We start from the raw sequence: 126,914 nt of genomic DNA on the forward strand, positions 1-126,914 counted from the left end.
ACCTCAGGAGGGTAAGTCTGAAACTGTGACTTTTCTACTAGTGATGATAACACTGTGAAGTACGAGGAAAGATCCGCATTGTTAAAGGAGACGCACTTTTGATGTAATCAAAGATGTATGTGTCTTGTGGTTGGTTTTGTGGCAGCTGTAGATCTGGAAGGAAATTAGGAAATGTGGTTGTGAAAGAAAAAAAGATGTTGACCAGCGCACTAGGAGATGATTAGCCTCTTTTCTATAGGAAAACAGGAATTGACTGTTTTCTTTAATGATTGGAAATAAGATATATTCAACTTCAAAGGGAGTTCTTGAAAGGCTGGTTCAGTTATACCAACCTCTCCTCTGTCACACTCCTGCTTGCCCTCTGGGCAGCCCTGTAAAGTTGTCCATGGTTTGTTTATAGCCCCACCACCTCCCATCTGAGACTCGGAGGAGATGCTGGAAAGATAGCTATACCTGCAGGCAGTACCTGCACTGTGGGAAATTGTCTTTCTGCCAGTGGAGGCTTTTAAGCTCCTATACTTCTTACTGCTCTCATTTCCTCTGTTCTGAAGGGAACAGAGCATATCTGAACGACTCCAGGTTATATGCAGATTGTACCTTGTTTCAAAACTACCCTGGCAGCAAAAAGAGATCAGACAAAATCTCTGCAGAAGGGGTTTAAGATACTGTAGGGCTTTGGTCTAACGTGACATGTCACCTGAAAAGTAAAATCTCAGAGAGCACTTATTGCAGTGATAGGAGACTGGCGTCCTCACAAGCACTTGTTTCTAGCTCTCCATTTCCCATGCAAGCCCTGCAAGGACTTCATGCCAGAGCTTTTGCTGTGAAGCCACTGGCTGATGGTATACTCTGTTTCTCTCTGAATGGTGCTTGGGGTAGGAAGGGGTCATCAGAGAAGTGATGCATACAAGGAGTGAAATTATAACTGCACATTGTCTCCTTTCAGTTTTAAGACATTAGGATTTGCAGGCTCCCATTGATCACAGTTGGCTGGCTGCACAGCCCCCAGGAAGTTTCTTAACATACCAGAAACTTGTGCTGACACAGAATGGGTCAGGACTTCCTCTTCTCTCTTACTCCATCACATGCGTAAGAGGCTGATGATCCATTGCACCATGCAGTAGAAGCAGGTGGCTTCTCTTGGCAGCCGCTGCTGCAGATCTGTCTCCAGAAGTTAGTCCCAGGGTTACTCCCAAGTTGTACCCCTGTGCCGATCGGAGCTTGCCTTCATGCAGGGCGTTACGGGCCAGAGCCTGTCCTTGTGGCCCTCTGAAAAGGGAGGAGGGGGAGGTGTAACCTCACAGAACGTAAGCCATAGCGCAAAGGAGAACTGAGCTCAGGGAGCACGCCACAAGGAGCGTCACACTAGTGCAGTGTCACTAGCGTCACGCTAGCTCCTCATGATGTCCTCAGGGCTTTGACTGGGGTGTGCTCAGTCCCTGCAAAGCCCAGGCCAAGAGCTGCTGCCAAAGAAGTGTGTCCCATTGATGTCATCCTTGCTCCTAGAAGTCTGTTGTTCAAATTCTGATCTGAAGTGGGAAGGGAATTAGGGATCTTTTTCTTGGGTGTTTATTCTCCCCTCTGTATGTCCAGACTGCTGCTTAGAGCAGGGGAAAAAAGGGTGATGGCAAGTTTGTGGGTTGTCTTCTTGAGGCTGAGGTATGTAAACTGTGCTGATGCTGTGCTTGGGAGAAGAGTTGGGCATGGGAAGGGAGGTTAGGGTACGTACTGGAGTTAGATGACTGGAGTTTTAGATGGAGAACAAGCAGGAAAACTACTGCCAGGAGAGAGGAAGGGTATGTATTGCATGCCATTTCTATGTAGAAATGAAATTTGTGATCACTAATCCAACACAGCACCTGGGAGTGCGGGAGAAGAAAAACTCTCTGCTGACAGAGAGCATGCTCGGAAAGACTGTGCAGCCTCAACAGCCGGGTGGTGTGTGCTCACAGGCACGGTGGGTCTGAGGGAAAAGCCAGACTATTCTCTGCTGCTATCTGACTGTTACAGTAAAACCAAATGTAAAATGTGCTATGAATCAAGTTGTCGTGCTGCTGCAAAAGTCCGTTGAGGAGCCCTACCTCTGCTGGGCTAAGGCCAGGCAAGAAATACCTAAATAATGTCCCTTTGCCTGCTAAGTAGGTTGTGATTGTTAAAAGCTGAAGTTTACCTGATATATTACTAGTTCAGTCGGTAAACCATGAAGAACCATTTAGACTTGGCAAAAGAAACGGGAAACTAGGGGAAAGGGAATTCCGGCAGGGGGGATTGCGACCACTGACCCACGGACCACCAGCCCCAATTACAGCACCTACTAAAAAGATAAAGGCGGAGAAAAGAACTGAGCATGCCTTCTGGTTCGCATGCTAGGCAAAGAAATCTAACCCAATCATTTAATAGAATAGCAATGCATATGTATTAGAAAGATGAACACGTTAATGTTTTATGTATAAATAACCATTGATTTGGAGCTCTGGGGTGTGCTGTCTTGGGACAGACACCCACGTCTGCGTAAATATGCAATAAGATACCCCTGCTCTGTGTGTATATTGGTGTATTGCACAGCGGGTAAACGAACCCCCAGTTTTGGGACAACATGACCATTGGCCAAACTACATATTTAAAACAAACAATCAGTTAAGTCAGTGACCAAGTTTTATAGCCTAGATTTGTGCAAGGGTCGGGTACTGATCCATCTCCCAAAGTCCTGATTTCTGCATCGGGTGTTATTTCTGTTCCTGTTTCAGAACTGCAATCAATACTTTAAGGTACAGAGTGTGTGCACTTATTTTTTCAGGTTTGTCCAAACTCTTTCTGACCTTACTGCAGTGCATAGAAGTCTTTTGCTTCTTACTCTGTTCATCCTTCTCTGATGGCATTGAAAGCTTTCCCCCTTCCTCCCACACTCATGTAAATTAGCTGAGTTTATCTGACTGCTTGAAGCCTAGTCAGGGCAGTTTGGTCCCAGAATTGCTGTATCACAACTTAATCCAGCCAGACCTCAGACCCTCACATTGCACCACAAGAACTCTCTGAAGCAAAAAGAGTTGCTCCTTAAAGGCAGCTGCAGTATTAGTATATCTTTGTACCACAGAGAACAGCTCAGGACTCCTTGTTTCTTTGACACGTCCTTGAACAAACGTGCCAGTGCATGTATAAACCTCAACAAATACTCTTTTTCTTGGACTTTCACAGGGACCGTGGATGAATGCGTGGCTCAAGCCCTCACTGTGTTGGACTGCTTTGGCGTGAAGTGCTTCCCAGCAGCATGGCTGTAAAGTGGCAAAGCTATGAAACACCACTGCAGAGAGAGGTGGTGAATTCAGAACTCAGCTGCTCCATCCTTTCTGAAGAGGTGTGAGCTCTATGAACAAACCTTTCGGTGCTAAGTTCCTCTCTCCAGCCAGAAAATGGAGGGAATAGCCCACCTGGAAACAAATTAACCCTAAGCACTTTTCCCCTTTCCAATTTATTAACATATAAAATCCTTGAACTGACCCCAGAGTAGATTTTTTACCCAGAAGAGAGGGCAAGTGCCAAGGGTTCAATGGTCGTTTACCACTGTTGTTGGATTTATGCAGAAGATGGTCTGGTTTTGATGGCAGCAATCAGTAGTGCAGAAACGTGAGAGAGATGCCTTTTGGTTTTTACGGTTTTGCACTGCTGTCTCCCCCAAGGGATAATGATCAAGTGCCCTGCCACTGTTGAAATGCCACAGTTGGCTGAAAATAGGCCTTGCTTTTTATCTTGTCCGCCTTGCTCAAGCCCCAAGTGCTCTTCTTCCTGTGTGCTTGAGATTTTTCTTTTGCTTAAAGTGATAAAGTCTTCATAATAAAATCCAGGCTTGCATTTTAACCCATTAGGACGTACCATAGAAAGAAGGTCCTAAATAACTGTTAAGATCGTTGATGGTTTGCTTAAATGCTGTCAGAACAGCCCTTCCTATCAGTCAGAAGGTATCTGGGGCCATCTCTATTCAGGTCCAGCCTAGCACTATATTACCCACTCCTGTTTCACTGGGGGCTTATTAACTGATGCTTGTAGAGTGCTTTGATGGTAAAAGACTAGACATTTGAGATACAGATATCAATATTATACTTAGTTTTCATCAATCATCTATCTGTAGATGCTTTGCACCAGTTATTTCCTCATGAAAATGGAAGTGAATTTCCTGGAAAATGGTAGCATAACTGGTAGGGGAGTAGAAAAGGAATAAGGAAGCTTGCCTGCAAACCTTGTGAGTCCAGGGGTTGTCAAGTCTTGCATTGTATAATGGAAGTTGATTCTGGTTTTGGATGTGCCGATTGAATGTAACCGTCCACATGTGAGGAACATAAGGTAGCAAAATATAAATAGTCAGGTAGGCTAATGTTACTGCATTTCCATTAAACTAACGCTCAGACACTTGGTCTTTCAACAAGTGATCTGTGCAAGCGGCACAACATACTTGCGCATGTATGAGGTTTCAAAAATTAAGTTGCTGTGTAAGTGAAGCTGGGTAGGGGGTTAGGGAAGAGTAGCCTGTTACGGCAAAGGGTCAGTGTGATTTCATGTGTCTTTGGAGGCCTGGGGGTGATTGAGCTTTGCTTTGGGTTCAACTCATCATGAAGAAGAAAGGATTGCTGGACAGAACAATTATCGATCCTAATTTCTTCCAGAATTTAAAGGTTAAGGGAGAAGTTTAGTCTGTCTTCACGTAACTGAAGCTTGCAAACTTTTTAAGAAGAAAACTGCATGCTTTCCTGAAGGAATTGGGGGGGAGTCAAATGCACTGACATACAGTGTTTGGCATTTGACTATGCCTGAAGGCACTGCAAGGTGTGGGATGCTGCAGAAGGTAGACAACGTTGGAAGAATTCCTTGGTGGAGACACCTCTGCTTTTTCCTTCCTGCAGGATTGTAGGAATAGCACTAACCAACTTCCCATCTTCTAATGGCCACAAATGGTAACGAACAGTCCTCTTCAATTGTGCAGTGGTGCTGGCTTGGAACTCAAAGTGAAGGCAAGTCTTTGCTCGTTGCTCATCTGCTGCTGTTCCCTTGCAGGTGATCCACGGCGAGGTCTGCGCAGCCTGCTGGAAGGAGTCTTGGATCTGCTGTATTGGAGGGGAACAAAGCTAAAGCACGGTCTGGGGCACAGGCACTGTCTGAAGAGCTGCACTGTGCCGTGTTCTGCTGTGACAAGGAGATAAATGGCCACCGAAGGCTCAGCCTCTCCAGCTCCTAGTGACCGCAGAGAGGAAGCTGCGTTCATTGCACTTCTCAGGTCATGCTTGTTCTACGCAACGATGCTGGATAATCAGGTATTCAAAGCCATCTGGACTCTGTCTATTTAAGCAGAGTGTCAGCCCTGGGCTACTCTTGCCAATTATCTAATCGTCTTGAACCACTGAGAGCACTGGCACAGAGAGGTCTCTGTAGTGCTTATTTGGGTGATTTTTTCTCAGTTTATACCTATTCTTCCTTTATTTTGCTGCACCGTGTGAGGATGTGTGTGAGCTGCCTTCGGGGCCTGGGCGAACTGAATGGAAAGGCTCTGGAAGGTTTCGCTGGGTTGGGGTTTTGGACCCAAGGTGCAGGGTGAGGGCTTTGTCACGAGAATGATGGTTTTGCCACAGCTTGTGGAAAGGTCCTTGGTTTTCTTTCCTTATAACCTTGCTTAACCCAGCAGCTGCTCATGAAATTTTTAGTTTCTGATTTATCTCTCCTGGCTCACAGCCGTGCTCCTGAGAGCCAAATTGGGAGTGATTCCCAGTCCAGATGTGATAGTAGCTCTCTGGGGGGCCCTGCTGCAGAGAGAGAAGTGGAATATGTGGATGGTTTTAAGCAACCCAGAACATTGGTCTCAGAAGTCCTTGCTGGCTTGCTCTTTTTATTCAGTCTGGGATTTGGATTACCCCGCAGTGCATGTGTCAGCTCAACCCTGTTACTGGTTGCATACCATAGTCCCCTACAGGAGCCTCAGATAAATAGATAAATGTTGTTTTAAACACTGCATCTTTCAACCTGGTCCACAATTTACTAATGTGATATGCAACCCGTGTAAGGCTGATAATTTCTAATGCTATAGAATAAACGTCGATGCCAAGACTGGCCTGTTGTCCTGGTGTGCGAGACGTGGAACAGCCGTGCTGGGGTAGCAGTGTAGCAGAGGAAGGGACTCCTCCTGGAAAATGCGGTTGTGGTGTGAGAACAGCACGTAGACTGTCAGTGTGTGGACTCTCACTGGAACAAAAGACAAGTTAGGAAGTAATGATTAAGATACTAAAACAAATTTTCATCAAGTAATGGGTTTACTCTGACAGTATCTTCTTCCTAGCCACAATCCGAAGATTTTGCTGTTGCTATTAACTTTAACTGGAAAGCACTCTGGGTATTATCAGGACAAGTAGCCTGATGAAATTTAGGATGGATATTCCATTAGATGCCTGGTGCTTTAGTTATGATGTTAAAAGACTGATAAGGTGTGCAGTCACTACATCCTGTACTTATTTGCAAGCCCATTCAGTTGGGTAAGATACCGATTGCAAGCTTCTCAGTTGTGCAGAGATCTTTTGATTAAACATCTCTCCATAATCTTCCTGAATTTCATTCACACTATGTACTTTCACGTGCTGTACATATAAACAAGAATATTCCCCGCTTTGTCAGTCCCTTGACAAACCTGGATATTGGTTGAACTTTTTTTTTCTTTCCACTCAACCCAAGTATTCTTGTTGCTTGTGAAATCTGTAGCAAGTCTATTATTATTAAATACATTTTGTTTTCTGAATAAGTCTGCTTCAAATGTATGCACACAAGCTGTGCATGAATAACGCAGATAAAGGGAAAACGAAAGTCTACAAGATAGCATTATGTTGAAAAGGAAAGTTTCATAACCATTCTGAAACACAGCGTATGAGTTCTAGACTTATTTCTAATACTTGCAAACAGGAAAGAGAATTACTAATCCTGACTAATTTATCCCAAACAAGTGCTTTTCTATGACCCGAAGGACTGAAATAAAATCCATTTGTTTGCTTACTTTGGAAAAGAATCAGATTTTCTGCATGGAAGGAAGCAGAACAGAAATGTGGCTCCTGGGGAAGAAAGGGGAATTTAACAGGGCTGCAAATTCCCCCTGATTCTCCCCACTGACCACGTCGTCTTACTCTTGGCCCTCTTCCCACTTTGCAAGGAAAAAAAGGATCCTAATAAGAGGTTTTAAAAGAAAAAAACAACAACGAAACCCACACTTTCCCTAACTGAGAAGCTGGAACACTTTTGTGCCAGAAAGTTACTGAAAGAAGGAGTAAGTGTACGTTGAGTTGAGCAAGAGTATCTGAGGAAGAGGAATGATTTTTTTTTAAATTTTTATTTTTATTTTTTAGGTATTTAGGCTTGGATTTGGAGTTGCTGGCTCAAAGAGGAAACGTTAAGCAAATTGGAGATGGCCTTCTTTTTACCAGATCTTACCATGTGGAAAGCCAGGGGATTCCTGCCCTGGATTTCAGTGGAAGTAGGGCTGACAGAGTCAGACTAACCTGAGAGCCCCTCAGTACCAAAAGTTAACTTGTTTCTGTTGGACTGGGAGTCATTTGTAAAGAATTTCGATGCACAAAAATAATTACATAAATCTTAAAATTGGAGTGTTATCTGAAAGATACAAGTAGCTTCCTATAAATGTGAAACAGTATTTTTGACCTTTCACTTTGAAGTTGTTTCATGTTTTTATGTCTTAAGTATAACTAACTGATTACTTTTACAATTGTGGTCTCGAATGAGTAGAAAACAAGACCCTCTCTCTAAAAAAACATATCTAGAGTTCTGCTTCCCAAGATTTAGACTGCTCTTTTTCTAACCAGGGGTGCTACGCAGCTGTGATTTGGTGAGGAGGCCCTTTTGTACTTGCACGTTCTGCAGCGAAGTCCCTGCTTGGCGGGAGGGTGCTGCGGCTCTGCCAACGCGCCACACGCTCTGTCAGTGGAAAAGCTCGGTAACGGTTCTTTCTTGAGAAATTGTTTTAATATCATGAAGAGCTTGGATACTTCAAGTTTTTAAATTGTTAGAGGCACTTTGGTCAAACCCATTTGCTTTGCTACTGCAGAACTGTGTGGTAATCCTTTATGGATGCCGAAGGGAATTTTTTATTTGCTGGAGAACTTGCATTTTAAGACATAAATATTCTTAAGTTATAGGTGTGTGTAAAATCTGATCATACCAAGGGTAGGTATGACTGTGGAAAAACCAGTGCCATCTTACCGTAGATAAAAACTCGCTAAGCAGTAATAGATCTTCTAGGCAGTACACTGCACCCGCTGTGAATTATTAATATCTTAATCTAGATTCTGTTGAAGCTAGGGGAAAGATTTTCATCCACTCCAGAAGAAGTTGAATGAGGCTATTAGCTGGCCCCAGTGTTCATGTGCATATGTAATCACACTAAAGGACTGCTAAAAATTGAGTGCTGGCTTATTAGTTACTATAGTAATAAGGAGACCATTACGCATATGGCCTGTTTGGACTGGTTGAAAAAGGTTGGAGACAATCTCTGCTTCCCCCCACACACATACTTTGTATTTCCATTTCACAATGCTTATCAAATTAACCTGTCAGAAATGTCCTCGTGATTTGCCACCCTGCGCTACAGTAGGCGATAACAAATTTTGGGAAACATCTGTTCCCATGCTTTAGTTGGGTAGATTTTCCTGAAGTTTAGGATGATGTAGCTTTTACTTTGTGTTCTGAATGACTGCACGATGCTGCTGGACACTGGCATATTTCTGTGGCATTCTAGGCGAGCTCAGACCACCTTCTCATGAGAGGGAAAACTCCTTCTGCATTGGGCAAAGCCATGCCCTCCACCGCTTTCTGGGAACGTGATAAAGGTCCTTTCATCCCTGTGAAAGCAAGATCTCTGACAACTCAGCATAGTTTGTGACTGTGACTGCTCCAGGATTTATAGCCTGGGCTTTGAAAGGGTTTTGGTTGGTTTTTTTTTTTTTTTCTGTGCTTAGTGGGCTAGATAACAGTTGAGAGGAAGTTGCATTCTTCAAATCTTTTAATGGAAAAAAGAGAATATGGAGTGTAGTGAAGGAAAATGAACGAACTCATAATTTTACAAAGTTAAAAGGTATCTTTCAGCTTCAGCAGTTACCACCGATGGCTCAAGATGAGTCTGTGCATAGTAAGCGGGACTCGCTACGGGATGCACCTTGTGTAATGTTGCTTTCTTTCCAAAGGGATTACAGGACAGGGGGGATGAGTGTGCTCACCTGCAGGGCACCCTGCAGCCCCGGCCAAGGATGTCACAAGCCAGCCAAAGGCAGAGCAGAGCTGTGCTGTTACAGAGGATAAAGCAGTCGCCATGAGGGAAAAAATATCCCACTTTCCGGAAAAGTTACTAGTTCCTGGATATTTTTTTTCCTTTATTTTTTGTTAACAGCTAATTTTAAATTCCTAAATTTTCTAATTTGTTACCAGCTAATCTCTAAATTGTTATCTAAGGGTTACCTCTGCTTTATATTGCTTGTTAAGGGGCATTATGTGAAAGAGCCTACGCAACTTGCGCATTTGCAGGTTTTGGTTTTGTAACGTCAAAACCTTGAAGAGGAAGAACAGGATGCTGAACTTTTTACCACATTTGAGATTTGCTAAACAATTATGAAGTTTGTGGTTTCATTGTAAGACACCGTGGGTTTAGTGAAAAGAGCAGCACTTGTAATTAACCTTGTAGTTGTGCAGTTAATAACCTAAACACCAAACTAAGTAAGCAAAAACTTCCTTGTCTGGGCTTATTAGATCATTTTCAGCTTGTCATTAACTCTGTGAAGCCAAACTGATATCTGCTGCATTCCTCAATGATTTGTGCCAAATCATATGTTTCAACCCTTAGTAATTTCAGCTGGAAGTCTATTATAATCTTGCCTTTTTTTTTTTTTCCTTTTTTAAATGTACTCAGCGCTCCACACTAATACCCCTGGGCCCTCATTCTCCGCAGTCACTTCAGGCAAATAAAAGTTTAAAAAAAAAAAAAAAAAATCCATCTGAAATGCATGGGCTTTTTGAAGTTCTGTCAGCAAATCCTTATATAATGGAAAGCGCAAGTGTAACCGCAGCGGTACCTGCTGCCACGCAGGTGGGATGGGAATGCGAATGTGGTTTTGGTTCCGTGGCCATGGAGGCGCCAGGCAGCTGGGCGGGAGGGCTCCTCCATGACCTTGGGGGGAGCGTTGCCACCTGTTGCCCTTTTTACACAAAAGCAGCGTGTGCCAGCCAGCAAGAGCGAGCGCTGACCTCTCCGGGGAGAAGCAAACAGAGCCCAGGAGGGCAGTGAAGCACCCTGGCAGAGGAGTCGGGTTTAGAGCACACAAAATGCTTGCGACTGGCACGAGACCCCCTGGTCGTCACGCGTTGTCACCGCTGCCCAGAGCCCCTGCCTCCCGGCCTCCCATGTGTCGGTACCCAGCACTGCTGTTACCACGACCAGATACTCCAGGCAGCGCTGGCTGCTATTGCAGGGAGCACAGATTAAAATTGCTCTTTCAAATTGATCGGTTGCATGATTTCTCTTTAAACGTCTTTGTAATACTAATTAACTTCAACATACAAATAATGCATGGGAGATCAAATAGGAAAAGAAATTCTAAAATGTCTATATATAGTTGCTTTTAGTTTAGCTAATCCAAACTTAAGTTTGGTTTAATCAACGTAAATGGTTTATATTTAACTTTAAACTTTAAGGCTGAACTTACAATTGCTGTTCTTTTCACCCATCATATTGATCTACTAATTTCTTAGCTGCTAACTCTGTTTCTCTCTTCAGCCAGGGAGAATATATATGTGCTGCTACGCTGCCTTTGCCTTGTGGGGAAAAAAAAAGGTCAGTATGTAAATAATGACCCACCTGCTGGGGTGTTTTGCCTATATATCAAAATTTAGGCTGGTCACTTTTTTTCAAAGGTGCTACATGGTTTTGTTGTGAACAGGTCCTAGCCACTGAAAAGCAGTGATTGCACTGGGTTGTTTGGTGGCATCCAGGACTCTCTAGCCCATTCTAGAGGCTCTAGTTCTGTCTCCGTAATTGGTACCTTGAAGTTTGAAAGAGGTAAGGACCATCATCCTTACTGATTCTTACAACAAAAAGACTCAGGTATCATAAAAACAATGAAAAAAATACTATGGTGAGAGCCTGGTTAGGATTTTGAGGTGCTCACCCGTTGCTCCAGGCAAAAGCTGGTCGTTGTTGGTCTGCCCGTTCTGCTGGCAGACTACACAGCACTTGCAGCCAGTGGAAAACTGTATGTTCTGTAACATGCTAGAAGTGCCATCATACTTCATTTTAGGGTCTCCATATACTTTATAGGTTCCAAATTTATGGTGGTGATTAAGAGACTCAGATTTCTTAATCTGAGTGATCTCTTAACCTGGTAGTGATTAAAGCCTCAGAAATACGTAAGAGATGTAGTCATATAAAATTTGTATTATCACACAGAGGTTAAACAACGTTGCAATAGGATCTGCCACTGTTTCACAGCAGAAAATATAAGGAAGGGACTTAATGTAGTTATTTCTGAGATAGAGAAAGCTAGGAGGTTTTGTCTCTAGTAAAAGTTTGTTGCTGCTAGACATGTCTAGATAGAGATTTTGGAAAATCAGTTTTCTAAAGTACCGATATGTAGGTGTCCATGGATGTTACATAAAAATAAAGTTAAGCACTTCAAATAATAATGTTTAATATCATTAAGTGGTTTGTTACATAAAGTAGTACTCAAATATTCCTCCAGGCCCATCTCTATGTAAGAAACAGGAATGTCATTACCAGGATGCATAGTAAAAGATACCATTCTAGTGATAAATGCCTACCCATCACTTTAAACCATCTTGGATGTAGCTGACTAGGAGATTTGCATCTTAAAATACAAGAAAACAAGATAAAGAATAAACTTAGACCACTAAAATATCCCTAGACATGTTCATGAGCCTCTCCCACAAGACAAGAGGTTGCACATCGTCTCTTCAGAGTCACTCCTCAGTAGTGACTACTGATGTGCAACCTCCTGTCTTCTGTAGGGTAGGAGAAAGGAAGCAACCTCACGCAGCCTCGCTTGTGCCTCTGGGCCGGAGCTGTACACTGGCTAGGGGAGGACAGCTTGCAAGGATAAATGTGCTTCTGTGTGGGGCAGGGGTTCCTGCACCCCATAGCAGGAATCCCTCTGCTCCAGATGGGTTGCGGTACTGCTTGAGGTGGTGGAGGATGGCACTGATGGCAGGCCATGGCTGGAGCCAGGGAAGATCAGGGGTGTGATAAAGTGAGGTCTCCACGGTGGGTAACTGGGGTAGTAGGTGTTGTAAGCATGGCAGTGGGCCGGGCTGGGGAGGCACCAGGTCGGAAGTGATGGCTTGACCAACTCGTGCTGTTCAGGAATGGGATAGGGAAACTTCATTTCCATGGACTACATAGTGTCCCAACTCTAAAGCCTGCTTGGGTCCATGGATGATGGCAGAGTGCACGCTAGCCATGGCTCACCAGCAGGGAAATGGTCCCAATACCTTGTAGCTATTTTGTGTAGACAGCTGGATATATGCTTAACATGTAATTTGATTAATGGTGGTCCCTGATAACATAGACATGGCCAAACAATGCTTATTTTACACTTATTACCACCATTTTACCAGAGAGAGGCATAGTTAGCCTGTTTTTCACATCTATTTCCTATAAATGCAAGTTTTCATAGGAAGGTTGGTTATTCCCAAGCCAGACCTATTTGTTTTCCTGTGCAGCAACAGCTCAGTGAATCACCCCATCCTGGTGGGGAGGGTGGAATTGTTTCCACCCCTTTCCAGAGACAATACAGGTAATTTAAGATGAAGGGCCTTGACAAGTTGTTCTTTTAATCCCTGAATTGGCTTTTATCCCAAATAAAGATGTAGTTTACTGACGTACCTTGTTGTGGAATACTTTAATGGGGTGTATGCTGGCCACGCTGATCTTATCCATGTCCTACAAACCTTTTTAAAAAAATATTCCCATGGCTCGTCTTCCCCATAACCATAACCTGTGTGTTGCCTCTAGCTCTCGCCCTGTCTAAACACAGCCTTGCACTGAAGTGTGAAGGAGTGTGCAACCTCAGTTTTGTAGCCAAGAAGGAGCATTAACTAAAGCCTGAGCGCCTCTGGCTGCCAACCTGAGCTCTCTGCACTCAGTCCCCCTTTCCCACAGGAGCTAAGAATCGTAAGGTTTTTCCAAAAGCCTGTGCTTCGGCATCTTTTTGTGCTCAGTGGCTTATATGAGTGGCTCCTGTGAATCTTCTCCTTCTGTTGAAGCTAGGCAGCTGATAATGTCCAAGGCCTGCTCGCCCATCATCTTGGACTGGCATCTGCAGGCTTGCCTTGTTTGGCACTTGATGGGCTCGGGCAGATGAGACGTGGGGCCGTCCTTTCAAAAGTAAAGCTCTGTTTACACACATGGTTTCAGCGTTGTGACATAGGTGTTATACGAAAATACAAATGACAGAATTGATGTCCGTGTTCCAGTATGCAGACGCGTTTTGTAAGAAATGAGGTTCGTTGAGGCTTCGTATGAATGCTAGGCATGAATTTAAAACCAGAGCATCAAAATCACTATGTACAAGCTCTTTGGCTTTTGGAAAGGGCTTGGTCCTCATTAATTCTTTCTGTGTTCCCTTTCTGTCCCCTGTAGGCCGCATCGAGTTGGAGAAGCCCAAATGAATCCTTGCAGTGGTGGAGCTCACTGGTTAGCTGGCACGTTTGGGGAGGTGAGCACACGCAACTTGAGATATCCTTTAAAAGCAGATGTTCCTTGCCATGACATCTGGCCGGCTCCTGGGGCTGAACTTGCGCTTGTGCACCAATACTCGTTAGAAATAGTTGCAAGGAGGTGCAGGTATGTGAAGAATGTGAAAACATGCTGTGCGTTCAGAGGTCATTGCTGGCGAGGGACGTTCAACGTACTGTAGGCTGCTGTTCAGTTTTGTGTTAACCGTGTGCTGGTGAACTCTAAACTGTAGCAAATAAAACAACTTCTTTTGTCAGCCAGAAAAGATTGTGCTCAGGATACCTTTCAGCCCAAGAGATGTTTGGGTTTTTTTTTTTTTTTTTTTGACACAGACACTTTGTTTCTTAGTTGGAGTTTAAACATAATAAATATTTAACTTCTGAGCTTTCTTGCTCTGATTATCTCTGTGTAATATTTTACTTAATATTCCGTTAAGCAAACGGCACTTTATTGTCAGTTTATGTATTTCTGTAATGTAGCTTTATACGTTGCAGCTTCTGTTCTCAAGTAGATTTTAGAAGCAAAGAACGTAAGCTTTTATCTTTTTTGTGTGATGCCTTTGACCCTCCTCCAAAGGATAGATATGCTGAGGAACGGTGATTGGGGAAAATATTTTACAAGAGGAAAAGTGAACAAATGGGTGTGGTTGGCTTGTTCATACTGTGCTGGCAGAAACAACCAGCAGAACATCCTTCTTATGTTTGCGGTTTTACTTCAATAACTCTCAAATTTGAAAAGCTTCATGTTGATCGTTTGGATGAAGCAAGTAGTAAACTTGCGCACATGTACAGCTTGGAGGAGGAACGGGGGGGGGAAGTGCAGCCTGTGAACCAAAGTTCAGAGAAAGGAAAAAAAGACTGGCAGCAAATGAACCGGCTTTAGCACAATTTAATCTGTTGTTGCTTTATCCTGGCTTTTCCAGTCCTGGGTCATTACATAGGTACCTTGTCATTTGAGGAATAGTATTGTTAGCCTGACATAAGCAAGCTGAATCAGTTATGGCCAGGTTGCCTTCTTTTTACTAGACAGAATACTATTTCCATAGGACTCCTCTATCTCCTTCGCATCTTCTGGGGTTCAAACTGACGCCCCAGTGCTGTGGGAAGGGCAGTTCCTGCCTGCTGAGTGTGAACTAAACAGGGACTTTGTCAGTTCATACAGCTGCTGGTCATCAGAAGATTGCAAACCATAAGCTACGTATTTATCTTCAAGGGGGTAGGGAGCAGAAGAAATATTTGATAAACGGAGACAGTAACAGAAAGTGGAAGGAATAGTAGGCATAGCTGAAAAATCCTTCCTGTATTTAAAAAAACCCCATAAAATCCTCAAAACCTAACAAAGTCATTACCTGTTTTAAAACAAATAGTTGCTATTTAAGTTGGCTTTCCGTTTTTCTTCTATTTTATTCTGAAAAAAAATATATATGTGCATGTATGAATATATATCATGTTTCTTTCCTAGTATGCAATAGAAGTTTTGCAAATTTTTCTCTTTTTTTTTTTTTTCTGTGCTTGTATACAGAGGATTTTGTTAACATTTTGTTTTTCGCGTTAGGTATCTCAGTGTTCAGAAGATCTGTATTTCATGGAACTCAATACATTCATGACTTCCTTACTTCTGTCGAAGTTGAAGAACTATTTAAGGTAACATAATGAGTGTGACCAAAGCATGGTTTAGGCTGGTTCTGCACAGACCTTTATCTGGAATCCTGCCAGTGCAACTCATTCATGACATCAGTATGTTTGAGATTGTGTTCATTCCTGTGTAAGGAAGTCAGATGACTGTGGTCCTCAGGAATCCCCCCCAAATATATTTTTCTCTCTGACCTAGGACAGAATTTCTTACTTGTGGGAGGCTTTTACCTTTGGGATATTTGCTGTTGTGCCCAATAAGTTGTGTTGTTTCTTAGATGAAAATGCACCCACATAATGACATAGACCTGGGGAAAAAATGGCATAGAAATCACCAGATTCATCTGCCCTCAATAAACCACTTCATCCATTGCAAGCCTGCAGTATCTTATTCTAGTCTCTTCTTCACAAAGTACCTTTTTGTCCCAGCTCTAGCTGTCGTATAACCTCAGAGAAACTTAGGTCCCCATGTCAACATTGTTGGGGTGGCAGGAATACCCCAAGTGACATGCAGCCAGACACATGCCATACAGTTCTGTGAGAGCAGGAAGCACTGGTGTCACAGTCAGGGCCCTGGGGACACCTGTGGACCTTAATGGCCCTGAGCAGGCTCACCTGCGACCCCCACCTGTGCCCCTGCCCAGTGGTCTAGGGGCTCCACTGAAGCTCAGGCCTGGGCCATGCCATTCCCAGCCCTGTCCCTTGCTGTCCTAGCCTCCTGATTTGTTTTTCCTGGATGGAGCCTGGAAGGACATTGCAGGTAGCTTGTCTCCAGCCCTGTCTCCTGGACAAGCCCTAGACATGTGTTCCAGCTTGGTCTTGAGTCCTGGTGCTGGCTCCTGCTGCTCCCCACTGCGTCTCTGCACGGACCCCAGCTCTGACTCATTATCTTAATCTGCTGAGGGCTGTCAGCAGAACGGGTCGGTGTCACCCACAATGGGTGGCCTGGGACTGCTCCTCGGGGGACAGCACTGCCTCTGTTGGAGTGGCCTTTGGATCCTTGCTGGCTGCCTGCAATGGCATGACTCCGCTCCCCCTTCCTGCTTCCTGGTATTTCCTAGCAGGACTTATATTTCCTTTCTGAAGTGTATGAAACACTTACAAATGCAAAAAAAAAAAAAAAAAAAAAAAAAATTCCATTTCCCACTAGGAAGAGGGTTGACAAGACATAAGTAACTACGCCTGCTCCATGGACCCAGTAGCTCATGTTTTTTAATTGCAATATATGCTAGACATTTTGAAGTGCTTATTTACATAACATTTCTTTGTTTTTCTTCTCTTGAGATTCCACGCAAGTGACAGCAGATGCAGATACAGTATGGTAGAAGGCTAGGCAGTCTGTTTTGTATAAAAATGACACACTTGGGATGGCTCTCAAATGGTACACTTGGGATAACCCGATTCAGTAGAGTGATGTGCATGCCCTGTAAATCAAAATAAAAAGAAGTATTTTTTTTCTGGCAGATGTTTAATTTACATTGTCAATGACAGCCAATACATGTATATAAGAACAGTATTTTGATATCAATATTACTCACCACCAAACGCTGGTGCTGAAAATTTTATAATATCTGTACATTGCTGAAATGGAAATCCTGTTTTGGGTAATCTATTTACAGGATAATAGCCCTGTTAATGTAATGGTACTGGAAACAAGAGGGGTCCAAGAAAGCTGGATGATTTTTCAAGGATCACCTTCTCCAAGCTCAACAGTAGTCCATCCCTATGTGCAGGCAGTCAAATAGAGATGATCCTTGCCATCTACTCAGCACTGGTGAGGCCACACCTGGAGATTTGTGTCCAGTCTGGGCTCCCCAGTACAAGAAAGACATGGACATACTGGAGAGAGTCCAGTGAAGGACCATGAATATGGTAAAGGGACTGGAGCTTTTGTCATACGAGGGGAGGCTGAGCAAGGTGGGATTGCTCAGCCTCAACAAGGGAAAGCTTGGGGGTAGGGAGGGTCTTGTTGCTGTGTTGAGGGGAAAGGAGATGGAGGCAGACCCTTCTCAACTGTGCCCAGTGAAAGGACAAGAGGCAATGGGCACAGACTGGAATACATGGAATTCCCTTTAAACAAGAAAGCCAGAATCTACTTTTGGATCTTTTTATTTACTTATTTGGTTTATCTGATTTACTTAATGAGAGTGGATTTCCCTAGTGAAATATGTTTAGAGCCTGTATGCCCTGTACACCGATAAAAAGAGTTGGTGACATCTCAAATATAATTAAAAATGCATATGTAGTTGCTAAAGAGTCTTAGTTCCCGCTGATCCACAGGAGCCCCAGGTTCCTTAGCTCCCCTGTGTAAGACAGTCCAATATTGTCATTGTAGATTTTGTTTAGGTACAGTTCCTACTTCCCTGTTGTCTATATATGCTTTTTTACATAGTTTGGTTGAGACTGGGTCCCTCTCTTTTCTGATCAGCTGGAAAAAAGCCAATTTCAGAGCATAATGTAGTCCCTGGATGTGTAATCTGGTGAGTGTGAAGTAGTAGAGAGGTGATACCTGGCATTACTGAGATGCTTATTTAAATATTGCATAGCTGGGACTTTTGTAATTTCATGTTGATGACAGGGTTCATGAAAATATATGTATGAGAGAGAGACTTTTTAAAAACCCTCTTTCCAGTGAGAGACAAGAGTAAATCAGTTCACTGAAATTGCTCCGAGAGGGCTAAAACATGTGGTTTATGGCCTTTAGAAACCCAGATGTGGACAAAGATGTGATAATGAAGGATTAAATAGCATAGTAGGTAAAATCATAATGAGTTTAGGTGGTTGGCAGATGGAACCTTGATGCATTCAGGACGAAACATGAAGTCACCAGTGCTTGAGATGGTGTATTTCTACATCACTTGATTCCTTTATCGAAAACCCTGGACTTAAATCAAAAATCACTTGGCAGAGTCTGACTGTGTCTGCATGAGCACGAAGCGTGCTGCGATAGGAACAAATCAGTAGAGCCCAACCATGGCAGAGCAGCTGATGTCCATTCCGCTTGTGCTTTGGGGCTTTACTTGGACTAGCTTTAGTGGTGCTATGGACTCCATGGCCATTAGCAGCTGCAGTCAGATGCACTCCTGGATTATGCGCTTCTGCTTCCTTTCCTGAGAAAAGCATTTATTTTGCATTTCTGAGCCCCTCCACAGTGTGAACCCAAGTGCAGTTAAGTGGGGACTATCAGCAGCTTCACAAGGGCCTTCCTCCTTTGTGCTAAAAAGTGAATATAGGCTCGTTCCTTTGTTAAAAACTCTGTTTTGCAGGAAGTCATATGCCTGGTATATAAAATGAAGCATCAAGAAACAACGGTTGCATTTATGTAAAATAAAAGTACCTCCAATAATTTACAAAATATTGTATTTATATATTAATGTGTATAACCTTAACCCACACACACACTTAAAATAACCCAAATAATACCCACGAAACACAGGAAAGCTATAGCAATGCAGAGTGTGCAACATAGCGGGACTTTGAGATGTGGGTTGATGATTTACAGGTGGATGAAGCACGCGGCCAAACCAGAGCCAGTTAACGTAACTGTCAGAGGTCGCTGCCGCGGCCCCAAGAGCCTCTGCCTTACCACGAGTACCTCAAACCCGCAGCCCCCTCACAAAGTTTGGTGGCGATGAGCAGATGACTCCCCCGATTGCAACAAGGTCATCGTCCTCTTCCAATGCTTTCATACCAGAACACGCCATCCTTCAGCCTAGTTATACCAGACGCAGACGTCTTTTGCAAAGCTGTAAGAAAAACTTCCCCAGTAAGCTGTCGTCCTAGATTTGTAAGGTATCAAGTGATGCACGCTGCAGTGCCCATGCTCTTCTCGCTTCCCTGTGCCCTCCCCGTAACTTGTGCTCGCACGTACAGTATTCCCACCGCCCTCACCGGGGCTGTGTATGAATTACTGTGGCACGGGCAGTCTGGAACACCCGAGCGATGCCACGGAGACTGCTCCAGGCGGCGGGGGCGAGGGAGGAAGCGCCGACGCGGCAGGCCGTGAAGCGAGGACCCGGGCCGTGCCGTGGCGCCGTGGCACCGCGGGCAGGGGCAGGGGCAGGGGCGAGGAGGGACAGGGCGGGCCGAGGCCCTAGCGCCCGCCGGACGGCGCGGGCGGTGGGAGGGCGGGCGGAGGAGGCGGGCTCGGCACACGCACACGGCCGCTCCCGCCGTGCTCGGCTTAAATAGGGCGGCGCCGGGGGAGCCGCGTACAGCCGTGGTTGTTGTTGCCGCTGCCGCCGGGAGGTGAGCGGGGCTCGGGGGTGCCGCTGCCGCCCGGGGGCGGGAGACGAGGCCGCGGGCCCGGCTGCGCTGAGGGGCGGCTGGCGCTGCCGCCGGCGCAGGGCCGGGGGCTGTCAGGGACGCGCCGCCTGCAACCTGCCCGGCCGCCGCTGAGGCGGGTTGGCTCCGCCGGGGCCTGCCGGAGCCGCTGCTGCTCGGCCCCTCACCGCAGGGCTGGGGCGGCCCGCGCGGCCGCTGTCATCTGCGGGGCCGGGCGGTTGGCGGTGAGGGGCGGCGGGTGCCGGCGGGACGGTCCTGCTGCCGGTCCCCTCGGGCTCGTTCTCTGGGGCTGCGGGGTATTTGCCTTCTGCCCCGCGGTGGGATCGGCGTCCCCTGGAACCGGCTTGGCTTCCACTCGGCACAAAAGCCTTCAGGAAAGCGTAGCCGGCTTTCTCCGGCCTCCCCTCAGCGCTGCGGCAGCTCCGGCTGGCAGGGCATTGTTCTGGCTCCAGAGCTGCCCTCTCCCCCGGCCCGGGGTAAACAGCTCGGGCCGCGGGGTGGTCGCCCCAGCCGGCCCCGCTCCCGGAGAAGCGAAGCCCTGTGCTGGCCGGCCGCTGAGCCAGGCAGCGGACTGGGAGCGCAGTGCTGCGTCTTAACCTGAGGGGTTTAGTGTTTAGTTGCTGGACCTTGTCTTCAAGTAGGTTGGTCTTAAGGGCGTGAATGCAGCATGTACTCGAAGCTGCTTGTTTTCTTTTTAAGCAGTTAAGAGCGTGCATGGAAATATAGCGTGAGGCAAACTGGCCTAAAATGGAAGGTTGAGTGACTTTGACTTTGCAGGCCTTCTCCCTGCTGTCAGGTAGGACTTGCAGCGCTACAGCGCGGGGATTTAGTTTGCTTACATGATGCTTTTGTTCTAGGGTGCATACATTTCTTTTTTCTGTTGAACAGGAATTGCAACACTTGAAGCCTTCTGAATTTCTAAAGGGCATGTCTGTGAGCTGTCTGGGGTATTAGAGATACCCTCTTGGACCTAGTAATCCATGTAAATGTATGCCATGCTTGGGTTGGAGTCTGGGATAGGATGGTCAGGTCCTGTGATAGGAAAGTATGGCATCTAAAGAAACTGCTATTGAAGCCCCATCATTCTATATCTGTACCAGGACGATAGAGTTATTCCATGTGGTGTTAGTAGATTTCTTTTCATCCACGTTGCTTTACAGGGAACCGTGCAATCTCCTGAGCCTGCTCAGGAGTGTTTGTATTCACCTCTCTGCTTTGGAACATGCTGTCAAACTCATGGGCTGAGACTTCAGCTGAAGAGGTTTGGATCAGGTTTCTTGGATCAAGAAATTCTGAGTGTAAGAAGATAATGAGTTTACTGAAAAAATACTTTTCCTCTTGCAACAATAGCAGTATTAATAACGCAAAAACTGAAATACAAAGTTCCTCATGGAACCATACTGTTACTGCCTGATTGTTTAAAGTCCAAGAATATCTAGCTTGCTTGTATTGGAATATGAAAATGTCTGAGGATGGCTGATGGAGATAATATAAAGCTTGTAATTACAAGTAGCTGTTGTGTATAGTGTACTCAATTCAAGGTCTTGAGCAAATGGCCTTAGCCTATTTTGAGGACTGCATGATTATAATGAATTTAAAAGGCGGGTTCTAAATTTGGTAGATGTTCTTTTACAATTACAAATCAGCCAACATGGGGTTGGAAGTAAGTCTTCAGTTCTTGAGAAGCAAACCCCCAAGTAGCCTTTTGCTTCAAGGGCAAGTACAAGGTTGGTATCAGTGAAAAACAAGACCAGTAATTCAAAATGGAAGGAAAGAACTTTGAAATACGTATTTGGGTAAGTGACTCTTCTGTTTCTTGAATAAAGTCTTTGTAGCTGGTTCTCCTACCTCATTGTTCCACTAGAAATTAATCCCGCATGGAATTTTTTGGAAGAGAGAGAGGTGGGTTATACCTTCTCTGTTCTAGGTGTGTTCATCTCCAGTGGTGAAGAGTAAAAGGTTTCTTCTCTCTTCCCCCTCCAGGAAAACAACATTTTGACTGATGTGAGTAACAGAAGATAGTAGTAGACTTTTGTGTTTTGGTTTTTTTCTAAATATTGGTAATATAGTTGATTGAAATGGGTTGGCTCAAAAAGGCTAATGGCACAAAATTTTTCAAATGTGCAGCAGAGAGGGGTTCTGGCCCAAGGGGACGCATTGCTTGATAAATTGGGTTTCTGGTAGTCCAATCAGTAGATGGTCTGCCATATCCTACTTCTCTGCTGTGCTAAATTATAAGTTCAGATATGTTAAAATATTAAAACATTTTAAATATAACCAGTGGTAATTCCACAGAAATCCTCACAAATAAGAGGGGAGATAGTTTTGGGGTTTTTTATTGGTAAAAGGTTCTGCTTGGGAACACAGTGCCCACCATGCTGTGTGGCTCAAGGAAGCACTGCTGTACAGCATTGACCTTTACAGGTGTTAGGCTGAACCCTGGCTGCAGATGGGGGGGCTTGCATTTCTGCAGGTCCCGCCTGACTTCTGAAACAAGGACACTTGATAACACAAGGCTTCTGCTCTGTCTTGCTGCCTTTCATGTTGCAAGTTACTAATTTACAGAGAGTAAAATATAATGGTAAAATACTCTTCTGGTTAGGATTTGAATCTTAGTAGTACTAGCAGTTTGTCCAAAACTGACTGAAAACAGCTTGCATGGTTTTATAGAGATTTAGAGGAAAGATGTTTTTTGTTTTTGTAGTTGGACAGCTTAAGGCTTATAGCAGAAGTGCATGATGTCCTGTTTGCAGAAAAGGCTTCTGTTTTTTGTAGGAATTACTGTTCTTAAACCTGGACCTCCTAAGCTTTTTAGTGTGATACTTCATGTGCCTTGTTTTGGAACTTGGCCTCTGCAGTTGGGCTGCATTAATAGCCTGGTGAGGATGGATTAGTTTCCTAGGAAAGCTAGAAGAAAATGCTTACTATCACTGACTCAGAGGAAATATAGGGATACCTTAATACCTAAGGTCAAGAGGTTGCTTGGTTTGTCTTACTTGTTCTTGTGATGCTGGTGTTAGGAGGTCACTCAGTGAACCAGTTGCTTCTTGTCAGTACTTGCTGATCAGTCCAGTCTCAGTGTTAAGGGTTATGATTTTTTAAAACCTCCCAAATGTAAACACTATCTAGTGTGATGCAATGTGGCTTAGTGTGCCTGACCCTGGTTGCTTTCTGCTAGACTTCAGGTGACAGAAGTATGACTAAGAAACTCATTCTCACAGAGTATCAGGTGAGCACTTGAAGCATGTGTTAACTTGATGTTGCATACTGGGTTTCCTGAATAGTAGCCCTTTCCTGGGAGGAGTAGAATGAATAGGTCGATATGATCTACTCAAGCTGTTAATGCCACAAGCAAACTGCTGGTTTGTAGCAATTTGCTTCTGTAGGGTGATTATATTTTTTCTCTAAACTGTATTTGGAGTGAGGTTAAATTAACAAAGTAGTGCCATGATGTACTTGCAAATCAGAGTTGTAGGGATGCAATTCTAATGGATAGTAATTTAGACATTTAAAAGCATCTTCTGTGGTCTTCGAAGATGAGAAACAGATAAGATTGTTTAGTGACATGTTATGTGTGTATAGACATAGATCAAAGAAAACTCACATCGATCACTCTCAAGGGTTTTAGTGGGAAGTACCAGCTTTCCTTAATATACAGGGTTACCAAGAGCTGCTGGAGGACTGTAATTGCACAAAAGGCACTGAGCAGGTTCTTGTCATGTGGTTCAGCTCCTGAACTTGAATAAACTCCAGTGACCTCATTGGTGTGCACTCAGATTACTTGTTGGACATCATTAAGAGGCAAGAATCCAGGTGTTGTTCTATTTGATTGCAAGAGGATTGCAGCCAAAAGTCTGAGGACGGGGCTGTGACTTTCATTGTAGCTGGGACGGAGCCTTGGCACATCGGTATCAGATGTAGTGCTCCTTAAAGGTTGCAGCAAGAGTCTTAACTTCAATTGCAGCTTATGAAGTAAATCACCGTGGCCCAACTGATGGGGCTGAATCCAGCTTCCAGGCTGCTTCCCTCTGGTCCTGCCTTGTCCTGAATGCAGGAACAGAAACTGAACCAGCAAAGACATCCTGAACAACTGCATGATGCCCTGTGGTTGCTCAGAGCCAGACTGGGGGGATTTGGAGGTAGGGGGTGAATACTAAGGACCTGTTGATTCCTCTCTGTGCATGGGGTGGGTTCCTCACTAACAGCTTTAGTTCTTCCCTCAACTGTTGCAGGAAAGTGAATCTGTCAGTTACTGCTTCAAAAAGGAGGGTTCCAGGGCTCTGAAGGCTGGCTAGGCAATATAGGTGATTCTGGGTAAGATGAGATGTTTAGTTTTTTATTTGGGAGAGGAGGCAGGGGCAGAGTAGTGGATTAGACAGTTCAACAGTACTTGGTTTGTTTGGGAAAGTCCTTTGTGGCTACATGACAGGCTGTACCACAGGAGGCATCTTGCTGTTGTATTCATGTTACGTAAGGCTTAAACTGAGGATTCTCCTTCATAGCCTAGGTAGAATGAGAATCTACCTCCTTTGCTGTATCTTGAGGGTGGCTGTGGTTTCCTTGCTGGTTACAGTTTGGCTCTGTCACAGGTTCTTGCAAGACCTCAGTCAAGTTACTACCTTGACTGCAGGGTAGGGGGAGAAATTGCATGCACTTTGGAGTTGCGTGCTTAAGGTGTAGTATTACAACAGTCCATCCCTTCCCCAGCTGTGCTGTCTGATTTCCTTCTGGGAGCTAATGGCTATCTGGGCATCCAAACAAGAGTTGATCTTGATGAGAACTAGCATCAGAACTAACCTAGGAAAAAGGTGTTTGCCAGATCACCTCCCTAGTGTGGCTACACAACCAGATGAGTGCCTAGCCAGCACAAAGAGGGTTGTGGGAGCATGTTTCTGGGGCAGGTTGGACTGACTCAAATTTAAGCTGATTGTAAATGCACTTTGAGATTAGGATTATGTATTTTAAGACAAAAGGCTTTCTTTTGTTAATAGCCAAAGCTATTTGTTGCACCCTCTTTTATACTCAATAAAGGAGCTAGAACATGATTCTGCACTTAAGTCTTTCTCCACTCATCCTTTGAAAGATTTAAGTAAAACAGATCCGTGGGAACTGTGCAGCGTAACCTGTAACAGTAAGACAACAATGAACTGCAGTGGTGGTTCCAACATATGCTAATGAAAGCATCTTGATGCCCTATAGCTCATAATAAGAGATAGGCAACTTGTAGCTTTCTCCTGCCTGCGAGAGGCTGTAGAAATAATACAGCCATTTCTTTTACACCACGTGGTGGCCCTGCCTTTATGGCAGGTCACTGCAGTGCAAGTGTGCTGTTCATCTAAATATTGGGATAGAGAGGAAGAAAGGCCATTGGTTCTTGGGGTTGTTTTCTTTGCAATACAGAAGCTGACGGCTGCTCTCCTGTTCTCTTCCGTTGCACTCGAACGATGTCTGGCTATGGATAGACAATAGGCAGGCTGCTGCCCGCTGTAAATAGCCCATTGTACACGGAGAGTAGGAGCAGCAAAGAACCGCGGAGTCCTGCCAACTTGGGTCGTTGCCTTGAGATACTGGCTCTGCTGTAAAGAATGAGTCTTGGGTGCTGCGGGGTATGTGTGAGCAGAGGGCTGGCTTTGTCTGAGCCATACAGAACTCCTTAACTGAATTGATAGGAGTTCGGAGGGATGCTTTCCTGGGCTGGATTTTGGGAACTGCTGTTGCTGTGGAGGTGGCCAGGACAGGTAGTTATCAAGCAATTTTGCCCTGTTACTAATACCTGTCTGGTATTGTTTCTACCCTTATAAACAAATAAAGGTTTACTGCTTGTATTGAGGAAAAAGTGCCTTTGATCTCAAATGTTGTCCATTCTCCTCCAAGTTTTTTGCTACAAGTTTTTTGCCACAACCTGAGTATCAGACTGGTACTTCTCTTATTCCCAGATCTTTCTTTGGGTCTCCAGCTGTGACTTCCAATTATTTGCTGTGCCCTGTATTGCACTGGGGCTGAGTTAGAGTCCATTCCTTGTGATCCGGATCCTGTCTGGATGAGAAGCAATTGCAGGACCTGAGTTTGTGAAGAGAGCACAGCTTTTTTGCTTGTCTTGAGTGAGCAGACTCAGCTGGGTCCTTCCTTGAGGAAAAGGACTGAAAGCCAGATCCTAGCTCCACTGGGAAGATCTTTATATCTCAATCTGAAGGCTCTAAGCTGCTCTCATTGGTCATGGTAAAGACCCTGGGCATCTGATGTGATTGGACCATGAGCCAAGTAAATATTGAGATGAATCAAAGAAGGCTGGGAGGCCTTGAAGCCCCCTTTCTTGGTGGGGCATATTTGGATGCATATGTTAAGAATGTGTATTTATTCTCCCTGTTGCATCTGGCTTTGTCTTAAATACAGAAAACAAGAGTTGATATGACTTAGCAGATAGTGTTGAAGCTAGGAGTTGCTTAGTCTTGCCGAAAACTCTCCCTGACCTTGTTTTTTGTGCTGATGAGGCAGAAGGTGTAATAAGTCATCCCTCAATATAAACCCAAGTAGTAAAATATATCATTACATAACTGATAACTTGCAGTATAACTGCTCAAGAAAGGTTTTATGTTACAGGCTCCTCTAAAACAACTGGTTGAGGAAATGAAAAGTAGTGATGTGCATCCCTTCTCTTCACCTAGGCTGAAATCATAGCAGATCCTTGAGTAAAATGGGACTCATGTAAAGGAAATGATCATGTTTATTTCAGTTCTTGTTAGCTGTAATGGCACCACAGCCTTTTGAAAGTGTAACTCTCCAATTACATTGCATTCCTAAATCATACAGTGTGTGCATCATGACTAATGCAGAGAGGACAGCAAGTATCTGTTTTAACAAAGGTGCTTGTTGTGGGGCTTGAGGAAGAAAGAGCTAAGCTTGCTCTTAGCCCTTAGGTACATTATAGCCCCCTTTTTCTAGTTTCATAACATGGTGTCTGATATACCCAAAATTAACTTGTAAGCCAAGACTCCCTTGTGAAATGACTTTTTACTCTTTTACATCTCTGTATAGTAGAACTTAAGAGATAGTTTTCATGCCTGCAATGCTAATGACCATGATTTGATGCATAAAAGCAACAGCATGGTAATCCTAGCTATTAAGTCAGTACTTTTTTTTTAAACTTTTTTTTACGCCAAGGGAAGATGAAGGGGTTCCTTGTTAATATTCCAGTTCTTCTCTACCTTCCATTACTACAGCCCAATGTGTTGTGGACTTTGAGTATGTTCTGTTGTGTATCACAGTGCAAATAACCAAAAGGCATTTCCGTAGTGGCCCTGAACTGTGTATGTGGGTGATGCAGTCCTGTACCCTGAGGCCATGCCATAAGAGCAAAGGGGGAGGAGGACAGGCAGTGCCTGCAGGCTGGGGAGCTATTGATGGGTCTAGGACTCTTCCAGAGATGGAACTCAATTCCATCCTGATGCTGTCCCCATCTGTGACCTTACTTCAGCCTGTCCTGCTAATGTTGTGAAACTGTGGGCCTTTGAACTATTTCTTACGGCTTTTGTGACAAAGAGCAAAAAAAAAAAATCTTGTCCAAATACTGGTTAGACTTTTTGAGAACTAGGCAACTCTTGTTGTAACTGATTGCAACAGTAAAGATTTCAAGGGCAGACTGTAAACTAGAAGTTTTCCTGTAGAAATATGAAATTTTAGCCTGGTATGGCTGGCTTTAAAATGAAGAAGCATATAATTCTGCCTGTTTGGATTTCAGTGCCTCATACACTGCTGCGGGATGGCAGTGTAGCATTAAGCCGCACGTTCTAGCTATTTAAACGCACATTTTGACATGCTTTAGGTCTTTCTGTTTAATTTTATTGTCCATGGGAAATGGCCGGACCGAAATTATCCGAGCAAATACATCTCGGCGTTGCTTTCCCCCTGCCCTCCCCACGCCGGCAGCGGCCATTGTCAGCTGTCCCTGTGCGGCGTGAGGCTGAGCCGGTGACAGGCGCCCGTGAGCGCCGCTGCCGGGCGGGCAGGGCAGGGCAGGGCTGGGCTGGGCCGGGCCCTTCAGCCGGCGGTGGGGTGACTGGGCGCGGGCCGCCATTGGCCCCGGGCGGGCCGGCTGCCTGCTGCTTACCTCTCACCTAGTGGGCAGGAGCTGGTGGGTCTGGCATGTGACAAACGTCCCGGGAGACCTTGGCTGTAGAGGAGAGCACCAGCTGAGCTGACTGCAATCCCACCCCCCACCCCCCCGCAGCTGGTTCATGCTGTGGAATATCCATGTCAGTGAGCGTTGGTGGGGAGCAGCCTCTTTCGACTTTTCCTTCTGTGTGAACGTGACAAATCAAATGTGCTTCCTGTGCTTGATTATATTGCTGTGTGCTGCTGCCCTGGGCCTCCTTAGAGGCTGCTTTAGTCTGCTTCATGATCAGAGATAATCGCTGGGAGAAATAGGAAGCTTGTTAGCATAGAGGAGGTATGGGAGGATATTGGCTGTGAAGGCAGCTTTCTGTGCACAATTGAAGGGAGAGTAGAAAAGTGTGAGTTTATTTAACAGAGGTGAAAAATCCTGCTATGTTACTGTAAGTTTATGATGCTCTCTGTTAGGTTAATGCAGGCAAGTTAACATCTTACACTCCTGACATCCCTGTTTGACGCTTACTGTTTAAACAGTCTTATAGTACAGCTACTCTACAAGTGAATATTTAGCACTTGTGAAATGCTGTCCTTCAAAAAAAAAAAAAGGCAAAAGATTTATTAAAATGCACTCTCTGTTAAAAGCAATATTAAAACCCTGCAGAAATTGCCTCCTGTCAGCCCCACCTGTTTTTCTAGAGTATGAACCAGTAATTGCTTGCTTACATTGATCACTGAAGTCTAAAGGCATTGCCTGCCCAGTGGCAGACCAAATTATTTTGATAGTGGGAAGCTAGCAGGACGAGCATACTTTGCTCTCCTACAACAGTGAACTGAAAGGAGATTGCAAATCTTTGTGTGTAACTTTATTTCATATTAACAGATTCTAGCATCAGGACAACTGCACTGAACTGCAATGCAAGCACATGAGTTGTTCAGACACCTACGAATGCCAGAACTTGGGGACGTCAGACAGTATGTGCGCACCCTTCCGACAAATACACTGATGGGCTTTGGGGCTTTTGCAGCCCTCACAACCTACTGGTACGCAACAAGACCAAAAGCACTAAAACCACCATGTGATTTAGCAATGCAATCTGTGGAAGTAGAGGTAAGTGTCACTTAATGGATGCTGCTGTTTGCTGAATTTTGAAGCCTACAGGCAGCACTGAGAGAGACCAAACACTGACTTACATAAGTGTTTCTAAACTTGTAGTGTGTGTGGAATACATTTTAGGGCATGTTTGGTTTTGTTTTTCTGAAATATGGCTTGAACTCAGTTTTTTTGGCTTTCTGAATTTGAAAACTGCTTTAAGGGTTGTGGTGGTAACTAGCACATGAGAGACTGTGCTGAGAAAACTGAGTTTCTGATCTGACTGGTGGGAGGAAACTTGTGAATGTTAGAACTGTCACAGTGTAGTTTTCAATTCCTGGACATGTGCTTCGGTGATGACCTATTAAATTAGGTCTTGGGGTCAGAGTATGTATGCTGGTGTATACTGATTAGGCTAATACTTTTCTGTTATAATAAGTTTATAATAGCTGACAGATGAGACTTTATATTGGGTTACAAGCATGAAGAGGGTACTAACTGTCCTCAAATGGTCTGTGGAAAGATATATTAGTCCTGCCAAGAGATCCCAACCATGAAGTAAGTTGAAATTAAAGCAACCACCTGCTAAACTCTGGATATGCTAGCTTAGCTTTTGTTTTACACTTTTTTGAGGCAGACATAGAGTTGCTGTTAGGTGGTATTTTTAATAGTGAAGTCAAGTATGGAAATAGTCTGACTGGGAGGAACTGTTGCTTAGAAGTAAATATAGACAACTGATTACATGGCTAGGATTTCCTGAGCAGCAGTTATATCAATTCCCCTGTTCACTACAGAATCAATATTTTTACTACTTATTCAATTCTTTCAAGAGTGCCTCTATTTCTTCAGGTTAGGCAAGGTGTTTCCTTTCTTTTTGAAGGAAAGAGGCAGCTTTGAAAGATTGTGATTTTTCAAGGGAGATAATTACAAAATGTAGTATTATAAAGCTGCCAGTCTCCTGCATTACTCCTGATAGTCAGAAATTGCCATTATAGATACTTTCATATATATTTGCAACTGAAGTCTCCCTTTACAGCACATTCTTCTGTGTGGATAGACTGCATCCAGTTGTCCTATTTCAAGTGCAATTAACATGGCTTCTTGTGCTTAAGAGTAGGTGTGACTACAAATTGATGTAAACAAATGTGGCAGAGCAGTTTGACATTTACAGTAGGTAAACTTTCATGAACTTTAGTGAAGCAAACTCCTGTCATAGCCTGAAATCAGGCACTTTCTTTGCAATGTTTCATGATAGTGAAATTGAAAAATGAAGCATTAGCTGCCCCCTCCATTCAAAAGTTCAGAGTTTAGTTAGAACACTTATTTCCTAATCTTCCTCCCAGTGTAGTAACAGTAAGCTTACTGATATGTCATGTTACTATAGCAAGTAACGGTCTGCTATTAGAATTAGGCAAAGGGGAAACAAAAATATGCTCTGGCAATGTGATAATTGCCAAAAATAACTCTTTTCAAGGAACACATGTAGAGTAAGGATCTAGAGGTTAGATCTTACTTACCTTGGTGAGCTTTCCCAGTCCTGACAGCAGTTGCTTAGTAGGTGGAAGAGTCTTGTAGAGCAGAATGTTTTGGTGGCTGGAATAAACCAGCAGTGAAAGCTTTCCAGCTGTGGAGGGCCTCACTAGTCAGTATAGACTTCAGCAGATTTGAGGAGCTTTGCATTGGAAGATGTAAAACAGTGGCTCTTAACTGGCCATAGAACCAGGGACAAATGCTTACTTGCTTAGACTCTTAACAGCAGTCTCAGTTCGCTGCCTTTAATTCTTCAAGCTAATTGCTCAGCACTGCTGGGTTCTGAGATTGAAATAATTGTTTGATAGTATGAGACTTCTGTACTTAATGCATCATTGATTTGTATTGTTCTAATTAACAGCAGATCTCTGATCAGAGCAAGAAAAGTGTAACAGCATTATTTTTCATTGTCTCTTCAGAAGATACATTTTACTAGGTTTTACTACTGTCCAGTCTTCCTAAATAAAAACAGTTGAGTATTAGCACATCTTGGTGATAAGAGCTCAAACTTTGAGAACATGTTGAAATGACCAAGATCTATCCAGTTTTGTGTATTGACAGTTCAGATACAGCCCTTAATATAATGTTGTAAACTGTACCAAACTAATCAAATGAGAATGTATGATTTTGAAGCAAGTTTCAAGTGTCTGATAGAATTGGTACTTTTATAACAGTAACAAGAATGTAATACGGTGCTTGGGATTCCATTTCACGCTACATTTTGCTTAAATTTCATTTCACTTTGTTCTCTTATACATATGTTAAGATGGATTGTCACTTCCACAGAAGAAAAATATCAAATACTGCTCTCAAGTTATGTCTTGGCTAAGCAATACAGTATGAAAAGATCTAAGGAGTAAGCAATGTGCTCCAAAAAAGACATGGCAGAAGGCAATTCTACTTCTCTACTGTTTTAATATCTAAGCTACTTGTCCATTAATGATAACAATTTTGAACTAGAAATAAGCTTCTGCTTAATTCCTACTTGTGACTTATTTCCTTGGCTTCTAAGAATTTAAATGAAGTCAGTGACTGAAGTAGGGTTTCTACATATTTTAACAATAAATCTTCATATCTTTATATGGGAGGAAAAGGATCCTATTTACTGCTGTTCGAAGTCACTTTCTTTCTCTGAAAAGCTTTGATTTGGTAGGCCAGCACCCGTCACCACTCAGTGATCCATTTTAACCATCACTGAGTGAGCATAAAGATTGCACACTTAGTTTAATATTGGTACAAAGAATTACTGAAAGTATCAGCTCTTCTAGAGTAGATGCCACAATTAAAGATGTGGAGTATGATCTTTAAAGTATGCATACTGCAGTTACATTTCATTGAAAGAAACCTTCTTGTCTTCAAAGCTCCCAACCTGATTGTGCAGAGGTATAGGTGAAAAATCTTTCAGGATCTACTTGAATCCTTTGTCTTCAGCAGGGGAGACAAGACTAATGAAGAGTAATTCTAAATAAAATCTGACTAGTGTGAGACTGCATTGTTGACACTCATGCTATACTCAATCATGCACTGTATTGTTAAGAATTTCCGTGCTACAGTAATGGTAGAAATAGGGCATTAGTCCTGTGTTTTGCAAAGCTTGTTGCACCCTGTAATTGTAGGCATATCTAGATCTGTCTGCTTGTAGGTTGCTCTTTCCATTGGTGACTGATAGCTGAACAACTTTGGCTATTGATTTGAGTGCAAGTATATAGCTGTCAAATATATTAAATCTTGCTTTAAAATGCCAAATAATTCTATTTGGCTCAAGTTCTACTAAAGCATGTAGAAGGATAGCATATAAATAAACAGTAGGATGTCAGTATTTTCTAGTAGTAAGAGTTTGGATTTGTGACTCTGGCTTTTTTCTTCCCTTAAGACATTCAAATATGGAGAGGTATTCAACTCATGAAAAGTTTTAAACCTCCTTTTATTCTCCTGACACATTACCAGAACTCTAGCTTGCTTTGTCTTTCAAGAATCATTTGATTAGATATGTGCTTGTCTTACTATCAAGTGATCAATTTTAGCTGTTGTGTGCTTATCTAAGCATTAGCATGCTTAAAATTTTATGGCTGGTTTGAAAACTTAGTTACACTTCTTGCTGCTCAGAATATGCATGTTCATGACCTAAGCACCACTTGCTAGTGTACTTTTTCTCTCAGGAAAATGGGAATTGGGTCTCTTGCTTCTGAGGCATGGTGAAGCCAACAGTGTGTTTCGACATAACTGCTAATCCTAAGCAGCCTGCGTCAACAAGAAGCAAACCCATGGCTTGAACAAAAGCAGCTGTCTTATGTGACCCAAATAGGTATTGATAGAGTAATATATGCCTCTGTTGTAGAATAAATCTGTTTCCTTCAGCTGCTGCTATTCTGAACCAATGCCAAGGTTTTACTTGATGTCCAGCACTTGCAGGAAATTGACCCATTACACAGCAACTCCGTGAGCTGCTGCAAGGGCTGCCTTACATGAGTAACCAGAGGCTGTTCTCACATTTAATAAGATTTTATTGCCTGGCTCCTTAAAAACACTTTGGTAAAACTGACAGGCCTTTGGAGTGCTTACCTTCGTACTGGACAAATCTGTTAGATCCCATTCAAATAACTTGGGTGAAATCAGCCAAACATTCCAGTCCTGAGATTCAGATGTTTGGTGATTGTAATGACCAGTGACTTTTCTAAAAGTTTGCTGCAAACAGAACTCTACCTGATATTGCATGAATATTCTGGATAAGGACCCTTTGGACAGGCTCTTAAAATAGTAGTTCTTGCTGCTCTCAAGCAAAATGCAGACCAATGCCATAATACTGCCTAGTAGATAAGTTCAAACTGGGACTGTAAGGTAAGGTCTAATTGATCTTCATATCCAGGTGTATTTCACTGCATTTCTAAGAATAATGTTGAACTCCTGGTGGTCTTAACACAAGGAGTTGGGTGTTTTTCAGCAAATTCTTACTTTAAGGCTGTTAAACTCAGTTCTTTTTCCCAAAGTAAAGTGAAATTAATAAAGTAAGCAGAACCATGAGTTGGTTAGGTTTCCCTTTACTGAAAACTCAGGAGAACTGATGGGGTATTTTAAACAGTAGTATGTTATAGAGTTTGTTTTTTCAGAAGGACAGTGCAGTTGGTCTTGTATCTAAGCAGTGTGCTGTCTGTCTTACAAGTATCATCCTCAAATTTGGTCAGTGCCTCAGGCCCTGCAAAACCTGCTTTTGTGGTGCTGAGTAGTAAGGTGCATAAACAAAACAGTAGTAGCTCAGATGAGGAGAAAACAAATATTTCTTGACTGTTGCCAAGGAATGGCTTAGGATATGTCACCTGACACAGGAATTGTAGCACATCAAATGTGGTACTGATACATTGCACTTGTTGACATTACCTATGACTGTGGTTATAAACTACATTGTGTGATGATCTTCCTCAGGTTAGCTCCAGAGGTGGTGAAAATGGGAAAATCTAGAAGCTGACCATGGTTATCAAAGATCTGTGAAACCAGTGCAATAAAGCAAACAGTCTTGCTTTTCTTTCCAGGCAGACACATGTCCTAGTGATTCATTCATTTCCCATAGAGTAGATGTTGGTCTGAGTGCAAGTATGCTCTTGAGTTTCTAGTGTTAGGAATTTTTAGAAGTAAGCCAGTCATTAACTTGTTATAGGTCATGTTCATAGTGTACCTTTCTGCTTACCTCTAAAGGAGTGGCAAGTACTGCATTACACGTAGTGTTTTACTCAACCAAGTTAGACTTGTTTTAAGTGTTAAAATATTTTTTTTCTTTTCTGATATGCCTCTAATGTGCTAGCTCCTGTCTCTTGTAGATAAACCTGTGGTTAGTTTATACATGAATAGATGCTCTCTGGTCTTCCAGGGTACTTTGAAAACAGGGAAATAAAACAAGGGCTGGGAAGAGCCTATGATTGCATATGAATAGGTTTTTGATGTTGAGTGATGGCACAATTCAGACACAGATTTAGTTAGTCCAGGATTTAACTTTGTGAAAGAGCCAGGAGTTGACTTCAATCACTGATAGAGAATCTTATGCAATGTTTACCTAAGACCCTCTGTTTAACCAGCAAGGTTGTTCCTGCTGAGAACTTGCTTGTAGGTGTCTGTCATCATAGCAGGACTAATAAATGTGGCCCAGTAGTACTTGCATAACTGCAATTTGTGAAACTTGATCGATATAAAATGAGATTACCTTAAAAAAAAAAGTTATGTTAAAACTACAAACTTTTAAATTCTTGTATTGACTTCCAGTTATAGCGTCTGTAAAAGCTAACCTGCTGAAAACAGTGATTTTAGTCCTCAAGGTAGTATTGTCTTGACTGCCTCTAACTAGATCAGGAGGAAACTTTTTTTGTAAGATGGAACTTAAAAAATTAGTCCTTTAATCCAATTTAATCCGGTACAGAGTATTTTAATTATGAGAACACTTGTTTAGGGTGTTGTTGACCACCCTTAAAATCATTTAGGTTTTGAAACCACAGTTTAAAGTGTGATTATATTTTTCTAATCTTAGTTAGAAAAGATTAGGATCTCAGCATTAGTATTGTATCTAGAGAGCTCTGAGGTTGGAGTGATTTAGAAAGCTTGATGGAATTAATTATGCTATATACTGCAATAATAGAGTAAAACATTTCTTAAGAAAAACCCTGTGTCTAGTAAGGAGTGTCAAAGGGCTTTTTGTCATTCTTTGCTCTGTGCCTTCATAGGTAGCTGAGGAACAAGATTTTGCCTGACAGGTTTTAAGTAATAGTAATAGGTAACAGTGACTCCTTAAACAATGTTCTGGGAAACTTTGCAGATCTCTCCCCTGGTGGTGAAAAGAACTGAAGTTCTCAAGCAGAATTTACCAAGGCTCATAACAAACTTAATGGATGTGGTGGTTTTATTTCTTCAGGTTTGTTTATAACAAACAAGTGTCTAACCTTTCTAATTTGTTTTCTTAGGGTGGTGAGCATGCTCGAAGGTCCTCTCTTCTTAACAGTGATGAACTGATGATTTACTACTATGATGATGTGAGAACAGTTTATGACCTCTTCCAAAGGGGTGTGCAAGTATCAAGTAAGTCTAAAATTAAAGATAACTTTTTCAACAATATGTCAAGAACTGAAGGTCTAGGCTCTCTTGAAATACAGTTGGTGATAGGGGATGTCTGCCCAGCAGTATGATAAATGTATTGGGTGTGAGCTTTCTTGAAGGCAAATTTAACTGTGACCTCTTGCGAAGCAGAGTTGTGTGAATAAAGTCAGTGCTGTGTTCCTTAGCCTAAACCAACCTTGTTGTCTCTGTCTTTCCCCAGCTTCCTTCCCTGCCTCCCTCTAAAAAACCAGTTTGTCTTCTGAAGGTGTCTGCAAAGAATCTAGAGTCTTGACACCAGGAGTGTAGTTAGCATGGTGTCAGGGGTTAAATTTTGAGTAACTTCTGATTATTGTTTTTAGATAATGGTCCATGTCTAGGTGTTAGAAAACCAAACCAGCCATATGAGTGGATCTCCTATAAAGAGGTACGTAGTCTCTCTAATGTAGTGCTAGACCTGCTTTTGCTTGCTGAGACCACTGGTACAACATCCAGTAATGTGATACAACAAATATTAATTATTTATAGACATTTTAAAGTAGTAGCAGAATATTGCAGAAAGGCTCTGGTTCCTATTAGAGTATTTTAAAGGAACAGCCTCAAATATGTACAAGGGGGAGAAGAGTATTTCCTGCACTTGTTTTATTAATGGTTTTATTTCAGAATTTTTTGTGGTTATCTTGGCAGCTTTTAGCATCTCATTGCTGAATTGTTTAGAACTTGGACACTGCTCCTGAAGGGCTGCAGCTTTAACGCAGTATTCAGGGACTCAAACTGCTACTACTTTAGGTACTTGCTTCTGAGAGGCTCATTTTACACTAGGAAAAGTCCTGTCTACAGATGTTACTTTAGCTTCTTGACAACTTGTCTCCATAGTGCTGGATGATGGTTGCATATGGTGTTAACAGATATGCTTCTAACTAGTAGCATGCTCCTTCATGATCACCAAAAATATCTTTATGCAAATCTTTGCTAACAGCTGTGCACTCTTAGGTCATTTCTGATTTAATCAGAAATCAGTTATTGTTTTCAAATTTGCATAAGTCTTGCCTATTGCATACTGCTAAGGTCATTAAACACCTTTTGTAGTAGCAGACCTCACTTTTCCAAGGTGATTTTGCTGGGCACTTGTTAGGTACAACCTCTCTAAAGTTTTTCTTTGAGTCATGTGACTAACATGGATTCAGGTCATGTGCTATATGGAAAGAATTTAGAGAGTTGCCTTCCCAAGCTTTGTTTATAGAACTAGCTTGGTTTGCCTCCTTAGTCTCCCACTTTTTGAAGGGACAAATGCTATTCCCACAGGCAGTGAATGAAGCAGAAGAATGGCATATGTAGTACTTGTGATTGGAATGATTTAGCATTATATTTCTGCTTAAAGTCACTTCTGGGGTTTAATACAGATAAAATAAAGCTTATGCAAGCTTGACACGTAAACTTACATTTAATACTTTCAAGTCCAACTGATTTAAGTGTCTCTACACCTGCACGCAATATGCAACAGAAGTATCTACAATCAGTGCAGGGTAATGGCACTGCAGTGTCAGAGGACATCTGAAATAGCCTAGAAAACTTCTGTCTACTCCATCCCAGTTATTGGCCTTTTTTGTAAGACTTCAGGTAAAATAATGTTGAAGGGTATATACTGATAAGCTTGCTCTCAAATTTTGTCATCTTTTTTTGCCCCTCCAGGCTTCAGACAGAGCTGAGTATGTGGGCTCTGCATTACTCCACCGAGGCTTCAAACCATGTCATGCTCCATATATAGGAATCTTTTCACAAAACAGACCTGAGGTAATTTGACTGTGTGTATTGGTGGTCTGTCTGTTATTGAAGTGTCTCACTCTTACATCTGTTGCTTTTTGGCAATGTACTGAGTTTTCCTATTGAGAGTCCATTTGGCGTTGGGAAAAGGCTAAAGGCTGACACTGTAGACCCAGAAGCTGTAGACATGGCATCTTTAGCTAAGAACCAAAACTGATAACTGACACAGCTGTTAGTGTCTTATATTGTGGTTTTGCTCCCAGAGCTGAATGCAGAAGTCTGGAGAGCAGGAAGAGAATTAGGGAATCAAGAACAACAACTCATTTTCTTCTCTTCTTTCCAGTTATAGAGGAGGGCTGCTTAATGGAAAGTTAATGTGGTGCTTAGTGAATGTAATCACCATTTGCTTTCTCTTAAAGTGATGTTGGAGTACAAAGTAATTGAAAGTGGTTAGAAGTCAAAGGAAGTGTTTAAACCCTTCAAAACTCAAAGAAACACTTAGTGATTAAATATTTGGACAAATAGAAGAACGTAATAGCTCTATCTCTGCAGAGGCCCTGGGCATAAAGACTCTGCGAAGGAGAACTGCTGATGAAGACAAAAATTGAAAATTAATTGCAGTTTAATAAAGGGGCAGAAAGACTAAAGTGATGTAATTAAAGATCACCTCACAAAGCAAAATGATGTTACACACCTGAGAAAACTACAAGGATATTTAGATTGATTAACTAGTGTCTATCTGTTTTAACCCAGAAGTAGTTCTAGATTGCTGTTTCTAAATTATGAAATATTCAGTAAATACTTATTGTCTAGACTTGTTTATTGAATCTATTTAATAGGATTGAATTTTTCTAACCTACGTTTATGTGCTTACCAGCTTGAATTGGTACTTGCTGCATTAAGCTAGCTCAATCCAAACCTGTATTAAGACAGGAGACTGGTTCTTAAGTTTTGTCAAAATACTAAACACTCCCAACTGGATGCCATTATCTAGAGCCATCTATGGTGTTGACAGGCTAGAAGTTGTATCAGTGTCTTGGTTGTGCTGGACAACAACTTGTTGTTGGGTCTCTTCTGATTTCAGTTTGTCACTGAGCCTTCCCTTCTGTCATTAAAATGTAAGTTGTGTGACAACTGACCTTGACTCCCTTCCTCCTCTCCAACCCACACCACACAAAAAACCCAGCTAACTCTAGCCTTGTACAGATGAAGGAAAAAAAAAAAAAAAACCGCCAACACTTTCCAGGCTTTTAAATTTGCAGTAGTTTGGATTTTCCTGCTGGAATTCTGTTCAAACAGCTACAGTTTTATTTCTGTAACAAAAGACTGAGATTTCTCCAACTAGGAAGCTGTTAAATGACATGGTGTTACAGACTCTTCAGTCTCCTGTGCTTATAACATTATGAACTGGAAGTGGAAAAGGGAGCCAGATGTTAGTGTTGTGCCAGTTTGAACTGTTTCTCTATAGACCTTGGGTGTGAAGTCTTGGCTGCTGGGTCAGTGGATTTTCTGAAGGAGAACACAGTAGTGTGGTCTGCTCTTGGATCACAGAGACAAAATGTGCTTGAGTTGCATTGCTCCAGCAGCAGGCTTTGAATTAGATCAGGAATGAGCTGGAAAGGCTTGTTTAAACCAGCAATTTTAAATCTGGGATTTTCCCTACTGAAAACTACCGGATGGTGTTGTGACATCGACAACATAATCACTAATTCAGACGGGAGATGATGTGAAGGTTTTGGTGTGAAATGATTCACATTTGTCAGTTCAGGGAACAACTGCTGGGAAATCCCCTAATGGGGAAAATCCTGGCATGCTACTTGCTTAAATGTTCACTAAAAAAACCAAACTTGGCTTTATAAATAAAAACATTACTTTCTCTGAGTAACTGGAAAACAGATGATCTCTTCTGCAAGCAAGGAAGTTGTGTTTTGGATTGAGAAAACAGGACAGTTAAATATGCAGTGTCCCTTAATAGAAGATCAGAGCCATGTCAGAAAACAAACTGAAACTTTCAAACTGCTGTCTGTATTAGTCCTAGTTGCTTGCTTGAGCTTTAAGAAAAAACTCCAAGTGTCAAGGTTTGATATTTGTATTTAAATGTTCTTAATTTTAGAAGCTAAAATGGAAGAAAAATGTCTTGGTCGTCCAGGAAATAAAGATGCTGGTTGTTATTGAGAATGATGGTGTACAAGAGTTGTTGGCAACTGCAACAGAAAGCTTTTATCACTGTGTGCGGCTTCTGAAGTCTACTATATTAGACCCCCCATCCTATTAAAATAACTACTAAACTTCAGGCTGCTGAACAGCAATACAGCAGCCCCTCCTTGTTATGTGTACAGGTGGATGCTATCTAGGAAGAAATATTCAGTATAACCTTTCATGGCTGGTATAGGTGTGCCTGCTTAGACTTACCAGTATGTCTAATGTCTGCATGAAAGTCTAGTTACCTGTTAGCTGGCCTTGTACTAGTTTATAAGCAGCCTTTTTTGGACAAAAGGTGTATAACTTGCCTATTGCGTAAATGCTTTCAGAAAAATTCCCTGCATTTATGGCTGTCTCAATCAGTGGAGAACTTACTTTAGGAAACTTGCCCCTAATAAACAGCTCATAAAACTGAGATTTAGCAACTATGTTAACATAGCCTCTATATTAGATAATATATGGAATAACCAGCTGAATGACATTTAAACTAGACAGTTACCTCACCCCCATACAATGACTAGTGTCCTGCAAAAACACTGGAAAGTGTGACAAAGTTTGGGGGTGGGAAGGGGAAGCAAACCCCTTCTTAATGCAATCCTTGTTGAATTGTAAGATCTGATAACTTTTAAAGATGGATATTTTGTTTCTGTAACTGGAACTGACTAAAGATACTATGTCTGAGAATTTTTATTTGTCTCTAGGAAAAACTGAAATGTTCCAGTTCCACTGGCCTCTTCTGTGTCTGGAGGCTCCCATTTCAGGAGTTGCATGCTAACCTGTATTTTGGTGTAGCTAGTTGTTTACAAACTATACCCAATAGCTACTATCTGGAAAGAGAATTGCATGACTATCTTACCTTGATGGTACTTTGGATAAATTCAGGCTTGCTGTAAAGCATTGGCCTGCTTGCATCACACACAATGAGGCTGCAATATTCATGACGTTTGAGTACTTCACTTGTTAGTAGGCAAAGCCTTATTGCAGCTTGCATGGATGTAATTGCACTTTTTATAGAAGTCTTCAGACTAGATTCCTTAAAGAAGAATGGTTAGTCTTGAAATGCTGAGAAACTTTCTGGGGCTAGCTTTCCAAAGCACTTCTAGTTGTATGTCTGGCCATCAAATGAGATGCAGATAATGCAGAGGTAAGAATACTGTGTGTATATAAACTTAATATGTGTCAAAACATGAGCAAGTCCTTCGTTGATCCTATACCATGGTAATATAGAATATTGAAGGCTTTGGCTACCTCAGTAACCTAAAACCAAGAAAAAAATATTGTACTCTGTCGTCTTAGTTTACCTATTAACAGAAAGAGGCTTTGAGTAAATGTTAACTGTTTTTCAAAAGTACTTAAAATCACTTGCAGAGGCAGAGTTGGATTCTGTGGGATTGGATTCTTTCCCCATAGCTCTGTATTGTTTTTTCTTCCTTCCACAGATAAAAACTTAGTAGGTCTTCGAAGTAAACGAATAATACAAACTGCTACTTATTTTTTTTTTTTAGAGAGACTTGTCCAAATGAGCTCTGTCCTATTAGCTTCCTTGTTAGAATCCAAATATGAGTTTCTCTTGGAGGTCTGTTATAGGCAAACACATAGTGAGTTGAATCTCTTCTTTTTGTGCAGTGGGTTATCATTGAACAAGGATGCTACGCGTTCTCCATGGTGGTGGTGCCACTCTATGATACACTGGGAACTGAAGCAATTACATACACTGTGAACAAAGGTAGGACACTTCCAGTAGTTCAGCAACTGAATGTATGATGGCGGAGCTGACTGAGGGCAGAACTGTAGCATTCTTTAGAAGACTCTTCCATTACCAGGTCTTGAAGCCTGTATGGATCTAGTCTAAGCTCAACTTGTCATATTGATAATGTTGTTCTCTTTCATCAGCTGACTTGTCATTGGTTTTCTGTGACAAACCTGACAAGGCCAAACTTCTGCTAACCGGTGTGGAAAAGGGGGAAACTCCAATACTCAACACCATTGTTATCATGGAGTCTTTTGGCATGGATCTTGTTGAACGTGGCAAAAAGTGTGGGGTGGAAGTTCTCAGCATGAAATATATAGAGGTAAGCATGCTTAACCTACTTTACTGCTTTCCTTCCATTTACTTCTGGAGGAAGAAGACAGTGTCTGTTGAACAGATTTTAGGACTGAACGAAATGTGGTGGATTAGTTTCAAAATACTTAACTACCTCTTGGACTGAAATTTACACAAAAACATAAAAAAAACCAACAAGGAAAACAACTTGCTAATAGTATTTCACAGTGCTCAAAATGTAAAAGTGCATATGCCAAGATGACGGAACGAAAGCTTGTTAACATAGTTCAGACAGAACATCAGATCTGAGTGTTAAGGCTTGCCCATGTGAAGCGGTAACATAATTACATACTGTGACTAATACTTCAGAATACTTATTTCAATACTTATTTATACACTGAATCTACAAAATCTCTGGAAGAGGAGGAAAATGGCAGTAAAACTGTTCCAGGTTAAGCTTATGGTAATGTAAGGGAATGAGACTTACATGTTTTAGAAGTAGAAACCATTTTGCTTAGCTACCTAATGTTCAAGTCTTGGTTTTGCTTGTAGTTATTTTGTCTGCACAGATCTCTTATGCAAGTTTATTTCGTAACTTCACTCATTTAGAGAACTCTGTCCCAGGATCAAATTGCATAAAGTACATCTTTACTGTGAGATTATGAAACAGGGTTTAGCCTGGTTCTAGCTGGAGTTCTGGTGAAGGCTTGGCTCACTAGGACTTGAGTATCTCCAAATAAGCGTGGCTGTCTTGTGCAGGTGTCAGTAACTGGTGCGGAATACTTCATTTCACTGAACTTGTTTTCACAGCAGCCTTAACTGTTATGTTAGCAGGGCCACCTTCTGGTAAAGGTACAAAATGCCAGCATGTGTCTCAAAAGATGATTAACTGTATCATAGTTAACTAGTCTCCGCAAGACTGCCAGGTTGAAATGGGGCTAAAAACACTAATGCAGAGAAATGACTTATAGCTCACTGGCAAAAGGGTTAGGTTAAACTTGGAAAAAGATTGGCCCAACTGCAAGTTGGTGTACTAAAACCAGCTTCTTCCCTTGAATTGAATGCTAGTTTTTGGCAGAAGATGCTTTCCACTAGATCTACTAGCTACAGAACAACAAAAGCAGGGGGTGAATGCTATCTTTAAGTTAGAAGTTTAGATTCTTCAGTGACTTCCAGTAGTACTTTGTAGCTGTTAACAACATTTGATGTTTGGATTAAGGAGGTGCTCCAAGAGCCTATTGTCTAAATCTCAGTGAAATCAGGCAAACTTAAATATTTCAAATAATGTTTCAGTGAGCAGGAGCAATTTTTGTCACTTTTTTTAAGCGGTGGGAGCTTCTAGTGTCTCCTGAAAGGCAACTATGAACTGTTTAGGAGCTTAGATTAGAATAAAATTACTATTTCTAGCTTTAAGTACTTTTTTCTGTATTTCTGGCTTGAGCTTGTTGCTCAGCTGTGCTTATGGGTTATGTGACCAGTTTGTGTATCTCCCAGATGCTGTAAGCTTGGTTTCTGATGTCTAATATCTGTATGTATGCTGTGGTTATTTAGAGCTGAGTAGCTATGAATAAATGCCCCTTCAATAGAAAAAGATGGCGTTTTGCTCTAGGAGATCAAAAGTGTGTGGAGATCTTAGCTGCATATTCAGTAAATACCAGATCTTACTCAAAATGGGCTGTAGGGAAGTAGTGAGCTTCTGGTGGTACTTGAAATGCAGATGCTGTTGTCTTGAGCAGACAACTGCATCTTCATAGTGGCAAACTTTTGCATAATGGCACTGTTTCAAAAGGATAGACTTACAGGAATGGGAGTGTTAACTGTGTTTCTGGACATTCCTTTCTTCTTCAATCTCCTTGGGTAATCTTAAGAGGTACATCATACTAAAGGAAGTCTAGGGCTCGTAAAGGAATGCATAGTGCTATTGTATACTTGGAATGTAAAGGCAATGGTGAAGTTGATGTGTCTGCCCTCAAAGGGTGCTTCCAAAGCTATACTTATGCAAATTAAAATGGGCCTTTTGTTAAGTCTTTAAGCTAGTATTGTTTCTAGTCTTAAACAGGCATGTCAGTAATAAGTCTTGATTTGAAACTTTAAAGCTCATAGATATTGAACATCAGCTTTCAAATCTTCCTCTTAGTCATTATATCCTTGATCATAAAAGGATCTTCTTGGTATCCATTCCCTTCTGCCTAAAGAGCTAGACATCATTAATTGTCAGGCCTGAATAATTGTAAGGAGGCAGAGGGAAGGAAAAGAGTTTCTGGAGGAGAGAATCTTGTGCTCTCCACCCTTCAGTATAAAAGGAGTACAAACTACCAATGACTCTGCATGGGGAAACCCAGTCTTTCTTCTCACAAGCAGTGATGGTGGTGTGAGGTACTTACTGAGATGAATCTTGCTTCATCTGTTCAACAGTTGTCAGTGGCATATGTTTTCTGTATAAGGTATACCATTGATTGCCTCCTCTGGCTTGTCATAACACTGCTTAGCCTTGAGCTTCTCTAGCAAGTGGCTTCTGTTGTACTAGCTGGAAAAAACCCTAAATTTTAGATTAGTTATCACTTTTGTATTTGTAGAATGTGGTAGTTATTCCATGTATCTTTAAAATGTCCTTTAAAGCCTTTGTTACTCTTTTTATAAGTTAAAATGCCTAAACAGGCTAAATGAAATATTATGGTGTTTAGTAGATTTAAAGCAAAAAAAGTTATGTGCTCATGTTTAAACTATTTCTCTCCCCTTTCTCTCCTTTCTGTAGGAGCTGGGAAGAAAACACAGGCAAAAACCTATGGTAAGTTCAAGTGACAATCCGAAGCTAGATAGCATTCTGTAGATCAAACTAGCAAATCTCCCTATCTCCCATAGCTCAAAAGTAACACTAGTATTTCAGTGTTTTGTCCAGGAAAATATGTTTCCTTGCATCTTAATCATATTGATACTTTCTTAACTCTCATAGCCTCCAAAGCCAGAAGATCTAGCAGTCATCTGTTTCACCAGTGGAACGACAGGTACACCTAATTACATTATGCAGAATTTATTATCCTGTATGTGCAAAACTAATTCAGAAGCCCTCCTACTTTTTTTTTTTTTTTTCAAGACTCTCCCCTGCTGCTGCATCTTTTTGGCAAGTAGTAGCTGGGGAAGTTTTATGGTAAGGCTCCCTTTGATTCCCCCCCCCCCCCCCCCCGTTGATCAGTAAAAAGTTACAGTATTGGTGGGTGGAGGTGTTACACTTTTGGGCCTGGAAATAAGTACTGAACTTGTGTTTCCATGATAGGGGCTCTGCATCAGACTTTCAATTCTTCCATAGACTTTTTCGGTACTGTATTAGCAAAATCTGTTCCTTAGCTAAGCAACCTTGCTGCAGAAAGACTGTCTAGATGTCACACACTTGACATTTGTGAGTTAATATCCAACACTGGCAGGGAGCAATAGGCAAGAGTACAATGACAAGCTACACTTTTGAAGCAGATTTGAGAACAGAAATAAGTCTGGGTTTGATAGCTGCATCTTCACAGAAGTGTTCAATTTCAAATGAAAGAAGCTTATCCAAGAAACATGACAATTTCTTAAGGATTTGCTCTCCTTATGAAACTTGAGGACTTCAACACAAACTTACTATGTAACTGTTACCAGTTATTGAAAGTAAGTTCTCTGACTTTGTTTAATATACAAAGAAAGATATTGATATTGAAGAAGGGACTGATTGATTGAAATGCTATTAGATTAGTTTTACCACTGCTTAGTAATTTAAAGGATTGAAAAATTTCACTGTTATATCCTGATGTGCTTCTTCCTTAGGAAACCCCAAAGGAGCTATGATCACTCATCAAAACATAGTCAGCAATGCTTCAGCTTTTGTGAAATCTACAGAGGTAAACTGCAAAGGTTAACACTGGGGATTTGCATGAAAGGAAAAATTTCAAGAGTAAAACCAACATTGAAGTCTCATTAACTTTGGTTTTAACTTTTAGTAAGATCCAAGTGAAAATACAACTTGACAGCACTCTGCCTATGCTAGGTCAGAAGTCAATATTTACTGATTTCTTCTGTCAGGGTTAAGAATCTGACAGAGACAAATTTGATCTGATCCAAGCAAAATGTTAAAGATCCTAATGTGACTATACCTTACATTCTGCCCTGGGCTTATAGTATTTGTCATTAGTGCAAGCTCTATATCAGAGGATTGGTGTAGAGGCTAACCTTTTGCACTAAGGATGGGAGAAGCTATAATGTATTTTAACCCACCAAAATAATTAAAACCCTTGCATAAATGAGCAAGAAGCATGAGTCTGTATTTTTACTTGATACAGTGTTAACTTTTAGTTTACATTAGACTACTAAAGTTCATCTGTAGGCTAGCTAGGATGAAGGTCCTAAGATCTAACACCTACAGATGTGTTTAAAAATACAACTGTACTTATTTTGCCAAGTACTCTGCATGCAGGACTGTTTTTAAATTACACAGCTGGTCTCACAATTGAATCATGTAAGGTACTCTTGATATCAATCTCATGGTAAATTGCATAAGCAAACTTTCTGATCTAAGATGAAAGTGTGTATTTTTTAAACCCCTAAGGCACACTACTACTTTTGTTCCCCCTCCCTCCCAATGTATAATGGAACTTTCCATGGTTTCTCTCACAATTTTCTATTCATAACCATATGAATGGTAAGCTGCAATAATCTGGTCACTGTACTCTAAAAGATTACCATTTCTGCAATGTATGTTTACACATGCTAGAAGTCATTGCTGTAATATTTTTAATGAAAGACAGTGCAGCTTCATTACAAACAACTGAAGTGAGGTCTGTGCTCTAGAGTTTAGATGCCAGATTTCATTGTTGTGTTTAATTCTTATTGATTGTTTATTTTGCTTAACTTTGATTTTACTAACACTTTCACTTTCAGAAAACATTTATGCCTTCCTCTGATGACGTTCTGATATCATTCCTGCCCTTAGCTCATATGTTTGAGAGAATCGTTGAGGTAAGCATCTGTTTGTACCAAACTATTGAGAAACTTGCATTTCTTACAGAGAGCATGTCTCTTGAATCCCTGTTACACATGCTATTCCTTTTTGACTCTTGCACATGTGTATGAAAGCTTGAGGTAAGGTTCGGAAAAACAATATCCCATAAACAATATCTAGTGAGTACTAGACAACTGGTTTTCATGCTGAAACATAAACATTAGCCTTGGAGCTAGGGTTAATAAGAAACTGGTTTACTAAACCATGAGACAATCCTTTAGCAAATGTACACTGCCTAGAAATTCCCTCTAATAATAGTCAGTGCACTGTTAAAAATCCATGCCATTCTTTAGTCTGCAAACTTTAAAAAAAATTATTTTATAATGTGGCATCCTGCTTGCTTACACAAAACTAATTTTAAGTTGGATAAATTTACCATTGCTTCTAAGAAACTTTTATTAAAAAGGGAGGGATTTTGTTTCAGTGGAGTTCTCCTGCAGGAAATGAAGACAACTTTTAATGCCATTTAATGACAAACTTTGAAGTTCCCTTGGATAGCTTATTTTACCATATAGTAAAACCTGGGGCTTCACTTTTGAGGATGAGGGGGCTCAGGTTGTCTTAATACTGGCAGTCTTAAGGACCTCTGAGCCCATAGTTAGGTAGTATGCATTATTGAAAGGATGCAATTTCCTTAAGCTTCTTATATACAGTAGGGGCACGGGTATTTACCATACTTACTGAAGTTGAATTAACACCTCTACCTTGGGTGAGATTGCAAATACGTATGTTGAAGGTAGTCATGTCACAATTTATGTAGGGAAATAACAGCTTCCATGCAAGTGTGAAAAGGTATGTGGAGCCAGAAATTGTTCTATGATTTCAGTTAGGAATCCTGAACTTTCTACCAAAAAAGTGTCTATATACACATACATAAAATATATGTATGCATATGTGTCTGTATGTTACAAAGATTGGGAATAGAGCTTAATTGAGTTGTACAGGTGCCCTTAGGCTTCCAGCACTCTTCTTCTCCTGGTAACCTGGATAACAGTTATGCTTCAGTGTCTGCTTTACTGATGCCAGTCTTGCATCTGAAGGTACAGGCTCTGTAGGTAAAAGCTTTGTTCTTGATCATGCAGTAGAAACAGGATGGGAACTTGTGTTATAAAGGACAAAATGAGAAGAAAGTGTTTGGATCTCAGTATTCCTCTGCTGTTTGAGGTCTCTACAAAGTAGGTGTTTACCTGTATATTTACCTAAGGAGATTAAGCAAGGACACCTTTTGTAGAAAGGAGAAAAGATTTGTTACTGTTTGGGGTAGGTATGAACACAGGCTCTGTGATAAGCAATCTTTAGAGTTTGCCCCTGCTGTAAAGTTCATGTTTGCTGATTTTTGGCTTCGGAAGGAAGCTAGAGGGTCAGTGAACTTGACAGGACAAACGTGTTCCCACCTAGCAAAGGCAGTTGCTGTTCACTCCATCTGGACTGATGCATTTGCAGCTTTCTAGCAGATGGTGGCCAAGCACGTGTGAAAAATGACACTTTAGCATGTCTCGTGCAGAAAAGATGAATGGATGGCAGGGAATGAAGGAAGAGGTGTTACAGAGGAAGAAGAAATAAAACCAAGTAGGTATAGAGAAACACAAGAAGAGTAGGGATATTACTAAAAAGAATAAATAAACCCCAAACAAAATAGGAAGAAAAGGGGTGTCTATAGGTGTGGAGGGTAGAGCTTATAGATTCTAACACAGAGAACATGGAACATGACAGGATTAAGTCGGCCTTCCTTGGTGTAGGTCTGAAGTGACACAAAAGTAATCATTGGCTCTGCTAGAATCTTCCAAAGAGCATCTTGATCACCTAACAATAAATCTGCTTGCATCAGTCTTGTGAAACAGGAAGGAAAACCAGAATGCAAGAGAATGAAAAGCAAGTAGCACAAGGCAGAAATCCCTGCTGGACCAGTATGTAGCATGTGCTGACTTTTTCAGTATAGAGCAGGGAACAAAGTTCAAGTATTTTTAAATAAGCCTGATAAATATTTAAAATAGGAAGGTTCTGCTTTTCAGTCTCATACTACCTCTGAGTTGCTGGCATTGCCTTATTTGGCCAACTGCCACTTTTTGGATAGGGGCTTTTGTGCTATATCTGATTCTATCAAAGTCATTGGCCTGTGTATACCAGGCATGTCTTGCAACTTGGTCTTTCCAGTCTCATCCTATAGCCCAAGAGTGCTGCAGAACTTGTCCAGAAGCTGAGAGGATTTAAGGTGGATACTGCACTGTCCATTCTGCTTAGGATTGTCATACACATATAGCTAGAATACATTATACATGCCATGTTTTCAGAATTTTTAAACTCTTTTTAACAGTGTGTGGTTCTGTGCCATGGAGCTCGGATAGGATTCTTTCAAGGGGATATCAGACTGCTTATGGATGACCTAAAAACACTGCAGCCAACTGTATTTCCTGTAGTACCAAGACTACTGAACAGAATGTTTGACAAGGTAAGTCTACTTGCATGAGTCTAGACCTGTGCAGAGTTTTAAGAGACTTCATGAAGTCTGTGCTGACATGGTAGGAGAAACTACTCTGTGCTCTGGGATGTTAAATCAGCATGCTAGCAAACTGGTGTATCTCTTCTAAAACAGAGATGAAAGTGCAGCGAGTAGTACTGGTAGTATTAAAACACACTTCAACACTAGTATTTGCTGCCTGAAAGACTGACTAGAAGACTTAGTTCTCTCTAGCTTGATTAATGACTTACTGTTTTGCTCTGAGCAAGTCATTTAAGTCAGTCTACAACACGAGCTTGAGGCTTAGCGTCTGCATGCCACGCTTTTAGCATCTGACTCATGGAGTGGAATTTGCAAACCAAGGTCAGGTGCTTGCCTATGTTTGCATGGACACATACAAGTTTCCTATGCAGCAACCAGTGTGTTCTAACAGAGAGAACTATAAACCAGCCAGCCCAGAGTGCTGGGGAGAGGGTGTGTCAGCAGCACTGGTCTCTTCTGTGCCTGCTGCTTCCCTTCTTAGGGTCATCTGAGATGAGAATTCAGAAGTAGATTCTGTCTCGAACTTAAGATTTTTAAATCACACTCTTGCGCGTGGATGACTGACTCTTAGGGTACAGCCAGAGTTGAAGGACAGAACAAGAAATCCTGTGACTGCTAAAGAAATGACAGACCTGTCTATGCTGTCTTAGCTAGGACACTGCTCTAATCAGAGACTAGAGGAACAGCTAGTAATATAAGGTTCCGTCTGGCCACAGGAACAAATAGTGCAACTCTGATATGTTTGGAGGGAAGGAAATTCTAAGCCCTGCCTGTAGTGCTTAAAACTTAGCCTCACATTCTGTACTGGAATTTGAGAAACATAGCCAAAGCTTGGGACTCTCTTCTTCATTCATGATGTCATCTTGTTTGTTGACTGTGGTGCCCTGAGGCTTTTACACTTCTATGGCACTGTTTCAACCTCACCCAGCCTTGCGGTAACCTAGTGTGTGAAGTTAAGTGGGAAATTGGTGGGGGCCCTAATGCTGAAGAGCTGCTGTGTCTGTCTCCAAGTGACTATACTAATCTGTGCTCTGCTGTTGAGTCTGCTTTGACTTGCTGAGAACAACCAGAGGGAGCCTTTGAAAAGTGATCTAAAAAGAAAGTTTATATATGCAAGACAGATCTCTCTGGTATTTCTGAAGGGACGTGCATCTCCTCAGAAAACTTGTGTTACTTTACATATTGTGATGGTGTGCTCTTTAGAATATGCTGAGGATTATATTTAATTTGACTTTTGATCAAACTGGAATAGAAAAGTAAAACATCCACTTTCATTCATACATTTTAATGAAGAAACTATACATTGAAAAAGCATCACACAGCTGTATGGGAAACAAGAATTAGTTAAGTGGTAGACATCTCTTGAACTGAGGTAAAGAGGCCAAAATCAAAATCCTCGAGTATTTCTTACCAGAATTAAGATGCTTACTAATAAATGTTGTTTTATTTATTTGGTTTTCACTGTTAAGAGTCTCTCTGCATGCTTCTGTAAGAAAGGGAATGGTAGTCTGTGAGGCTTCTAACCACACATCTTTCTTCCAGATTTTTGGACAGGCAGATACTTCATTGAAGAGGTGGATGCTGGATTTTGCTTCCAAGAGGAAAGAAGCAGAACTCAGAAGTGGTATAGTTAGAAATAACAGTTTCTGGGATAAAGTCATCTTCCGCAAAATACAGGTATGCTTGAAAGCCTCTAAGTCTTTGTATGGTGGATATTGGGCCTTTTTGTTATGTTATTTGCTCATGATTATTTTTAGAACAGAGCTCCATGTGTGCTTTCTGTGTTACAGAACAGCAGTTTTCAATATTGGAAGTGTAAAGCACCACTATATATCCTATCTACTTACTAGTTTATAGGCATTGGTTTGTAATTGCTGAATTTTATATGAATGGTTATAATCTGGTATGGCTTTCATCACTGATTAAAGACTACCTGGCTACTCAGAACAAAACCCCAAACTGTCTTACTTCCAACTTCATTTTTAAATTCCCTTTGTCATAGTAATATCAGCTAACTGTATTAGGGAGGCTTCTCTCACTTACGGCTGAAAGCAAACACTGTCCTTCTGAAGGAGGAATGCTAAATGTGACTTCGTGCGACCTGCAGCCCCTACTGTCTCCTCACTGTTGGTCACTAGTAAGCTATGCCTGCTATTATATCTGGCACTCACTTGCTCTGGCCCTGACCTTGGTTGTACAACATGCCCCTCTGGCTGCTTTTTATAGCATTCAGGATGTATGAGAAGCTGATAGAAGGCAGTTAAAAATAGTCATTGCTCTAAGGCCGTGACTTAAGCTCTTTTAGACTTTTGGCCGAGTGTGCATTGTAGTGACACCACAGCATAGTCTTTGGAGATACTGTATGTTTGAGATACTGTTTCTTCTAGCCATTAATGAGATTAAAGTTCAGTCTCCTATTGCAAGCTGTCTTTCTTGCAATGTTTTTAATCTCTAACACTTGTGGGTGGCGCTATAGATGAACAGTGGCTGAGGGTGGGATGGAAGACGACCCTGGAAACTTCTCTAAAATGCTTTTGGTGTCCACAGTATCTTGTGTCTGTTGTAGGCAAGTTTGGGAGGAAAAGTAAGGCTCATGGTCACAGGAGCAGCACCTGTATCTGCAAGTGTACTGACCTTCCTGAGAACAGCACTTGGCTGTCAGGTGAGTTTCCTGGCCTTAATCCTAAACCATGAAGATTTTAGTACCCCATTCTAGCTTTGATGTTAGAGCATTTCTGTGGTCTGATTATATGGTTAACTCTTTCTGGCATTCTTCCTGGAGACTACACAAGTGCATGCTTCTTTCCAGAGTTTCTCTCTGTCCCCTGAGATTTCTGTATTCATTCCAAAGTCTTTATTATAACTCAAAGTAACCAGCTGAACTGTCTTAAGGGAAAGGTTTTTGGAGGCTGCTGTAAGCAATAATTAATGTTCTTGGATTAAGTTTCTGAGGCTTCCCTTGCTTACAGAAGTAATCATAACTACTGTACAGAATCTAATCAAGGTGATGATATTGTAGTGTTGTTGCTTTGAAGATGAGACTGGGGAGAATCAGATTGCACACGTTGCGTTTATCTTCAGAGCCTCTTCAAAGTATACGCTTTTTGAGGTAAAATTTGAATAACAATGGCACAGGATAGAACAAATGTGTTGAAATAAATTTCAAGGATAGAAAACACTCCAAAAAGTCACAGAAGGCTCACATTTTAAAGTTCTTCATTGCTACACCAGCACACTACTGCATTCTGCATAGAAAAGTGAAACCTGTCTTGTATATAATAATTACAGAGCTGTGATGGGGTTCTATTCCTGGCTATCTTGGACAAACTTATTCTTAAATGATGTGAATGAAGTCATTGCTAGTGCCACTGTTCTTAGTTTCTTCGTCCTGCTCCCTCTGCTTTCTGTTTTGATCTAGACAGGTGTCACATAGCATGTGAAATTGAGTGAAACTTTGAGTAAATATTGGAACTGAGGGTGGTATATTATCACTTAATTGTGTATTGTCATAAAACTCTAATGTAGTCATAATCTTTTTAGAAGATGCTGGGGATTTTGTTAAACTCTAACAACTAGAGAAAGAAGCAAAATATTAATTTAATTTTAATGAAGAAACTGCATGTTGAAAAGTAGGAATTTTAAATAATCTTTTGGTTTCCTGTCCTAGTTTTATGAAGGTTATGGACAGACTGAGTGCACAGCTGGATGCTCACTGTCACTGCCAGGTGACTGGACAGCAGGTATGGTGTTTAACTGTCTGCCTGTCTGTTAAATTTCAGGATGCTATAGAGCTCCTTGATCACATGATTGAGTCTTCAGTACACCTGTCATGAAGCATAAGATCTCATTTTTCTTCCAAGTGAAGTAAAAAAGTTCTGAAGGGACCGCTTGAAGCTGCTACCCCTAAATAGCTAGGAATGTTCAGTAATACAAACTTTAATATGCTTTGTCCTTGTAAGTTGAAGTGGATTCAGGAGAGGGGAGGTCATAGTATCAACCCTGTAATTTTTACAGAATAGGAATCTGCTGTGTATAAACACAGTGCTAGAAACTTAAATGGCATTTTTTGGTGTTGGAACAAACAGTCTGCATTTCTGTCAGCTGTTACACCTCCATCTCCCTAACTGAAATAATGCTGATAACTGAGACTATAGTGGGACTTTTTGCTACTTCAACATGTCTATAGACTGAGGATCCCGATTATAAGAAAAAGTAAGCCTGAGTACATAATTGTTTGTTACATTCTAGGAATATCTGAGAATGCCCCAGCAAATTTAAGCTATTACTGTACTAGTATTGGTGTAGTATATTACCAGAAATAAGTTTTCCATCTTTCTTTAGCGTGTAACCAGCTTATTGTTTCAAGAACCTGACTAAAAAGCTGTTCAGGCTATTGAAGTATTATGTTACTTAATAGGTCATGTTGGAGCACCCATGCCATGCAGTATCATCAAGCTTGTTGATGTACAAGAAATGAATTACTTGGCTGCCAAAGGAGAGGGTGAGGTAAGTAATTTCAAAAGGTCAATATGAGCCTCTTATGAAATCCTGGAAAATGTTTTTTTGTTCCTGAAATAACTGTCTGGGTTTAGTAAAAGCACTAAACATGGCCTGCTACCTAAAAATCAAAGATACCCGCCTTGCTTGTATGCAGTGCCAGCTAATGATTCACAGAAGCAAACCAGAAAATAGTGTATCAGAGGGGAGAAGCAGCAGCTTACTGTGGGATAACAAATTACTACATATTTATGGTTGTATGACCAATATGCTGTCTTCCAGCTGTGGGATAGCTGAGAAGCTAGCTATCTCATACTGCATTTATCCTTCAGTAAAATGCTAGCAGAGGGCTTCCTGCCCCCTGCTAAGTGCTGAAGAACAGCTGATGCATGTAGCTTCTTACCCAGCTTGTGATGTGTGAGATGAGGTAATTTGAAGTGGCTGGAACACCATTAAGAGAAATGGAGATAAAATGCTGTGAAGGCTCCTAGTGATTTGTGACAACTGCCTGCACATTCTTCTGAGCTTTTTTCTGCAGCCTGCACAAATTGAACACCCTTGTTTTACAAATTGCATTTTGAGGACTCCGCTTTGTGTGTAATGCTTATGTTGTTGTCTACAGTATTTTTTCCAAGTAAATGTATACAGCTTGAACTTTGTGTGTATACTTTGAACAGATGTCCATGTAGTAACTTATTTTCCCCAAGCCCTGAAAGAAAATAAATTGTAGTGTCTTTCATATGCTTTTGAGAGGCCTTGGGGGCAGCTGAGGCATGAGAAATGGATGGATAAAGTAGCTTAAGCAAGTAACTAATTTGTGACTGCAAACAACATATTAATCTTTATTTGTTTTGGTTATAATTTTTATGAGACTAGGGACAAACTATTGGGCTTTAATTCCCAGAAATACTCAAGGAGTTAGTTGGGCTTGGTGGTAGGAAACTGCAAGTGGAGAGCAATGTCAAGGTTCTTGACCCCATGCCCCATGTCGTCAGCAATTTTTGCTTCACTTTAAATATGCTTTTAAAGCTTGGTCTGCTAGAGGAACTGAGTATAAGTTATCGTAATGAGAAACAGTTAAGTAGTTTTAAAAAATGTTTTGTTGTACTTACTGTGAAAGTCTGCTGTGTTAGGAATTACTTTAGACTTGAATAAATATGGTAGCCCCTTAATATATCAGGTGCCATCTTAGTCCTTCAGTCCTAACTTCCTGAGATTAACTATTCTGAATTTGACAAATAAGTGTTATAACTTGTTTCACAGAACTGAAGCCCATAGCTATAGAATTGGCTCTCATTATCCTTTGCCTAGAATAGATCTTCTTCCTTCCATGTGCTCTTTGCTGAATTAAACGCTCCTAGTCTTCATTTCTGAGAGTAAGCTTTCAATAGTCTCTGTTCTGTCAGCCTTGCTTTTAACTTTTGCCAGTTATCCATGTTCAAGAAAGTTACATTTGTGAATAAAATTATACATGCTCATATGCAGATGCAGTCTTAGCACTAGTTAGCAGGATACAGATAGCTGGTTTGCCATCTCTACTGAGAAAAACTGTCACCTACTGCCATCCCGTGAATGTAGGAGCCATGACAAATGAAATACTTGATCAGTCAGCCTTTGACTTGACTGGGACATAGAGAGTTCTCCTCTACACATCCTTCCAGATAACTTCTTTTTTTTTTAGAACCAAGTCATTTCTGCTACAAAACAAAGCTTATCTGGGTTTGGTCATGAGTTTGGTGTTGTCTCTACAAGGTCATCAGAACCCTCACTAATACTACCATCTCCCTCCTATTGACAACATCTGTTCATTGTAGTGTAGTTCACCAGCATGCCTGTATTTTATGCTGATGTAAGCACTAAAAATACTTGAAATGCATGTTTCAAAAATCGGTTTCTGTACTATATTAGTAATTTCTTCTGGTTTGAGAATTGATATTAGGGCCTGAAGATTCTTTAGCCAGTTCCTTGCCCATTTTATAACTGTACTAATCCCCTAGACTATTAGTTGGCCTAATATTTTATCAGCCCCTATTGACAGAAATTATCTATTTGCCCTTAACTTAAAACTGGATTTTCTATCCTTTTCTTCTGCATTAGTTCTAGAGTCCTGATTCTGTTGCCCAGATCAGACCCTTCTTACTGTCTGCTGTCATCCAGGCATGCCAAGCAGGTGTGATGGTTTGAATGTTTTGTTGCTTTTGAGGACTCTTTCAGGGTTTTTGGACTCCTGAGTCCCCAACAGTTGTGTGTGGTCAGCATCTTTAAGTTTTGCTTCAATCTGGTTTATCTTGCCTTACCTCGCTGTCCTTAGAAATAAGGAGGTATCTCATTGTCCTGATGATCCTTAAATAACAAGAGTCCTGTCCTGTGTCCCCCTTCTCCCCACCAAAGAAAACTTACAGAACCTTGGGTGTTATATTGAGAAGAAAATACTTGAATCTGGGATCATCTCTGGATACTTCAGGCTCTAGTCCATGTTCGTGACTAGTTACTTTACTTTTATGTTCTCTTACTGACAGGTACTCTACTAACTGTTTTAATATAGCTTGTAATGTCTGACCGGATTCTCTGGCAACCTCTTTACTACAAGCTTTTTATCTTGTGGTTCCTTTTCTCATACCTTGTAAGCATGGTTGGTTTTGATCCTAATAATGCACATGCATTGAGTTATATCCACCGAAGTTGTTCTTGGTTTTCTACTTGGTACACAAATCCAGACAACCTTCAATTAAAGAAATTGCAGGATTCCTTTATAGAGAAATCTTGAGTGCTCTAAGCCCTGAGGTGTTAACTGGTTTACCTTTGGACGGCAAACATGTGACTTGCTTGATACACAGCTCTTTCATCACTAGTTTTAGCACAGTGCCCCTTTCACCTTACCAAGGCTGAAACGAACGCATTGCCAGGCTGAGAGGTAATATTTCTGGATCTAGCAGGATTTCTTCAGATAAAAATAAATTTCCTCTGAAATTCAAGATTATTCAAATAACAGGTAGGAACACTGCTGCTAGACTGGAATAGAACAGATGCTTCCAATTGCTGCTTATGCTTTATACAAATGGGAAATGTTAGGTCTCCAACAAACAATGAGTAGATATTTCTGTACTAATGCATAAACTTCATCTTGTCTTTTTAGTTGGGGTTATTGAGAATGATTGGAGAAAGCATTCATTTCAAATAATATTTAACTTCATAGTAGTGTACATTAACAAATGGTTGTTTTCAGGTGTGTGTGAAAGGGCCAAATGTATTTCGTGGCTATTTGAAAGATCCAGAAAAAACAGCAGAAGCTCTGGATAAAGATGGCTGGCTTCATACAGGAGACATTGGGAAATGGCTGCCAGTAAGTTCACTTATAGAGCTGCAACGTACTTCTGTAGTTATTGGCAGTAATTTAACAAATAATATAGAAAATATTTGGTATTGAACACAACTAATTAGATAAAGAAAAGTAATTCGAAGGGGAAGATAATTACTGTTGTAGATAAATCTGTGTGCCTGGAGCACTTAGTGCCAATCCTGAGGCTTTCCCTAGTTTAGGTTAGATGGGTGCAAAGCCTGTTTTCTTCTAGCATTAGTTTGACAGTACTCTGGCTCTAGCACTATTTTACTGTAGTAGTGTAGCATGTTTAAGCTGTGTAGATTGTTTCTTCACTTGAAGTGTCTCTTCTGAGTGGAAGTTATTTCTGTCAACAGAATGGTACGTTGAAGATCATTGACCGGAAAAAACACATATTTAAACTAGCCCAGGGAGAATACATAGCACCAGAGAAGATAGAAAATGTCTATCTGAGATGTGAAGCACTTGCTCAGGTGTTTGTCCATGGAGAGAGCTTGCAGGTAAGCATTCTTCAGGAATTTTAAAAATTAATGCAAGAGGAGACTGCAGAAAAGTCTTCCTTTCCTCCCTCCCCCCACCTCAAACTTTAGGACTGAAATCTTAAAATTTCTTAACATTACACATTTTGGTTCTGAACGTACTTTCAACTCTAGCAGTTGAATAATGTGTTTCTGGATTTAGTTTCAGACCAGGTAGTGGAGCTGGATTAATTTAAATGAGTATTAATGATTGTATATAAGTTAGATAACAGTATGTAGGGAAAATAATTTAGAAAACCCAAGATGTCCAGATTTTTGCAAGTGTAAATTGAAATGTGGGTCTTAACAAGAGTAACTCTCAAGTGCAAGCTTCTGAATTGCACTCCTGTGTTCAAGTAGCAGACAGCTGCTGACATTACAGCAGGATCAGGTTTTGGACAGCATTTTTAACACTGACTAGTAAGAAATGTGTAGGAACTAAAGTGTTGACTTTAAAAGAAAAGAAAAAACTTGACAAAAATTCCTTTTTAGGCCTTCTTAGTAGCTATTGTGGTACCTGATCCTGAGACTTTGTGCAGCTGGGCCAAGAAAAAGGGACTTGAAGGCTCATATGAAGAGCTATGTAAAAACAAGGTGAGTTGTATCTAACTAAACAGCTAGTTGATCTGTGTCAACTTTTTCAAGCTATATGATGTCATCCTGTATCCGCAGGACCTCAAAAAACACATTCTGGAAGACATGGTGAGGATTGGGAAAGATGCTGGTTTGAAGTCATTTGAACAGGTAAGATGCTTGTGAGAACTGAACACCTAATTCTTTAAACTTCTCAACACCAATATAATCTGACTTTCCAGAAACTGCTTTTAATTTGCATCTGGAGAATGTTTAAAGTGACAGGCTTGTTGTTAAAAAATTGCTCAGACATCATAGCCTTGTCTAATTCAAGGAATGCAGCTTGGCTAATAACTGTTTACTTTCCAGGTCAAAGACATTGTCATACACACTGAAATGTTTTCTATTGAAAATGGCCTGCTGACACCAACACTGAAGGCGAAGAGACCAGAACTGCGAAAATATTTCCAGTCACAGATAGATGAACTCTATGCTAATGCCAAAATGTAACTGCGAATGGAATGAAGAAAGTGGCACACATCTGATGTCTACTGTTGGCCTTCATATCTGTAATTTGACTACAGCAAACATAGGGAAGGAAACTGTGCAATCACTAACTTGTACAAAAATGGGTACTTGCCATAGGAACACTGAAGAAATGGAACACTGCCTTACAGTCAAGTTGTGTTGCATACTGTTTTTATGGTCACCTACAATTTCCAAAAAGAGCCTTAACTATAAATGGTAACTATATGTAAGTTATTTAAGACTTCCTTGGCCAAAAATGGGACTCTCCTTCACCAAGGAGCTACGGTTTTCTTATTGCCAGCATGTTTGCTGTTTGCAGTTGTCAGTTCCACAAAGGATTTGGCAGGTTTGAAAATGCCTCTAAGTATCTTGCATCCCCAGAAAGATTACTTAATCTGTTATAAAAAAAAACCCAACCAAAAACAACCCTTACAGTTGTATAGCTGGTATCACATCTTGCATTAGTCCTGATATTAACTGGGGCAGGGCATCTGAGTGGTTTTTGTCTCCCTCCTATATCTGCAGCCAGTTCTGAGGTGTACTTTTATAAGGTAGAAGTCATAACTCCACACAAAGGAGACAGATGAATACAAGTTTCTCAGAGTAAGTCTGCATTTGGTGGTTCTGCACTAGAAGTTGATGCAGTTAACTCATCAAGTGTAGCCTTTGCTACGCTAACACAAATCCAGAGTAGTGCCAGCCCTGTAAATGAACAGATCCTGACTACGGTGAGAAAACTAGAGACCTAAAACCAAAACCATTCAGGAGGCTGGGCTATGCTAACAGTCAGATAAACACTGCACCTGTACTAGCCACTCGTTTACCTGAACATGTATTTAAAATGCATTTTTTAAAAATGTGCCAGATCCTCTGTAAGCAGAAGAGCTTCTGATATAACCTCTAGGTTTTCTGTGCTTTATGTATGAGCCACTGAGTATTCTTCACTGAATAGCAAAATAGGTCAGGTAGAATGTTTTTGCCTGATGCTTTGCAGCAATTGGAAGTATTTATATACACCAACAGAACTGTGTTGGCACAGGATGGGTATTTGTTCAGGGATAAAAACCTAATTCCCAGATAAATGACAAAATAACTAGTTACCTTTTGTTTGATAAATCAGCAGAAATAAGCCTTATTACAGCATAAGTCTTTTGCTATCCTTAACAGAGTTGGTTTTGCATTAGCATTCATTGCTGTTTTTTGAAAACATGGATATATGTAAAATACAAGCACAACAAGGTTTGCACTAAGATTTGTGTGTGATTGTAATGCACTACCCTGTAGCATAATTTCATACATGTGTGCAATTAAGGTACACAAATCCAAGTCAACTGGTTAGAGCAGTAGTTTGTTACATTGGAATTCAAATGTTTGCTTAGTGTTGGCTATTTCTATGTTTTATAAAACCAAAACAATTTTCAAAACCAATGAAGGAAACCAAAATAAATATTTCTGCATTTCAACTCAGTGAAGTGTTTGTTTATCAAGGAAAGATGCTGCCGATTAACAAGCCAAGGTGTAATTTGGTAACTGACAAACTGACACTCCACTGCTACAAACATACTAAATAGAGGATAAGTGCTGGTTGTGACAGTTTACTTTGGCCATTATCTATAAGAAAGGGATGCTATTGTATATAATTTGCTCCATCAGTATTCTTAGACAAAAATCTTTATTTTTGTTACCAGTATGTTTCTCAGTTAGGTAGTGTCGTTACCATAACTCCTGATTTCACTCAAAAGTTGTTTTTCTTGAACTGACACTGCTTTTGGGTGGTGGTAGTTGTCCTTCCTGTGCTGCCATCATCTCCCCTTCCCCCCTTCTACCATGCATCTGGCTTTCATCAGGGGTATGGTATGAGAGAGTTCAAGGGCAGACTTATCAGACAGTGGTAGATGAAGCATCACCACCAAGAAGCTGTTTTGATGTTACTGTGATATAAGCACATTTCTGTTTCTAGTCATGTAGACTTTATCCTCAAGTGATTTTGTATGTTCCTGAAGGGACTCCAATCCAAATTTTTGCCACTTATTCAATGCCATACACACATGAATATGCTGCTTGGGAAGACAGGGTGAAGTGCTACCCCACCTCTAAGGGAGATGGTTAAGAGCTGAATCTAAGGTTTATGTTCTTAACACATCCCATCAAAGGCAGCTTTTTCTGGAAGAGCCATTTTTCACTACAGAAACAAAGCTGTGCTGTCTAGTCTGTACTACTGCTGGTTACCTTCAGCTCGTGGACTGCTACATAGCGCTGGGTGCTGTAAGCCAGCAAACTAGTAGAGACACCACTCTACCTGTTAAGCTAAAACACAGTGAAAGATCACTTTGGGATTATTTGGTTGGGGAAAGAAAAAGGGGCGGGGGGGGGGAGGGGGGCAGTAGCTGATGACTAGAACACCTTTACCTGTGGGTGAAGAGCTGTGACATGAAAAGGGACTTTTGACAATTAAATTGTGGAGTAACTATATGCCAGAGGTCTAGAATTACAAGTTTTCAATCTGAAGCCTACTTTTTTTTTTTTGGCACACTATTATAGCAACTATTTTTGATGTTTCTTTAACTGCTGCAAGTTTTTGTCAGGTTATTGTTATAGAAATGATCCTATTCACTTGTTTTTCTAGACAAGCAATGTCTTAGCCTGTTTATATAATGCCACCCATATACAGCTTTGATTTGGGGCATGTCTGGGGGAGAGAAGGTGGGCTTTGTTTGTAGTGTAGTCTGCAGGGAAAAAGTGGTCAGTACAGCCATGGTCAGGTGAATTCTACTGGAACACTGAATCCAGACTTTTCTCCTCATTCGGCTCTTTAAAATGGGGGGGGGAGGAGGCAGCAGCTGCTGGTGCACAAGTACCTTGGTACTCCATTTTAAAATAACTGCTGCCCACCGAAGGTGAGCAAACCCCTCTCCGAAGTGCTCTCTCCTTCCCCTGGCAGTTGGTGCCGGCCTGGGACCGCAGCGGCACGGGGGTGGCCAGGCTCCCGTCTCCCTGCTCGGCCCCTGGCCCCAGCCGCTCCCCCACAGCGAGGCCCCGTTACGGCTTTCCCCCGCCCCGGCTGGGGATGGCTGTCGGCAGCGCGCCTGCGCTCGGGGGCGGGAGGCCGGGAGGGGAGCGGCTCTATCACGGCGGGTGCCTCCGCCGCCGTCCCGGTTCCCCTTCCGGCGCTGCGTCGGCTCGTCGCGCCTCCCCTTCCCGCCAGCTGCGCGGCCGGTTTGAATCGCGGCAGAAAGGCGGCGCCGCTGCTGGCAGGTGGGTCTCTCCTGAGGAGCTGGGCCGGGCCGGGGGGCGTCGGTGCCGGCGGGCACCCCGCGCCAGGCGGCGGAGGTCGGGCGGTGCGAGGCGGGGCAGGGGGACCGGTGGGGCCGCCGCCCGCCTTTTCTCCTCCCGAGGCGGCGGGCCTCGCCGCGGCTGGGCCCTGCCTGTCGCGAAGCGGGGTGCCCAGCCCAGCCCGCCTTTGGGCTCCTGGCGAAGGCCCGAGGTCTCCTTCATGACAGAAGCAGCAGCTGTGAAGCAAAAGTAAAGGTGTGAATAGCGCTATGCGTTTTCTTGCTTTATCTTTTTTAATACGTGAGTGTTACTAACTTAAAAGTGTTGTGTCAGGCGTCAGGCTGGTCTAATAAAGTGAGCTTTACTACTTTTAAAGTGAGGTGTGCAAAATACGTTGAATTAACAGAGATCTCCCATTCTCTCCCAGGTATTGAGACAGAGAAAGCAGATTTGTATCGGGGACAATTTTATGATAACTTTATCCTTAGTTGTATATTTAGCAGTATATACTGACTAGTGAAATGTCCTCAAAGAAGAAAACAAAGAGGAATCATTCAGGAAATAAATTAAAGGTATGTTTTGCTCATTTGAGCAGAATTAAAACAGCAATGTGTTGTTGTTTCACGGTGCTTTTGTGGCCTCTGCTCTGGTGTTGGCTGCACAGGTGTTAACGTGGGGCTTTGTTGGGAGCTGTGCTGTGCAGTGCCTGCTGGTGCGGGTTTGGGGTGTGGGTTTTTTCTTTTTCTATTTTTTCTTTTTTTTTTTCTTTTTTTTAGGAGTAAGTACATCATCAGGCAAAATGGGCTACTGGCTTTCAAACAGGCAAAAGTTTGAAAACAGTCTTGTAAAACTAAAGAGAATAGCTTAAAGAGGAAATAGTTGATGTGCCTATATTCGGTACAGTAGCAAAATTTGTGAGGCGCTGTGATGTGCTAGTAAAATTAAAAGCTTAGGAAGTTAGTGTTTTCTTCTTGTAATTCCCTTTCCATGCACGCACGTAGGAGTGAGGAAAGTTACTCCCACGCTTAGGGTGTGAATGACACGCTGATAAATATTTCATAAACTACTGCCCTTCTCCCCTGCCCTTCTGCTCTACAGAAGTGTCTGTGTAATACTTATAAATTCCACCTTTTATAAGAAGTTATGCATAGATTTTCATTTTTTTTAAAAGGAGAATCATTAAATTAGACAAGGATGGAAATTCATGTAATATAGAGATGAAAGAAGAAATATTTTAATGCCTGAAAAGAAAAAGGTTGCAGATCATAGAAACTAGATATTAGACTGTTATAAGATTTCAATGCTTATACCCTTAGTTTTATAAAATAAGACAAAGTTGATGCTACAGTATGGTATTAAATAGTAGAATATATAAGTTTTATACCATCACTTCACTTAGGAGGAAAAAAAAACCACCAGCCTGGGGGAAAAAAACATGCTTCAAATACTTTGTATTTGTAGTTCAGTAGTCAATATGATCCAGGTTAAATGTATATTTCTAGTCAAATGTACTTGAAGTTCATTGGCATATTTAACCTGTTTTACACTCAAAAAGCTGGATGAACTAGCTATTACTTTCATACTCATCCAGGAACACAAAGCCAGCTCCCATCCTCGTTGGAAATTCCTTTCACTAGAGGAACCAGATGTCTCAAGGATATTGAAGGTAGCAGAAACAAATCAACTCGAGGAGCTTGATGATTCATTTGGTTAGTATTAACTTCAGTGTCATTTAATGTATGGTTTTCATGAACAAACCAAATGGGCAAAATATTTCAGTGTTTACCTAGGAAAAGGTATTGTTTCTTTGCCAGAGAAAACTATGGGCAGGAGAGGCAGGGGTATTTTTGATAGTGTATTAGGTTTGCTTGGCAAGGTTTTGGTAGTGGGGAGGCTACAGAGGTGGCTTCTGCAAGAAGCTGCTAGAAGTTTCCCCAATGTCCGACAGAGCCAAGGTCAGCTAGCTCCAACATGGACCTGCCACTAGCCAAGGCCAAGCCCATCAGCAGCAGTGGTAGTGCCTCTGGGAGAACATAGTTAAGAAAGGGAAAAGAAAAAACTGCACAAGAGAAAACTGCAGCCAGAGAGAGGAGTGAGAATATGTGAGAGGAACAGCCCTGCAGACACCCACGTCAGTGAGGAAGGAGGGGCAGGAGGTGCTCCAGGCGCCAGAGCAGAGATCCCCCTGCAGCCCATGGAGAAGATCATGGTGAGGCAGACTGTCCCCCTGCAGCCCATGGAGGATGGTGGGGAGCAGGTATCTACCTGCAGCCCATGGAGGAGCCTGTGCCAGAGCAGGTGGAGGCACCTGAAGGAGGCTGTGACCCTGTGGGAAGCCCACGCTGGAGCAGGCTCCTGGCAGGACCTGTGGCCCTATGGAGAGAGGAGCCCAGGCTGGAGCAAACCTGCTGGCAGGACTTGTGACCCCGTGGGGGACCCACGCTGGAGCAGCTGGTGAGGAGCTGCAGCCCCTGGGAAGGACTCATGTTGGAGAAGTTGGTGGAGGACTGTCTCCCATGAGAGGGACCCCAGGCTGGAGCAGGGGCAGAGTGTGAGGAGTCCTCCCCCTGAGGAGGAAGGAGCGGCAGAGACGTGATGAACTGACCCCAACCTCCATTCCCTGTTCCTGGAGGCAGAGAAATCAGGAGTGAAGTTAAGCCTGGAAAGAAGGGAGGGGTGGGGGGAGGTGTTTTAAGACTTGGGTTTATTTCTTACTACTCTGTTTTGTTTGGTAATAAATTAGATTAATTTTTTTCTAAGTTTTTCTGTTTTGCTCATGACAGTAACTGGTGAGTGATCTCTCCCTGTCCTTGTCTTGACCCATGAGCCTTCCGTTATACTTTCTCTCCCCTGTCCAGCTGAGGAGGGGGGTGACAGCCGCTTTGGTGGACACCTGGCCTCCAGCCAGGGTCAACCCACTGCAGAGCACGGTATTATATTCTGTCATTTAGGAAGTAACGTGAATAATGCTGTAATACACACAAGTAAAAATTGATGGAAGAATACTGGCTATTGAAGTTTTGTAGTCTGAATGGTAGAATTCACGCAATATAACATTGCAATTGTGTCAGAATTTGCATTTTAAAAGGAAAGTTAAATGTCTTAAGTTACACCATTACACAAATTATGAGGTGAAATTTTTGCTATTGTAAGAGTATGCGTGGCAGCAAACTTAAACATTCACAGGGATGTTCTACTTAAAAAAATAACATCGTAAAAGCATACTATTTTTGGCGAAGCTATGGGAGTTGTGCAATGTGTCCTCAGTATACTGGAAGAGAATCAATTTAGATGGAATAGGTGGCCCCATGTGAAGTCCTCTGTTATTAAATATATATCTAGCTCTTATATGTCGACGTCAGTAAGAAAAATCTTTGCAAAACTGTGTAATTAGAAGTTGTAGAGGAAATGCAAAGAACTGTTTCTCAGCTGTAATATTTATTACTCTGTGAAAATCATGGAAATATACATGTAACTACTAGAAACAACATTGAAAGTGACCTATAAAGGACAATGTAGGAAAAGGATTGTCATAAGGGAAAGGCTTGGAAATTAAAAGCTTTTCCATTCCTCATCTCTGTGGTATGTGTTAAAAACTATAAAAAGGATGCCCACTAACACTAATGTAAGCTAACACTAAATTTCTGTTGTAATGTGCTTAAAAAAAAGAAATACCTGTTATAGAAAGCAGACTAAAACCTTAAGGTTCTCAGAGTTTTAATCTATTTTGATAGCTACCTTCAAGAATTCTACATTTACAAACTTTCTGTAGCAGCTGTAACTGTTGTCTTATCGCATCCAATAAAGCAGCTAAAAATCCATATTAAAAAAAAGGTAACATTTAGAAAGTAGGTGTTTAAATGTATAGAAGATTGATGCATGCGATAGCAAAAAGAGACTTTAAATAAACTGTACAAAATGTTTTGCTTGTTATATGCCATATGTACATGCTGAGCTGTCATTCACCTTTGGTTTCAGTTTGTAAAGAAATAGCAGGTGGATGAGTATAGAAACTCTGAAGCTTTTCACTGTATATATTTTTCCTAATCCTCAAGTAAAACTTTTAACAAGACTTCCTTTGTATTAACGAGCAAACCACAAAAATTCTAAACTTAATGGCAGGCAGCACTAGCACGTCCATGCTCTTTGCCTGAACAGATCAGAACAATTTTCACGTGGCTTATTTTCTGTTCCTTATAGATCACCCTTTGCACAGTACTGCTGTGGATGCTTATGGGGAGGAACATTCACCAAACGAGTCACTTGGTCATGTTTCAGCTCCAAAAAGGAAAAATACGGAAAGAAGGTCTGGTGAAAAAAAAATAAAATGCCAGCATTTAATTTAATCTTTAGATTTTTAGATTACATGGGGAAAATGTTCTGTTTGTCGGGCTTCCCTAGTTGCTTATTGAACAGATGCTTTAACTTAAAATTTCCCAGCTGAGAAACCAAAAGAGTAAGTAAGGTTGAGGAAAGTAGAAAAGAAATGGGAGAATAAATTAAGAGTTTGCCTTTTGTAAGCAGTGCATTGATTTAAGTACTCACTGTATTTATTTTTTTCTATATGAAAGGATTTTAAAATACTTCTGTGAGGTATTAATTAGTTTTCTAAATGCTGGTGTCTTTAAAGTTAAAAGGTGGAAAAATTGAAAAATAGGTAGAAGGCAGTTAAATTGTAGGTAACAAAGAAAATTATTTTTCAAGTCTCTTAGAAATTTTAAAATACTCATTTGTTAAATCAAATTTGGTTTAAATCTGAAATAGTTCTTATTTGAATTAAATAGCAAGGCAATAATAGTGCTTATATGAGAGTATGAATTTTGGGGGTTTTTATTTCCAACCCCGCCCCTTACCAAGAAAGTCTTCTCCATTCCTGCTAAAATATCCTCAATAATCATTTTGTCTCTGTTTTGAAGTTTGTCCTCAATACAACATGACTGTCCCGGTGGTCAGTTAGTAATGGATTTCTAAATTGTCGCGAGGGTTGCTGTTGAGGAATAAAGATTCTGTTCCCTGTATGTGCCATTTGCAACTTTTTATGTAGTTGATTTAGGAGGCACAAACTGAATGACATAGCAATACAGAATGTTACCCAAACCCTCAGATTTTGTTGTTTACATCATTGAAGATCATTATTTATCAGTGTGTAGCAGGTTTACACATGGCTATTTTTCTTTTCCTAGTAAAAAAGCGCATTGCTTAAAAACACCTGATGGGGATGTTCAGAAATTCAACACACCAGATTCAGAAGATGAGCCCCTTCAGGAGGATGCGGTACAGAAAAAGTTGCATGAGAGTGTCAGTCAATTTAATTTCAACTTAACTTCATGCCATGTCTGCATTAGAGAGGAGGGGAGAGCAAGACCTTTCATTTGTTTTTTAGTACTTCCTTAGTACTTAATTGTATCCCATATCATTAATCCTCAAAGTATTCCTGTCAGATGGCCAAGTCAAATGCTTAAAGCTACAGTCATCATGTCAATGGGGAATATAATAGCCAGGTATTCCCAGGTCCTGTAGCCCATTCTCTTGCTCTTTTGGGAATATGTTCTTTCCTTCTTTGAAATAACTTTTTTATATCTGGAATATATGTTCTTAAAGAATGGCATACTAAATGGAATATAAATCCCTTGTACTTGTTCAATATTGAAGTAAGAACATATTTAGGAGAGAATTGAATTTTTCATTGATAAAATTAATTTTGAATATATATTAGACAAAAAACAGTTGTTTTTGAATGAGTGTTTTTCCACACTTAGACCACAATTAGTGTAAAATGCTTTTGGCCCACTTAGCTGCCAGGCGTGCAAAGGAAAAGTTAACTATCTGCAGACTTGAGAAGGTAGGCCTGTGATAAAAGAAGCTATCCACTAGTTTGCATAGAAGTTTTTCCGCGTGTTGAAATTTAGTGGAATTGTTGAAAAAAGTGTTGTCAAATTCAGTACAGAGTGTTAGCCTTTCATCAGTAAACTGCATGTGTGTTGTAGAATTACTGTTGGTGTCATAAAGTCTTCAAAGTAGAGAAAGAATTAGGACAAAATGTGGGTGAAAAGTAAGGTAAGGAGGTGCTGTTGATCAGAGAACTGTTAATTTTGGCAATAATTGCTGAACTGAGGGGCCATGTGCTCCTTAAAATGTCCCTCCTGCTGGATGGCCAGTGGCTGACATGTCAGTCAGGCAACTGCTGTCCCTCAGCAGTGTGATCGCTGTGCTGTGATTCTGGCAATATAGGCCTAAGCATATGGTACTGACATTTTGGTCGTGAAAAACTAATACTTCTGTGTGTTCTGCCTAATTGCCATCTTTCAGAATTTTAAATGAGTGAACCTAGCGTTTGGGTTTTTTTTTTTTTTAAAGTTAATCTGCTTTTTATATCACAGAAGGCTCTGAATACTACTCAATTCCAGGTGAAAAAGAAGCGGCCTTCAGAGACCACCACATTGGATCCTTCTGGTAAAGTAGACTTTTCAAAACTCCCATATAGCCTTTCCTCATTCAAGATGAATGCTTTTCTGTAACTCAGTGGTTTAGTTTCTGGTATGTAGCAACATACTGCTTCTAGAAATGGGAGGTTTTAGTTTCAGTTTTGGTCTAGACACCCATTAGCAACAGTTAAATGGAGGGTCTGGTGTGCCATGATCCCCATGGTTTGCAACCCTGGACTTGCCTATTGCTTCCCTGAAGAGGTAAGGTGTAGGTGTGCGTTATCCCTTGCATGCGGGCTGGTTCCCTTTGGAGGGAAGCTTGGGTCCGTGGATTTGGAGCTGTAAGACACTTCAGTACATCCCGTAGCCTGGAAGCCTGGAGCACCAGCTGTGGGGCAGAGCTTGGAGTGCCCCCGACTTACAGTGGAGGCACAGCTGGTAGGATAAAGACCTTTGAGATAAGGAGCTTCAAGACAGTGGCATGTTTTGGTAGAGAGAAACTTTTTCTCAGGTGTCATCTTGCTTCCTTTGAACAGTACCTCATCATATTCAAGTCCTAGATTTACATCTAGAGTGTGTGAAGAAGCATGGTTTAACTTTTTGTGGAATTAGTTAATAATACTATTGCAAAGCTTAAAGAAACATATTTGTGTATAACTTTTTTTGGAAGCATGTATGGTATTAATACAAAATGTATACAAATATGATATAACAACTCATGATTCTTTGAGTAATGCAGGTTGCCCAAACTCAGGCTAATAGTTTTTACAGCACAAACAGCTATATCTGCAGTACACTGTGCGGTTTATCCGTTAGTTTACTAACGTGCTCCTGGACTTGCTTGAAATGATGAAGAATAAGAAATAAGTTGTATATGATTGATCATCCAAATTCTAAAGTGTTCCCAGATAAATCTATCATAGTTGCTTAGCCCAAGACAGATGAAATAATTCATATATCCCTCTCTTCAAGTTTCATATTATTCATAACATCTAGATGATTATGTTAATGGCAGGCACAATAACTTTTCTATTATTTTAGAACACGTACCAGAATTGTGCAATGCTTATCTTTATTCTCTTGTTTCAGTGAATAGCCCATGTTCTGTACACATTTGGTGTCCCAAAGAGCTGAAGAGATCTCCTACAGATATTACAGAACTGGATGTCGTTCTGGCTGAATTTGAGAAGATGGCAGCAAATTACAGGTAAATGTTCTGCTTTCCTATGGCTGAACACTCAAAGTTTTAAAAAACAAATTACATGCGTTTTTGCTAATGGACTGTCCTTTAGGGAATGCAGTATTGCATGGTTACATTCTGATGTTATTTTAATGATTATTAGATTTCTGTGACACAAATATTTTTTCATATGCAGTCTTGAGGTGGTCTCCAGGAATTTGATATTTTTCCAAACATAAGAACAACACATCTCAGCTGATGTTTTTCAATGTAGAAATTAAGCTATTGCTTAAAGAAAGCAATCAGAAAGATCTGCAGTTGCCTGTGCCGCTAGCTGCTTAACACTGAGTTTTACTCGTTACTCGAATGTTTTTGGATGAGATTTCTCCTTTACTAAACCAAATGGGTTGTGTCTTGTCCCTCTGACTTCCCCAGACAGAGCATAGAATCAAACATTGGCAGAAAAGCTATCAATGGCTTCTGTTCCACTTTCAAGGACCAAATCACTGATCTTGTAAGTATACTATAAATAAAATCAATTTTGTGGTAGTGATTATAGAGCTGTATATTACATTGTAGTCAAAATGCCTATGGTTTTATATTGTCCTTGACACATTTATTGTATGATACTTTACATTTTGTAATCTCTTGTCAGGATAAATAATACGAAAACAGAGTTTGCTGTGTGCAGGTTATGATTTGCAGCCTCTGTGCTGGCATTCATGAGAATGGCCTTTAGACGCAACGCTGCGGTTGTGCAAGTACGTTGCAAAATTGGCAGCTGTTTAGAATAGGGAAGCATCTAATAATCCTGAAGTATTTGTCATATCTAAAGCATTATGTAGTAAAACTGGAGAGCTGCATAATTTGAATGAGCAAACAGTTATGTCAAACACCGTTTTAAAAGCTCGTGGACTGGAGTTGTAAAAGATTGATGATTTAATCTTTATACTGCATCTCAGTCACTCTTGTGTAGAGGCCTGACTAAGGCTTCTAACGTAGTTCAGGGAAAATCATCCTTTTTTAATTAACAGTTTGAACCTAACTGTAAAAAGCTCATTAGCTTAGATTAGATTTCTTCTCACTAATTACATCTAGTAAACTCAGAACTTTGCAGGAGTTGTGGTAAGCACAACGGATGAGTACCAGAACTGTAATTCTGAGTGATTTGTTAGAATAAGCAAGTTTTAAAATGACTAGATTTCTACATTTTCTATGAAATTATAGAAAAATTAAGCTAGGTAGTTATTACACTAATCGGTACAAGGAGTATTACTTGCACTAACTAGTGCAAGATGACTAATTTTGTGCTACAGTCTTCCTCTGGCATGAAGAGAGAGGAAAGAACTCGTAATCTTCCTTTGAACCAGTGTTGGTTTTTTAATAGCTTTTTAAGTTACTCCAAGGTAATTCTTGCAACCGTGTTTTTAGGAGGATAGAGATGAAATTAAGATCCACAGTCAGTCTGTAATTCTTCTTTTTCCTCTATAGATAGCAGAAGTCCAGGAATTAAAGAATATGAAGAAAAAAAATGCGAAGGTAAATACATATCTGAAAGATGTGCTATCACTAGGCTGTACAGCATACAGAGGCGGGCATTGAAACTTCAAAAAGTTGACTAAGAAATAAAATAATTCACAAAAAAGTGTACTGTACTACAGAATCAACTGCACAAATAGAGGATAGAGGTTTTTCTAAAAGATCTGAGGAAATTTGATGGATTGCAAACTCTGTACATATACTGCTATACCGGTGTAAGAAGGAGTAGTACACATCAGGGTGTGTAGGTATCTATGCATGTAAATTACTCTTTTCTTTAATGATCACCAGTGAAGCCCCTGGAGAGCCAATTAAATATTGAGAGCTAACCTTCAAGAAACAGAGATGATTATAAAATCTAGGAGAGCAGCAAAGATGGTGACTTGTGAGGACAGAATTGGGTTGTTTAATTTAAAGGAGAGAAGTCTAAGGGAACCTGCGTTCCCTAAATATATGCAAGATTTCTGTTCAGAAGGCGGCAGTTTCTCTGTTTGTTCAGAACGAGTAGTAATTGACTGAAAATGCCACAAAGGAATGTTGATGGAAAGAGGAACTAGTGTAAGTTATCCTTATTTTGCCTCTTACACATTTTTTAAAAATCAGATTTCATGTGCTAAATTTATAATTATTTTTCAATTGAATGTTGTAATAAAGACAGCTTAACTATCCTTAGTTACGGCAATCATACCGAACATACATTCATATTACTCTGCATTTTTCAAACAAAAACCTGCCGGAGTTGATCATGTTTGTGTTCAAAATGTGACAAACTCCTCTTGTGTGACTGTAAATCCAGTGTTCCTTAAGAGAAATTTTGGATGAAAATGAGAGTTTAACACTTTAAAGTTCTCTAAAATATCTAAAATATGAATTTCAAATATGGCAGTTTATAAGGTCTGGTATCTTGGAATCTTCCACACCAAGAATCAGAAGCATAAAACCTCAGAGACAAAAGCCAGTAGCATTTGAGTTGTTGCCTTTGAAGTCACAGAAACCATTTCAAAGACTTTCCTCACTGTTTCAGGTAATAACAAACATCAAGAAGAAAAGGCAGCGACTGTTGCAACTCAGAGAAGAGCTAATTGGGTATGTTTCTAATGAAGCACAATAATAGCCTGAAGAGCTTAAGGAGTCTGGTATTTTTTAACTCAGAAGTGAAAGTACTATTTTTTTGTTCTTTCATTTTGACGAAACTCTGTATCTGTTCTGTATTGCTTTCTGTTTTTACAAAAGCTTGGGATAACCTCTCATTTCCATATTTCATTCTTGCAAGTTCTCTTAGCTAACTAGTAACTGGGATGGTATTTCAGACTGTAAGTTCATTAAAAAACCCGCTAACGTTACAATTGGAATTGCAAAGGTGATGAATCATAAATTTACAAAGGTAATACAGAGAGCTTTTCTGGTTTTGAGGTGGGAGAATGTAGTTCACCACTGTGATTTGTCAGGGATGCCTCTGAATACATGGTTTGCATCCATCTCATGGGGCCACACAATTCCCTTTCTCCAACTTGGCATTAATCTTAAGTATCATTTAGATACACAACATAGAAATTACGTTCTCTGGAAGAACCATTAGACTGCCCCAAATCCAGCTGGTTACTAGTGACAAGCTTTGTACTGAAGCTGCCTGTAACACACGTGTTAACTCTGTAGGGAACTGTGGGCTTGGATGCACAAAGGCAGATGAAAGCCTTTCCTCCATGGCCACGAGTTTTGTTTTCTTTGCAGTATTAAGCACAAACACTCAAAGAAATAATTAAAGGCATCCCTCAACATGGGTTTGAATTCCTGCACAGATTGAAAGCTCTCTTCACATTTTTCTATTGGTTGTGTTTTAATCATTTGATCATTTTAAGAAAGCTTTTCTGCTGTGGGACTATTAAATGAAAATGGCTTTTGGTGTCCGGATTTTGGAGTGCTAATTTAACATGTTGAGCCCTCCAGTTTACTTAGGCAGAGGCGTACATAATTTGTAGATCCTGAGCGTGCTTCAGCATAAGCACTGAATAGCTCAGCCTGCAGCAGGTGTGTGCAGAGCAGAACACTGGGCACGTAAGAAACTTCACTTGAAAAATGTGAGTGCTTAAGAGAGAGTGGCTGTATTGTCAGACTCACAAGTGAGATGTGGAAAAAAGTTGGGCGTTTTTTGTGGATTTGGACCCATGCTCCTATTTAAATAATATGCTGGTTGGTCTAATTAAACAGTATGTTCTACTTAAACAGTACTAACCTGGGCTTTCTATTTCTGACCAACCTTTCCCTTATGTCTTCTGAGGAAATATGGTCATAGTTACTCCTGAAATAAATATCAGATATAGTCATCAAAGCCTTGATCTTTTTCAGAGTTGAACCACAACTGATAAAACTACAAAGAGAATATGCTGAGTTACAGGAAAGGAAATCTTCCTTGAGGCAGGCAACTGAATTACTTACTGATTTAAAGGAACTACAGCAAGACTGTTTGGATTATAGAGAAGAAAACCCAAGAGACAAAGTGGTAGTAAGTACATATTTTGCATGTGTTTCTGAACTGTTCTGGATCCTCCCCCCCCCCCCCCCCCCGACTGATGAGCATTTCTATTAAAGTTTAACTTATATTGAATAGCAATATTTTGTTAATTGCCCTTGTGGAAACAACTTGAGAATCACTGCTGTAACTGTACTACAGTATCTCACTCATTTTTTTGATCTCATGTTAGAAACTAAAGTATTTCAGAGAGGATCCTGCTACCTTGCTGTCTATGTCGAGGAATTCAAAGGACATAGAAACGTAACCGTTGTCCTCAGACCTAACATTTTAATAGAAACTGATGAAAGATTAACAGTGAGAAACAAGTAATCCATTTCTTTTCTTGTTATTGTTCAAAGGTAGGGAAAGCTCTGGTACTTAACATGTCTGTTCTGTAAGATATTTAACGCTAAGAACAGCACCTGTATTTCATCACCAGATTAATTTCTCATGTAGCCCTAGAACTCCTTCCTCTTCTACCGTAGCTCAGGACCTGGTGTGGTACATGCCTGCCATGTGTAAAGGAAATCCTACCATTTCAGAAGACTCTCTAATGTTGGCTGTTCTTTGCTTTTAAAAATCACATTTGCACCATTTCAGATAGAGGAAAAAATAAATACAGAGATGTAAGTGATTTTTCCAGAAGTTTAAAAATGTTGTCGTGTAATTTTATTTCCTTAACAACAGTACGGAACTTCCAGCCTACCAGCTCTTCTGCTGGAGTCACGGAGAATTCTAGGAGCAGAAAGACACTTTCACAATATCAATATGAAACTGGAAGAGGCTCTGGATGTACAAAGAGGAAAGTTATCGAAGAAAGATTAAGTGCTTTTTAATAGACTTTGACATTTGTTAGGAACAATTATTAGAATGGACAGTGTTTAAAGCTTGTTTAATCACTGTTGCTCTATTTTGCTTCAATGTTTAGTCAGTGATTTAATCAGAGATTTTATCTTTCTATTGTCAAATAGTCTGTGTGAGAACTTACAATGTCAGTGAAATTAATGAAACAGCAATTCCAGTTAAAGTACTAAAGCTTTTCTGTGCTCTGTTAACTACGTTGGGGTTTAGTCTTGGGCTATTAAACTAACATAATCTTTAAAGCAATATACACTTTTAAAAGAGAACTCATAGACTTTGGTTGAATTAGTGATAGATCTTTTTATTAGAATTGTATTTGAAATAAACTATTTTCTCCAATTTCTGGAATAAATATATTTTACTTGGCTTATCAGTAAAACTTGGACATACAACTAACAAAATAGAAACTGCACAGCAGAAAGTATTAAAAGTGCTAAACTTGGAGCAGCATTCGTGATGAGTTTTCAGTCCAGTACTCTTCAGCTCCTGTGTAATCTTCCATGATCTCCTCGTGCCTGTTGAAGATCATCCAACTGTGAGGATACTTGTTTGTTAGCAGTTACTCAGATCTTTGTCTTACAGCTCTGGAAAAGCATTTTTGAACTATATTGCAGTATCTTTCATAGAAGGCATACGATACACAGGCTTCATTGCCAGCAGGCTGTTTGCTAGCCAAGCCTGTGGTTAGCTGCCTTCTTCACTGCAAGTGTCCTGTTTCCTTAAAGCTTCCAAAAAAACTTCATCAGGAATTTCTTCCATGGCGTAATTCAGACTATCATTTGCAGCTTCAGCTAGTTCCATATCTTCAGTAGCTTCTAGGAAATAGGCATCATCACTTGCATTGTCCCACTCACTGTCTGACAACAGGAAGTCTTGAGACAAGCTTTTTTCTAGAGATACTGAGCTTTTTGACAGGTCTGACACATTAGAATGCAGTTTTACTTTCTCTTCTGTGTTCCCCCTTTCATCCATTAGTGTGTACTCTTCTTCCTTTTAGAAACAAGAATACTACTTATTCCATATGAAATTGGTCTTCATGCCTTGAACTGCTCAACTCTGAAAGTTTGAAACTCATACTGTCACATACAATGGATACTATAGAAAGCCAGCCAACAGGACAGATTTCCCAGCAGGTTAATTTAAAGCCATGTTACCCCGTGGTACACCCGGTTACCTTATTTTAATAGGAATGGAAACTTGCTGTTTTTCTAGCAAACTACAAGTAGTCTGTTGTATACAGCTTTTTAAAATAATACAAGGTTAAAACTAGTTTTAGTGTCTGTTTAAAGATAATGTCAGGATCTGAAAATGCATTTAAACTGCCCTTTCTATGAAGTAACAGCGATTGATGATCTGCTTAAGTAGAGCTTAATGTGCCATTCTGCAGTATGAAATTTTAAATTTACACTTTACACTTTTAAAGGTGCAAAGATGCCAACTCTTAGTGCCCACTCAGTGGAAAAACTTATGTTCAGGGCTGAGAATCTAGGTGCAGTATCAGGTCAGTTTAAATATTTTACTCTTGTGGGTAAACACAACTGCTTTAATACACTAAAATGCGAGTTAGATGAACTTCACATTTGAAGGTCACTGACTTAAATTTGACTCTGACTCAAATGTTCCAGAAGCACTTCTATTTTAGCTGTCCCAGCATGAAGTCAAACATGTGCAGCAGAGCTTAACTTGGGGCAGTTTTTCCATTCTGCTCCTGTAGTGGTCTTGTGGTTTATGCACTGGGAACTGCTGTTCACACCAAAACAGAAGAAAGTCATGAGTCCCAGGTGAAGTTGGGCTATTCTGGTGACTTAGCTTCATCTATGCTGTGACAGTTTTTGTGCTAGATCTGCCGCTGGAAGATTTAAGAATGAATAGATGGAGCTGCTCTGGAGAGCTATTCTATACCAGTGTAAACTACTGTATGGAGCTCAACAGACTGCGTTAGTGGGGATTTTCAATGACTTCCAGAAGAACTTTAGCATATCCATAGAACAAAAACATACCTCTTTGAAAAGAAAAGGGAGACATATCCCAGGTGGTAATGGAAAACCTAAATAAAATATATGGCATTAAGTGAAGTTAGCATTCCAAAAAGTATTAAGTATAATTGCTTTGAAATCACAGAATACATACTTTGTGATTTGAAGTTTTTTTCTCTGCAGACTGGATCGTGACACTTTTGATACCAGACTTCCTTCTTTAGATCTACCAGAATCCTAAGTATGAAATAATTTAGTTTTTAGTAACGGTACATAAACGAGGTGAATGCATACAGTATGAAACTCTGAACAGATTTTCTTTGCTCCCATATATGGATATTGCTTTCATACTCTGACATACTCACTACATACTTGTTTTGTATAGTCTGTTTTTTTTCACTAAACTTCAGGCTTCTTAAGTTAAAAATATTTCTTTTAAGACTAACATTGAAAAGTGAAATTTAGTTAACTTCATTACATTAAGCTTGGAAGAAAAAGTCATATGAGTAAGATTAGTAAATGGGACCTAACTGTAAGATAAGATTTTGTTGCTGCTGCTGTTACAGATAATTTCACTATAAAAGACAGCAAATCGCTATTTCCTGTCAACTGATCAGACAACCCAGCTTTTTCAGCTGTGCTTTAGACACACCAAGCGTCAAGCAACTTGCTTTAGAAACACCAAGTTCATCCAGCGTAGTGGCTGTAGGGGTTTTTTTTAATACCTGTATTTCTCAAAAACACATTCCTTATTTTTCAGTTATTTTAAATGTTTCTACTAACAATATACTGCAGTTCTAATGTCTAAAAACTCTGACTTTTCAACACATTTTTTGGTAAAACTAGAAGTCCAAGTCCCTGTAGAGTCATGAGCAAAACTCATCTTGACTGAAGTGGTGGCAGGAGTTACCTTTGTCATTTTAATAACCTAAGAATGTAATTTAAGATGCACTGTAAATTAATTTAAAAGTGGTCTGTTTTCTTTATCTTATTTCTGATTGTTCAGCTTACTAGCTAAGAAGCATCAAAGCACAGTACCGCTTAAGAGCTTTTACATACTCTGACTTGTATGTTAGCATCTTTAGGCATGTATTTTTAAATAGCATGATGACTTCATGGAGATATTAGAAATATAAGTTCAGTTATCACAAAGTAAATTGGGGTGGGGGGAGGTTTTTTCTTTTTAAAAAAAAAACCCTACATTGTATCCCCACAGAGCAAGAGAGCAGAAATTGTAACAGGTGCTGATTCTATCCATAAGAGATTTTCAGCATTTTTTATAGAATAACAGTTGAGCAAGAAAATAAAGCAAGCAGTTTTAAAGTGAATTGTTAAAGAACATACATTATGTTGTTACTTTTGTGGGCTCTTCCAATATTTTCACACCAACGGTAACCAGAAATATCGTATACAAGTATTTCTTCCAGAAAGAAATAATTCCATTGCCGTATCCCTGGGGGGGGGGGGAAAAGTAGTTAATTCTTTAAAAATACTGCTGCAGAATACTCATTTGTAAATAGTAAAGTGGTCTTTACTTCCTTGCACTCCATCTTTATTAACCAAAGAACGAACAAAATAATCAATTTCTGGATATGGTGAATCCTGATAACCTTCCATGGAATCTGTTAAGAGAAAGACCAAAAAACCATACTGTTACTGGTTTTGTCATTGTAATATGTAATTGTTACACATTATATATAGACCACAGACAGAAAATATACTTGAATCACACCAAATTGTTAAATAAAACCAGGGATAAATCCAGTGTTAGTTTCCGCTAGATCTTTAAACCGCACCCCCCCAACCCCCCAGCCTAAGGTACTGAGGGAACTGGAACAGAGCATGACAGCTATGGGAGCGGGAGAGGAGGGGAAATGGCACTGAAGTGCTGCAGAGCATCCTTCAGTACAGCTTTACTTTGCCTCCTGCAGAAAGCTCTCCCAGAGGTTATCAGGTAAGTCGCAGTACGTCTAATTTAAGAGTACTTTTTTCTCTATACAGTAGAAAAGGCTTGAGGTACCTCTACTGCTTCTGGTGGTTTTACTGTTTAAAAAAGCAGACATTTTTCTCTCCTCCTCTGAAAACCCAGATGACAGAACTTTTGTGTCATCTTTCACTCTGAAGAAAAGAGAGAATAACAAAGGAAAATGTGTGATTCTTACAGCATAACATAGTATGGAATAATATAACATAGTCCTGGGCCTCCAGCTGTAGGTGGCCCTGCTGGAGCAGGGGGTTGGACCAGATGAGGTCCCTGGAGCAGGGGGTTGGACCAGATGAGGTCCCTGCCAACCTCAGCCACCCTGTGAGCTTGCGTGCTACCTTTCACTATCGTTACAGCACTTTTTCTTCTCATTGTGACAGTCTCCTCTGACTTACTTACACCAGCAGAGGGCTGTACCAAATGGGAAATCTGGTACGCAAGTAAACATGTACAAAAAAATACTTTTAATTTTTTTATCATACTTTGAAATATTTAATTGACTGGGAATCTGTAACTTTTCCTTTCAGAACTATACAGAATCCGACCAAAGTTAATAATGGTTACATTTTGGCATTTTGTGTATAGAGAAATGAAGGTAGGTTAAAAAAAAAATTTAGGAGGAGTCCCAAGAAATTTTTTCTTCAAAAACAAGGAATTCTACTGGAAACTCCTCAATTACACTCTAACAGTGTTCATGGAATAACTGCCCATTGATAGTACTTATTTGTAACTGCTGCAGGGAAAAAAAACACTGAAGTATATATTTTAAAATATTTTAATTGGAATTAGACAATTACCTAATGTTGCAGATCAAAGAGGAAAGAAAATACGCTTCTTCCAAGGAAACATCCTCTTCACAGTCAGGGACAAACTTATTATCCTCTGCTATCTTCAGAATCACATTTTTTCCTGCTTTTGATGATTTATACATCCGGAAATTTCTGTTCCTTGTATAAACTCCTACAGGAAAACAACTATTTCTTAACAATGCTGGCTAGGAGTTATGGTACTTAGTACTTGTAAATTCAACATTTTTCCTTAGAAGGGTGTAAGGAATGGGCAAAAACTCTTACTGACTTCAGTTCACCTCCCATAGAAAAAATGCAACAAAGCAAGATCATGCACACATGTACATTTTTAGGTTATAGAAGACAAACACTTAACAGCTCTACATAGGCATTTTAATCTTTTTCACATTATCATGGCTGAAACTTTCTTTCAGTATAAAAATAAAAGGTGCTTTCACCTTAACTTTGTGACATACAGCTGGCCATGAAAAGCTATACAATTATTTTAACCAGCAAGTACTTCATATTCAGCAAACTTCCTGGATTTTGCATACCAGACACCACTGGTGTGTAGTACACCGTGAAGTATGTATCAGAAAAATTTAATTCCAATTCCAGTCTCAAAAACAAACAACAACAAAAAACCGAGCAGTAAACATTGCCTAATCCATCTAAGAATGTATTGGTAAACAGTTCTCAAGTACGTAATGCACTGCTGTACAAAAGTGTGCTAAGCTATTCTCATTTCCCTGAGACAGGGGCAAAGAAGCAGAGAAACCAGGTATGGGGATGGAGAAGGGTGGAAGTTTCAAACTTTAGGCTGACTATGGGTGTTGTGCTCGTGGAGACTTAACGTTTTAATACCATGAATAGGCTGAGCACAACTGGGGCATGAAGCGCCCAACCCAAAATTTCTATTACTCTGTCATTAAAACTGAACACCTGCCACTCCAAACAGGGGAAGAAGGCTCAATTCATACATGTAGAACAATACAGAAGGCCACACCTGTTAAGACTTGTTCCATAATTAAGCAACTTCTAATTCAACTGAAATGATAAACAAGCACAATATACTATCCTCTCTTAATCCAAATAGGAGCACTAAGTCCTTAGGAACAAAATTAATTACAGTCTTGTGTGGCAAGGATTTCTTCAAACTGCAGAGCAAAATAATTAAATGTAGTAATCTAAGAAGTTCCATGGACCAAGAATCTAAGGCTCCTTTAAAGTACAGCATTTATGATGACAGTTTCAGCATGAATTGCATTTGGTTTAAATTCTGACTGTAGGGATAACAATAAGAACACTGTTGTTATTGTCTGTGAGCAAAGATTAAAGTACATCTCATCACCTTTGTTGCATCCCAAAGAGGTTAAAAAGCACTTTTATTTACCTAGATCCACAAAAAGTTGCTTGCCTCCTTCTTTACCATTTACTATTAGAAAGGAAAATTCCAAATTTTCTCCCTGGTGTGATGTTTCTTTTGTTTTGTGAGCAATGGCTGGCCAGCCTTTGGAAGCATCTTCGATGGCTGTGAGGTTTGTAGGAGAACCATCTGATCCAACTCCTTCTGCAGAACACTGGAAAACATGTCCTGCTCCTCCTTCTGGAATCACAACAGCAGCAGCACTCTCCATTAACCTTATGGCAGGCTGCAAAATGGTTCTCACAAAGTTACCTTAAAAACAAACAAACAAAAAACCCCCCAAAGCAGGTAACATCATTTATCAGTTAAGAAAGCACTTAGTTCCTGTGTAAACATTTTTCAAAACAGCCAAGATGGAAGTGATTGGAGTTTGAGGTTTATTTCTTTATTTAAATCTTTTGAATCAGCCCAGGGCAGAAAATGGTTCTGGTTAGGAACTAAGAAATGCATGCTTGGCAAGAATTTTTATTAAACTTTTTTCTTTTTATTCCTTTTTTTTCTCACTACTGCTTTCCCTAATTTCACTTTCAGAATAAAGGTTTACTTGAAGCTTCACGGTATATTAACTGAAGTAACAGTTTGACCAGGGCTTACTTGAACAACAAATTACTGTTACAAAAGTATTTTGTAATGACTTTTCAAACTCCAAGTATTTTTATCCAAGTCCCATTGTACTCCAGGCTCTGCTAGATGGTAACCAAAGACAGACAAATGAAAACCATGGCCAAATTACGTGCAGGGAGAAAGAAGAGAATAAATACAGATGTGGAAGAAAAACAAAGAAGTGGAAGGAATACTGGCAAGGAAGATCCCACAGTTGTTGGGTGAAGCTTCAATGGGGAACCCGAAAGAACATGAACTCTCAGTCCTCCTATGCTACGTATCAGCAGAATGACACAGTGTATCAAGCATCAGTATCACCATCCTCATAATTCCTTACAGCACTACCAAGGCATATAAATGATTCAGTCACAGACAGCGTTTTAACCTTGCGTGTTCAACTATGCATACAGAATTTCTCAGGTTTACAACAATAGTTACTTGGATCTTCAGTTCAGGGAGAAAATGTACCTATCTCAGAACCGTAGTTTATTTCAATTACCATAAAAGTTAGAGCATCTCTACAAGTCCTGGTTGACCACTGCCTTTTTTGGTGTGTGCACTTAAGTAACAATCACTCTGGTGTCAGAATAGCAAGGGTTCTGTCAGTGAATGATTATTTTAGGAGTTAGTTCTTTATCATTCATACACACCTTTGTTTTCTCTCTTCCCATTTCTTCTAACTGGTCACATGTGGGAACCAAACCCTGCATTTCACACCTTTGTATCTTGACTGTATTTTGTATTTGTCAACTGTGTGTAACAATGTAAATTGATTGGTCTCCACAGCGTTCCTGTCGACCTACATGATCTCCTGTGCTTTCTTACGTAAGCTATGAACTCAGTCCCTGTATTTTAATTCTAAATAGTAACTAATTCCAAATATTAGATACTAAAAGTTTTTAATCATATTTAATTTTAAGCCCATGCACTTTGTGCATGACTCCTGACATAAAATGCTTATGAACCAATATCATCCAAGATGTGATAATTCATATTCTAGTTGTTTATCCCACATAAATACCACTAACTCAAAGTAATTTTTGTTAGACAGTACACCACAATGATGAATTTTAAAAAAGACAACACTTGAATGTGTCTGAAAAATATATGAACCCTTTTAAAGTTTAACATTAGACAAAATCTTTGTCACCTCAAAGAATATATGTATTTTCATATAGATTCTGTGAAATTACTTTATGAATTTATCTGCATTTTTACTTATTTCCTACAGTAGAATATTTTGCAAAGTACAAAGCTAATAGGCTTTAAGCCAGGTTTGTCAAGCATGTTACTAAACTGCATTAATGAAAAGTCTAGAGTGTAATATTATTGGTAACATGCACAAATTTAACACTGACATTTACACATCTCAATTATAAAAAAAATCAATTTTTACTGCGGCTTCAACCTCTTGTTGAAAAGGCAAAGTCAAACGTGAATATACAATTTCTAAGTATATTTTAAGTCTGATAGTAAACATCTCAAATTCACCTCACAGTGGAGACACAGAACACTTAACAAATGGACTAGAATAAACAGTTCAAGCTTCTGCTGAAAGAACTAATGTAATTTAGTTATCAAGATCACAGGCTAAAATTGCTGTAATACCAAATTATTTATCACCCATGTATTACTTAAGAGATTTATAGTGGCAGAGGAGTTAAAGCCCTTACTTTTGAACTAAAAATTGCAATGATGCCATTTAAGTCTTTGAGGTGTGTAGCTGTTATCACGGTGTCACGTAAGAAATAACTGCACTGCCTCATACTTGGGGCTGGCAGCCAATATTATAAATGTTTGCTTATAATTTTTGACAATCTGCTTAGCTTGCCATGTGATCTACTCCTCAAAAAGTTTAGGGACAAAGATTCTACTGCTCATAAGAATAAGAAATAGGGAGTTTAATGTCAAAAAAAGCTGAAATAAAGTGGTTCTGAGAAATCCTATGGCCTCTGTGTTGGAGTAAGGATTTGAATTTGGCCTGAAGTGATGCTTAGGCCATGGGCCACGTGCATATATTAAAAATATTTGGGGAGGAAAAAAAGCATATATGCACACAGGCCTACAAGATCCAGCTTCTCCTTACAGTTTGCTCTACTCCTCCAGCTGTTCATGCTTACAAGACCTTTCATAGATGATTCCTCAGAACAGCACAAAACATGTCAACCCTACACAACTTTGATCCAACAGTACATGTGTTCTCCCCATGAAATAACTGGACAATTCAAAAGGAAAATAAGATTTTCTCTAATGCAATACCGGGCTAGAAAGTAGTCCAACACTGTGTCATTAATGACAGCATCACTGTGCTGTCATAAGAACTAAAAGCAAAGAGCCCTTCTTCCCTGGGCTCTCTACAATCCCCTGCTAGGACATACACAGTGCACAGTAAGAAGCTACTTAAAATCACAGGAGGTATTAAAAAAAAAAAAAAAAAAAGAAGAAATACAGTATAAGCTTTACTCAAGACTGGAATGAAGGAAGGTGCAGAGCTAGAAAAAGAGATAAGAGTGGGAAAGGAAAAGAAAGACTAGGCATGAAGACAGCCAGACAGATTGTGACCAAGCAGACAGCAGAATAAAAGTGGGAATCTGAGTGGGAGCAAAATGATGAACCCAACATCCTCAACTCTTCCTATTCTACTTGCCAGTGGAAACCCAGTAACAAAGCACAGAACTTCTTTCTCTCTGATACACGTAATCCTGCTGCTGTTGACACAGTTCCTCCTGAACACAAATGGTAGAGCTAAATGTCACAAATTTAAATTTCATCCCTTCTAATAACCCATTAGACCATTAACAGGGTACTATATAACAGCATTTCTGCTTCCTTTCCCTCACCCTATTTGTTTGTTTGAAACAAACACAATAAGGAACAAAGGTTACAAAATCCAACACTCAAACATTAAGTAATGACAAAACAAAGGTTGCAGGTGCAATGTTAAATAAGCCAAACTTCTGCATTTGTAGGTTGATACAGATTTTAATTCCACCACTGAACAAGCTGTTTTCCATCAGTACCTGCTTCTGTCAGACAAAACTCAGCTGATACTCTCTTGTGCCCTCATTGTTCAATGTACGTCTATAAGCCTGCTTTACTGCACACCATACAGAATACATATACAAGAAGAAGAAATTACTAATTTCAACATTAACTTTCCTTAATGCTCACCACTAGCATCTCAGTGCTTCACAAACAGTATTTTAAAAGTATGTTCAAAATACTTCTGTGAAGTGAGGAGGTATTATTATACTTATTTTAAAAATGGAGTCAAGACAACCCTGAACTGACAATTCTTTGTGTTGGAGTTGCCATATCTCATGAAATCCCAACTTACATCAACAATTAAAATTGCTTTTGATTTTCTATTAATCATGGTTATACCCTGGTGGCTTGAAACCATATTTGTCCTGCCTTACTGACCCTGTGCTAAGCACAAACCAACTGTATTTAAAGCCAATAATTGTAGCTTTAATCGTTAAGACTGACATTAACCTGAAAACTAAGGAGTCATACTGTAAAACAATTTTCAAGCCAAAACCCAGTCTTACCAGTAGTTTCGTAAATAAAACATACAGGCACAAAAAAAGTTACATTTTTGCCAACACAAATGCTAATTATAGAAAAAGGATGTAGAGGATGAATTGAGAAATAATGAGCCTTAATGAAATAGAAATAGGTAGTCATTTCTGCTGGGAATACATATTTGTTTCCACACATAATTCCATTAAAATAAATATTCAAATGTGAGATGGCACTGTACAAAAAGTCAAAACCTCACCTTTTATTTCTACATGTAAGAGAAAAGAACACACTTACCAACATGAATATTATCCTTAAATACAGTCTTTTGGGGTAGAAATATTAAGTGCCGACTAAATTTTTCATCAGTACTGGAATCTAAATTCAAGACATCTTTGGCTGAACAATTTACATCATAAAGTTCTTTTAATTTTTGGCTGACAAGCTGAAATTATAAAAATTAATTAGGCTATTTCCTCTAGAATTTTTAATAATGGTATCTATAAAATGTAACACAAATGCAGATTCTAAATCTTTTTTCAAGTTTTCTCATTTTAAGCATAGAATTAATTCAAACTAACTCATAACAGTAAATTTTAACCAAATTTGACATAGACTGTATTTTCTGAAATAAGCAAGTCACTGAATTATTCTAACAGTGATAAGCTAAGCAGATTTTCAGTTTTTCAGGTCAAAGTCTAATTTAGTGGCTTTATCTTCTGTTTTTTTCCACCACAAAGCAGTTCACACCCAGAGTGACAATGTTTGTAATGCAGGCTAACCTAGAATGGAAGATAAAGGCTATCATGATAGAAAGGGTTGGTATGCTAATTCACTGTTATGATTTAGCTAATTCATTGGTATGACACAATGAACACTAACTAAGCAAAAAACACAAGATGTCTGGCTCTAAAATAGCTCTAAAAACTTTCTGTAAGCTAAGCTTCTGATTACTCATGCTTAGGACTGAGACTAAGAACTTCAGGGTCTGGAAGCTTAGGATTTTAGCATCTCAGATCCCCCATCCAGCAAATCCAAAATTCTCTTCTTAACCTGAGGAATCTCTAGATTTCAGAATCAATCCACAATGGAGTAAAGCCCTCCAGATTCTGTATCAATGAAAGGTTCTTTATGAAGGAACAATCTCAATCATCTTTTTCTTTCCTTTCTAGCTAGGGACATATAAGCATCAGAAGTCTCATAAATAAATGGCCACTCACAAAGAGATTTTATTGGAACAGAAGATATTCTAAAAACCTGCTTTATTTTCCACCTTGGTCATACTGAATTTGCGGTGGAGCCCATTTTCCAACCAAATTTGCAATAAAATGGAAATTTGCACTATTTAATAAAATTGATAATTAGCAAAGATATTTAACTTTAGGTACTAAATTGATAAGTGCAGTCACCTGATGTTCTCTACATCATAATTTAACTCAACTATAATGAACTGCCATCTTGAAGACACCTAAAATCAGGAGGGATTTATCTAAGCCTTGATATATGACTGCACCAGCTGGCAAAGGAAATTGGCTGAGGAATATCTGTATGGAACTTTTATAGATGCTATTCTGAAGAACACCTAAACACTCCTTCAGCTTTACAGCTTTGAAGCGGCAGAGCACATAAAACAATCTGCAAAAGCAAACTTATCACACCAGTAAACCTACAGCGAATACAAGCATTTCAACAACCACCGTTCTTTATTTTTTCCTTTCACTTAAAGGAGAGAACCTTTGCTTTAATTAAAACAGTACTTTTGACTTCATCAAAAAACCCACTAGGTCTACAATTCTTTTCCATTTTACTACAGGATAAGATAAAGTGGTGAATAATTTGGTTTCACATTAAATCAACAACAAATTCATATTAATCTACAACGTGACTTTGCTCCAGTTTACCTCAATTAACTTCACAACCATACTCTTGCCATCTGCACCAGGATTTGCTGGTTTGTAGAACTCCAAATCAAAATAAAGTTTGCAAGCATCTTTTTCAGGAATTACTTCATAGCAATGCATAAGACTTGTTTTATAATCTTTCCTAAGGAAAACAAAAAACAAATCACAACCTCTCATGATAAACATCATACATACTTATCAGTTGCAAACCAGGACCCCACAAGTCCTAAATTTATTTTTCAATCAACCACCCACATTAAAAAAGTAGCACCTATAATGCTTTGTAAAATTTGTAACTAATTTCAGCATCAAATATCAACAAAGATATTTGCCTGGCCTAGAATTTAGGTTTGTAAAGTATTCTTCTTCCCATCCCCCCCCAAGTCTTACAATACATACTGTCAACAGAAATGCTATTGAGAATTTAAGGAATGATGAAAACAACAGTAAAAAACTTATCACTCATATGTCTTAAGCACTAAAAATGAGATTACACCCACTTTTTTCTAACTAAATTAAATATTAATCTCATTTTCAAATTGAGAAAAAAGTTTACTTTTCATATAAAAATTGACTCTTAGATTTCTTTTACTTCATAATCAAATGTTTTATTGTAAAACAAAAAATTGGGAAAAAAAGTTCAGTGCATGATCAAATTATCAATACTTGAAACTACATCACGCAACTACAAAACCATAAATCGATAACTGGACATTTATATTAATGCTCATTTAAATGGACAGACAACTAATCATGGAAATATGTTTGTATCACATGTTGGTATGATCCCCTGAGGAAAGCTGACAGCAAAAGAAAATCTACTGCTATTAGATTTAAGTTCAGCAGATGGGGTCCTTAATTCACAGGAAAAAATGGCAGTCTGCAACTCAAAAGAAAGTTGAAAACCACGATGAAATAGATTGGTTTGTCCTTACGACGATTTTCCCCATGGCCAAGATCAAACCTCAGGCAACCCGTTACAGTTCTGTGCTAGTCAGAGCAGCAGACAGCTACTGGGGATAGCAATCCAGTAATAGCTATTATTAGATAATAAGATATCCAGTACACTACTATCTTATAGTAATGTATGTGGTAACTTTTCAAATACTCACGTGTAATAAAACCAAAGCTCTTTATATGTTGTCACAAGGTAAAACCTCTGTCCACTTTGTGTGTTCTTTTCCAAGGCAAATACATGAACATCCTTGCAAAATAAAAACATTAAAGGTTGTTTTTTTTTTTTTTATTCAAAGAACCAGTTGCAGTCTTCAGAAGTTCCTATATGATATTAATTTCTTTGGTCAAAAGTTAGTAAATACTTGAAAACTATAGGTAGATCACTTATCCTTTTTCAACCTAAGTAGCATCTGGTTTTATATAAGAACATCATTTTGATTTCGGCTACATGAATAAAAATTTGAAGCTTTTCTTTCTGTGCATTAATGTTAACTCTGTTTTTTCTGTAAAGCCTTCTTTTTTCTGATCAGTGGCAAGTGTATGTAACTGAAGGAGGAACAATGTACTGAAAGGAACAGCCTCACAGACATGATGGCAGCATATATGGCTTTATAGCAAATATTCTTTAGACTATATTATTTAAATCCAAAAATGAAAATCTGAAAACACAAACCCCCCCCATTGCCAAGCCAGTGAGAGTGCATTTTGGAAAACAGACTGTCAGGATTACTTAAACACCTAAAACAGCATGGAAGAAAACCCAGTGCTTTCTTTAAAAACAGCAATCAATTTGAAAAGTATTAAACTGAAAACAGAGAATACATTTTGCGTAACATTTATTTGGCTCATAATTCCTTATCATCTGAACGTGCTACTCTGATGCCACTGGAGACTTGTATTGTTTATATTTTGTCTCTGCCTCCTCTTTTTCTTCCTCGGTTTTTTGCTCCTCTTTCTTACTACTCAACTCCCACTACCTTCCCATTCTCCTGCCAACCCTGACAGCTTGCTCACCTTCAGAAGGAACAAATCTATCAATGTACAATGTTACCCAAAAAGCACTTTTACTGTTAGAGGTTAACACCACCTATCAATTCATATGTTAGAACTAGTACTTCTTAGAGCTACCTCCAGTGTACCATGATTCCTACACAGACAAAAAAACCCACCAAAACCAAACCCAACACCAACAAGAAAAACCACTTGCTGTTTCAGGATTGGGAAGAAGGAGAAAAAAACGAAGAAGAAAGAAAAGATCTTGCAATCTGATAAAGACTTTACTGTCAACCACGCTTTTAAGTTACATTCAACCTTTAAAATACCTAAAGAGCAGAGACATTCACCTAACAAATAATTTACCTCTTTGCAGGTTTTTACATAATTGAAAGCTTCAGCCTGACGACAAAATATTTTCCAAACAGAGGATGGCAGAAAGGGTTTGGACAGTTTTGGTCTATAAACTGGAGGAAGAGGGTTTCTTTCATAGTGAGATGCTAGTTCTTCCACTTTCTTCAGTCTTTCCTCCCATTTCCTCTTCATTTGTCCTAAAGCAATTACAAATAGTCAAATCAGTACCAATTTCTGTTTGTGACTCACTTTTAATATATCCTGTACCCATCACTGCTTTTGATTCTGGTTCTATTGAGCGTACTTGATTTATTAACTGAGAGTAGGCAATATTCCAAGTCAACACCTAACATTGCTATGATACTCATTTTAACATTAATTATTGCCACACAGTTTTGGAAGTAAAAGATTTTCATATTGATACCACTCAAGGTAAACAGAACAGGCACAATAAGAGAAGGCCTATGAACTTTCATTTTTGTTTTCAGAATGGTATTACATTCCTCCTCAAAGACTATACAAACTGTGTTAATTAGCCACACAACATTTGTAAGGAGTGAAAAAATACTATTAATTCTGCTTTATGGCTGGAGAGACAAATGAGATAATTAATTTGTATGGGTACAACAGCAGTTGAGTTCCTGAGAAAAAGTAAGATTTCAGTGACTCTAGGTATGAGCGGTGTATGTCAAAGAATTGAAATCCAAAACGAGGGCTCCGTTCTCTGCTGCCGACCTTTGCTATCGATCAGTAATACCTTCCCCTGCTTTAAAATCTCACGTACTTTCTTGCAAACTTAAGATAGCAATCTTACCTCTTTTCAAGAAATAGCATGTGACACAGAAATGCTTGCTATCTTGCAACCTTTAAACTTCTAGTCACATAAAGGAATCCAAATGCTACAAAGTAATGTAGTAAAGCACAAATACATTAACTTGCTTATAATTATTTGTAAGTGTAATTAACTTTTTTCTGGGAAAATTCATTGCCCCTCCGAACTGCAAATGGGTAAAGAGCATTGCTAAGGAACTGTGAAACACAGGAAGAGGGGGCAAGAAGTAACAAAGATGAAGATGCATCTTTTTGTTCTGCCCAGCATAACCACTTGGTTCCCTTAACAACCTCCCCATCGCAATGAAAGATAAAAATGAAACTGACTATACTCAAAAGCATTCAAACCCTTAACAAGCTGAATCCACTCAGTGACTTTAGGTATTTAAATATTCTTGCGGGCCCCAAAGCCCAAATGTTAGACCCTATGAATCCTCCTCCAAGTTTTCCACAGTAAAGGTTCCTGGACACCTAAATTTCTGCCCATGGTACATTTAAGCCTGCCTATGTTTTGACAGTTCAGCGCCCATGTCAAGTCTAAATAACAGAGTGGTTTTTTCTCTTAGAGGGGTCAGACATATTATCTTTATAGACCTTGTCGGTCTCCTGACCTATGAATTTCCTCTACTCCCTTGCTTTTCTTGCAATTAGTTTCTTCTTTGGGAATGAAAAATGAAATTATAGACAGCAATCAGCGTTTCCCAGAAGTGCTAGCTGAACCCTCAGTTTCATTTTGATGCTGTTGGCCCTGTTGTAAATTAACTAGGTGCAAAAGACATTCCGTACCTCAGCACTTTCCCACAAGGTGACCGCTAAAAAGAAGTGAAGGACAATTCCCATAATTCTCTACTCATTTTAAACTTCCTAGTTAGATCAGGACCTAATTTTGCAGAAACACAGCTGGGGAGATATCTGAACGTACAAGAAGGCTGATGACCCTTACTTTAAACTGAGATCTGTCACTGTTCTTGCAGTGCAAACATCTCAGATTCTCAGCAGTCCAACATGTTAGGTCTTTTCAAGGTAACTTCAGTTTCTGTATCAACTATACCGATCACAACACATCTATTTACAGCACATACAATTTACACTTACAAACTAGGTGTAACTACAGACTAGCCTTCAGAGTTCACTGGGAAATTCCCACTTCATCTTCCTCTCTTCTGTCCCACCAGAAGTAAGGGGACTACTTATTTTTATTTTACTTGCCAGAAAGAAATTTTGTCACCAACATGTTTGGACTTCAGTGTTTTTACTCAGCAGGATGATCACATGAAGACCCTAGGAAAATGTATCTTCTGTGAGATGACTTAAAGACCTTGTTATTTCATTCTCCCCTTTTGATGAAAGACTACTTCTTTTTTTAGTGATGAGGCCAGTGGACATCTTGTATTTTTACACCTTAAATGGCTGGGAGGGGGTTGGGTTTATTTGTTTTTAAACAAATGGACTCACTATTTCAGAAATGGCAATTTTCTCCCTCATGCTACAAGGAAAGACAAACACAAATGCATGATTTCATAGTATGACAAAACACAGTATCCACACCTGCTGAGAAAAGAAGCGTATACATGCAAATCAATTGCTACTCAAAATAACACAATGCATTGGTTTCCTGGCCTGCATGTATCATGCAACACAGCTCTATGGCAGAATTCATGCTCCTCAACACTAATAAATCCATGAGATTTTCTCCAAGCTACTGATTCAGCCTTAGAAGAACATATTTAATAACTTTCTCCCTAGTGCTAAATTTCTTAATGTCAGTGAAAGTTAGCTTAGTTATCCTTGCATTGAGCTGAACTGTGGCATACTGACAAACACTACTCATCTTCCCTCAACAATAACAAGAAGCATCAAATTTTCATCTTGCGCTCCTAATAGGAGAAGTAGCTTCTACAATTAAGATTCGAGGAATTTTCTGCAAAATGCAGGATATTAGACCTGGTGATAAGACCTCAAAAAGTACGGTAGTGCCTGTCGTGAGAAGCTGGAAAACTCAGTCTCTAATGTTAAAGCTTACCCTGACTCCTGCTACCAAAAGTCAACGTACGAAACTAACCTGAAAGTTGATGACGAAGCTGAAACTCGCCCTCAGCTTCAGAGAGCTGTTGTGTAAGGTTGAGCAGCGAGGCAGCGGGACGCTAGTAGGAAGGTATACTCAGACTACATTTGCCGATCGGCTGTACAATTTCCAAGCATTCATCATGTAGTGGTGGGAGATAAACCCTGCCGTAAGTGGAAGGTCCTGCTCTGATACAGTCCGGTACATTCACGCTTATCTAGCTTGCTGAAATCTGAAAGATAGCCTCTCATTTGGCAATCATCCCCACAAATTACTTCAGATGGTGATTATCTTTCTGAACCACCATTCTGTCAGAAAGGTAAATTTTTTCAGCACGCAGAGGAACTAAAACAGAAGACAAAAGACAACAGGATTTGGGTTACATGAAGTCAAACGTAACAGCATGACGTGCAGCGTAACTCCTCGCCCTCGGGCACATATAACAGGCACAGCACTCAAACGCGCGCACGGCTTGCGTGCGTACCCCTACGTGCCTGATGCCGGGGTAACCGGGGCGTTAGCGGCAGCCGAAGGCAGCGGTTGCTTACGTCTCCCCCGTGTAACGGAGCACACTCGAGGGACCCGGCCCGCTGCGGCAAGCCCCGCGCTAGGAAGACGGGGACCGACGGGAGTAACGACCTCACGGCTCCCGGAAGGCCCCGGGGAGGGGAGGGCAGGCGGCCGACCCGCGCGGCTCCTCAGCCACGGTGCTCAGCCTGGCCTCACGCCACCTCCCTTCAGGGCCGGGGGCCGCCTTGCACGGCCGAAAACAGCTTCGGGGGATAGGGGGAAGGCAATCCCCGCCGGTACCGACTCACCGCCGTAGCCCGCGCGCTGCCGCCGTTGGCGTTTGAACTACGTGCCGCTGGGGCGGGCTCTCCAACCCCGCGCGGGGAGGAGCCAGAGGGGTCGCGAGGCACTCGCCTACACCGGCGGCTCTGCTTTCCTCCCTCCACGCCGCACCGAGCCCAGCCCCGAGGAAGGCAGGTAGGAGCGCAGCGCCGGCGGAGCGGGTAGGTGGCAGAGCCGGCAGGTGGTTGTGGTGGCGGCGGCGCGGGTGCCGGGCTGCGGGCGTGGCGGCTGGGCTGAACAAAGCGGTGGGGGGTGGGGTAGAGCTGGCCGGCGCCCGCCTGGAGCCAGGCTGTGGCTCTCCGGCTCCGCGGGGCCTCGGTCCGGCAGGGGCGGCCGCCCGCGTCTCTCTCGCAGCGAGCCGGCTGAGGGGAGTGGAATCCTCCCCACGCCTGGGCCGGGAGGGGAGCCACGGCTCTCCCGGGGCGGGCCCGGCTCAGAGCGCCGCTGTCGCGCTCCCCCGGCTGCCGCTGCACGTCTGGTGGCGACGGCGGGGCGGTCGGTTGTCGGGGCCGGATGTCCCCCCTGCGCCCGCCGCAGCGCCTCTGCCTCCTGGGAGCGGCGGGAGGAGACCGGCCGCGGCGCAGTCCCAGCGCTCCCCGCTTCCTTGTCTCCGCAGGGAGAGCGCAGGGGTTCAGTTACTAGTCTTCCAGAAGCTTAAGAGAGACAATTTGCTCCTTTAAGCCTATTTTTGTGAAGAAGCTGTGTAAACAAGAGAGGGGGAAAAAAAACCCCCAACTTTGATTTTAAACTGTTTTCTGGTGTCTCTCCGGTAGACTGGAAACACCGGATCAAATTCTGCATTTGGATCTACCAAAATAAAGCTTTGGAGGTAGCAGGTTAAACCTCATCTAAAAAACGGCTGTACAGCGACCCGGTTGCTAACAAAGAGTGAGTATGCGATAGCTGAGAGGCATCATCCCAAGATGATGGTCACAGGGGCGATGGCACGGACGCTTACCTCTGTTGTACTAATCCTGCCAGCGTAGGGGAAAGCATAGTTGGGACCCTCACACTGTGACTTATACTTTATAGCACATAGAACACCCTGTCTGAGGTCTGTTGCATCCTGTCTGCTCCCTGCTGGGTTGAAGGGTAGCACTGGTAATCTAGTCTTTTATTGTCCAATTTGTAATTCTCTCCTTTAATTATCTGCTTCTCATCAGTTGGTAGGTTTGGAAAATAACACACCACATCTTTAACATTAAGGACCTGATATCTGTTGTGGTGGTGATGTGGTTTATAGGTAAATGAATAAGCAAGAGTCCCATCTACTCTCAGAATTATTTCAGGTGCTGCTGATTTCACAGATTAATGCTGACTAGCTAAAAGTCTGTTTGCTTTTGGAAGATCAGAGTCCTGGCCCAGTATCAGTGCTTTCTAACAACCACATCCAGAGCAGAAGTAATGTGAAGGGCTGTCACAATATTGGCATGCTTCCATCAGTGGTAGCAGTATTTAATAGGGGTGTAATGCCGCACAGAAAATGTAGTGGTATATTTCAAATGTTTTTAGTTTTTTATGCAGTCAGCTTCTATATTTTCCCTCTGTTATTAATTAGATAATTATTAGTTATCATTATACATTGTAGAATGGAAAATTCTTAATTTTCCATCTGCATTAGTATTGCAATGTGCCCTGTATATATATATGTACATAAAATACCTTCTTTGAATGCTTGGCATTTTCTCTTGCAGTCATGTGAGGTGGAAAACTGCCCATTTCTAATCTTTAAGGGCATGTTTTACAATACTGGTTTCTGTTTTGGACATGTATTTTAATACTGCTACAGTCATTGCTTTGTAGCAGCTGACATACATTGAACATGTGTTATCTTGTCTCCCGTGGTTTGCATATTTCAAGATACAGTTGGTAACTAGAGACAATTCAGTTATTTGCTTCCTTCCCTGTCTGAGAAGCTTTGGTATTATTTTCATCGCTATATCATTAATTTCTCTTGTTGGTTCACAATTCAAATAAATATTGCTTTTAAAAGAAACCTGATGGTTCTTACGGCAGTGGCGATATATGGTGATGTGAATTTATTTTCATTAGGTCCAGGTAGAATAAGTAAATCCAGGCTGGAATGGGGTAAAAACATCATTTTACTTATCATTCTCCTATCAAAATAAAAACATTGGAACAATTGCATTTGTATAAGGCAAAATATATTTTTGCTTTTATTGCTATACAGAGAGACTTTGGTCATTTTTGGTAGCGTGCTGAGCATAGTTTTGGACCTTTTTGAACCACTTTATTTTTTACTACTTAGTACCTGTAAAGATCATTGTAGCATCATCTTTATATTTGCTATCTCTGTCTCATGTTTTTTTAAAAAAAATAATCTTTTCCCCCCAATAAAATATTGTAAAATAAGCTTCCTAAAACCTACAGAACATAATCTGCTAGATTAGAAGAATGCTGTTGCTCATTTCAGCTACTTATTTTTTTTAATTTCCTTACAGTTGAAAGCTCATCTTACCTAAGCTTTTAGAGAAAAGAATATCAAGGAGCAGAATAACAATTTTTTTATTAAACTCTTAAAGCATTGTCCTGATTTTCCCCCCCCCCATCCCCAAGAGCATGAGATCATCCTCTACAGGGAAATGTGTATTCTGCTTGACAGAACATGACATCATTGCATTACCTAAACCAAGATGAGGCAATTCTTAGTAGTCTGTTAGAATGAGCACTGTCCTCCAGAGACTGTTGCTGTTACCCTGGCTAGTGCTTTAGAGCAGAAAACATACTGCTGATTAAAACGTGCATTTGAGTCCCTAGCAACAAAACAGGTATCTCTTTGTGGATGTCTTTTGTTCTTTAAAGCAGTGCAGGTGACTTGATGCATTAAGGTGCTCAGAAATTGATTAAAGGTGAGTTACAGATTCTAGTCTGAAGATAAAGCATGCATATTTTAAATACTTAATGTATTGTGCCTAGTTTTTCTTCACTGTCTCTAGCTTCTGTAAAGACTCTCAGACAAGCTCCGGGTGTGATGCAGCAGAATGCTGTAAGCTCTAACGCTTCATTAAACAAATGAAACTGTAGGCTGTGAGCTAGGCTTGCAAAGGCTTTAGTAAGAAATATTTTTATGATACGGTATTACAAAATGTGTTTTACATTTTTCAGAAACAAAGTACTGTAGTTCATTGTAATTGTAGGTTTTGCTAGCAGCTACTTCACACTTCATTGTTTCTTTGGCATTGGATCAAGGACAGCAGTTTTAGAGTTCTAAGGCTGCAAAAGGGTCAAGGATGTAAGTCTTAATTTATGGTCACTTAAATGTTGAAGATCTTATTGTTCGCAGCATGCTTTAACGTTTGTGCTATAGAGGCATTCAGTGGTACCAGTCTGTTAGGTCTCCAATTTGCCTACTTCACACTGGTGAACAGCAGCAGACTTACTCCCGCCAGCTTACTAAAACCAGTCCCTAATGGGATGGGACAGTTTGGTTGGAGTACACCTGATGTGAACCCAAGGCAGCCTAATGATCCACTTACTCTCCCTAATGATTCCAAAGTCTCATCTGTTGGCCAGAGAGTTGTTAGCTTTCCCTGTGCTTTAGCTGAGTCTTTCTCAAGTAGTTATAGGTAGCCCAGGCTGGCTTGTTTGATAGACAGGAGGTGAGCACAGCTCACGTAGGCACATATATACTAGTTTATACTAGTTGGTTCATGTACTTGCAGCACTGGCACTGCAGATCTTCACAGTGCCAGACAGCTGGGATGAACACCTGGGCTTTTAGCAGAAGTTGAATTCCATGCTGACATGGCTGCACTGCTCTAGATACACCTGCTGACTAGTTTTGATAACGGACTTGGCACATTACTGTGTTTTTTTTATATGGTGGTGTTCTTCATTACTCTTGGCTGACAAAGAACAAACAAGGAAGAAAGTTAACCTTTTCCCCATCTACCTTATTAATCCCAGCCACAGTGAAGGGTTCGTGTTGTGCTTCTGCACATAGTGCTTCTCTGGAAGAAGAAACAGCGTGAGTTGCATCAGAATTGCAGGCTAGTCTGGTTGAATGTTTTCCTACAAAATAAAGGTTTCCTCAGAAGTGTCAGGCTGAGACCTCAGGAAAGCTGGGAACCAAAGCCAAGGATGATTTTGGTAGGGACAGGGTTGAAAGAGACATAGAAACTCCGGGAAGCTGAGCTCTGCTGGAGCAGGGGAACTTCTAGCGTTCTTGTCAGTGAAAGCCACTCTGTCCACTTCCCAGGGATCAGAAGCCCTGCTTCTCAGTTACAGCTGGGTGGACACGCCAGTTGTCACTCTGCACTAGACTTTGTTGTCAATGCACATGCTCTCTGCCCAACGATAAGGCATAGGGTTGGATCACTGTCGTGCCACAGGTCTTAGGTACTTGAATTATCCTTTGGAAGTGCTTGTCTCTTTTCACATAGGGAACTTTTAAGGAATTAGACTTTGAAGTTAGGATGAATGAATCCAGATCATGGTGCTAGGCAGGCAAGTTCAGCATCATAGCTGTAGTTCCTGCCCCATGATACTATCTTTAAAGTGAATTTCTAAAATATAAAGCAATAATGTATTTTAGAAGTTTTATTTCTAAAATATCAAGCTTATTTGATACTTCTGTAATTTGGTTTTCAGGAAGTTTCCTGTGTGCTGCTAATTTACATGATACAGTTCTCAAGTCTGGCATAATTTTGTGACTAAGCAGATTTCCTAATTACATCAGTGCTCCAAGATACAAAGAAATAGTATTCAGAGTAACCTTGAAGATCTTTTGAAGTCACTGAAAATGTAAGTAAATGTCTTTTAAGAAACAAGGAAAGAAAGAGGTTTATGTATAACCCAGATTAGTGCTTCTGATGCACCAGTAATTGTTGCCACAGAAAATGGATGCTCATGGTGTATTAGCTAGAGTATAGATAGGAAGTTAAGAGACTTAGTATAATAATAATGTGATGGTGTAGGATGGCAAATATAGTTTTCCACCAAAGAACCTAAGCCTTAAATAAGAATCTTCAGCAAATCTTACTTCTTGGTCTGTTTATACATTCTTATTTATCATAAATGTACTTGCTAAGCAAGTTTCTTTATAATTCTTGCCTTGTAATGCCTTGTGTATTTCTTGAGGTCTAAGCATTTATTTCGCTTCTCTGCATTTATTACTTTGTCATATCTGGCAATTTAACTTTATGATGCTTAATCCTGAGTTAAAGGTAACTTATGATAATGTGTTCCATGAGTACACACAGAGTAATTGGGAGCGAGGTTTATAGCTTTTAAATTGGCTTCTGGCTTGGTATAATTCATCATTTCTTATGCTGAGTTCTGATCAAAAGTAAATAGCAGCCCGCAGCATAGAGTTCATCTCATCAACTATTCAAAGTTATATTGTTACATAACTAAATATATACATAAAAATATATATTGCAAATATTTATATTGCAATTGCCTTCACATACACCAATTAGATTGGATGCATTGATGTTTCATTTGAGATGGAATGCAAAGAAATTATGGCTCAAAATACTATCACCCAAAATCTAATCTATGTTAGTCTTTGCACACATCGATAATTTGTATTGCTTGGTTTTGGATCTCAATTTCTGCCTTACTAAGATGGAAGGATCCATACATGACACAATATTCATAATACTAAAATGCTACTAATGCATGTAGGGACATTACAATATTTTAAAGATTGTTTTCAGTTTCTTTGTCTCTTATCCTGCTTTTTGTAGGTATTTTCAATCATTTGGTCGCAGGGATCTGCAGACTATCTTTCCCAGAGTTGTTTTAGAATGCAATAATTCAGAAAAATATTTCATGTTCTTCTTTCAAATATAAGATATGTAGGGATTACTCAGAAATGCTAATTTTTGCCTACTAATACTACTAGGATAAAGTTATTCTGGGTGAATATCCCCTTTTAACATTCCTATGTTCTCTATAATTCTAAAAAAATTGCTCTGTAATTGCATAAGGCTTTAAGGAAACCTAACAAAAAATAAGCAATCTGAAGATATTATGTCATATGAAAATTAACTGTCATATATTTCTATTTTCTTGTGTTTTCAAGCTGATAATTGAGAGCCATAATGGCAGACATAGGAGATGGACCATATTCGGGGGAAGATCTGACAGATGCAAAATCTATTCCTGGTTTCAAAGGGTAAGTGAGGTACTTCTGGTTTCAATCTTCAATTTAAGTCTTGAGGAATCTTGTGCTGTAACAGAAGGCGAGAGCTATAGAAGAAATAATGCTAGAAGGAAAAGTTTTGATTATGGTAACTTATAATAATTATAAACAACTATTAGAGTTGTACTGACTTTGAAAATATACAATCTCTGACAGAACAGGCCATGTGTATGTACAAGGAACTAAAAACTTGCAGTGCAGTTAGATTTGGCTTAATGGTATTATCAAGTGGTTAGCTGTTCTTGAAAAGAGACTTCTCTGTCTCATCCTGGGCTAAATGTTCACCCCTTTTCTTGAACTGCTAGAGCTCACCTGACACTGTGGCAGACAGTTCAGCTGCTTGAGCTGACCTGCTATAGGGTTATATGAGCGGAAGCACAAGTGCAAGGGGAACTTAAAGGGGTGGAAGGGAGGAAACACAAGCCTCTTCTTCCTGGTGACAGCTAGTTGTTATGCTGGTGTAACACTGTCTTCAGATTACACTCTCTCTGGGAACTTAATTTGTTTCTGAAGTCATTATTTTTAGTATTACAATGAAAATTAGATTTAAGAATATTTCAGACTTTTTGTTTGTATAATACAATATGATAGCAGGCTCCAATCTTGTAACCACCTACCGATGTGCTTAAATGAGAAAATCCATACTGACTTCAGTGTATATGGACTGAGTGAAATATGTTATATAATATACAGTAATATAATTCTATTTGGTTAGAATTCAAATAGATTTATAATCGCAGTGCTGATCTTCCCTCCAGGTACATAGCTTTCAAAAGATGATAGTAAAAACACCCAACTGATTTCATGTTGGTATAATAGTTGGTTTCCTGAACTAATTTTTCATGTTCTCTTGTGCAGAGGCATTATCATTTTAGACATGGTTCTTCCTTGATTCTTTAAATTTTAAGCTTGTTAAAAGTTGCAGAGATTAGTACAAATACAAATGACTCTTCACTTTTACTTTTTTTTTAAAATTATTTGTGTATGTGAACATTTTACTGAACTTGAAACAAAAGTTTTGTTTGGGAACATAACTATACAAAGCAGTTTTATTTATTTTAACCTCTTAGCAGGTACAGTCTTCCCTAGTCTTAAATCAGATCTACCAACTGATTTTGCAGACATAGCTTAGAATCATAGAGCCATAGAATGGTTTGGGTTGGAAGGGACCTTAAAGACCATCTAGTTCCATTCCCCCTGCCATGGGCAGGAACACCCTCCACTAGACCAGGTTGCCCACAGCCCCATCCAACCTGGCCTTGAACACTTCCAGGGAGGGGACATCTACAGCCTCTCTGGGCTACCTGTTCCAGTGCCTCACCACCCTCACAGTAAAGAATTTCTTCCTAATATCTAATCTAAATCTGTCCTCCTTCAGCTTAAGGCCATTATCCCTTTTCCTGTCACCCCATGTCCCTCCCCAGCTTTCCTGTAGGCCCCCTTCAGGTACTGGAAGGTTGCTATAAGGTCTCCCCAGAGCCTTCTATCCTCCAGGCTGAACAAACCTGACTCTCTCAGCCTGTCTTCATAGGAGAGGTGCTCCAGCCCTCTGATCATCTTTGTGACCCTCCTCTGGACTTACTTCGACAGATCTGTGTCCTTCTTCTGTTGGGGGTCCCAGAGCTAGACACAGTGCTCCATGTGGGGTCTCAGGAATGCTGAGTAGAGGGGCAGGATCACCTCCCTCGACCTGCTGGTCACACTTCTTTTGATGCAGCCCAGGATACATTGGCTTTCTGGGTTGCAGGTGCACATTGCCGGCTCGTGTTGAGCTTCTCGTCCACCCACACCCCCAAGTCCTTCTCCTCAGGGCTGCTCTCAATCCGTTCTCCTCCCAGCCTGTAGTTTGTTGGGGATTTCCCTGACCCATGTGCAGGACCTTGCACTTGGCCTTGTTGAATTTCCATGTTTGCACGGGCCCACTTCTTAAGCCTGTCAAGGTCCCTCTGGATGGCATCCCTTCCCTCCAGTGTGTTGACTGCACCACGCAGCTTGGTGTCATTAGCAAACCTGCTGAGGGAACTTTTGGGGAATAAGTAGCAAACCTTACCAGTTTCATTGATTTTGCTAAAATAACCTTATTTTATTATTATTTTGAAACTAAAGAAGAGAGATCAGAAATTAACACCTAAAGTTTCTCTGATTTCTATACAGAAAGAACCTACCTGCTAGCAAGTCTATGGACTCTGGAATTCTGCCAGACTACAGTTACAGAATGGATTATCCAGAGATGGGGGAATGTGTGATAATAAACAATAAGAATTTCCACAGAAAGACCGGTACCACTTTCACATTTTTAAGTTTTTTTCCTTAATTTAGATAAATTAGTGTCATGTATTCTGCATATTTAGTTTTGAAGAATAATTTTGATCGCAGTCTAAAATTTAGTGTTTTGAATGGTTGTGATTAATGTCAGTGCACTCTTCCAAATATGCATAGATAGAACACATTAGAGTATAGCAGTAATGGGGGAGAAAAATTGGTAGGCAGTACAAGTCCGACTTACCTTTTAGTCATGATTTCTGTTTTGTAAATGAAATCCTTTTTTCATGTCTTTATATAGATAAGTAGTTTTAAAAATAAGGAGTAGATAATTCTACAATATAGATACAGAGAGAGGGAGACGGTGTGCATGTATAAAGTGCAATGTTTTTTCTGTTAGAGTGGATCCGGAATAATGGAATAATATTGCAGACTGATACAGGTTTAAGTGGGAAAAGAATTTGACTCAATCAGACCATGTCATCTGTATCATATAAAAATTAATAAATTTCTTTTATGTATAGGAATGTTACCCCGTTCGGGTACAGATGCGGATGCTGCAAGTGTCAGAGAAGTTTTTATGATGTTGGGATATAAAATAAAGATCAACAATGATCTTTCATGCGGGGACATATTTAAACTATTGAAAAATGGTAAGTAATACCATTCAATGTGTGATTAAATCAACCACTGTTCCCAAATACAGCTCTAGTCCTCATACCTCTTCTTCCATGGTTCTTTTAGATGATATTTACCACCTACTGGTGGTTTATTGCTAAGGATAACATGTACATCATAGTTTCTATGTTTATTCATCTTTGCTGTCTCTCCATCTTTTGTGCCATGACTGTTGTCTCCATATTCTTTCTCATCTTCTAAAGAAGGCTGGAAAAAAGGCTGAAACTTAAATGCAGACTGATTTATATTCTGAGCCTGGGATCACTGAAGCTCTCTCTGTGAGTTGGAAAGAAACCTGCTTAATTGGGTAGAGGGGTTCTGTGCTATACGTTTAGTGGTGTGGCCCCAGAAGTGTTCTGATCAGGGGCAGGGGGGTCTGAGGGACCTGAACTGCAAGTGTGTAGACTGAATTTCTCTTTTAGAGAACTCATGTTTTGTTTGATTTGTGAAACAACACCCTTTTACCAAATGAGAGCTTTATACTACTGTTTGTGTTAGTCTTGCTTTGTTTGGAGTTGGCTACATCTAGACCAGTAAATTAAATGGTGCCTGGAGGTATCTGTAGCCCTGGAACAGAGTCTATTCCAGTTAACTGTTGGAAGGTTCTCTGCCATGACTGTGGCTCATGCCTACACAGACTGTTCTAGGTCAGAATTCAACAGTAAAAGTGTTCCAGGGATTATTCCCAGCAGCCTGCAGCAATCCTGTTTTTTTGGTTTTGTTGGGGTTTTTTTTATTAATGTAAATGTTTGTTAACATAGATATAGGTTCTTCAGTGCAGTTAAAGTTTATGCCAGAGAATGCTCCCAGGCACGGTTAATTTATTAGTGTAGTTGTAGCCTGTCTGTTGACAGTAGCTGAAAGTGGAAAGACCTCTGTCTTACCTGTGGTATAAGGCCTTCAAATAGACAGTGTAAACTTCAGACTGCAGCCTAACTAGAGATTCCCAAAAACCAGCCTCTCTTGACTCTTCTAGGTGAAGTGCTTGTCCATAGATTGTAAAAGTGCCTGAGTGTGTGTCACTTGCAAAAAATCTAAATAGGTCCGTTTTTCCAGAATAGAAATTCAGTGGTTTGGCAAGCTTTAAACAGAAGACTTCAGCTTTTGGGGCTGTTACACTTTTCATCCACAAACTCTTGCATCTTCTTGAGTTTCCCACTCAGAATTCCTTTTGGATCCTTTCTTTTAAACTGTGTTTGTATCTTTTCATACATTTGAAAGAATCATCTTGGTCCTCAAGTACAATCACCACAATGTCAGGCAACAAAAGACCTCAGAGAATATCTGTTCTATGGTCTTTGCATAGTACAAGATGGAAAAAAAAATAGACGCTTTATATCAAGATTAAATGTCTTTAAGTACAAAATTAAGAGGCTTGAAAAATGTTTCTAGACCTTGCTAACAGGGCAAGAGTGAGAGGGGCAACGCTAGTACCTAGGTCCCTGCAGCAGCAACAGCTTTCATGCCACGTTTAGTTCCCATGTAATCCAAGTAGTTGAAGCATCTCTGGTTGGAAAGAGAGGCAAGACTTCCCCATCCTTTCCCAAAACTCAGAACTTCCCATCAGTCCGATCCAAGATCACGTGACTGTTGACCATTAGTGCATGAGTGAGGTGTTCCATTCAGACTTTGAGGTGCTGTGGGAACACCCTCTTTGTCTCCTCATGGTGTTCCTGGCCTAGTTCTGTGGCCTTCTCTTAGAATGAGTAGGCTTGGCCTTCAGTTTGGGGTTTTCTGTGTCCAACTTCCTGAAGTAAAGCAGGCTGGCTCCTTTTGTTCAGAAGTGAAAACTGGTTGGAGGTTTCTAAACATGGGAATTAGTTCTTAAAGACTTCTGTCACATAGGAAGCATCAATTGTTGGAAGCTTTTAGGGAATGCAAGAAATTAAGATCATTCTCTTTTTTCTTTCAAGTTTCTGAAGAAGATCACAGCAAGCGAAGCAGTTTTGTTTGCGTGTTGCTAAGCCATGGTGACGAAGGATTCATCTATGGTACAGATGGCCCTCTTGAACTGAAAGTGCTAACAAGCCTCTTCAGAGGTGACAGGTGCAGAAGTTTAGCAGGAAAACCCAAACTCTTTTTCATTCAGGTGATGTACAGCTGAACAATGATCATCAAATCAGCTGGGTACTTTAAAAAAACAAATGTTTCTGATTAATTATTAGTGCAAAACAGTTAATTATTTCTAAAATTGATTTAAATGGAATTACTTTCAGGATAAGATTCTCTTCAGGCCAGAAGTGGCACATTCTGCCCTATTAGATAGGAAGTACTTGTAATAGCTGAGATTGCATTACCTTTATTCTATGGATGAAGTAAAATCTTTCTGAACACTAGCCAGTATTATAGTGAGTTTCTGAATGCACTTTTGAATTAATATCTATCTTAATCAAACTGTATAGCTGATTTAAATAAATGCTATTTAATTTTCTTCTGAATCTAATGGAAATGTGACATAGAAATTCTTGTTATTTTTGCAGTTTTTTTAATTGGGATATTATCATCTTTAAAACAGAAAAAAAATCCATATTCTGATCATGATCACTGCCTTTATTTCTTTATTTTTTATTTTATTTTCCATTCTTCTTTCCACCAAATAGGCTTGTAGAGGGACAGAATTAGATTCCGGTATTGAGGCAGACAGTGGATCAGAAGAAACAATTTGTCAAAAAATACCTGTAGAAGCAGACTTCCTGTATGCATATTCTACAGCTCCAGGTGAGAGACTTGAAAAGAAATTTTTGTTCCTGAAATTGTATCTGTATATCAGCTTGCATTGGTATTGTAAATGACAATTAGCACTTGTATCCAGTCACTGGGTGACTACTTGATTTGTTCTTTCATGGAAATACAATTTTTTTTCCCCACAATATTTTTTTTGTCTCCCCTGATTTGATTTCTTTTTGAGGTAGTTGCTGTTCTCGATTCCTAGGGAAAAAACCAACAAAAAAACCCCAATCCCTGAATATACATATTTCTCACTAGCAAACCCTCAAATGTTACCTGCTATAAATTCAGTTAATCTGAGTTGTGCAAGTAATTTACAGCGGGAAGTAAAAGGTATTAATAGTTCTGAGAGAACAGAACAATTGGGCACCCATAGATACGTAAACAGAAGTGGGTGATACCATCTGCACTGTCACCTCTCCTTTGTATATGTGTACTCTGTAGAGAAGTAGTAAGTGATAAATGGCTAAGACTGTTGCAGCAGAAGACGGTTTTCCTGCCTTTTTATTTTCTACGTACTTAAAGTTTTCTTAGATTAGAAAAGACGAGAGGATTAGAAAAATCTTTTCAGTTGGAATTTGGGGAGATTATTTTGTTGGTTAGTGGGTTTGAGTTTTTATTTTAAAACATGTATTGTTATTGGAAACAATGCATTGTTCCCCTAATTACTATCCTGTCCTGTATCATAGGCTGCTACATCTGATTAATTTGACATCTCTCTCTTCCACAAGGCTATTACTCCTGGAGGAATTCAGCTGAAGGCTCCTGGTTTATTCAGTCACTGTGTAAAATGCTAAAGGAACATGGAAGGAAACTTGAACTCATGCAGATTTTAACTCGTGTAAATCGCAAAGTGGCAGAGTATGAGTCCTGCTCGACTCGGCAGGATTTCAATGCAAAGAAACAGATTCCATGCATTGTCTCTATGCTCACCAAAGAATTTTACTTCCCTTGCTAAAAGAATTTCACCTTGTAATTTTTCAGTTCATGTTTTTATCTGTAATTTATATGCAATGTTAGTATGGAATACCACTTTTAAATCTGAATTGCTGTTCACTAATTCTGTGGCATTACTAGAAGTAAAATACAGTGTGGCTATGTTAGAAATGCAAGCTTGAGTCACTGAAGCACAGGCAAATTTGAAAGTAGTGCTCTGAGTATCTTGGAAAATTAGGAAGAGGAGACTAAAGAAAGATCAGGTCACTTATCAGGTCTATTTGGTGCTACATTTCACTTTGGGCAGAGAAAAGAAACAATTCTTGTAAATAGTTTCATTTCATATCTTAAGAAGAAGATTGAGAATGTGATGTCATATTACCATCTTTAGTAAACATATTAGTGTTGTCATACGTTTCTTCTTAACTCAAGTTCTTAAACTTTAGGTTGTAAACTAACCTAAACTGGTTTTATAACTTAGGGCATAAACTGTGGAAAACAGCCATTTCATTTTTTACATGCTATTAGGAAGCAGATTTAGAATACAGTAATTTTTTTTCCTAATCATTTTATACCTATTTGTATGGAGTATTAGGTAGAGTGATTATATCGACACAGTAGCTGTTTCAAAATAAATCTTGTATTCTGACCTTGAAGCTGAGTGACTAAGGGACCAGTCTTCAAATTTTCTTTTCCTGCAGCTCCCTAAGGGGGGAGCTGTTGGGGCATATTTTGGGCTATAAGAGTGGGTGCAAAGGGAAGTCCACCTTCTAAATAGTCAGCTTCCTCTTTCTGGTCATGAATAAGAGTGGGTTAGCTTTGTGCTATGTGCGTACCACATTTAATCCATGTGGAAACCTAGATTTGTGGTACTGGAGAAATTTCACTTCTTAAATCTAATATCAATTTGACCTAATTACAAGACTTTATCAAAAATATGTTAACAGAGTAAATTGATATTACTTGGCTGAATTTTGTAGAGCAGGCTTTTACAAAATTGTAAAACATTTTTGTTGATGTTTTAGCATGTGGCAGTCTCTTTTAAGATCAGAGGAAGACAGAACAGTAAATGACTATAGGGTGCTGGCAAAACAAGACTTAAAACTTCAAATTGTGTAGCATAAACAATGTTAGCAAATTGATGTTCACTTTCAGAGGCATGAATTTGGGGTTGTGTGGGTTTTTTTAAATTAAATACTGTTTCCTACATTGTATCATGCTTGTCTGTGTATATTATTTGTTTAGGATCTGATAGCTTTTGCAAAATAATTTTAACTTTAATTATGTTTCTCTTTCTCAAAATACTGTTTTCCCTCTTCTTCCCCATCTGCCTTACTGCCTGAAGTTGACAAGCAGCTGCTTTAAAGCATTGTATACCATATAGCCAGGTAATAAGAGTAGTGGTTGAGACATGGGAAATGCAGTTTCAAAAGTTATGCAGAGGAGACAATTTTAAACATTGTAGACGAGTTCTCTGAGTGCCTGCTGAATAGGAGGAATCTTGTCTCTCTTGTAGAAATGTTTCATGAAAGAGCGTTTGTCTATTTTCACTGATGGAAACTTCAGTTCCAGGCAGATTTATTATCCACACTTCTGTTGAAAAGCTAAATAGGCCACTGTTAAACATACCTAAAAATAACATTTATAAAAACCTATATGTAGGTTTCTTCATGTAGGTTGTGAATTACAACAAGCAGCTGCACAGTTATATGTTATAAATGACTGACAGGACTTCAGTTAATGTACTTCAAAGTAATTTGGAATAGGAATGTTCCTTGAATTCTTAGTTATTTTGCTGTGAAAAAGTCCTGTCACAGACTTAGATTTAATAGGTTCTGGTCTTGGTCCTTTAAAGGAAAAATGATTCTACAACTTTTCCAATAGTCTTTAAAATAGAGCAAAACAAAAATCAAAGCTAAGCTACAGCCAGTCACTTAGGAAGATGTAGAGCTCAGGGAAAGAGGTAGTATTCCCATCAGTCCTTTCCTCTCAGGACACGAGCTGTGTTTTATTCCACATCACTAAACTTCACAGTGCCAGGAAGGCTTCTGGGTATTTCTAGCCGAGGGCTGGTGGTCTGGTGTTCCAGTCAGTGGGACTTGTGGGTAGAGACAGAACCTGTTGGGAGAGGGGGAGGCAAGAATGTCCTCGAAAGCTCACTGGCTTTGGCAAGGAGTGCTGATGAGAGCTGGTGAGCTAAGCTCATGTTCATTGGGAAAAGGTGATCGAGTCGAAAGGATGAATTCAGAGAAGAGGCAGTGGGATGGAAGATGGTAATAGAGTAAATCTTTAGGAAAGACATGAGGAAAATAGGACAACTTAACTGGTTGTCTGTAAGGTGGTGCTCTACACAGAAACAGGACCACACGGAAATATATGAAGGCCACAGTAGAGGCACAATTGCCAGTTAATCACTGCTGTAGGCTTTGGCTGGATAAATCATACAAAATTAGAAGATTGAAGTAGAGGAGTGGAAGCTAAGTGAAAGGAGGGATTGCACAATGTAATGAGAAATAGGAAACTGCCTTAGTTTGAGTGCAGCTAAAGGAGAAAGGAACAGGTGATTTATGCTAAAAACCTGGCAGAAAGCACATGTCAGTTTTACAGCAGGCTCCACTGGTAAAGGGACAGTCGAACTATCATTTTATTATTGGGTTATGTGGTAAAAGCTGATCTGTACATCCACGAAGGAGCGCAGCAAGACAGGAGGGGAAGCCTAAATAATACCCTGCCCTGTAGAGCTGCTCCCAGGTGCATCACAGGAGCCATCAACCCATCAGCGGCTCATGTCTACAAGCCAAGAGGTGCACAGGAGTGTAAGTGCAGGCAGGAACACAAATTAAGGACTTGGAGGCAGGGGCACACTCTGTGGGCTGCTCCCAGGCTGTCCCAGGAGAGGCTCAGCCCCAGGATCCAGGTGTGAAACCCATCAAGGTGAGTCGGTGCAGAAGCACCCTTCATGTAATGGTGGGACACATCGTGGGATGCAGGGGAAGAGCATTTGGGGATTGCACAGGATTTATTACAGGTTGTTTAGGGAAGGACCCAAAGGCAGGGAAAGGGATGGATGTAGGTGATTAGGGGAGAAACAACTGTGGGGAAAATAGAGGTGTAAGGAGATGAAAAGCACTGGTCACATGTAATTTGCTGGTCAGTGTCCTCCTCTGGCCATGCTCTGAGCCTGAGCAGCGCAGTCTGTCCTGACTTCTCAGTAAATCCTGGTTTAACTGTTCCTGAGTGGGGGGGCTGAGTGCCACCAACTGGAGTCACACCATGGGTCAGAGCCCTTGTTGTCTCTGTGGTGCAGTGACTGGAGTGACCTGATTTACGGGCCAGCAAGGGGAGTAGCACCTTAGGTCACGGTAACCCATGTGCCCATGGTGCCAGCACCTGGAGCAAGCACAGATTTGGGTGCCAGCAACTGGGCTGGGACCATGGGCTGAAAGACCTCTGTGCCAGTGACCAGCGAGACCCAAGGGGGTGACACCAAGTGCCAGCCCCAGCTGGTAGCCCCCTTGGTAGGACCACAGGTCAGAGCTTTGTGGCCATGGTGAAGCACCTGGAGCAGGTGTGAGTACATAAGTAAGTGTGTGAGCAGTGAGCACCAGCGAGGATGGAGCCAGGCAGGAGGTGAAGTGGCCTCAGAGCCAGCAGTGGTGGGATGTCTAGACGCAAGGCCACAGGAGGAGCTGGCTATTGGGGGGGGACCAGGAGAGTCCTGGCCAGCACCCTGCGTGTGCGTGTCTACATGAGTGAGAGAGTGTACTAGCAACTGGAGTGGGGCTGTGGCCTCAAGGGTTTGTATGTCCAGGCACCAGCAACGGGGTAGGCTGAGTGTCTATATATGTGTATGTTCCCACTTGATGAACTCCATCCTGCTCAGAGAGGGGAGCAGGATGAGACCATTGATGCTGTCTGTGCTCATGTGAGCACTCTGAGTGTCTGTGTTATCAGTGTGTGTGATTACACACATAGATACATTCATGTGTATATATATGGTACATATATGTGCTCTGTGTATGTGTGCCTACTGGGAACACATCAGCTTTGCTACTGGTTGGACCTGGGGACATGGAGCTACACCAACCTTACCTCTCTTGGGCTGTTGGATACGGCCTGATAGGTTTTCCTCCTAACACATATCTTTTGAAAAAACAATTGGGCAAGACATACTGTCCAACAAACTTATGAAACTGAGGGAGACTAGTTTTTTGTTTTGTTTTGTTTTTTCCAGAAGGGGAAGGAAATAAGTGTGTTAAATACGGAGACCTTCACAGAGACCAGTGGTGAAACGCTGGGGGAAAACACTTGCATGAAAGTACTTCGACTATACTAAAAGTGATGCCAACAGTTCTTCACTTCCCTGGGGAAGGCCTTCATGCCAAGTGTGGCTGCAGTTTCCAAGCTGAGCTGGAAAACACATGGCTGTGTTTTCACCTAAAGGTACACCTGTTCACATGGCTAACTGGATCATCAGTTAAATCATGTCCAAAAGGCTTTTTAAAAGCCTGATCTTACTTGTTTTGCTGATTTGAAAAGCCACCAGAACCACAAATCTTTCATAAATCAATGATGAAATTAACAAAGATGGCATATGAGACACCTACTGATTTTTGCTAATATTCACTTTTCTAGCAAAGCTAAATTTTTTCTATTTATTTTTTTAAAAAAATGCATTTGGTGCTAAGCAATGGAAGGATTAAGAAAATAAAGAGCCAGGCTGAAACTGGGGAGGCAACTCATGCCACCCAGTTCATACCAGGTCAAGTACTCTCTTCTGGCTAAGCAAATTTTTACGTTGAACGCAGTCAGTCTGCCCTCTCCCCACAATAACCTCTGAGAGTGCATATTTCAAAACTGCTTTTGTTAAAAGAAAAAAGGCACATCAAACACTGATGCCAGTGAGTCCCACGGAAACAGTCTGTCTTTGAGCACAGCATCCACGCTTTTGGTACTCTGCTCCGTAACAGAAGAAAAGCCGTGCAACTTAGTCAAAATTCACAGTGGTTAACAAGTTACTAGGTCCTTTTATATACATAATGCATTCTTCTTGGAAGTATATGTGGTTTCTCCTGAATTTTTAAACTAAATTACTATACATTCATATGTAATTTATATTTTTAACTATAATCTCACATTTATTTATTTTCTGCTAAGGCTGGGTAGTATGCATATGAAACCACTTTTAGAAATATTAGCAATATGGATAATAATGGCTAAATGATAACAGTAACAGGAAAAGACTTGTATCTTCATATCCTACAAGGAATTCTACCCATTACCAGGAAAAACTACCTTTCAGCTGTATGTTTCCTCCTGCTAATGACTGCAGGACCAGGGCAGTCACAGCAGAACTCTTTTTTTGGGACAACGGGGTCAGAGATAAGCTACTGCTTCATCACCACAGGGTGTCACTGCAGATAGCACAATAATCTCCAAAACTCACGTTAATAAGGCATTTAAAACCAAACCCAAAAGCCTCCTTTCACAGCTCTCGGTGGTTGGTGGCTGGCTGTCAGCTCCGGTGTTTGTTACATCCTGGCGCTTGGCGAGATCATCGCGTCGCTGCTTCCCAAGAAAACCTCCTCCTGCCTTTCTCATTGCGCATCCAAGTAAACCAGAATCAGCCCATTTTGAGGCAAAAAGGGTTGTCTCTGCTGTCCTAGGCACTTTCAACTACAGGGCATCTCCCCCTGCCGATCCCTGCCATGTCACTGATAATCCTGTAATGTATAATAAAAAAAAAAAATCCCCCAACACCCTTCAAAAAAGCTTCTGCCATACCTGTGGTGTCTTTAAGCAGAAGGATGGTGCAATAGCTTGTTTTGCCTCCATTGTGAAAGGCAATTTCTGGAAACAGAGAGAAGAACTTGCCTTGTAAGCACTTACATTTTATTTTTATGTCTTAAAAATCAAATTCTGAAGTGGGATTTTCCTAGGTAATCACAAATCAAAAAATTAAGACCTGACTTTTCCAACCAAATAAAACATAAGAGGTTTTGGTTTGGGGTTTTTTTTTTTTTTTTGCTAGAGACCAAGATGTTCTATCATGAAGGCAGTTGCAAAATTAAAGCACCTCAAAAGAGAACAAGGTGCGCAGCAGTCATTTTCCAAAAGTGGTTTTGTTTAGCGTTCATAGGCAAGATTTGGCATCGGATTCAATAGCTCACGCCTGCTGCCCCCAGTGTCAGAGGACCAGCGATGGTGCTCTGCCTGCTGTGCGCAAGACCTAAATGTTTCTGCCTCGCTGAACATGGTGAGCTTCACAGGGACTTACCTAGTGAAATTCAATAGCAGAGGGTTTGTAGGTGATGTAGTTGGTCTTCCTGGCTTCAAACTGTGTACAGAAAGGGGCTGTTCAAAGTCATCTCACTACCTCTAAAGCAGGTCTAGGTAACAGGTTTTCCTGCATATGCATAAAGCTATAGTGATATCAGCTGAGTGGTTTGAGAGTATCTGATACAAAGAGGTACCTATGGATGAAGAGTACTACACGGCCATTAAGAAAATATTGGTTCTATTTACTTAACCACAAGACCTTTAAAGAGCGCAGTGGAAACAACCAGCACTGTGCAATTTATACTCTTCTGTACAAAAACATGATTAATACTAAACACTGACTTACAGGGGGGATTTAAATTTGTAGGATCCTTCTCAGCAAACACAAGCATTTCCTCTTTCTCTCTCTGTCTACTTCTGGTACTAAAACCAGAACATTTTGGGTTCCCTTTTATCCCATTCAGCTAAAAGCAGCTTCCTCAAATGCACAGCCCACACCTCTCCTGCGTGATGCAATGCAAAAAGGCCAGTTAAACGCAGATGTAGCCTCCTCTGGATAGAGCGGTTCTCCTGCAGAGCCCCTTCATCTTTCTTTGCCTCCTCGTCCTCAGCTGGTTCCCCGTGCTCATCTCTCCCACGTTGCCTCGGCTGAGGCTATGAGCTTTCTGGGTGAGGGCTGACCTTCAGCTGACGGGGATGCTGCTGCTGCCGCGGGAGGTCCTGAGCCCAGACACGCACCCAGGGATCATGGTTTCCTCACCTGACATGGGTTCTCCTGGTCCCATTGGCCAGACTGATGGTGAGACTGGTGACCCCACGTGTGTGGCCCTCTCCATTCAGCCTGCCTGTTGTTAATTTTAAGACCTCAGGAAGGCAATAAATAACCCAAAGTGAGCTGTGGTCTCTTTGCCCTTCAGGCCTGACATTTAATGCAGGCAGAGAGTCTATAATTCTTGGTTAACCTTTCTTGCCCCGGATAGGGTCTGTACAAGATTACATGACACTGTTATGATAAAAATGTCTCCTGAGATGCATGGAAGATGAGAGATGCATTGAAAGAAGGAACCAGCTTTACCGAGTCTCCAGCAGCACACCGGGAGCCGGTACCACCTCCGCCTTAGGCTTAGTAGTCGCCGCTTGCCGAAATGCTACTGAGTGGAAGCATCTAGGGGTGAAATTAAATCCAGATGCTTCCCCTCCCTTTCACTAGTCCCTGTACTTTATGCCTGCAATCCTCTCGGGGGCTGCATGTGATGTATAAGCCCCCCTGTAGAGCTTCCTGGTCCTGCTGTAGGCCAGCTTTAAGGGCCAGCACTGGGCAGGGCTCGGTGGCCCGCAGGACTCAGGGTATCTGTAGGCAAGCCCAAAGGGAGGCGCTGCCTTACTTTGGTTATGCTGGGCTTGATGTGCGCAGGTTTAGGGTGAGGGACAGGCACAGCTCAGGCGTGCTGGCTGCAGGGGTGGCAAGGACGAGGGTGGGCATGCGTGGCCAAGGGGACGATAACTGTCTTTTCTGCAGCCAGCGTGTAATTACTCCTCACTGTGGCTGAGACATCTCTGACGGCCTCGGGTGCAAACCTCATGGAAAACCAGGGAGGTTTTGGATCATGCTGAAAACAGTTAAAAAAAGACAGGTGGCTTAGCCACCCAAAATGACCCGGGTAGGTGATGATGGCAGAGCAACACCCATCTACTGCTGAGCAGCAGGGAGGGACAGGAGCCCGGCAAGCATCCTCACCTGTGCCTCTGGTCCCCAGCTGGATGCTGCGAGTGCTGCATCCCCCCGGGGCGGGATGCAGGCTGGGTGAGCTGGGGACACCCTGCTGGGGTATACATTGTGCAGGGCTTGACTTGCTGGGGCGTGTCAATGCAGGCACTTTCTGATCACCCTTCCCCAAAGGTACCTCTGTGGGAGGCAGTGGGGAGGGCAGGAGAAGCAAGAGGGGCAGCAGCGAGGTGGGAGACCCGAGAGGGAGGTGGCACCTCTGACCACAGCTTTAAATACTGTCCAGCAGCTCTGGAAACCTGGGGGAGAGGAGGCTTTGCAGCAGTATATCAGCTACTCTGAGTCTTTTAAGTTCGCTGTTGACCTTAGGAATGTAATCAGAGAGCTGATTATAAATAGTTTGTGCAGTTGTTGATGAGATTAAAATGTGCTGTGGCAGGCAGTTGGAAGCGGAGGGTTACTCCAGTGTGTGCCCAGGATGCTGTAAGCTCAGTCATCTACGGCTGCACGGCAAGCCTGAAAAAGGGAAGTGGCTAAAAAAAAATGCTCAGAAAATTGTCCCTGGAGGAGGGGAAGGAGGAAGCAGCCTGGCTTACAAAACTGGGGGTGAAGGACAAGGGGGAAATGACAGGGAGCAAAGAAAATTAAGGAGGAGGGAGGAGAGTCACTGGGGGTGACGTAGAGCTACAACGCCAAACCGTCCTGCAAGGAAAAAGACTAAACCAGCAAAACCCTAAAACCAGGGGAATGCCCTAAATAGCAGAAGTAAAATCCTTCAGGTAAACCATTGGTGCTAATTTGCATTCAGACGGCAGCACGTGATGGAGCTTTGGAGAAAGAGAGGGCAAAGGAGGTGGGGAAGGAGAAGTGCAAGAGGTGGGTGACCCAGTAGGTTGGGGTACCTGCTCTAGCCAAGAGCTGCACCAGCACCGTGAGATGGGCACGAAAGGTCTCCAGGAATGGCTGATTGTATCAGCTGCGCGTTTGGGCAGGAGTCGCTGCCAGACCTGTGCTGCCCTGCCAAGTGGAGGAGAGCTACTGCCTCCTGAAAAGGCCCAAACTTTACAACCTCAAAGACTTCACAAGTGAAGGACAGGGAATGAGGTCCAGTGGGGCAGGAAGAAGAGGCAAGAAGATGGAGCTGGGCAGTGTAAGAAGCAGTGGTATCAACTTGCTGTTGGGTTTTCTGCAGTTACCATGAAGAGTTTGAAGGAGAAGTTGGAAAGACACCAGGAACTGTGCAGGATGCTGCTCTAGAGCATCATCCAAACGGGGGTGGCAGCTGGGAAGAAAATGGAGGAGTGCTTATTGGGCAGTGGGGCAGGGATGGCTTTGGTGGGCAATGGAGACCAAGAAAAGCCTTGAAAGCAAAGACAAGTAGGTGATGTCAGAAAAACATATTTGGAAGAGACAGGTGAAGCAGCAGAGACATGCAAGAGGAATGGGACGATGATCAGTGGTGGGCTGGGAAAGCCACCAGTACAGCCACCTCCAAGAAGGAGTCCACGGGGAAAACCACCTGCACCAGGCCCCAGCAAAGTATTGGTGGTGGCTAAGATGTGGAGCTCTTGAGCAAGACTTGTAGCTGTATGGCTGCCCTGGAAAGGGGGGGGTCACAGGATCCTTCACAGGCGAGTTTGTAGGTAAGATAAGCTCTGTCTGCATCCCTTGCAGGCTGCTCCTGCGTTTGGAGAGGTGCTGAGGTCACCCCATGCTGGTTCCCTGCCAGCTCGCAGTGCAGGCAGATGGACAGACATACTCCTCAGGATGGACCTGAAGGCTTCAGGTTTCTCTCTGTCCTGCCTCTGAGGACCACCTGGTTTTTTGTTTGACAGAATTGCACCTGGAGTTGAGAGCAGATGGAGTGGGGTTTGTGTCTGTGGATGAAGAAATCCCTGAGGAGAGGTGTGTGAGGACAAGAGGAGGAGATAAGTACAGAGTGCCCCTTACCACTGAAAGCTGGAGGATTTGTAAGAAAAACTGCTCATCTGTGTAATTCATAGATGAGAGAATTTTGCTGAGTGAAGAAGCGAAAAAAATGTTATGGAGGATTATGAGTGTTCTGAGAAATGCTGCAAAGCACATATTTTCTCCCCTTTACTTCAAAACAAAACAGTAGTTACCAACCTTGTCCTGGTAACTGAAATGCATAGAGAGCAAGTAAAGGATGTCTTATTACTGACACCTGAGTGCATGCACAACGTGACAGCAGCAGCTTTCATAGACACCAAGCTTTAAACCCCATTTAAGTCAATAGAATATTCCCATTCCCAAGTTCTGGCTGGAGCTGTGTCCCGGTGGCTAGACTTCAGCATCCCCTGGTGTGAATTTTTAGGGCTCAGCGTTACCGGGTCGTAACATTGTGGGAGGCAGAACGTAAAGCAATCCATAACCTAAAGGGACCGTATTTCTGCCTACCCAAGGTCTGAGCAGAGTGAGAAAACGAATGCTCTTTACTGACATAAGACACAGTAAAAATAATGCTTCTATGAACGGTGAAACTTCAGTCATCTAATTTCCTGTGGCTTTATACTTCCTGTTTATGTTCCTTTCATGCCACACATACAAAGGGGTGAGCTCTCGCCTCAGGGCTTTTTGGGCGCTCTGCACCGTGCCTGTGGCCGCAGCGGGGCTTGTGCTGCAGCCGCCTCCTCACCTCTGCTGCGCACCTCTCCTCCGTACGCTGCTCAGGTCAGGCAACGGGTGACGGAGCCGGGCGAGATGCTGACGGCCGGGGAAAATGGCATTGACAAAACGTGGTTACAAATGTGGCCTCTTTTCTTTAGGAAAGCTGGCTGAAAAACAAAATAAAAGCAAAATACCAACCTTTATCAGGACAAATGACTCCTGCGCACACGTCTCTTCGCCAGGGAGAGGGTGATGGTGACGGCTGCCATGGGTGATTTGTTCTTGCACCAATTATCGCGGGGTCTCCAGCACCCCAGAGATTAACGTGGTGTTGAAACCTGTGTGCAGCGGAGCAGAGTGAAAGCAGTGCAAAGAGAGCATGACCTTCTAGGATTCATTTGTTTCAATGCCAGAGGTGATTTAAAAAGGAAAACAAACCTACATTTCACAGGACTGATGATAACCTCACTAAACCAACCGCCTTTCTTTTGCTATCTAGCATTTACATTACAGGTACGAAGCATTGGGGAGCTTCATGGAGAGACAATTTACTTATTGGCCTTACTCTGGGTTTAAGCTGAAAGCCACATCACTTATCATCAGACCTGCAGCTGAATCATGCTAGTAGGGGAATAAAACTACGGTGGTATCAAGCTTAAGCTGGGAAACGAGATTCCAGCGTAGACGTACGTGCAGATGCTGGCACCAAGCGACGAGGCATTTCTGTGCAAGGGCTCTGCAAAAGATCAGAGCAAAATGTTACACATGTCTGGAACCCAAAGATATGAGTTAAAAAAGTGTAAAAATACAGAGGCAAGCTTCCTCTGCCTCAGGCTTCTTGTTTTGACTGTGTCCTGATCTCTCCATAACTGCAACAGATAAGGTATCTGCAGCAGAGTTCACCATTTGCCTCCTTTCTAAAACACAGGATCATTTGTTTTGCCATCTTGCAAAATGTTGCAAAACTTTCCAAACACTGATTGCAGGCATAAGTCAACAACATTGCAGGCGCCACCCGTTTCCAGGCTGCTTTTACTCCATGTCTTGGAGGAGTATATGAGAGACAGTAGCACGGCCACAGCAAAAGTCATGCAACTCAACTCCCTGAGGTCCCGCGACGATTTTGGTTGGGAAATGGGAAAACTGGAATTCAGATCTAATGAGATTAAACCGAGATGGGGGGTGGGAGGGAAGCATCAAGGAGAATTTAGAGAATTTAGCCCAGGATTTTCAGTGTTGTTTGAAGGCGCGGGCAGCCCTGCCAGCCCCACCGGCGCTGCCCTTACTGCTGGGGTACCTGGCAGTGCATGGGGGCTTGGTGCATTCCGGGGGTTTAATTTTCAGCCGGGCCTGCCAAAATGAAGGGAGCCGTGTTGGGTCAGGTGGGCTGAGGGCTGCGCCTCCGCTGTTCCCGGTTTACCACAAACACAGAGTAACAGAGACGGCCTGTGGTCAGAAGGAGCCCTGTGATGACGGACACTCAACAAGCCCTCCAAGCCTCCTGGCTTTTGTCCTTTAGGCATTGCCTTCAAGCCAGCAAAATAAACCAACAGCTTTGTGTGCAAGCAACAGCATTTGAGCTCTGGTTGGAGGTGGGAGATGAGGAGATGAGGAGCAACCATGCAGAGCTGGGCTTGTAGAGAGAAGTCACGTCTTTCACCAGAACTGCTCCCATGAAGTGGGAGAAAGGGGCACTTTTGAGCAACCACTCTCTTGCCTTTCTCACGTGTCCAGCTCATCAGGACTACCACAACCCAGAGCCAGCGACCTAAGGAGGAAAAACAATAGTGCATCTTGATCTTCTTTTTTAGTTGATATTATAGTTTAGCTGTCAGGCCAAGGGACAGAAGAGCAATGGTGAGTTAAAGTACTTGACATGAGTGATCAGATGGGATGATAGGCCAAGTAATGAAGCTCTTAGAGCTACCCTCCACGTCCGTTCCCCTTTGCACATGAAACCATTTAATGCAGCGGCATTCGGCTTTGGCCAAAGGGGAGAAGTTGTTCAGATTGACAGGCTGCGACTTCTCGCTTGGACAAGTGAGAGATGTTGCTGCTGAGAAGCTGGGTGCTACAAATGGCACCGCTTTGGACAACCGGCCAAGGACCAGCACCTGCGGACTAGCAAATACTTGCAGATGAGCTGAAATGTTCTTCAGGAACAAGATTCCCCCTGTTGGGAAGAGAGGGGAGATAATGTGATGAAAACTTCAAATACACAATTGGAAAAAAGAGAGGAAGCCTGTGCAAACACCACCAGAAAATCTGCTAACAGCTTTTGTGTAAATGTTCTCTGCAACTATTCCACAAACTATTTACAACTGGTTTATGTGCATTAAGTGATGGCTTGCCAAGCAATGAAACATTACCCTTTCTTTGAAGCTGACTGGGAACTATTAACACCTGCTTATCAGGCTTTTACATATCTAGCCCAAGGTATAATTTTATAAGGCTTTCCAACACAGAGAACTCTTGATTCTTCAGCCAGATCCACTCCGCAAAAGAAATGGTGGTGCGGGAGGAAAAGAAATGCAGTGAAATTTTACATAATTGCTCTTTCTCCGTGTCTATTATACAGGGAGCAGGTGAGTCAGCATTCCCATAGAATTACTTTACTGGGAAAGGAGGAGCTCTGCCTCAGCCTGGCAGCTGCCTGCCCTGCCTCTGCTTTTGATACCCGCATACTAAAACTTTCCTGCGGGGCTGGTTGCTGCTTATCAGCACCATAACATGCATACCTGTGGAGTACTCCTTTCTTCTTTCATTAGAAGGAGGATTTGCCATCCCACATGTAATTATTTAAAGCAAGGTGCAAATAGGCAAATAGAAACCACAAGCATCTGAGTTGTGTTTTTCAAAACAGTCCCACTAATTTAATGTACCATTCAAGTCCAGTTGGGTTCATGGGTCCAACTGCTGTGCCGCGTTTTACGAGCTAAGGAAGCAAGCCTTCTCCTAGCTTTAAACAGCTTTAAATAGCTGCTTCTGGTTGTTGTTGTTGTTTATTTCTTTGAGATACTGAAAACACAAGTACAAATAAATTGTGCTACTGGAGAACCTCTGTACAGAGCAATATTATTTCTCGTAGCACTGTACAAGAGCAGGGTTCCTGAGAAAGCGCGACATGTTTGTACTGGGCACTGTAAAACTGAGTAAGATGAGACAGCTGTTATCTCTAGGAGCTTATCCTCCACACGAACATAAAAGAAAGACAGTCTGAGAGAAACAAGAGCAATGGGGAAACCTCATGGCGGGCAGGTAAGGCTGGGAAGGTAACTTAAATTACCTGAGTCTGAGCTGGCACTGACTCCACTAGCCTACATTCAGAGACCATCTCTCTGAAGATCAAGGTTGATTGATCTCCTGGCTATTTTTCAATTTGTGCATTTTAGCACGGCCTATTTAAAACTCCTCTGCATGGCAATGGTTTTTTATCTGGCTGCTTCTCTCTGATCTGCGCTTAGGATGTCAGCAGGTAAACTGCGTGGCAAGCCTTGCTTCTGCATTGCATGTCACTAATTAAAGAAGCCATTCAAAATAAAGCTCCTACTCATATTCTCTATTAATAGTCAACTGCTTTCCTCCTCCTCCCTTCCCTCCCACGGCCTCTTTCTTTTAAAGTGATAAAGCAACCCTGCTCAGGGTTTGGAGATCCCTTGCACTCAAATACCGACTCAGCATCGTTCCAGCTGCATTCCAGCTGCATTCCCCAAGGTGGTTTCCCCATAAATATGGCCCATTAATGATGGCAAATTCTGGGAACAGGTGACTTAAAATTGATGTCGGCTTTTACTACGCCATGAAACTTTTCTTGTTCAGCCTCTGACACCAACAATCTGCTCGCCTCTGAAAGAGTCTCTCCTCGGGTATGTGGGCTTAGCAAACCTGAGAGCACGGCAACGGTCAGAGCGACAGAAATGACTTGTCAAAAGAGAAGTGCAGCGAGATGGGCTGCAGGAGGGATGAGTCATGGGTGAGCTGCGCTCCAGAAACAGCTCAGCAGGGCCAGCTGCTGCCTTTCAGAAAATGAACTTGCTAGACTCGACGGACTAGCACCAAAGGTGCAACAGAGGAGCTCGGCTTCAGCTAGTTCGGTGTACTCAGAAGATGTTGCATCTGCTCTTGCTTTGAGAGGACAGGTGGTTGGGTGTGCAGAAGGTATGGAGAAGCTCTCTGGAGATCGGGGTTGCCAGGCCAAATACAGGCAGGCACTCAGCAGATGGGACTTGTTATCCAAAAATTACTCTTCTGTTAGTAATTAATTAGGAAAGGCAAAAGAGCCAAAGCTTTAAAGAGGGTGCTGACTTAAAAATGGATTTGTAACTTGCAGTGACCATTTTAACTTAAGGTAGAAGAGCCTTAAATTAAATGTTTATAATTTGCTCCTCTTTCTTTGCTAGGAGTCATGCTGGGCTGTCACCCAGGCTGTGTTGCGCTATCAGCTGGGGAGCACATCAAAGAGGAAAGGCTTGAGCTATGTTTAAGTAAGTAGCTCCCCAGACTTGTAGTGTCAGAGGCTGCTGCAGGGGCAGACAGGCTGGGGGGGGCACACAGAGCACTGCCTGCTTTGCCAGCAGGAGATCTCCTGAGCAGGACCCCTCACTTATTGGCACTTCTCTGCCACCCTTGAGAGGGTGGGTGAGGTGGCCGTGTCCCTCCTGCCTCTCTTCCTGGGCTGGGTGACGGTCCCTGCCGCTCCCCCATTGCCCAAGCGCAGGGATGCACTGACACGGACCATGGGAGGCAGGGACAGCGTGGTGGTCCCATGCAGGTGGGATGCTGGTTCACCCACATGGGTGCATCTGCCAGGTGATGCCCAGGGCAGCCTGGAGAAGGTCCCACAGGTGGGTTGGCTCCCTCTGTCCTCCCATCCTCCAGCTCCAGAGGGGAGGAAAACATCCCTAGCATGGCATGGGACCTTTCTTCCCACCAAAGCCATAGGACCTTGGCAGGATTTGAAGAAGAGCACCGTCTGCTTCAGATGGTTGAGGGCCAAGTGTCCCTGGAAAGGCTTCTTTACATGTGTAAATCCACTACAAACAGAAAATGAAGAGAAAAAAGTCCCTTTCCCCACAACAAAGAGAATTGACCTGATTTTAATAATAAATAAGTTTTGAATTAATAAATCAAAGCCTGTGTTTACACATGATATGAAGCAAAGCTCTTAATATCTCATTATTATCCAGAAGAAAAAGCATTTGTTCTGCTTTGTCAAGCCAATAGGTGATATATCACTTATCTTTTTATTCTACCTCAGTTTCACTGGGAAAATTGCCATAAAAGCTTCCACTTCAGCGAAACACTTTGTTAAAGCAGGGCTAAGCAGTATCACTTTCAGGTAGGATCTGCTGAAGCAGCCTGGCTCCCATCCAGGTTTTCTCTGCCAAGCTCCACTCCAGCCCTGAAATGTCAAAATGCTGTACATGTTTTTTAAAGGACTGCTTTCCTCCCTAAAATTTGCTGCGAGGGCCAAGAGACGTGAGTAACTAGAACTGTCTCACAATGCTGGTGTTAAGCAAGTTCCTCGTTCCCTCTCTTTCCTCCTGCTAAACAAAATGAACTGTGTACAGCAGCTGAGCTGGCAGAGCGAGGGGGCTGAAGTACTGCAGCCAAATAAAAGCAGTGACAAGTAAAATGAATTGGCAGTCTAACCCTCAGCAGTGTTTTTCTATGTCGTATATATGTTGTTGACTCAGATGACAGGCTCTCTCCGCTTATCTGTCTTCCTCAAGCACCTGGGTGCAGCCAGACCAATATGATCAGGAAGGTACAAAAATTCCTTAGTAGAAAAGATGTCTGTCATGGGTTATTATTTTATCTCTTGGCTTTTTCTGACTGAATTCGCTAAGGGCTGAATAAAGCAGCACCTTAATGAGGACACTTACCTTTACTGAGAGGGTAAGAGGCTTTGAGTTGCAAAAGTTTTATTTTGCCGGCTAGAGAATTTTCTGTTCAGAGATCTGGTCTGAGCAAATAGATTTTTTCTATCCTGGAACAGTTTTCTGTAATTATTACTTTAATTATTACCAATAAAAACAAATCAATACTCCCACCATCTAAATTCATAGCAATCAGAAGATCAGCACAGCTGGAATGTGAGAGCTGAGAAGTACTCATTAATGTAGACACCCTGTTAAGCCTCTCCAGGCTAGGTCTCCCCGCTGGCGTAACCCAACCGGAGACAAAGAAATTATCCCATGGATGGATTTGCTCTGAAATGCGTTAAGGAAATTCCCTCTTCGTGCTGTGAATAGCATTGGGGTGGTGCTGCTGCCATACAGCATTGCTGCTGTTGATGGGTTCCTGCCGCGGGAGGCCCTCGGGTCATGCTTCTGTCCCCTGAAATGACATGCTGGAGCCCCACCAGGAATGGGCAGGGGACCGCATCCCATGGAAGCAGCCTGAGCAAGCTACACGCCACCCTGCAGCTGTTAGAGCAGGAAAGAAAAGGAGGAAAGACCACAAAAGGTTGAGTTAAGGAACCTGGGCAAAACGAAGGCAAAGAGGGTGAGCCGGGAGGCTCTCCTCATCCAGGCTCCTGCGTGCACACGTAACTTTGGGTGCGTGAAGACTCTCTCTGAACGTGAGAGGAGTTGCTCATGTCCTTGCGTTTAAGGGCATATTTGCTCAAATGGGACTTAAGTGACTTAGCTTACCCTGCCCCTGCCCCCCGCCCCCCCCCCGCCGATGTTGGGTAAGGAAGAAGAGACCCAGCTGCATCTCCAGGGCTCCAGCTGCGACGGTTTGCAGACGCTTCCTGATGGCCACTGCTCTTCCCGTCCCCCTGCCCGTGCCAAGGCTGGGGTCACAGCAAAAGTGACAAAGGAGCATCAAGCTTTAGCTTCTGTCAATTTTAACATAAGTGTAAATACTTTCAGAACACTGCAGAAACACCAGAGACCAGACAGTCCTTTTAGTTACAACAGTATAAACACAAAGTACATCAAATAAAAACCCACCTCCAACGAATAAAACCGATTTCAGAGGAGAAATGAATTACAAGTTGTTAATGTGTTAGCCAACATTTTTTCCATTACACTTGGGGTGATGATTTGTGTTATAGTAATATGCAAATACTTTAAATTCTTAACTATAATCAGAAATATTGTGGTTTGGGGTTTTTTTTATAGGAAAGGTGCCATTACTATGTAGTATCCAAAAATATCAGTGCTACAGATTACATCAGCATCAGAATGTTTTTCACAGGACAAATGAAAATTGAAAATAAATTGCACCATGCACCATGATTAAAAATGGGTGTAGGCACTCAGAAAGACATGGATAATAGTATTAAAGTAAGAATTATAGGACTCCTGCAACTGATTTATTTTCTTGATAAGCACTGGCCTGTAATGCAAGTTACCAACATGGGTTTTGCTGGAGAGCTTTCCTACTTTAATGTACCAGAAAATTAAACAGTTCAGCTGTGGGTGAATATGTAAGCTTGGGACCCAACTCCATGAGAAAATTCAACCACTCCAATTCTACAGATAAAAAGTCACAATGCCTGTGACAGTGGTTTTGAGAACCAAAACGATGGTATAGTCAGCTCCACTTAAAGGCAGCATGAAGCCCAATAACAACAAAAAGAGAAATTTTCATAAATATTACTAAACTTTTAAAAAATATAATTCAACTTTAAAAATAAGCTGGTTGGCTTATTTACCTTCTGGAACTTAAAGGATTCCCATTTTCAAGTTTTTTCTCACAGAAATGAAGGCCAGACCAGAATTGTGAATCTTTTGTGAAGGAAAGGCAGGATGCTAATGGAAACAACCAATTCCAGTAGCTGGATCCCCAAGGAAGGTGATTAAAAGAGTAAGTTGCAAACTTTGACAATTCTACAGAGAAAAAACTGTGGATATTTGATGCTTCTGGGTTAAATTTTCTGATTTTAAAGTTTTACTGAAACAGCAGAGTCATGAGAGGTAAAAGTCTCCTTTTGGAGGGAATGAGTCACCGCTGCAAGTTAAGTTTAGGCCATTCCCATTACCTTTCAACATCAAAAAAAAGAATCAGAACAGAAAATTTAACTTCTGGTATATCCTGTGAACTTGCGGTGCTAGAAGAGGTGAAGGGAAACACCTTTGTTAATGCCTTGAGTGCGCCCTGTCGAGATCCTTGAATGAGCCCCATTGAGATCAGCCCAAGGCGGTGGGAAGAAATGTCAGAAGTGAGCTGCAAATTCTGCTCGATGGTTTGGCTAGTGTTTCTCAAGGAAGCCAACTGTGTTTTATTTGACCAAAACCAATTAATGTCATTCACGGCATTGCCACTTTGTGAATAAGCAGTCTTCCGAGTGTGATGTTAAATTATTAATATGATGGTAAGCATTTTTTCCCCGCAATATCTGCTGATACATAAGCTACAGTCTTTTCACAGCTGGCTCATTCTGTAAACAAATTAAAAGCACATACTACAAATGACAACAGCCGCGAAACATTGTAAAAGCCAGCCCGAGCTGCTCTTCCCTGTGCTGGGAGGGAGGGAGCAGCACCAGGCACCCCCCCATCCTGAGCCATTTGCAGACATTTCCATTCCCAGTCGGGACTTTTTCGAGGCTTAGGACAAGGGCATCCTCCAAACAGCTTCTAGCCCCTAGAAATTTGTGGCTTAGGGGACTGCCTGGTGCGGAGTTGGTGTCTTTACATGTTTTGTTTTGGTTTTTTTTCCTTTCTTTTGTGAATGTGTCGGTGTGCTTTTTTGGATCCCCTGTGATGAACATTTGGTATCTCAAAGCAGGATGTCCCACTGTTTAACTACCTGCTGCGTGAAGATCCACCTCCTTCTGTTTGCTTCAAATCTGCCACCTGCTAGTTTCACTTGATGCTCTCTAGTTCTTACATTAGAAAAGAAAGCAAATAATCCATCCCTACTCTTCTCTCCTCATGATGTGTATTCTCTCTTGTCTGACCGTTTTCTGTTGGTTATCACTTCTCCAGCCTAAAAACTCCTGGTCATTTGAATCCTTGAATCTCTCTAACATCAAGGTCGCTCCATATTTTTAGTTATCTTTGCTGCTTTTCTCTGGATCTTTGCCATTTCTGTTACACATGGGCCAGAGCCACCGGAGACAGGCACGCTGCAGCCCTCCCCACGATCTCAGTTCCGCTCCGTCCTGGCATGTCCCAACAGCTTTGCGACAGTTTCTGAGCGCTGAGCCGAACCTTCCACAGAGTAATTACGACTGCAAGATCTTATTTCTGAGCGGGAACAGGTTGGTTAGAAATTTCTCACTTTCAATCACTTTACTGCTCTCTAATCACACCTGACATAGTAACCGCCTCCATCCTGGGCAGAGTTGGTAATACCATCTTAATACTACCATTTCCCTAGTTAGACCTTAAGTCTATAAAAATTCAGCTTTAGTTGCTGGAGTTAGCTGATATACTGCTGCTTTTGGCCAGGAGTGTATAGCCCCTTTCCCTCCTAGTCTGACCCTCCTGTACAAGCTGTGTCCTGTCGCTACCGTGTCCCCCCGATTATCTCCTCTCCCTGCACATCTATTCAGTCAACATGCTAATTCAAAGCCAAGATGTCCCAGGTCCATCATCCTCATTCCACTGCGATGGCTTCATGGAAATTATTCCCTCTCGTCTCCTCTCTTCTGTAAGTATCTGCCATGTGAATCTGACTGTTCTTGCAGCTCCTTGTCAGATGCTCTGGAGACCTGTGTCCCTCCCCATCGATGTGGACCTTGCTATCCTGCTGGGACTGTTTCTGGAGAAGTTTTGGAGGAGACGCTTGATTTTACCGTCCTGCCTGGCACCCTACATCGTGCTTCCAAAACATCTCCCTTGCCCTTTCCTACTTTACTGGTGCACACGTGGACCACAGCTACCTGTTAGGCCCCAGCGTTTTTCGGGAGGCGATGGATTCCTGACATCCATGGGTCCCTTCCAACCTAAATTATTCTGTGATTATATTCTCCTCTGTGCAGGGAGAGCACTTTCCAAAACAGCAGGACTTGTCACTCAGAAGGGCAGACCCCTCACCCCATCAGTGTCCTGTGCGTGGCCAGGGCTGCCACTGCAGAGGGTCGTGGGGACCACCTACCTCTCCATTTGCCGTCCCACCGGAGAGGACACCACTCTATAACCATCCCCCTGTGCGCTCCTCTGCACAAACTCTGGTGTCGTGGCATTCCTCCCACCACTGATGGCTGTGATCATGTAGCTGTATATGTAGGTATACCACTTGCTTACCTGAATATGCGTATGTACATACATATAGCATACGTATAGATATGCATGTCTATGAGAGAGATGTGTACAACTTTCTCTCCAGATAAGACTTTTTGTAATGAGTACATTTCCTATCTCCCCCAGTCCCCCAGTGCTTGGGGCCTTTCCTTCATCATCTTTGGGTAAGGCCAGGAATGACGTATTGCAACCTCTCCTCAGTTTTATGTGCTGTAGTTTGCATCGGGATTATCTGAATTCTGCAGAATACCCTTGGTCTCTGCATAGACTCCATGACCAACGGCAGCTTGCAAAATCTGTTGAAATCCAACAGCTCTCTCTTGAGGTAATGTTGCTTGAGACTCGCTGGGTTCAAAGGACCTGGTCTGAAATTGTCCTCAAGGTAACACTGTGCCATAGCGCTTTTTAAAGGCAATGACAGTCCCAGCACGTGTGTGTACCAGACCCAGACCACCTCAGCGGAGGGGGAAGAGGAGCAGGGAGTGATACCGTGGGTGCTGGAGGAGCCGGGCTGCAGGGATCCCCCCTAGGTGTTGGGAAGAGTCTGCTCTGAGCCACGGGCTTGTGCACCGCGGGATAACGCCCCCTCACTCCGTGCGGGTCTGAGCCGTCCGGGGCTGGCGGCTCCGGCTCTCGGCCAGACCTGCGGTGGGCTGACCACCCCCTCCCCCCCGCCTTGCTGGGGCTGGGAGCGGGCGTTATTTCTGTCACAAGTCAAGCTATGAATAAAATGTAAGATTTCCACATGCAAGCCAGACCTTGAATTAAAAATATTT

At 41.3% G+C, this 126,914-nt stretch overlaps 4 protein-coding genes across 17 annotated transcripts; 3 read left to right on the plus strand and 1 right to left on the minus strand.

The window, feature by feature from the left end:
• The first annotated feature begins 19,530 nt into the window (after nucleotides 1-19,530).
• ACSL1 (acyl-CoA synthetase long chain family member 1) lies at nucleotides 19,531-59,952 on the plus strand. 3 transcript variants are annotated; one of them, XM_054823584.1, is made up of 21 exons: nucleotides 19,531-19,656; nucleotides 28,682-28,909; nucleotides 35,365-35,479; nucleotides 35,857-35,921; nucleotides 37,187-37,288; nucleotides 41,087-41,186; nucleotides 41,354-41,532; nucleotides 44,260-44,292; nucleotides 44,458-44,509; nucleotides 45,303-45,376; nucleotides 46,413-46,490; nucleotides 48,848-48,982; nucleotides 50,576-50,710; nucleotides 51,600-51,695; nucleotides 52,701-52,773; nucleotides 53,451-53,539; nucleotides 56,757-56,873; nucleotides 57,227-57,370; nucleotides 57,881-57,982; nucleotides 58,061-58,132; nucleotides 58,331-59,952. In XM_054823584.1, the coding sequence occupies exons 2-21, from the start codon at nucleotides 28,715-28,717 to the stop codon at nucleotides 58,469-58,471; spliced, it is 2,097 nt and encodes a 698-aa protein (XP_054679559.1). In that variant the 5' UTR covers nucleotides 19,531-19,656; nucleotides 28,682-28,714; the 3' UTR covers nucleotides 58,472-59,952. The 3 variants fall into 3 exon arrangements, with proteins under 3 accessions (XP_054679559.1, XP_054679561.1, XP_054679560.1); XM_054823586.1 differs by lacking the exon at nucleotides 19,531-19,656 and adding an exon at nucleotides 20,470-20,488; XM_054823585.1 differs by lacking the exon at nucleotides 19,531-19,656 and adding an exon at nucleotides 20,970-20,990.
• Nucleotides 59,953-61,609: 1,657 nt separating this feature from the next.
• On the plus strand, nucleotides 61,610-74,620 carry CENPU (centromere protein U). 3 transcript variants are annotated; one of them, XM_054823870.1, is made up of 12 exons: nucleotides 61,610-61,744; nucleotides 62,190-62,334; nucleotides 63,354-63,471; nucleotides 65,963-66,068; nucleotides 66,946-67,060; nucleotides 68,143-68,215; nucleotides 69,277-69,394; nucleotides 69,803-69,881; nucleotides 70,859-70,906; nucleotides 71,931-71,992; nucleotides 73,253-73,409; nucleotides 74,106-74,620. In XM_054823870.1, the coding sequence occupies exons 2-12, from the start codon at nucleotides 62,284-62,286 to the stop codon at nucleotides 74,241-74,243; spliced, it is 1,065 nt and encodes a 354-aa protein (XP_054679845.1). In that variant the 5' UTR covers nucleotides 61,610-61,744; nucleotides 62,190-62,283; the 3' UTR covers nucleotides 74,244-74,620. The 3 variants fall into 3 exon arrangements, with proteins under 3 accessions (XP_054679845.1, XP_054679844.1, XP_054679846.1); XM_054823869.1 differs by having other exon boundaries at nucleotides 61,682-62,017; XM_054823871.1 differs by having other exon boundaries at nucleotides 61,682-62,017; nucleotides 66,946-67,036.
• Nucleotides 74,560-92,633, minus strand: PRIMPOL (primase and DNA directed polymerase). Of its 7 annotated transcripts, XM_054823863.1 has the most exons (15): nucleotides 92,498-92,633; nucleotides 91,677-92,024; nucleotides 89,598-89,682; nucleotides 88,796-88,980; nucleotides 87,592-87,683; nucleotides 86,480-86,621; nucleotides 84,876-85,023; nucleotides 80,421-80,705; nucleotides 79,037-79,199; nucleotides 78,276-78,373; nucleotides 77,791-77,877; nucleotides 77,600-77,708; nucleotides 76,410-76,492; nucleotides 76,280-76,326; nucleotides 74,560-75,269 (listed from the first exon to the last, which is right to left on the minus strand). In XM_054823863.1, exons 4-15 carry the CDS (start codon nucleotides 88,973-88,975, stop codon nucleotides 74,964-74,966), a joined length of 1,740 nt encoding a protein of 579 aa, XP_054679838.1. In that variant the 5' UTR covers nucleotides 88,976-88,980; nucleotides 89,598-89,682; nucleotides 91,677-92,024; nucleotides 92,498-92,633; the 3' UTR covers nucleotides 74,560-74,963. The 7 variants fall into 7 exon arrangements, with proteins under 7 accessions (XP_054679838.1, XP_054679842.1, XP_054679836.1 ...); XM_054823867.1 differs by lacking the exon at nucleotides 89,598-89,682 and having other exon boundaries at nucleotides 80,421-80,633; XM_054823861.1 differs by lacking the exon at nucleotides 89,598-89,682.
• Nucleotides 92,555-106,515, plus strand: CASP3 (caspase 3). Of its 4 annotated transcripts, XM_054823872.1 has the most exons (9): nucleotides 92,555-92,692; nucleotides 93,305-93,419; nucleotides 97,143-97,295; nucleotides 98,581-98,673; nucleotides 100,855-100,979; nucleotides 101,487-101,615; nucleotides 103,554-103,729; nucleotides 104,241-104,358; nucleotides 105,099-106,515. In XM_054823872.1, the coding sequence occupies exons 4-9, from the start codon at nucleotides 98,600-98,602 to the stop codon at nucleotides 105,323-105,325; spliced, it is 849 nt and encodes a 282-aa protein (XP_054679847.1). In that variant the 5' UTR covers nucleotides 92,555-92,692; nucleotides 93,305-93,419; nucleotides 97,143-97,295; nucleotides 98,581-98,599; the 3' UTR covers nucleotides 105,326-106,515. The 4 variants fall into 4 exon arrangements, with proteins under 4 accessions (XP_054679847.1, XP_054679848.1, XP_054679849.1 ...); XM_054823873.1 differs by lacking the exon at nucleotides 97,143-97,295; XM_054823874.1 differs by lacking the exon at nucleotides 93,305-93,419 and having other exon boundaries at nucleotides 92,569-92,692.
• The last annotated feature ends 20,399 nt before the right edge of the window (nucleotides 106,516-126,914 follow it).

The sequence above is a fragment of the Grus americana genome, chromosome 4 (assembly GCF_028858705.1).
Source record: "Grus americana isolate bGruAme1 chromosome 4, bGruAme1.mat, whole genome shotgun sequence".
Taxonomy (NCBI): domain Eukaryota; kingdom Metazoa; phylum Chordata; class Aves; order Gruiformes; family Gruidae; genus Grus; species Grus americana.

Excerpts from the sequence above, each read along its gene's own strand:
- PRIMPOL (XM_054823861.1), bottom strand. The coding sequence starts at position 88,975 with ATGAAGAGGAAATGGGAGGAAAGACTGAAGAAAGTGGAAGAACTAGCA. Across the intron at positions 85,024-86,479 it reads TGGTTGTGAAGTTAATTGAG|CTTGTCAGCCAAAAATTAAA; the intron begins GTAAACTGGAGC and ends TTATAATTTCAG. Across the intron at positions 77,709-77,790 it reads TAAAGATGGAGTGCAAGGAA|GGATACGGCAATGGAATTAT; the intron begins GTAAAGACCACT and ends CCCCCCCCCCAG.
- ACSL1 (XM_054823584.1), top strand. The coding sequence starts at position 28,715 with ATGCAAGCACATGAGTTGTTCAGACACCTACGAATGCCAGAACTTGGG. Across the intron at positions 37,289-41,086 it reads TTTCACAAAACAGACCTGAG|TGGGTTATCATTGAACAAGG; the intron begins GTAATTTGACTG and ends CTTTTTGTGCAG. Across the intron at positions 56,874-57,226 it reads ACATTGGGAAATGGCTGCCA|AATGGTACGTTGAAGATCAT; the intron begins GTAAGTTCACTT and ends TTCTGTCAACAG.
- CENPU (XM_054823870.1), top strand. The coding sequence starts at position 62,284 with ATGTCCTCAAAGAAGAAAACAAAGAGGAATCATTCAGGAAATAAATTA. Across the intron at positions 63,472-65,962 it reads GGAGCTTGATGATTCATTTG|ATCACCCTTTGCACAGTACT; the intron begins GTTAGTATTAAC and ends TGTTCCTTATAG. Across the intron at positions 71,993-73,252 it reads CTCAGAGAAGAGCTAATTGG|AGTTGAACCACAACTGATAA; the intron begins GTATGTTTCTAA and ends GATCTTTTTCAG.
- CASP3 (XM_054823872.1), top strand. The coding sequence starts at position 98,600 with ATGGCAGACATAGGAGATGGACCATATTCGGGGGAAGATCTGACAGAT. Across the intron at positions 101,616-103,553 it reads ATTTAAACTATTGAAAAATG|TTTCTGAAGAAGATCACAGC; the intron begins GTAAGTAATACC and ends TTTTCTTTCAAG. Across the intron at positions 103,730-104,240 it reads CCAAACTCTTTTTCATTCAG|GCTTGTAGAGGGACAGAATT; the intron begins GTGATGTACAGC and ends TCCACCAAATAG.